A 144,179-nucleotide genomic window follows, 5' to 3' on the forward strand; every position below is an offset into this window, starting at 1 on the left:
TATGTGACTTAATAAATTAAATACATGAAAATTTTGTTGTTTTCATTTTTTTTACCTACGTGATTCAATAAATAAAATAAATGCAAATTTAGTTGTTTTCATTTATTTTATTTTTTACCTACGTGACTTTATAAATAAAATAAATGAATATTTAGTTATTTTCATTTATTTAATTTTTACCTACGTGACTTAATAAATAAAATAAATGAAAATTTTGTTGTTTTCATTTATTTTATTTTTTACCTACGTGATTTAATACATAAAATAAATGAAAATTTAGTTGTTTTCATTTATTTTATTTTTCACCTACGTGACTTTACCGAAAAGACCAAAGACTATGAATCCTTGCAGTCACGAAAGCTTCAAACACGAACGTGACTTTCTTAGCGGCAGCGCGGGTGGGGCAGGTACCGTGCGTGGATCACACGGCTGAGGGATCTCGAAGGTAGCTCTATGAAACCCGCTTCCACGGGGTTTAAAATCGGGCGAAATGATTTTTAATCTTCATAGATCCCCCCCCCCACCTCCTCACCCCCCCGGCTTCAAATGAGCAATAGCACAGCGCTCAACCCCATTGGCGAACCTGAACGAGCGCTGGAATTTCCACAGTACTATGTCGGGGCCCAGGATACACTAGATGATGATGACGGTGGTGGTGGTGGTGGTGGTGATATAAGAACGCAATATTGCCACGTCTTAGACAAGAGCCTCTCTGGTCGGGTCCCAGGCAGAGGTCGCAACCGGGTACCCGATACCCGTACCCTACCCAATACCCGTTTGCGACCCTGGTGCGGCCGGGTACGGGTAGGCCGTGAGTCACTGGTGAGTCACCGTTTGTCACTCATTTCGGGTAGGGTACGGGTAGGGAACGGGTACCCGTACCCGGCCGGGTACGGGTAGGGTTACCCATTTGCGACCCTGGTGCGGCCGGGTACGGGTACGGGTAAGGAATCAAAACCCGTTTGCGACCTCTAGTCCCAGGCTCCCCGCGCTGTTCAGGAGGGGGTCCTGCCAACGACCGAGTGATTCGGCTTCGTGCGGAAGGGGAACGCGCCTAGCGGGAAGCGATGCTGACCGCCGCGCCACCGATCCACCCAACCTCGCTCCCCCCCCCCTGGAGACCGCACGTCCTTCGTTCCGCGTGCGCACGCAACAAAGAGCGGGGTTTGTTTTGTGTGTGTGTGATTTTGTGTGTGTGTGTGATTTTTTGCGTGTGATTTGTGTTTAATTTTGTGTGTGTGTGTGTAATTGTGTGTGTGCGTAATTGTGTGTGTAATTGTGTGTGTAACTGTGTGTGTGTGTAATTGTGTGTGTGTAATTGTGTGTGTGTGTAAAATTGTGTGTGTGTGTGTAACTGTGTGTGTGTGTGTTATTGTGTGTGTGTGTGTAATTGTGTGTGTGTGTAAAATTGTGTGTGTGTGTGTAAAATTGTGTGTGTGTGTGTAACTGTGTGTGTGTGTTATTGTGTGTGTGTGTGTAATTGTGTGTGTGTGTAATTGTGTGTGTGTGTAAAATTGTGTGTGTGTGTGTAACTGTGCGTGTGTGTGTTATTGTGTGTGTGTGTAATTGTGTGTGTGTGTAAAATTGTGTGTGTGTGTGTAACTGTGTGTGTGTGTGTTATTGTGTGTGTGTGTAATTGTGTGTGTGTAATTGTGTGTGTAACTGTGTGTGTGTGTGTAACTGTGTGTGTAATTGTGTGTGTGTAATTGTGTGTGTGTGTAATTGCCCAGCCGCAGAGCTGCCCTGGCTTGCCGAGCGAACGCGGCGCGCCCGAGATGTAAAACAACCTCGCGTGACCCCCACACACACAAAAACACACACACAACAACAACCGCCACTAAGTAGCGGTGACGTCACTACGACGCTTGTGCCAGGCCATGTGCACCTTGAGGCCACGTGAAGTGTCGAATGCCCGCTGGCAGGAGGTCACGGGGCAGACCCAGCAGGTGCCACGGGTCGACTGAGATGACTGAGATGACACCACAAAGATAAAGCTCCCCCATATAGCCTTAACAGACTGTAGGGGCAAGTGCTGTTAGCAGCAGCTGTGGTGGGAACCTGCGCCTCTCCACCCTGCACACGGCACGTGTCCCACCCGTCACAACCCCGTCCATCTACCCGATCACGTCCACGACGCTGTCTGCGAGCCACGTTCTACCCCCTGACCTGGAAGTCGCGAACCCAACCCCCCACGTGAGCGTCTCCTTGCTGTGTGTGAACATGGCCCTGACTCCTCCGCACGCATCTGCCCTCAAAGGGTCTAGCAGCCTCCTTTCGGGTCGCTTTTAAATATAATCGGCACATTACACAAATGCCGCTCTCGCGTTGTTGACAAACGCCGTGGGCAAGAAGCACTCAGCGACAATTGTGGGGGTCCATCCCCCCCAGCGCCCACTTCAAGCAAAAGCAACGTCCGATTTTGCTCACCAAACGCCGGATTGTGGAGACACGTTCAGAGTTTCGCCCGCGTCGAACCAAACGGTGCTGACGACGATAACTAGAAAATACAAAATTTAAACTTCCAGAAAGCCCCGTGTGGCTCACGGGATATGTTGAAAGGAGAAATGCATCGATTGTATCACGTTTCTATTCGTAAAAAAACATGTTTAGAGACATTTGCGAAGGAAGCGCCTGGTTTCTGGTGGTGGCAAGGCGATAATTGAAATGTCTCCTGCACTGGGGGGGGTGGCACGTGCCCACCCCCCCCCCCCCAATGATCCGATCGAAATCCCCAATTTCGATCGGATCATTTGGGTTTATTAGGAATACATCGGCATTTTGCGACCCCCACTGCCGCTGTGTAGCATATTATTATGTGCCAGGGACTCTATGAGATGATAGGACAATATTCTGAGTCCATAATTGGCAATAAGTAACGGCAAAGCGGTTATAAGTGACTCACATAATTGTTTACAGGACACGACTTCCCTGAAGGCATCAAAACCTTCAGAGAGCGCGATGCCGATCACACGACGCGGTGCGAATTCGACCCTCGATCGATGGCTGAGCCATCGCCGCACACGCGTCGAATAAAAAGCAAGGGACAAGTCCTTACTTACTAACAACTCCTCTATCACCATTGGAACCTCATTTGCCAGTAAAAAATATGATAATTGTTTTTTTACCCTTCTATCTGGCAACAAAACTGACACCTTTTTTACAAGGAGTCATGTTTGCATAGACCACAATATCTGCAGTCATAATGCAAACAAAAAACATACCTCTGTATGCACTGTCCTTGAAGTTGATTGGTCCAGTGCGCCTTTTGGCGTCATCTGGTCCAACACCAAGTGAGACTAGGCTCTAAGGAAAGCTGTCTCGGGTGTGGACCAATCAACTTCAAGGACAGTGCATACATTATCAGAGTATGTTTTTTGTTTGCATTATGACTGCAGGTATTGTGGTCTATGCAAACATGACTCCTTGTAAAAAAAAGGTGTCAGTTTTGTTGCCAGATAGAAGGGTAGAAAAACAATTATCAACTCCTCTATCATTTTTAATTGCCAGAGGGGTTTGCCCCCCCCCCCCTTACCTGAAAATCCTGGCTCCGCCATTGCTTCTCCTGCACGGTAACCACGCCGCAGCCGTCTGTGTGCGCCCCCCGCCCCACCCCCCACAACACTGAACGTGGAGCCGCGTGCCAAGACGCATCACCACCCAATATTCCCCCGTGCTCTCGCATCCAGGACAACGCCATTTCAATTCGCACCAATTAATTAGAACAAGTACACCGATCCTCATTGCGACCTCCTGCAAATAGACTAATGAGACGAAGAAAAAAAGTGCGCAAAAAAACACGCTTTGTTGTAATGTTCATTAGCTCGTTGTGTTTTACTCGGATTTGAATCGGACATCATATTTGATGCACGTATGTATTTGCATGAATCGGGGCGGGGGGGGGGGCCACTTGAGCTACTTGGGGAGCGTGACCTTTGCTGTCGTCTCGGGAGTGCCGGAGCAGCAGCAGAGAGGGAGCGACCCCTCTCCACTGGGCGGAGATTGACCGCGGGCCTAGACAGCAAGACTCGGCTAGTGGAGCAGGGAGCACGCGGAGTGCAGGAGCCGCGTGGCGGGGAGGGGAGTGGGATGAGAGAGGAGAGGTAGGAGAGTGTGTGGAAGGGAATGGAGTGAAATGAGAGGGAGAGAGGTAGGAGAGTGCGTGGAGGGGAGTGAGATGAGAGGGGAGAGGTAGGAGAGTGTGTGGAAGGGAATGGAGTGAGATGAAAGGGGAGAGGTAGGAGAGTGCGTGGAGGAGAGTGGGATGAGAGGGGAGAGGTAGGAGAGTGCGTGGAGGGTAGTAGAGTGAGATGAGAGGGGAGAGGTAGGAGAGTGCGTGGAGGGGAGTAGAGTGAGATGAGAGGGGAGAGGTAGGAGAGTGCGTGGAGGGGAGTAGAGTGAGATGAGAGGGGAGAGGTAGGAGAGTGCGTGGCGGGGAGGGGAGTGGGATGAGAGGGGAGAGGTAGGAGAGTGCGTGGAGGGGAGTAGAGTGAGATGAGAGGGGAGAGGTAGGAGAGTGCGTGGAGGGGAGTAGAGTGAGATGAGAGGGGAGAGGTAGGAGAGTGCGTGGCGGGGAGGGGAGTGGGATGAGAGGGGAGAGGTAGGAGAGTGCGTGGAGGGGAGTAGAGTGAGATGAGAGGGGAGAGGTAGGAGAGTGCGTGGCGGGGAGGGGAGTGGGATGAGAGGGGAGAGGTAGGAGAGTGCGTGGAGGGGAGTAGAGTGAGATGAGAGGGGAGAGGTAGGAGAGTGCGTGGAGGGGAGTAGAGTGAGATGAGAGGGGAGAGGTAGGAGAGTGCGTGGAGGGGAGTAGAGTGAGATGAGAGGGGAGAGGTAGGAGAGTGCGTGGAGGGGAGTAGAGTGAGATGAGAGGGGAGAGGTAGGAGAGTGCGTGGAGGGGAGTAGAGTGAGATGAGAGGGGAGAGGTAGGAGAGTGCGTGGAGGGGAGTAGAGTGAGATGAGAGGGGAGAGGTAGGAGAGTGCGTGGAGGGGAGTAGAGTGAGATGAGAGGGGAGAGGTAGGAGAGTGCGTGGAGGGGAGTAGAGTGAGATGAGAGGGGAGAGGTAGGAGAGTGTGTAGAGGGGAGTAGAGTGGGATGAGAGGGGAGAGGTAGGAGAGTGCGTGGAGGGGAGTGAGATGAGAGGGGAGAGGTAGGAGAGTGCGTGGAGGGGAGTGAGATGAGAGGGGAGAGGTAGGAGAGTGCGTGGCGGGGAGGGGAGTGGGATGAGAGGGGAGAGGTAGGAGAGTGCGTGGAGGGGAGTAGAGTGAGATGAGAGGGGAGAGGTAGGAGAGTGCGTGGAGGGGAGTGGGGTGAGAGGGGAGAGGTAGGAGAGTGCGTGGAGGGGAGTGGGATGAGAGGGGAGAGGTAGGAGAGTGCGTGGAGGGGAGTAGAGTGAGATGAGAGGGGAGAGGCAGGAGAGTGCATGGAGGGGAGTAGAGTGAGATGAGAGGGGATAGGTAGGAGAGTGCGTGGAGGGGAGTAGAGTGAGATGAGAGGGGAAAGGTAGGAGAGTGCGTGGAGGGGAGTAGAGTGAGATGAGAGGGGAGAGGTAGGAGAGTGCGTGGAGGGGAGTAGAGTGAGATGAGAGGGGAGAGGTAGGAGAGTGCGTGGAGGGGAGTAGAGTGAGATGAGAGGGGAGAGGCAGGAGAGTGTATAGTGGGAAATAGAGTGAGATGAGAGGGGAGAGGCAGGAGAGTGCGTGGAGGGGAGTGGGATGAGAGGGGAGAGGCAGAAGAGTGCGTGGAGGGGAGTAGAGTTGAAAGGGGAGAGGTAGGAGAGTGCGTGGAGGGGAGTGAGATGAGAGGGGAGAGGTAGGAGAGTGTGTGGAAGGGAATGGAGTGAGATGAGAGGGAGAGAGGTAGGAGAGTGCGTGGAGGGGAGTGAGATGAGAGGGGAGAGGTAGGAGAGTGCGTGGAGGGGAGTAGATTGAGATGAGAGGGGAGAGGTAAGAGAGTGCGTGGAGGGGAGTAGAGTTGAAAGGGGAGAGGTAGGAGAGTGCGTGGAGGGGAGTAGAGTTGAAAGGGGAGAGGTAGGAGAGTGCGTGAAGGGGAGTGAGATGAGAGGGGAGAGGTAGGAGAGTGTGTGGAAGGGAATGGAGTGAGATGAGAGGGAGAGAGGTAGGAGAGTGCGTGGAGGGGAGTGAGATGAGAGGGGAGAGGTAGGAGAGTGCGTGGAGGAGAGTAGAGTGAGATGAGAGGGAGAGAGGTAGGAGAGTGCGTGGAGGGGAGTGGGATGAGAGGGGAGAGAGGTAGGAGAGTGCGTGGAGGGGAGTGGAGTGAGATGAGAGGGGAGAGGTAGGAGAGTGCGTGGAGGGGAGTAGAGTGAGATTAGAGGGGAGAGGTAGGAGAGTGCGTGGAGGGGAGTGGGATGAGAGGGGCGAGAGGTAGGAGAGTGCGTAGAGGGGAGTAGAGTGAGATGAGAGGGGAGAGGTAGGAGAGTGCGTGGAGGGGAGTGGATTGAGGATCTTGAAGACGGTGAGTGCAATCTGGCGATTGATCTGAGGTCTTGCGATTGTGATTCAATAACCAGCGAGGGTAGCGGAGTCTTGCGGTGATGTGGTCTCGAGTGTGACGTCATATAGGAGTGGGGCTCTGGGTGAGTGTGTGACGTCATATAGGAGTGGGGCTCTGGGTGAGTGTGTGACGTCATATAGGAGTGGGGCTCTGGGTGGGTGTGGCGTCATATAGAAGTCGGGCTCTGGGTGAGTGTGACGTCATATAGGAGTGGAGCGCTGGGTGAGTGTGTGACGTCATATAGAAGTGGGGCTCCGGTGAGTGTGACGTCATATAGGGGTGGGGCTCTGGGTGAGTGGGGGTGTGAAGTCCTATAGGAGTGGGGCTCTGGGTGAGTGTGACGTCATATAGGAGTGGAGCTCTGGGTGAGTGTGACGTCATATAGGGTGTGACCCAGCGTCTCAGCGAGTGTTGCCAAACATCGCGAGTCTCTACCGGACTTGGCATCGATCTCCGTGCGATTTTCATCATCGGACATTTAAGAAAATGTATTAAGAAATTAAACAAAAAATCTTCCACAAGAGCTTCAGTCAAAGTTGCCAACCCTGAAGGTGCAGCTCAACCGGCCAGGTGGGGCCCACAAGATTTGCTAAAACACACATCTCACGGTGCTTGTCAAGGGCGTTCCAACTCGTAGATGTGGCCACCAGGGTGTCTGGCTGGGAGTGGGGAGGAGGGCAAGACGACCCCCCTTGCCCTCACGCTCGTCACGCTACCGCTAAGGTGACAACCGGAGAAGGAGGAGGGGTGAGGAAGACGTTGAAAGGGTGGAGGCATGATGAGCTCATCGCCCCGCGCTCTTTCTCTGTTGGGCGGTGGCTTGAAGCGAGATCGGAGGCAGATGCGGCTGCTGTGAAGCGACGCTTCCTTGCCGCGTGGTTGTGTTCGTGTCGGCGAGTGCATTTTTGGCACGTGCGACTTCAATGATGCCCTAGCGGTGGCTTGGACAAGCCGATAATTGGTCTCTCCGCCTGCAGTCGGAGCTACTTGGGGACAAACACCGTCTTTGTTATCATTATTGATACACGCTTTTATTTAGCTCACTCTCTGTTGTTGTGTCCTCAAATCTTGTCACTAAATTTTTTACACACTTCCCAATGTGCTATCGACTGCAAACTTGGTATACTTGTCATACTGATAATACTATATTCTATCATAAAAAACACATATTTTAAAACATTACTTTATACACTTTTTATAAACTCACAGTCTGTTGTTGTCGTATCCTCAAATCTTGTAACTCAATTTTAACCCACTTCCCAATGTCGTATCGACAATCTTTTTCTATATCTTATGTTTCGGTTTGGGTCTAATTGTCCACGCTCAACTCACGGCCCCTTATGTTATGGCAAGCTTCGGGGCCACTTCCTGGAGTCGTGGAGTTCTGCCATTACTCGTACGGTACATTTCATTAAAGCTTTTTTTAAAAGTATTTTTAAATCTTACTTATTTGTCCCAAGTTTTACGCAATAAAAAAAATCAGATGACTGCATCACGCCGTTTTAAATGAAGACTCCCCAAAGAAGGTGTCCCGGTATTGTGTGCGGGTTTCTTTTCTTCTTCCCGAGAATCGAAAACAATTCTGAGCATGGCTGATGTTGACATAGGAGCGAGCACGTGTAATTATTCCACATCTCGAGGTGGTTGACGAGCCAGGAGATTGCGGCGTGAGTCGTGGGAGTGGTGAGTCATTGCCGCTGCTGCTGTTGTTGCCACGGCTTGTGCATTGGACGCGAAAGTGTTTGTGGTCCCAGATGCTTCCTATGACCACTGTTTCATTGCTTTTATGGCTTTATTTTGGTGATTTTGATTAAACGTTTTTTGGTTTGGCCATGTTTGTATTGTGGTTGTTGTTGTTTGACTTGCATCCCACTGGGATTTTTGCACACAGCGTTGGTGTACGGTGCTTTTTCTGCAATATTTTGCTGTCTTTTCTTGGATTTTCTATTTGCACATAGTCACTTTAAGATGTTTTCTTGTTCATGTTTTTGTTTTTTGTTTGTTGCGGTTGCACCCGATTCAAGAGCCGAATGGCTCACAGGGCTATACCTAATAAATGAACTTGAACTTCACGGGAGATGGGAGCCAAGGGGGGGGGGGAGGGGGGGTCTTCTGCGTTGTTCGGTCTCTCACGAGGAGGTGTTTGTTCGTGGCTTCTAATAACATCACATAAATTGCAATCTCTTTTGTTGGAATTCACAGATATTTTTAGCAAAGGTAAATTCGACTTAAATCGAACTACCCTTTTGAGCCACCATATTAACACAAGGGATGCGACTCCCATTCGCCAGAATCCGTACACGTTGAGTCCCACTGAGAAAGATCATGTTCGGCGGGCCGTTGATGACATGTTGGCAGCCGACATCATCTCACCATCCAACAGCCCCTGGGATGCGCCAATAGTCCTAGTTAAGAAGCACGATGGAAGCCATTGCTTCTGCTGCGTTGACTTTCGTAAGTTAAATCAAATAACGGTTGCAGATGCGTACCCGCTGCCAAGGATGGATGATTCTGTAGATGCCGTGGCCGGCGCTAAGTATTTTTCAACTTTGGATCTTTCTTCTTGGTTCTTTCGGTAAAGTCACGTAGAATGGAAATAATAAAATAATAAAACATAATAAAATAATTCTCACGACGTTTCGGCCACAACGCAAGCAGCCGTCCTCAGGTGGAGAACAGGTCTGTCGAGAAGACAGCGTCTGAATGACTCTGTCTACTCTCGACAGACCTGTTTCTCCAGGCTGCTTGCGTTGTGGCCGAAACGTCGTGAGAATTATTTTATGTTTTATTTTTATTATTTCCATTCTACGTGACTTTACCGAAAGAACCAAGAAGATGAATCCCTGCAGTCATGAAAGCTTTAAATAGAAATTTAACTTTGGATCTCATTTCTGGATTCTGGCAACTGCCACTCGATGAGACGTCCAGATCCAAAACCGCCTTTCGAACACCTCAAGGCCTATTCGAATGTAACCACCTCCCTATGGGTCTTCACTCCGCGCCAGCAACATTCCAGAGATTCATGGAACTGATTCTGGCCGGTCTTCAATGGGATTCCTGCTTGATCTATCTCGACGACGTCATCGTCTTCAGGTCTACGAAGTAGGAAGCCACGTGACAGTAAACCTCTCGTGTTATAATGACTTTTGCAGGAGGTCTTCAATCAGCAAGAAGCGCTGTCACGGGGAGAAGATTTTCGTCTGAAAATCTTCTCTCCGCCTCCCCTCCATCCTGCCCGACAATCTCACCCCCCACTATCACAGTAAGCCCCAATCCCCCCCCATCACTATCTGCCCTGCCACCCACCATCTCCATCATTTTGATGCTATCGGCATACCCCATTTTCATTGATTTTACCCGAAATTAACTCTGTCACTTATGATTGCAAGTTGTTGCGAGTCAGTGACTGCTGTAGTGTTAAAATATGGTGCTGTATTTTTAGGATAGTGTGTTTATAATATCATTTTATGTAGATATCCACATTTATTTAATATTTTTCTTCTGCAGTTTTTATTGAAAATGCAATATTTGATATCTCAAAAACCTGATGTGATAGACAAAAACTGATGCCAGATTTGGAATCAGCACCCCAAAATTACCTTACTACCGTTGGAATACCTTATGCCAGAAAAAGTGTGTTGACCAGTGTTATAAGAGCGAGAAAGTAAGCCATGGCTACGTACAAAACACGTGTATGATAAACGCTGGCCACGTTTCTAAGGGATTTATTGCAACGTGCTACAACGCAGCGGGAATTGCCGCTCTATGAAAATACAAGTCGCTACGAGTAGCGGTGGCGGTTGTTGGCTGCGGTGCGCGTCGGATCGTCAGTGCCCGCCCGCGTAAAAAGGTTCCGCTAACACATCGGTGCGTCCTGACGCGGCTCAAGACCGATTCGTGCCGCAGAGAAACGACAGCGCGTCTACTGCCCGTGGCAGCTGAAGGAGCAAGTCCCTGGCCACGAGTACATGTGTGTCCTAAGTGCCTGGCGCCAAGAGGGCTCCATGAAGACATCGCAGAGGTGTTGTTGTTAGTTCGTGGTCGTCAAACACTTTGAGCAAATTATCTAAAGGCAGGTATCCCTTTGACATAAACACCATTTGTGCCCCCAATTGACTCGATTCGCACAATCGTAATTGGGCAGTTTCCACAATTTTCGGACGCACATTTCAGGCACATTTTTTTTTTACGTGTGTGCAATCTCGATTTAAAGCTTTCGTGACTGCAGGGATTCATATTCTTGGTTCTTTCGGTAAAGTCACGTAGAAGGGAAATAAACATTCTACAATAAAATTATCACGACGTTTCGATTGCAACACAAGCAAATCTTTCTGTGGGTTTCACACCTGATAATTGCTTGTGTTGCAATCGAAACGTCGTGAGAATTTTACGTTTAACTTTTATTATTTCCCTTCCACGTGACTTTACCGTTTAGATTTTGGAGAAGCACGCCAAATGCAAGTGGCAAGAGGTCGTGGAGAGTGGGACACACTGGAGGGGGGGGGGGGGGGCGGTGGGCGACTTTGCTCGAATGTGAAGGCAGGCATTACATTTTTAATGACAGAATTAAGTATTTACTAGTCATGCTGCAAGCTCTTTTGACAAGAGTGATTAAACATTACGAATTTACTGTCATATGCATTTATATACTTGTGTGTGTGCTTACATATGCTGCACAGAGCAGCGGTGTAGTGGATTGTGCATTGCACCGCAATCCCAAGTTACACGTCTTGGGCCTTCGCTTAGGCCCACTCAGCCTTAAATGAGTACATGGTGTGGGGCTGATTTAAGTTATTATATATATAAACATGTCTCTCATTAAAATCTGGATAGCCAATAAGAGTTCCAGTTAAAGGGCAACAAAGTGAAACAGACGGATTTTATTAATTATCCCAGTTACCCAACCACTCCCCTTATCCGTGACACCACGAGTGTGCAAGGAATGGTAGAGCGGGTGAGGCTTGTTTCCATTGGATCTAGTAGTCCCCGCTGGCCCGTGCCACATAACGTATCTGTTGAAAATAATTAACAAGAGAGCGACCTTCAATTTAAAGCTTTCGTGACTGCAGGGATTCATCTTCTTGGTTCTTTCGGTAAAGTCACGTAGAAGGGAAATAATAAAATAATAAAACATAATAAAATACAATTCTCACGACGTTTCGGCCACAACGCAAGCAGCCGTCCTCAGGTGCTCATTCAGACGCTGTCTTTCCGACAGACCTGTTCTTCACCTGAGGACGGCTGCTTGCGTTGTGGCCGAAACGTCGTGAGAATTGTATTTTATTACGTTTTATTTGTATTCTTTCCCTTCTACGTGACTTTACTGAAAGAACCAAGAAGAAGAGAGCGACCTTTTCCTGAATTTAAGTCAAATCCATAAGAGGGTTTTTTGGGTTAGATCGCGTAAATATATGTGTCGTTAAACACGCCACCACCCGACACACGGATGAGAAGTGGTCGCGAAAGCCTACGTGTTCAACTTAAGCCAAATCGTTTTGACGAATAAGGGGATGGATCTTGTTTTCCTTTTCATTTCTGCTCACGGGGGGCAACAGCTTCATTCGCAAGTCCGGAGGAACCTCGCTACGCGGTCGGGCTAGCTGGCAGACATCCGCTCACAGTGGCCATTGCAGACATCGAGTCCAGGACCCCAACCAACTCCATCAGTGTGAATGTGGCCTTCCCCCCCCCCCGCCGAGCGACGGGGGTTTCTCAACTGTGGCGGCGTTCGTGGTCTTGGCACGCGTCCCCACAATGACCGCACAAAACAAAAGAGCCATCGCTTCATATACCTGACTTGTCACCAGAGGTCGCAACCGGGTACCCGATACCCGTACCCTACCCGATACCCGGCTACCCGTACCCGGCCAGGTACGGGTACCCGTTTGCGACCCTGGTGCGGCCGGGTACGGGTACGGGTAGGCCGTGAGTCACTGGTGAGTAACCGTTTGTCACTCATTTCGGGTAGGGTACGGGTAGGGAACGGGTACCCGTACCCGGCCGGGTACGGGTATGGGTACCCATTTGCGACCCTGGTGCGGCCGGGTACGGGTACGGGTAAGGAACCAAAACCCGTTTGCGACCTCTGCTTGTCACCTGTAATTCGGTGCACGCTGTAAGCCTCGGCAGGAATAGACCCGCCGGGGGTACGCAGCCCCAGGTGTGTGTCCGTCAGGGCTGCTTGTAGGCAGCGTGCAACTGCAAGCGAGCAGGTGGACCGGAAGAAGATGCGGTGACATTTCCCTCCATAAATGGAACATCAGTTGGCTCCACCAAATTGCGAAAAACGGCGAGGTGCAAACCATCGGGCGAGCGAGCGACGACCGCCCAACACAGCGCACGTATTCTGGTGGAACAATCTTCTTGGTTCTTTCGGTAAAGTCACGTAGAAGGGAAGTAATAAAATAATAAAACATAAAAAAATTATTCTCACGACGTTTCGGCCACAACGCAAGCAGCCGTCCTCAGGTGAAGACCAGGTCTGTCGGGGAGACAGCGTCTGACATCAGACGCTGTCTCCCCCACAGACCTGTTCTCACGACGTGAGAAATAATTATCACGTCGTGAGAATTATTTTATTATGTTTTATTTTTATTATTGTATTACTTCCCTTCTACGTGACTTTACCGAAAGAACCAAGAAGATGAATCCCTGCAGTCACGAAAGCTTTAAATCGAAATTCTGGTGGAACAAATCGGGCTCCACTCATCTACCCGTAGGACAGTCTGACAATATTAAAATAACAAGTGTAGCCTGTTGCTTTTTTCGAACGCCATATGAAATAAGAGGACCGCAGGGAATAACTGGAAATCGACGAGGCTTGCTGCCGGTTCGCCAACGCGACAAACAGTCACGACTCCATTCAAGAAGCTATTCTGTCTCGGTTCGTTTTCATCGCCTATCGTGTCGTTTCCCGTCGCCTCTGCTTCGTTTGTGTATATTGTTTCGTGCGCTCCATTAGTATAAAAGCAATATGAATGCACAATTGGGATAAATCGTACACAGTCTATTGTTACACGCACGGTCTATTCTTGCACGGTCTATTCTTACACGGAACAAAGCGATCGCTAGTCGACGACTCTGTGCGTCAATTGCCGTCTAATGGAAACTACCCGCACGCTCGGTGGGATTCAAGTACGCTACAATTCTACGCGTGCGGTCACGGCGCGCCTTTCAAAAGCTGCTGACCAAGCGAGGCTAGCGGGAGGGGGGGGGGAAGGGTGGCGGAGGATACTGCCCGTGCTGCCCACCTCTGATCCCCTCTGACAACCCGTTTATTCGCTGCCCAGGGTCAACTTGTCAAAGAGGAACTCTCCCATGCCCGACTGAGGCACGTCCATCTTCTTGAGGCTCGTGATGTGGTCGGCAATGTTCTTGATGGACTCCACCTGCTCCTCCAGGTAGTGGGAGTCCAGGAAGTCGCACAGCTGTGGGGTGTGGGGGAAAGCGGAGGACGCATCGATGAGGCGGTCAGCGCACGGCACGTACGGCACGGGCCGTGATCTCGGTCGCGGCTCGGATCCGGCCCGACCTCCGAGGCGGCTCAGCTCATGCGTGCTGCTTCCGAAGAACGCGCGGGCGGGCGGGCGAGCCGCTCGGCCGTGGCTCGGCTCGGGCTCGGCTCGTGGAAAATACCGAGCACGGCTGGAGCCATGCTCGAGTGCCCGGCGCGAGTTAAGCACGGCAGTGAGCCTCCTCACTTGAGCCGGAGCCCAAGCCTGAGGCGAGGCCGCGGCTAAGAATATGGGCATTACAGTGATTCACCCTTTCACGTTTCACGGTGTGTATGTGGCATACGACGATGATGCCCTCCTTCTGTGGTCCTCAGATTGTCAGGAGGGGCAATGCTGGTTTTGTTTAATCGGGCGACAAAGACTTTGGGCCACACAAAACCGAAGACAAAGATCCCCCCGTATAACCTTAACAGACTGTTGGGGCAAGTGCTGTTAGCGAGTAGCACCACCTATGAAGGCTGGCACGGCACACGAGGGGGTGGGTGGCCAGCACCATGCCCGACCGCCTTGTCTCCCTAGTAGCGATGTTTGCACACCGCATTAGGTACTCATTTGAGGCTGAGTCGACCTAGGGAGAGGCCCATGACCAGTTCAGATAATCGCCACTGATGTTGGCTGTGAGCAGAAATGGAACCCGGTTCTCTGGATTCGTAGTGCGGTGAGCTAACCGCTACCCTACCACTCGGTTCCAAACACACACACACGCGATGATGTATGTGCTGCTGCTGCCATCTAGTGGCAACTTCCAGAAGAGAAACATTTCACAATGCAAAATCAGGGTCTCGACTGTGCGAGACGGCGATGATTTGGCGAGGCCTTCATCATCATAACCGATGATTGGTGACAGTGAACTGTGTACTGCACAAGACCAGGGTCACTAGACAGTGTGTGAGTGAGGGGGGACCCATACATGAGTAGCCGTGCGGATCTCTGAAGGAGGGTGGAGGGGCTGGTGGGAGGCATCCAGAGAAACGGCGTGGCAGCCAATGGGTGTGCGAGTGGGCGAGCGAGGGGTGTATGGGTTTGAGTGAGTGAGCGAGCGAGAGAGGGGTGTATGGGTTTGAGTGAGTGAGTGAGCGAGAGAGGGGTGTATGGGTTTGAGTGAGTGAGTGAGCGAGAGAGGGGTGTATGGGTTTGAGTGAGTGAGCGAGCGAGAAAGGGGTGTATGGGTTTGAGTGAGTGAGCGAGCGAGCGAGGGGTGCATGGGTTTGAGTGAGTGAGTGAGCGAGCGAGAGAGGGGTGTATGGGTCTGAGTGAGTGAGTGAGCGAGGGGTGTATGGGTTTGAGTGAGTGAGTGAGCGAGTGAGGGGTGTATGGGTTTGAGTGAGTGAGCGAGCGAGAGAGGGGTGTATGGGTTTGAGTGAGTGAGTGAGTGAGCAAGAGAGGGGTGTATGGGTTTGAGTGAGTGAGTGAGCGAGAGAGGGGTGTATGGGTTTGAGTGAGTGAGTGAGCGAGCGAGGGGTGCATGGGTTTGAGTGAGTGAGCGAGCGAGCGAGGGGTGCATGGGTCTGAGTGAGTGAGTGAGCGAGCGAGGGGTGTATGGGTTTGAGTGAGTGAGTGAGCGAGAGAGGGGTGTATGGGTTTGAGTGAATGAGTGAGCGAGCGAGCGAGGGGTGTATGGGTTTGAGTGAATGAGCGAGCGAGCGAGAGAGGGGTGCATGGGTTTGAGTGAGTGAGTGAGCGAGCGAGGGGTGTAGTATGGGTTTGAGTGAGTGAGTGAGCGAGAGAGCGGTGTATGGGTTTGAGTGAGTGAGTGAGCGAGCGAGAGAGGGGTGTATGGGTCTGAGTGAGTGAGCGAGCGAGCGGTGCATGGGTTTGAGTGGGCGAGCGAGCGAGCGGTGCATGGGTTTGAGTGAGTGAGTGAGCGAGCGAGGGGTGTATGGGTCTGAGTGAGTGAGCGAGCGAGCGAGGGGTGTATGGGTCTGAGTGTGTGAGCGAGCGAGCGAGGGGTGCATGGGTCTGAGTGAGTGAGCGAGCGAGAGAGGGGTGTAGTATGGGTTTGAGTGAGTGAGTGAGCGAGCGAGAGAGGGGTGTAGTATGGGTTTGAGTGAGTGAGTGAGCGAGCGAGGGGTGCATGGGTCTGAGTGAGTGAGTGAGCGAGGGGTGTATGGGTTTGAGTGAGTGAGCGAGCGAGCGAGGGGTGTAGTATGGGTTTCAACGAGTACTTGAGGGTCGTTGTGCTCGGTGGCGAGGGCGTGCAGCTCCAGCAGGGCCTGGTTCACGTTCTTCTCCAGCTGCAGCGCCAGCGTCAACGCCTCCAGAGCGTTACCCCACTCGTCCCGCTCCGGTTTCTGCGAGCACACAGAGATAACACACGAGATGTACAGATACACACAGAGGTACGCGCAGATATGCAGGCAGTCTCCGGGTTAGGTTCCTGAGAAATATCCGTAACCCGAATTTTCCGTATGTCGGAAACTGAACAATTTTCCCCCAAAATCAAGATAACATCCCATATCCGGAAACAGTTCTACCTCCCCCTACCGTTTTCTATCGCTACCAGTATCGTATCGCTGTACATACGCTCTGCACTTTTTATGATACTTTCATTTGAACAAATATCTATCCTAACACTACCCATTAACACTATTAAATTAATGGAACATATACAGTATCCAATTGCTGATTTTAATATAAATTGTTAACAGAAAGCAGTCACTTCCAAATGTTTACCATGCATTTGGCTAAGCATAGACTTCACGTACATACATACATGTACACAAATACCAAGGTGGAGTTGGTTCGTCTACACACACACACGTGCACACACGCGCACACATACATACCAATACCCCGCCATTCGCCACTGAGTAACGGTGACATCAGCACGGCGCCTGTGCCAGGACAGATGCCCTTTGAGACCACGTGAAGTGTCGTAGGCTCACTGACAGGTCACGGGACAGACCCAGCTGCCATAGGTTGGCTGACTGAGATGGCCGGTAGATGCACCAGCTGTACCCCCAACTGTGACAACTTTCTGCATTTTAGCCGCCCGGTGCTCCGCTCATTGTTGTGAGCATCGCTCCACTGCCCTCCGTTGTTGCTGGAGGGCAGCTGCCTCCAACTGCCCAATAGCGTCCTTAACGAGCCTCCTCCATAGAGGCCAATCTTGACACCGCTGGTACCAGTCATAGGCAAGTCAACTCAACTCCACATCCTCCCGTACCGCATCAGTCCATCTCTTCTCTAGCTCATGTTGTGCCCATTTAGCCCCCTCTATGCGGCTAAACAGAAGCTGCTTGGGCATGCGGTGGTTAGGCATGCAGGCTACATGACCCAGCCAATGCAGCCTTGCCTGCCCGAGGAGCTCATTGATGGGAATGTGTCCAGATCTTTCAAGGATTTGTGAGCTCCTCACACAATCCATCCTGGTTAAACCCAGGATGGATCGTAGGCATGCCAGCCTGAATGTTTCAAACTGGCGCAGATGTGCCATTAGAGGGGTCCACGTTTCACAAACATAGAGAAGGGAGGGCATGACTATGGCCGAGAAGACCCGAAGCTTTGAGCGGAGCGACAGACTAGGTAGCTTCCACACAGCATTGCTCAGGCGATGAAAATAGAATACCGCCCGACTGAATCGGAGTGAGACCAGGTATGGAAAACTCTCCACCCTCTCCACAACTGCTCCATCACCTATGGGGAACTGAGGGGTGGAGTGTTTGGTGGCACAAAATACCCAGGCAGGTGCTTAGTTTTGGTGGGGTTGATGGTAAGACTCCACCTCTTAGTGGCACACTCCAGGTTCAGCAGGAACGCCTCCAACTCCTCCTCTGAGTGAGCAGCAATTACCATGTACATACACAGATCCCCCGTATAGCCTGAACAGACTGTTAGGGCAGGTGCTGTGAGCGAGCACCTATGAAGGTCGGCACAGCACACGGGGGGTGGGTGGCCAGCACCACGCCCAGCCGCCTTTGTCTCCCTAGTGGCGATGTTTACACATTGCACCAGGTACTCATTTGAGGCTGAGTCGACCTAGGAGAGGCCCGTGACCAGTTTAGACAATCGTCACTGGTATTGGCCATGAGCGGGAATCGAACTTTGGTCGCCGGGTTTGTAGCGCAGCGCGCTAACCACTACACTCCCACTCCCAACATGCATACAAAGACACACACCTATACAAAGATAAAGATCCCCCGTATAGCCTTAACAGACTGTAGGGGCAAGTGCTGTTAGCGAGCACCTATGAAGGCCGGAACGGTACACGAGGGAGTGGGTGGCCAGCACCACGCCCGACCGCCTTTGTCTCCCCAGTGGCGATGTTTACACACCGCACCAGGTACTCATTTGAGGCTGAGTCGATCTAGGGGAGGGCCCGTGACCGGTTCAGATAATCGTCACTGGTGTTTGCCGTGAGCGGGAATCGAACCCGGGTCGCCAGGTTCGTAGCGCAGCGCGCTGACCACTACACTACACACACGCGCGCACACACACACACACACAAACACACACAGTACATACTGTACAGAAAACAATTACGTAATGCTACAAAAAGAAAATAATTATGTAACGCTACAATTATATTTACCTTAACCCTAGCGAAGCTCGGCTCGGTGAAGGCGGCGTAAGGCTACGCCTTGCGTAAGGCGGCCCACCTCAGCGCTCACTCCGTGGTATTCATCCGCAACCTCACCGCGCTGCACTATTTGCACTTACGTAACTAACGCAAACATTTCCGCAAATAGATGTTTTTTTTGCATTATTTATGGGAGCGTTTCCGTAAAGTCGGATTTCCGCAAGACGGGTCTTCCGTAACTCGGGGACTGCCTATAGGTCCTGTTGAAATTCTCTACACCGATGCTGTAGCAGACACAGAGAATATGGCATTTGTGCTGTTCTGAAACCACATTGGCACTCCACAAGCCTCGTCATGCCTGGCAAGGCAGCAAGTAGTTGAATAATTCTCCTTATAATTATATAATTATCCTTGCTAGGCGATGTCCTAGACTCACACTGAGAAGGGAGATGTCCAATACTTGTTTCAATTAGTGTGGGGCATCCTTCCAATCTTGTGAAATCTGTCCTGTGGACTAGACGGTTGTGCAATCACCACCCTCCCTCAAGCGGTTCACTTGAGTGGTCGTCCCTGCCTGCCACTTTACCTGGTTGCAGGCTCCTGATCGCCCTTCACACCTCCTCAACAGGTGCAACATCAGGCAGCCACTCGCATAGAGTGGCTACTTCCTCCACAAATATGTTAGGCACGACAAGCCCCAGCAAAGTTTACCTCCCTCCTCAAGAACTCACAGAAATGCTCAGCAAGCCTGCAACCTGTCCCTGGGGGTCAAACAGAGGTCGCAAACGGGTTTTGATTCCTTACCTGTATCCGGCCGCACCAGGGTCGCAAACGGGTACCCATACCCGTACCCGACCGGGTACGGGTAGTTGGGTATCAGGTAGGGTACGGGTATCGGGTACCCGATTGCGACCTCTGGGGTCAAACGATCGGGTCACCATTCTTTCCCTCAAGGTTTGTAATTGATGTGGCGCTGAAAGTTACATTTTTGATAGAATTAAATAGTGATTTATGACCGTGCTACCGAGGCAGTTCCCATCTCTTACAGCATGACACCCAATCATCCTGATCAGGCTTATGTGACAACATAGAGACCCACACAAGAGATACACAGAGATGCATGCACAGCTACACACACAGATACAAAGATCCCCCATGTAGCCTTTAACAGACTGTTGGGGCAAGTGCTGTTAGCGAGCAACGATGAAGGCCGGCACAACACACGAGGTGTTGGGTGGCCAACATCACGCTCGACCGCCTTTGTCTCCCCAGTGGCGATGCTTGCACACCGCACCAGGTACTCATTTGAGGCTGAGTCGACCTGGGGGAGGCCCCCTGGACCAGCTTGGATAATCGTCACTGGTGTTGGCCGTGAGCGGGAATTGAACTCGGGCCGCCGGGTTCACAGCGTGCTACTCCGCTACCCTACCGCTCCCCGTGCCAGCTTACACACAGAGTTACACACATACCCACACAGCACAGATTTAGCTTTTAAATACAGGGGGGGGAAATGCGTGTGGGTTACAATCCACAGAATACGGTGGACGCGAAATCACGTAACCGCCACTTGCGCTATGCTCAACTCTCGTGCCTGCTTACTCAGCGTTCGGTACAATCTGGCCTCCTGGCAACATCAATCTAAAGACGCCACGCCTCCCCCAGTGTAAGGCCCACTGAGCTGTACGGCTCTTTTTCAGAAGCGACCTGGCCACAAATGATAGCCCAATGAGGTGGCTTATCATGTGGTAATTTATATCAGTAAAATACTCTAAATGTGGAGGGAAAGAACAGAGGACCCGGAGAAAAATCCACGCAACCAGGGGGAGAACATGCAAACGCCAAATATACAGGCGTCAGGGTCGGGATCGGACTTACGACCTCCTGTATACCAGGCGAGGTAGTTAACATCTCTTAGCCACCGTGGCAGTGATGGCGGGGGGGGGGGGGATTCCACCTGCACGTCCTGCAGGAAGATGCGTCCTCCGCGTCTGTTCTGGTAGCCCATGAGCTTCTCTGCGTGGCCACGCTCCTCCAGGGACTGCTCGCGGAAGAACTTGGACAGGTGCTTCAGCGCCACGTCATCACGGTCAAAGAAGAAGGCCTACGCACCCCACATAAGGGGGCAGGGTGACGACGATGATGAGGTGGGGGGCAGAGGAGAGGAGGGAGAGAAGCCACCCCACACATTCCATTCACAAAAATAATATTCAGGGCCTACCTTGGCTCCTCCCACCCTCAACCAGTAAATATACAAATACTGTTTCTTGGAATTTCTCTCACTTGATACAGCTATCGTGCTGTGACGGTTCCACCTGAAGACGGGAGCTTGTGTTGCCCCCGAAACGTCGTGATTTTTATTTTATTTTACTTTTATTACTTTTAATTTTTTACCTACGTGACTTTACCGAAAAAACCTAAGAATATGAATCCTTGCAGTCACGAAAGCTTCAAATCTAGAACATTCCATTACCCCAGGTAATCGAAAACTTCCTGCAGATCTTCGTGGGGCAAGCCACGATTCGCTGTCCCTGCCAGAGTGAGCTATCCGACGATGTGTCAAGGGGACGCGATATCGATTATATAATCGAGTCTTTTTCGTCTCATTTTTGCCGCCTCTTTTGTGCTGATTTTTCGTTTGTTCCGTCTGCAAACGGCTCGCAAATTTACTCAATTGGGCAATTGCACGAAAAATTTTTTGCAGGACACCCCCTCTTGAAAAAGTCTTGAGACTCAGCGAGGCTTTCCTGGGTAAAGGAGAAAAATTCAAACATCTAAATAAATAATATGTATCATCCGAGGAAACAGGTAACCCGAGTTTACTTCTAGAACTTGCCGATATCTGCAACAGTTCCAGCTTCTCCCCCTCCACCCCCACGTCCCTATCAATACATGAAGGTTAATACAAATCTCCAAGACCGACACAGGGTGGCAAGGCCTTCGTTACTAATACTTTTATTTGACCAGGTAAGGCCCACTAAGCTTCATAGCTCTTTTTTTCAGAAGCGACCTGGCCACAATTGATAGGTCAGCGAAGTGACTTGTGACGTGGACATTTATAGTAGCCAAACACTCGAAACGCGCGTTTCTAAATGAGACAAAAACCTGAGGACCCAGAGAAAAATCCACGTGACCATGGAGAGAGAAACGCAAACTCCAAATATATAGGTGTCAGGGTTGGGATCGAACCGACGACCTCCTGTATACCAGGCGAGGTATTTAACATTGCGCCAATATGTTGATGACCCAGGCAAGCCTTGCTGAGTCAAACGACTCTCTTTCAGTAGAGTCCTTTTGCAGTAGGGGACCGATGCTGTTGTTGTGTGTGTGATTCCAATTGCTTAATCTGCAGGTAATGTTTCAGCAATGAAATGTTTTGCCCAATACCAGTTACATTGTATGTCTGTTTTAGCATATGCGAGGAAACCAGAAAGCCCAGAGAAAATAATAATAAAATGTTTTTATATTTTTAATAAAACAATATATTTTTTAAATCTTTTTATTATTTCCCTTCTACGTGACTTTACCGAAAGAACCAAGAAGATGAACCCCTGCAGTCACGAAAGCTTTAAATCAAAATAGAAAGATATGTTAATACCTCAGTGGACTTTGTCTGGTAGGATGGGGGATGCTTTCGTGTTATTGGGATGTGTTTGTGTGATTTATTTACCTTTATTGTACTTTGCACTACGATAATGTTTTTGTACTATTTGTTGTTGTAACGTGCTTACCCGCCCCGAATAAACGTCTGCGAACAAAGACATCGCATTCCTCCGGTATAAATAAGTATGCCGATTGTGTAGGGAGCTTGTGTGAGCAAGCAGGGGCTCCCAGAAGGCAATTGCTTGGGCTGCGCCTTTAACCCCTTCGATGGCAACGTCTGGGCCACGTTGGTCTGGATTGACACCCAAAGAGTCTCTTGTCAATTCTAGATTATTATTATTTTTTATTTCTATTATTTCTTTTATTATTTGTATAATTTATTATTATTTATTTTTTACCTACGTGACTTTACCGAAAAAACCTAAGATTATTATTCTAGATTTTAAGCTTTCGTGACCGCAAGGATTAATACTCTTAGGTTGTTTCGGTAAAGTCACGTAGGTAAAAAATAAAATAAAAATTAATAAAAGTAATAATAGAAATAAAATAATAAAAAATCACGACGTTTCGGAGGCAACACAAGTCTCCGTATCAAGTGATACAGCAAATCTGGCTGTGACGGTCCCACCTGATGACGGAGACTTGTGTTGCCTCCGAAACGTCGTGATTTATTTTATTTCTATTATTACTTTTATTAATTTTATTTTTTACCTACCTGACTTTACCGAAAAAACCTAAGAGTATAGTCTCTTGCCAATCTAGATTTGAAGCTTCCCGTGACTTTTTTCTTGCTGTGGTTTTCCCACCTGGTCATGGTTGCCCCACCTGGTCATGGTTGCTTGTGTTGCAATTGAAACGTCGTGATTTGTTTTATTTTAAACCTACGTGACTTAACCAAAGAGTAAGTGTCTTGCCAGATCAGAGGTTTTTTTTTTACACCTCCACAACCGAATAATTTTTTAAAATGTATTTATTCCGGAGAAATTCAATGAGCCATTAAGTTATTTTTGTTGTTTTTTTACAGAAAATATATAAACAAAAATAAACCGGAGTGGAAAGTTATAGGAAAGGGTCATCTTGCGTAATTGCGGTATATGTAGTTAGTTTTACGAGGTTAAACGTGATCGTTTTACGTGTTGGTTGCATTATGTTCTATTAATTTAAACATATTTACAAATATCCCCGGGAAATATTTAAAAAGAGGTTTTGTTTACGTTACAATGTCTGGTTTCTCGCATAACAATGCTACAGAATATACAGTACACATTTTAAACATTTTCTAGCGGTGGAATTTTTGTCGTTTGCTTAACGCCAACATTTTAACACTTTCATCGTAACAACCCGTTACATTTTTGCAACAAATAAAATAAACACGTCCCGTAAAGTATTCCCGTAAAGATTTACCTCAGACAGCGGCAAATCACTGAAGCAACGGGCCCCACTACCCCCGTTAGCAAGTGCGACACGTCACGAAACAAAGTAACTAGAGCACACACACAAACACACACGCGTCTTCAGTGAAAAAGCACCATCGAGAAGCCATTGCGTTGTTAATACAAACGTAGATATTTAAACAAAATATCTTGAGTCTCACCATTGACAGATACACGTACGACGCGTAGAGCTCCTGGTTGATTTGTCGGTTGACGGCCGCCTCGCACTCCTCGCTGAAATTCTGACGAACGAGCGACATTGCAGAGCCACGAGTTCGTCTTCTTCTGCTCCTCGCGGGGGCTGACAATGAGGGGGGATGAGCGAACGAAAGGACGATACGAGGTGAGAAGGTAACAACAACGACCACAACGCGCCTCGTGGTGGTGATAATGCTGCTTCAGTGTGCAACGATGCCCGCTAGCATCTTCCGGAAGACGTCTTCCGTTTTCGGAAGATGCGTGGTTCTCTTCCGGAAGACGTCTTCCGCTTTGGGAAGAGACGCGTGGTCTCCTTCCGGAAGACGTTTCGTCTTCTTCTTCTGGAAGATAAATTCACTTTTATGGAAGACGTATGCCACTTTAATAATAGGGTTTTTTAATTTTGATTTAAAGCTTTCGTGACTGCAGGGATTCGTATTCTTGGTTTTTTCGGTAAAGTCAAGAATATAATAGGGGTTTCCCCCCCTTTTTTTCTGGCAAACAAAACTGAAACATTTTAAAAAGGAATCATTGTGTGCATTAACCACAATACTTGTGGTCAAAATGCAAACAACAAACACACACTCTGATAATATATGCGTGTAACATTGCCCCCGAAACGTCGTGATTTATTTTATACCTACGTGACTTTACCGAAAGAACCAAAGAGTAAGATATATTGAATTTTCTGGAAGATATATTTCGTTTCTTGAAGAAGTAACCATCCCCGCACCCCATTCCGGACGATATATTCATTTTCTGGAAGTTCATATTCTCCCCTTCCGCAAAATAAATTCCCTTTCTTTCTGGAACATCCCACACTTCTGGAATGTTTTATAATTTTCGGGAAGATATCTTCCTTTTATGGAAGATAAATTCCTCTTTTGGAAGCCGAAGATGAATTTTCCTTCTGGAAGAAATCTTCCCATTCTGGAATAGGTTTAGATATTTGGAAGAACATTCCTCTTCTGGAAGATGTCTTCTTGCTATCTTTCGTAATCTGGATGTCGGCGTTTTTTTTAACGTTCTGCCTCTTCTGGAAGAGAATTGCGCAATGCAGATCCACGTGCAGCAATGCAGATCCACGTGCAGCAATGCAGATCCACGCACGCACCCCCCACCCCCCAAGACTCGTGCCCAATGTCAATAAAGTTGTACAGATACGGCCACTCACACAGCCACCGCTGGTGGATTTATAAGACGCACCCCCAAGTCTCGCTTTAAAACACAGGGGTGGTAGTGGTGCATCTGAAAATCCGTGGGAGTAATCTTAAGCCACGTAGGTAAAAATTAGAATAAAAAATTTGTAAAATAATAGAAATAAAATAATAAATTTGATTTTTTCTAAAATAATACTAAAAGTAATAATAGAAATACAATAAAAATTTTATGTATTATTTATTTTATTTTAAATAATACATTTTATAATAATTTTCTTTCTATTATTACTTTTAGTAATTTTTTAATTAAATGTTTCACCTACGTGACTTTCCGAATCCTTGCAGTCACGAAAGCTTCAAATCTAGAAGGAATCTGAATCACCACAACGCCGTGTCCGAGGGGATGGAAACTCGAGCAGCTCAGCAGCACAGACGCGGTCACTCACGAACCTACTGCCAACACAACGCCGCAGACCGTGAGCGTCACAAATCTCCCCGTGGACCCACCAACCCCTGGCGGCCTCTTCTTAAGAATTTCGATTTAAAGCTTTCGTGACTGCAGGGATTATGTTTTATTTTTTATTATTTTCTTCCCTTCTACGTGACTTTACCGAAAGAACCAAGAAGATCTCCTTAACAAGTTTGCGTGCTGCGCTAGCGGTCCACTCTTCTCGTCGTCTTCTTGATCTCAAACTCGTCCACAACTGCAGCCCGTGGCAGCAATGCTTGCCGGGCTCAACGACTGCCCGGAGTGGCCTTGTGGTTGACACGGATGTGTAAAAGCGCTTGCGAGTTGACTCAAAGCTTTCGTGACTGCAGGAATTCGTTATTATTTGGGTCTTTCGGTAAAGTCACGTGGATAGGTTCAAAGAAAATAACACAAAATAACAAAGAAATACGACGTTTCGATCGTTTTTTGTTATTTTATTTGAACCTATATCTACGTAACTTTACCGAAAGACCCAAAGAATACTTGCAAGTGTTGATGCGGCGGAACAGATATGAAGATGATATTGTCCGCTTATTTTGTCTAATGTTTTAAGTCTCATGGTCTCTGCGTTCCCATTTTTTGTATCATTAAAATGTCGACGCATGCGCTCCGGTGTTAATGTCACTCCATCACAAATTACCATTCTGTCGTGAATTAACACACTGCGAATTCATAAACCACGAACCTAATTTGCTCACTGTACAAGAAAAGCCACACACAGCCCCAATACCTAACCAGGAGGGTCCTGTTACATCGGGATATTTGGTCATCACCAATGACATCTGTACCGTTCGTAGCGGCGAGAGGTAAGCGGAGATTCCAGAGGAACTCCATGCAGAACAGGAGGGGAGAGAATACAAACTCCACAGAGATAGGCGCCCGAGACAGGAATTGAACGCGCGTATATTCCTTGCTGTGCGTCATGAGCCATTCCATTGCCATCGTGCTACCAACACCGGCAACCCCAAGACGCTAACTGAAGCAGACGCAATCAAAGTGGTTCGAGCTGGGAAAGTTTTATTTCTATTTGGACAATTACTCACAGCTTAAACCGAGGGTGCACAAGCTTCATGCCACATTAAGACTTCAATCACAACTGTACTTCAATAAACAGAGCACTTTAAACATCCTGCAGGGAAGACAAGCCAATAAAACATGTTTCTCTTGTATCGTCCGTTCCTAGGTTGCGCATTACAATGCTGGCTGACGCGAGTTTCAAGCCGAGTTAATGATAAAACAAGATAATTTAAAGTTCAAGCGCAGGCTTTCCATTCCGGCAATTGTACTACGACTTGCATTTGTTATGCGTCTAGGGGGAGACCACTGATGGAAGCTGTCCCTGTGCAATATAAGGTGAACCACAGCACTGGCCAGTAGAGGGCGATGTTGCGATTAGTTTCTTTTTCTCTCCCAATTTAACAGTAATTTCAGATTTTGTTTCCTTCAAATTTGGTCAACGACGCTGGCAAGACATGGCCTACTCGTTTTGGAATAGCGTCACGGGGGATCTCTGGCGTCCGCTGCGATGCAGAGAAGTTGCGGAGTAGGATTCACACCGCAAGTATTAACCAGGGTGGCACCTGGGCTCCAGCCGCAAAGCCTCGGCAAAACAAGCGGTGAACGCGCCTCACTTCGTAAATTTGCCCAGAGGTGGAGTCCCCAGTGCCCTAGTTGCTACCCGACTGTTTTATAGAATACAACGCAAAAGCAAGCTGCGTTAGCGAGTGCTCCGATATAGATTCACTTAAGCTCACCCTCCCCCCGCGTTCATGTCGCTTCCTCGTAACCCTTTTACCGCTACGGTCACAGTAATTTTTAGCATGAGCTTCACGCCTTGATGACGACGACAATGACGACGATGACCAAGTGAATCTGCCGGAAGGGACCGTGTGAAAATGAGTGACAACATCTCCACCAGGCCACAGGACTTTCTCCCAATGGACGTCGGACGTACAGGAGGTTGGGCAACGCGTTTGCGCATGCGCTAAGCCGTGTGTCCCTGCGATGAAACTTGTGCACAGACAGTCGTGAAATGCGTGGGAGGCCTGGCGGTTCACACGAGACGCTCAGCAGGGCATGTTGTCCTGCTTGCGTTTCCTGCAAAACAAACACAAAATTAATGAGGCCTCAATCCCAAATTTGAAAAGCACATTTTTTATACAGCAGTCCCTCGGGTTAACGGTGACATCGGTTAATGGTTTTTTCGGTGAACGTTTCGCCTTCCATAGGACCCCGTGGTTTCGACTAACGTAGACAATTTTGGCCAATCCGAGCAATTGTAAGTGGGGCTAAGCCATGCCCCTCAGCCGTTTGTGAGCACATTCTTGGTTCTTTCGGTCAAGCCACGTAGAATGGAAATAATAAAATAATATAAAACAATAAAAATTCTCACGACGTTTCGACTGCAACACAAGCAATCATCATCAGGTGAGCATTTAGACCTCGAATGCCTTTGTTCACATTACGTTTTCTGTTTTGGCAGTGGAAAAGCAGCTCTCTTGCAGACACAGTGTTGATTACTTATTTCTCAACTTACAAGTGAATTCGATTAAAAGTTATTTCGGTTAACAGTAGTTTTCGTGCAACGGATTGAAATGGTTAACCCAGGGACTACTCTATGTATAGATAAACATTTGAATATCCCATCAGCCGCACGGCTTTCTGGGAGTGCATCTTATCAGCGGCATCTCAGTGGTGCTGCCTTGGGAGTCCAGCACGTTCAACGGTTGTTGCGGAGTTATTTTGCCGTGGTGGAAAAGGAGCCCAGCCAGCAGCCAGTAGTACGATTATGATTATCGCTACGATTGTTCATGATTGTTATTGCTCCGAGCCACCCACCTGGGCGCTGCCTTGAGGATGTTGTCGACACGCAGGATCATCTCGGCCGCCTCGGAGGCGCTCAGCAGAACCTGCCTCTTCACCAGGTACGACTCGGTGATGCCCAGCGCCACCATGTCCCCGACCGCTCCCTCCTGCATGTCTGCGCACGCGGTCGGATTCGTCAACAGCCGACGCACCTAGCCTGGCGCGAGCGGCGACGTCGCCTCCGCTCGCCGTTGAATTACGAGAGTGTGCTAATGCATCCAGGAAAGCCGCACAGCGAGGAGTCGTGGGCACCCTTTGTCAGGAGGGTCCTGCCGCCGCTTTGGGTTGTTATTTGGGAGACGCTTCCAGCCGATTAACGACAGGAAGAGAAGTTTCGTGACATCTGTGCGGCGATCCACCAACTCTCGGCCCCACCCCTCCTCTGCCCCGCCGGGTCACACGCGACCAGTCACGGCGTCCTCGCGACAGCGCGCCGCGCACCCGGGCCTGGCGCAAGCGCCGCGTGCGTTGCCGTCCGCGGCCGCTGGGTGGCGAAGGGCGTGTTTGGTTTGTGGGGCGTGCACTTACTCAGCCCGTACGTCTTCTTGCCCTCGCTGTGCGCCGCGCGCATCTGGGACACCAGCTCGGCGCTGTCGTAGCCAGCGTTGTCTGCGATGATCGTGGGCAGCTGCATACACACACGCACACAGACAAAGGTCCCCCCCGCACGGCTTTTAACGGAACGTTGGGGGGGGGGGGCAAGTGCGGTGAAGCACGCCGCTATGCTCGCGGTTTTTGCTTTTAAAATGTTACAAATCGCACGTGAAAAGGTTTATTTCGTAATGTGGCTTTTCGATACGAATTCATAAAATATGCCCCCCTGTTGTGGACCTTGTCAGCAAAAACGCTTTGTTATGGGAACAAAAAGACAACCAATACCGTGCCGGATGTTGAACCGAGGCACAGCTATTTCGGTGAATTTTCAAACGGTCAACCGTCTTTTCGATTTAATGGGAACGTCGTGAGAAATTTTATTCCAATCACTTATTTTATTATTTCCCTTCTACGTGACTTTACCGAAAGAACCAAGAAAACGGTCAACCGTCTGTTCTGCAGAGCTAAGAGACGTGGCTTTGACTTTTATAACCCAACGTGATTATTTAATTCCTTAAAACTCTGTAACACGCACGCACACACTCCGGCACACACAAGACGAGCATCCCCCCTTATATAAACACAAACACGCGCGCGCACACCAGCGATACAACCTCGTTATTTTAACATTGCGCCGTGCGCAAACGAACAACGCCGGAGCTTTCAACCCACGCGTGCCACTTCTGAGGCCGTCAGCTGCTCTGCCCGTCATCTCGACTGCGTCCAATCTAACGTGCGGTTGTGTTGGTGGGTCTTTGTATGCATTGGGGAGCCGTCGTGGAGCGGTTAGCGCGTCGCGCTACGAACCCGGCGACCCGAGTCCGATTCCCAGCTCACGGCCAACACCCAGTGACGAATATATGAACCGGTGCTGGTCCTCCCCTAGGTCGACTCGGCCTCAAATGAGTACCTGGTGCGGTGCGTGTAACATCGCCACTGGGGAGACAAAGGCGGCCGGGCGTGATGCTGGCCACGCACCCCCTCGTGTGCAGTGCCAGCCTTCATAGGTGCTCGTTAACAGCACTTGCCCTCTTAAGGCTATACGGGGGATCTTGGCCTTTGTATGGGTGTGTAGTGTTGGCCACCGACCCCATCACGTGCTGTGCCGGCCTTCAACGGTGCTGCTCGCAAACAGGAATTTTCCCAAACAGCCTGTTGTTTGGGGGCAATGTGGGGGATCTTTTGGCGATGGTGGTTGATGGCAGCGACCGTGATGACGACGACGATGTTGAAATCGGGGAAGCTCTCACCATGCGAAGAGCTTTGGCAAACGACTCCATCGCCACCGCCTCCTTGCCGGGAGTCTTGGCCGCCTCGATCGACACCACGTTGGCCATGAGCATCTCGGAGCAACCTGCGCCGCCGCACGCAACCACGCAGAGCGGGGGGGTGGGGGGGCGGGCACCCTCGTATTTAATAACGATATTTAATAACGACAACAACAACGATGTCACCTTGTAACGTGACACCGCTGCTGCTGCAGTGTTTGCTCATCGAGAGAGGAGCCACAGACGAGGAGCGGGATTGGTAGCAGCCACGCAGCGAGGAGCCGGTACTACCAGCAATTGCCCGAGCTCTGCGTTCCTCTATATATATTAACGTGTTATCGGCCAATTAAAACCCGTGCGTGCGACGGGGAAACACTCTATCCCACACAGACTGCAGAAGTGGGAGTCAACATTTTTGCTGACCCGCCAGGGAGAAGGCTCCTCCTTGCCACCCCACGGGAAGGGAATTTCGCGACATCTGTGCGGTAATCCACCAACCCTCGTGATCTACACATTTAAAAGCACTGCTTTGGCCAGTGGAAATAATCAACCAGGCAGGGTGTTGACTGTAATGTTAGCCGACTCTCTGTGTTGTATTTCATTATATTTCTAAGTTTACTACGTTTGTTTTCTCTTTCATTCATACCTGATGATGATTGCTCGTGTTGCAATCGAAACGTCGCGCGCAATTATTTAATTTATTATTTTCTCTTTATACGTGACTTTACCGAAAGAACCGAAGATAAATGAAAACCCCCAACGCTGTTCCGGATACTGCAGAGATGAACACACGGACAGATTGACACGACGCGGTGAGAAAGACACACAGACACACGGACAAACATAATTTTACCCGGGCAGAGCAATTACGTAGCCAGCCAGTCGGTTCTCCAATCATCGTTGGCACCCATCAGCCAGTGTACACTTTGCACGAACGCTTTCCCCAAAGCCGACACAAACCCGCAGCAGACAGCCGTGCACACATGCAGTGAACACGTTCTGCCACTGGATGGCGACAGACAAGCGAACGAGCGGTTTGAAAGGTCTACAATGCTCCTGCGTGTGCACATGTATGAGTGTCTGTATGCGTGTCTGTCTGCTTGGAGAGGTGGCAGCCTCGGTTAGCACGCAGCGCTACAGAAACCCGGCGCGACCCGAGTTCGACCACCGCTCACGGCCAATGCCGGCGGACGATTATCCGAACCGGTCCTGGTTCTCCCCCTAGATTGACTCGGCCTCAAATGAATACCTGGTGCGGTGTGTAAACATCGTCACTTGGGAGGCAAAGGTGGGCAGGCGTGGTGCTGGCCACCCACCCCCTTGTATGCCGTGCCGGCCTTCTTAGACGCTCGCTAATGGCACTTGCCCCAAGAGCCTGTTAAAGGCTATAGGGGGGATCTTTGTCTTGTGTATGTGTACAGAGGCCATTATTATCGCATGAATAACACATTCATAACCTGGTCGGCTATTTCGATTTAAAGCTTTCGTGACTGCAGGGATTCATCTTCTTGGTTCTTTCGGTAAAGTCACGTAGAAGGGAAATAATAAAATAATACAAATATAACATAATAAATTCAGACTGTCTTTCCGACAGACCTGTTCTTCACCTGAGGACGGCTGCTTGCGTTGTGGCCGAAACGTCGTGAGAATATTTTATTATGTTTTATTTTTATTATTTAATAATTTCCCTTCTACGTGACTTTACCGAAAGAACCAAGAAGATGGTCGGCTATTGTGCAGTGTGTATTGGCGGTGATAAAGGAACGTAAACATTTCTGATTTTGGATTTGCTCGATATTAATGGGCGATATCACTAGACTGTTATGTATGCCATGTGAAGAAGGGCCATTGCGCTAAACATCACCGACCATAAACTCTTTCACTTCAAGGCCAACGCGCTATTGACTAAAGCGTTAATGACTGTCGGATGTGAGGACAATGAACATTACACGTCACCCGGTGCCACGCGCGATGCCACTTACACCAGTGACGTCACTTCCTGTGGCACTACATCCACGACACACAAATGACCGTGACGGCACGCAAGCGACGTCACTTACGGCGAGCTCACTTATTGGGATGAATCCGAGACGAAACATTCTCAGATCAAATTTCGATTTAAAGCTTTCGTGACTGCAGGGATCCTCAGGTGAGGACGGCTGCTTGTGTTGTGGCCGAAACGTCGTGAGAATTGTATTTTATTTTTATTATTTTATTACTTCCCTTCTACGTGACTTTACCGAAAGAACCAAGAAGATTTTCAGATGACCCAACATTTCACATCGAGGCCCAATTTTCTGATTTTGCAGTCTAGTCCAAAAACGGGGAGCATATCCCTCTTTGTATATTCGTCGAATATACGTCTGCGTAACACCGTGCGCATTACAAACTGCATTGCCAGCATCATAAATTACATCTTTGATCCAGGAATGCGTCGCCGAGTCTCAAGACTCCCCGCTTTTTGAGGAGGGTGCTGCCACGTGCGGAGAGAACTCGGGACAAACGACCCAACACGAGCACGACGATCAAATCCTTGCAGCAACGCCTCCTTCGAGGGTAGCGCGCAACCAACGGACTTGACACCCCAATTTAAATGAACAGAACGTTTTGGATTTGCCACCTTCATGAAAGGTAATAAAAAAAAGTGGCACCAAGGCGTTTGAAACTAGGGCCCCGTGTTCTACATATAAAATAAATAGAGATGAAAAAACACGAAATGCGTGTATTCGTTAAAACGCGGCGCGTATACTCGGCCAGGTGATGAATTAACAAAAAAAACCGGTAAAAATTTAATTGGCATTGTGTGTGTGGGGAAACCAAAGTAGGGCACGCGAAAAAAAATAATCTTGCTGCTTTAATTACCGCCGCGTAACACATTCGTTTGAATAACGGGGCCATTTATTTCGGGATCTCATTTGGCACGATCTGTCGACACGTTCCCAAGGACGTCACGTGTCGTGCCATTAAAAAAATACTAAAATCCGTGACGGCTCCCGCAGCCAACCGGGGTTCGAATCCGGGTTTGGGCCACTGCCTGCAATCCAAGCCGCTGTTTCTCGAGGGTAAGCGAGTTGAAGTTGTCGGCCCGGTCAACGGTGACTGCACAGCTATTTAAGGCCAGAACAATGTAACGGGCTTTGGCCGAAACATCTCGAAGCTGAAGGATTACAACACAAATGTAACAACTGGGACCACACGCAGCAGCAGCAGCAGCAGCAGCGTCACCCCTCCGCTATCGCGAAGCACTCGGGCAGGACCCTCCTGAGGAGGAGCCATCAGCCTTCGCGAAGCCCTCCCCGGGTCGAGGCATGTCACGGGTTAGGGGTGCGTCACCTCCGCCGTAGACCGTCTTGGTGTCCTTCACCATCTGGTAGAGCACGCAGAGCGCGTCGTGCAGCGAGCGCTCCGCCTCGTCCAGGATCTGCTGGGTGGCACCACGCAGCACGACGGTGCACGCCTCCCCTACTCGCCAAGACACCGCACGCACGGGGGGGGGGGGGAGGGGCGGTGGTGGTGGTGGGTGAGCACTGCACTACTCGCACACACACGCACAGACCTAAGAAAGTGGTGCACGCCTCCCCTACTCGCCGAGACACCGCACGCACGGGGGGGGGGGGGGGGGGGGCGGTGGTGGTGGGTGAGCACTGCACTACTCGCACACACACGCACAGACCTAAGAAAGTGGTGCACGCCTCCCCTACTCGCCGAGACACCGCACGCACGCACGGGGGGGGGGGGGGGGGGCGGTGGTGGGTGAGCACTGCACTACTCGCACACACACGCACAGACCTAAGAAAGTGGTGCACGTGAGCATTGCCCGACTCTCCTACGTACACAAATGTACCACCGCCAAATCGCCACTGCCACCACCGGTGAACATACATCATCACCGCACCACCACCGCGACATCGCTACCACCTCAATATTATCATCGGCACCGTCGCATTTCTACCAACATCACCGCGGCCATATTGGTACCACACCCCCACCGCCACATTAGCACCACGCCCCCACCATTACCACCACATTAGCACCGCACCATCGCCATATTGGCACCACACCCACACATGCCTCACCCATCTGCACGCCGGAGAAGTGGAGCAGCTTGTCCTCTCCGATCATCACCTCCTCGATGAGTTTGCACTCGCCCAGCTTCACCAACTCGGGGTGGTCGAACGTGCTGCAGATCTCTCCTCCTGCGGACAGCGGACAGCACTCGCGATTAGAACTGGGCTTCCGGAGTAGTTGAGTCCTTGTGAGTGGAGCTGGGCTATCAGGCAAAGTCCCATCGGTGAGCTCCTCCGGCAGACAAGGCTGCGTTGGCTGGGTCATGTAGCCCGCATGCCCAGCCACCGCATGCCTAAACAGCTTTTGTTCGGGCGGATCGAGGGGGCTAAATGGGCGCGACACGGGCTAGAGAAGAGATGGAGTGACGTGGTACAGGAGAACGTGGAGCTGAGTAGACTTGCCGATCACTGGTACCAGCGGTGTCAAGATCGGCCTCTGTGGAGGAGGCTCGTGAAGGACGCTACTGCGCAGCTGGAGGCAGTCGCCCTCCAACAACAACGGAGGGCGGAGGAGCGACGCTCACAACAACGAGCGGAGCGCCGGGTGGTTGAGGCCTTGTGAGTGGAGCTGGGCTGGCGGAGTAGTTGAGTCCTTGTAAAGGTCAAACACTCTCGACGGCCAAACTGGATGGGACCGTCTTTTTAAGCCATCCTCGGTTAAATACGGCCAGGGTGGCTCACAATTGGAAGGTTGCGAGTTCAATTAATGGTTGGGGGAGTGTTAAGTGGTTCACTCGGCCCTTCAGCCCTCCGTTCTGAGGTCGACGAAAAGTGGAATTTCCACCGCTGGCTGCTCAGGGCTCGAAATAGGTGCCGAGTGGCGCCTTGAATGCCGATTCGCGGGCAAAGTCACCGTGACTCTTTGAAAGTAATTTGGCGAGCCGGTTAAACAACGGCAAACCTGGCGCGTGGCCGTTGGCGCTGGCGTCCGGCGCGTGGGCAAGGTGACCCGGCACGACGACGCGACACTCCGGACTCGGGCGAGCGCCAACAGCGACCGTGAGCTTTAGTGAAACGCGTCGCTCCGCGTGGCAGCCAGACGCTCGATCCCTCCCCCCCCCCTGCCCATCGCACTCCCCCCACCTCCCCACCACTGTCGACCCCCCACAACACCACCCCCCTAACACACCCCCCCCCCCCCCCCACCGCACAACCACCCCCCACAAGGGGAGAGGGTCAGACGCGCACCTTACGTAACGCCACAGCACGCACGGAAAAACACCGCCACTTATTTTGCGTTTGCCGTCCGGCTTTCAGAGTACAAGGCGCAGCCCTGCAATTGCCCGCGCAAAGCGCCACCGCTATGCGAATGATAAAAAAACGCTCTTTTTATCAGTCAAAATTAAGCTGCTGCTGCTGAAATGAGCATTGAGGCATCGTGCGCTTTTCCTGTCCACAGCCGTGAGCACAGCGGTGGAAATTCCACATTTGAGTCTCCCCATCGACCTAACCGCTGCTATTTTATCAACCCACAGACGGGCGACTGACCGAGTCAACCAGGACTCGGATCCTCAAACTTCCTATCACGAGCCGCTCTTCACTCGCTCGCTCGCTCATTTACCCGCGCACTCTCCCGCCGGGTCACGCTGGACCCGTGAACAACCGATCGGCTCTGTAGACAAAACAAAAAAAAAATACCCCCGACGCACACAAAACGCTTTCGCTCGGTTGCACGGCAACGCAAGCCACCGCCGCCCGCCCGCCCTATCCGCACCGCCGCCGACGACGAGCGTTTGAAACTTTTTATCGCGGGGACATCTCCGCCTGAAAAACCGTCCCTCGACGGGCCTGACATTTGGCTTCAAGGGCGCGTGACTCTCGCACGCCGTCGTATCCGCGCGGAATACAGAACGGCTCGCGCCCAGCGCCACAACAAAGACAAAGGTCCCCCGCGTAGCCTGCACACGCTGTGGAGGGAGGGGGGGGGGGTGGTTGCAAGCGCTGTTCGCGAGCAGGCAAGAGAGAGGGGGGAAATCTCGAGAGGATACTCTTCCACAGCTGGATGAAGGCCTTCCCGGCATCGCCAAGACGCCGTGTACAGGAGAGCAAACAACCGGCACCACCGTGGCAATGTGGAATTTCCACCACTGCCTTAAAGTCACGTACGGAGTTTGGGCACCTCCTCCTATCGGGGAGCCACCGTACCACCGATTGGCTCCTGCCCCACCACGACGGACGAGAGGAACGCTCCCCGCTTAGACGCAAAGGGGCTTTACCTGTGACGAGAGCCAGCCGTTCCACACCCTCGAAGTCTGCGTGCTCAATGGCCATGACCCCTGCGTCGGCGAACAGCTGCTCGGGGTAGTTGTAGATGAGTTGCCTGGAGGAAGGGAAACACAAGCCGCGGGGTGTAAATAAAGAAAAACAAATCGGACGATTAAAAATAATCTAACGCCTCGAGTTTCTAACAACATCTCCGTCACTATGTTAGCACCACAACCACCACATTAGCACCACATCTCCACCACCACCACCACATTAGCACCACACCCCCTTCACCACCACCACATTAGCACCGCACCCCCACCACCACCACATTAGCACCACACCCCCACCACCACCACATGAGCACCACACCCCCACCACCACCACATTAGCACCACACCCCCTTCACCACCACCACATTAGCACCACACCGCCACCATCACCACCACCACATTAGCACCACACCCCCTTCACCACCACCACCCCCATCACCACCACCACATTAGCACCACACCGCCACCATCACCACCACCACATTAGCACCACACCCCCTTCACCACCACCACATTAGTACCACACCCCCACCACCACCACCACCACATTAGCACCACACCCCCATCACCACCACCACCCCCATCACCACCACCACATTAGCACCACACCCCCTTCACCACCACCACATTAGTACCACACCCCCACCACCACCACCACCACATTAGCACCACACCCCCATCACCACCACCACCCCCATCACCACCACCACATTAGCACCACACCACCACCATCACCACCACATAAGCACCACACCGCCACCATCACCACATTAGCACCACACCCCCATCACCACCACCACATTAGCACCACACCGCCACCATCACCACCACCCCAACGCCGACTCTGTTGCGAGTGGCTGCTGCGGGCCGCTGCCAACGTAACTAGCTGGCTAACTGGGTAAAAGGGATTTTTGGTGTAAAAAACCAAAACCATTGCATTGAGACGGCGGAAGAAGAAGCTCGGGAGACGTTTGACGAGCGACGGTGACACTGCAAATACAGACGACTCGGCACTTTTAAGATCGCTCCAACTTCAGAGTTTGTGCTCCTGTAGAAGTAATTATTTCGCCAGAATATTTGTTGAATCCTAGAGAATATATAACAAACAAAAAAGCTCACAATACAATGCCTTGTCTGTACGTTCAACTTCTTTCGCACAGTACGAAAGACAACCGTGCTAACCGGAGGTGCGGTCTTGGCATTCTATGACGACATAAAAAAGCAAATTCCTCAGTCCTCCGAGTAGCGGAGGTCGGCGAGAGGACCGCGACCCTGACCAGCTGCCATCTCTCGCAGTCTCGTGACGACACAATCCGCCCGACACCGGCTCCATCTCTGCGGCGGACGCGCCCCTCTCCTTTGGCCGCGACTCCACGTAACAAAATCGACCGCCGGCCATCACCGCTAGCCCTTCTCCATGACGCACCTCGCCCTCGAACAAACTTGCGTTCCACCAGCAGCAGCGGTGTGAGCAAGCGATTGCAGGGCTGCGCCTTTACCGTTCGCGGCATTGGTTAAGGAGCACGCGATTAAAATAAAATAAATCCATGAAACGGAAAATATAAATATCTACGTAATAGGCGACATTGTGGACAACGGTCCTATTTTATATTCGCGTGCTATGGCGCAAGTGTGCTGTGAAGAAGGGACATTTCCCGAAACGTCACCGATTAGACATTCGTTCCGTTGACGGCAACAGTGTTCCTGAAGAAATGCGTCGAGTTTGAATTTTTGTGTCGAGCGCCGGCAACGTGCATCTATCCGCACTCGTCCGCACATTGACTACGCGCGCATCCGCTCTTGCACATCCACTGCGTCCCACCCCGCACCCGCCCCACACTAGTTTCCATATTTCCATCAGAACGCTCCCAACGGGATTTGCTGCGGAAGGAAGTGAGTGGATGGGCGGGCGGGCGGCAGGGAATCGTTTTTAAATAATCTACATCACGTCGCGGCTCCGTGCCTTAAGAGGCTCGCGCTCTGGACGCTGGGGTTGCTGGAGCGGAAAATGAAAGAGCCTCCCCCCAACCCCCCCCCTCCTCCTCGTCCCACTGGCACCGTGGGACACTGTACGCGAGCGCCGGCCTTGCAGACTCTGCACAAGGCCGGCTCGGCAAGCGCCCGGATTGCATTTGGGCGAGTTGCGATTTGTGAGATGTGAGATTTCTGAACTTGCAGCGACCGGGTTCTTTCGTTCTTCCGTTTTGTGGTTTTGGGTGTCCAGCACGCTCACGGGTGCAATCACGGGAGAGAGGTGGGGGGGGGACGCGTGGATTAGAGAACACGCGAAGGCTCGCGACACCATTCCTCTAACTGGTCATTGAGAACGGTAAAGGGGGCTTGGGATTAGGCGGGACGCGTCACGGCCACGAGGGACGATGGAGCGACGGCTGTCGAGACCGAGAACGGAGCGGCGGCCAAGGAACGGAACGCGTCCGAGGGGACGCCCACCGCGGAGGAGACGGAGAGGTTAAAATCACTATGAGACATCTCCTTTACCAGTGGCAAAATATAGTAATAGGTTTTTACCCTTTCAACTGGTACAAACTGCTTGTGTTGTGGTTATTGCAAACATGATGCCTTGTATAAAGGTGTCAGTTTTTGTACCAGTTGAAAGGGTAAAAACCTGCTACTATATTTTGCCACTGGTAAAGGAGGTCTCGTAGTGTAAATGCTTACCCCGAGCTCTCAATACTCTGATAGTGCATTGTCTTTGAGTTGTACGCCTTTTGGCGTCATCTGGTCCAACACCAATGGAGACTAGGCTCTAAGAAAAGCTGTCTCGGGTGTGGACCAATCAACTTCAAGGACAGTGCATATCATTATCATAATTGTTTCCTTTTGTTTGCATATTGACTGCTTGTGTTGTGGTTATTGCAAACATGATGCCTTGTATAAAGGTGTCAGTTTTTGTACCAGTTGAACGGGTGAAAATCAGTTTGTGTGCAGGCGCTGGGTGGACGCTTCGATCTCAGGATTGCGAGAGTTGGCGGCGGAATTGGGGAGAACTTCACATCAAACAGTGGACTGATCGTGGCCGACGATCTTCGGTGCGATGGGCACACACGGCGTCACCGCGGGACGTTGCTCTGGTATCACTCATTACCCATCGGCCGTGATATATCCACTGCTGGATGAAGGTCTCCCCCCCCCCCCCCGAGCCACGAGCTGGTGCCGTTATTGTTGTAAGAGCTTTGGGGGGGCAAGCGAGACGATGGGCGGGCAGTACAGAGTGGAGCCGTGCAAGGGAAGAAGCAGAAAGTGAAGTGAGGTGACCAGCATTGTGGTGAGTGATTGGGCGGATGAATGGGTGGGTGAGTGGGTGAATGAGTGGGTGGATGAGTGGGTGGATAGATGAATGGGTGAATGAGTGGGTGAATGAGTGGATGAATGAGTGGGTGGATGAGTGGGTGAATGAGTGGGTGAATGAGTGGATGAATGAGTGGGTGGATGAATGGGTGAAGAATGAGTGGGTGGATGGGTGGGTGGATGAGTGGGTGGATGAATGGGTGAAGAATGAGTGGGTGGATGGGTGGGTGGATGGATGAGTGGGTGAATGAGTGGGTGAATGAGTGGGTGGATGGATGAGTGGGTGAATGAGTGGGTGAATGAGTGGGTGGATGGAAGAGTGGATGGATGAGTGGGTGGTTGGATGAGTGGGTGAATGAGTGGGTGGGTGAATGAGTGGGTGGATGGATGAGTGGGTGAATGAGTGGGTGGATGGATGAATGAGTGAAGAATGAGTGGGTGGGTGGGTGAGTGAATGAGCAGGTGAATGGGTGGGCGAGTGGGAGAGTGTTGTTGCGAGCTGAAGTGTTGTGGTGGTGGTGGTTGAACAGAGGGTGGTGGCTGAGACAGAACTAAAGGTCTGCTGGAGGCCCTGGTTCTCAACGTGGTTGGAATAGTAGCCACGGCAGGAGGGAAGTGCAAGCGGACTGACTTGCACGTGTGGATTTAAAAAAAAAAATATATAAAAAATCACGGGATATGCAACCGGTCAATTAATTCTCCGCCGCACGATATTATATCCATTCGGGCTCCTTAATAATTTAACTGATTCATCGCCTTCACCGTCGGCTCCGAATATTCCCAACGTGAACCATTTATAGTGCGCGCAAAATATTCACGGCGGTGATTCAAAGGCATGAACCACAGAAAGAGCGAGAGAGAGAGCATGACGCAGAGAAACTCAAGCGTTCCAGTCTTCACGATGACGACCTACATTTAAGCCGCGCAGCGTATGTGATACAAGACGCACAATGCAACGGGCTCCGCTAATTTGGCAAACGCAGCGCAGTGTTCCCTGCACAGCACCGAGGAGAGACTTGTTAACTTTAAAGGCTCATTCCCCAATGGTTAGTTCCCTGCACAAACTCGGTCCCAATCCAGTCCCAGATCTATTTCAAGATCGCACTTCACCGTTGTGAAGATCCTCCGTGGACTTGCACGTGCCTCCCCCCCCCTCTCCATCTCACTCTAGCCCCCTCCTACATCTCCCTATTCATCTCAAACTCCCCTCCACGCACTCTCCTCCCTCTCATCTCACTCTCAGAGCGAGAGGGAGAAATCTATCCAGGGGTGCGGGAAACCAGACAAGCGCGAAGGGCAGCTAGAAATGGACACCAGCAATTGCCAAAGGTCTGTGGTCCTACATTGGGGATGTTTGGTCAACTCAACGAACGAATCAGTGATAATTGTTTTATTTTTACCCTTTTATCTGGCAACAAAACTGACACCTTTTTTTACGAGGAGTCATGTTTGCATAGACCACAATACCTGCAGTCATAATGCAAACAAAAAACACAACTCTGATAATGTATGTGCACTGTCCTTGAAGTTGATTGGTCCACACCCGAGACAGCTTTCCTTAGAGCCTAGTCTCACCCTGGTGTTGGACCAGATGACGCCAAAAGGGCATTACGACTGCAGGTATTGTGGTCTATGCAAACATGACTCCTTGTAAAAAAGGTCTCAGTTTTGTTGCCAGATAGAAGGGTAAAAAAAAAAACAATTATCATATTTTTTACTGGCAAATGAGGTTCCAATGGAACGAATCAATGTTTATACACCCGAGACGCAACCCCCCCCCCCCTTGTGAAACAGATCTCACACTCGTGATCCGCCAACCTGTCGCTGCCTCCACAGCGCTGGATTCCGGAACCGCGCTCATGGAATGCATCGACTGGCTCAGCGTTTCAACGCCTTATCTATGGGAGCTCTCCGTCTCTCTCTAGCACGCGCGTGTGTGCGTGCGCGCGTGCGCGTGCACACACGCGGAAACATTTGCACGTTTGAGTTTTCCCGTGAGCAGAGGGAACGGACGTGGAGTGCAGCGCGTGCGTTAGGTGTCGCGGGTGGCGGAGGAAGAGAGACGGCCCTGTAGCTTGCACGGCTAAGCAGCGACACTATGCTTATTTACCCAGGAAAGCCACACTTGAGTGGGAGATTCTTCTTTCATGTGTGCGCCCAGATGTAGAGTCGTTTAGAATCATTTAAACGTCGCATCAATTCACCCGGTGCTTGCATACTTCCGACACATCCAAGTGGATCCTTGACTCTATCTGTAAGGAGTGCGCTGGCTGTTGGAAGCCACTGCGCCACCGCTCTACCCAAATCCGAATTTCACTTAAATAAATCAATAACATGACACTCGCTGCTCGAGTGCTGGCTCCAGGCAGCCGGTCAGTGATAACACGAGAGAGAGAGAGCAACAGCCAAGAGTGCATTATATTAGCTGAAGGGCACGATCCATATTCCCACACGGGGGTTGTGCAAGGGGATTAATGAACGGGTGAGTGATACAGAAAGTAAGGCTAATAACAAGAATGCAGACGGAGGGACACGCAACAGACGGACAGACACTGACACAAGGACGGACAAGGTGGTTAACGGACAGTAAGATGGACAGACAGATCGAATGCATTATCACTTTCAACCTCCGTTGCAAAGCGAAAAAAATCAGATTAGTAATTTGTGGTGGGAGAGGGATGCAGATCCTCGGAATCGCATTGAGACGCACGGAAAGGAACACGCGGATTGCAGAAGGCACTCGGCTTGACGACATCGAACCCAACTGTTAAGCGAGAGCGGGGCTCGTGCGGGGCGCGTCGCTGCGGGAAGCGACGATGGACGAAGGGGCAAGCATTGCGACGGAATGGCAGCAAAGGAATGGAGCGCGTCAGGGAGGACGTCTCCCGGGAGATGGAGGGACGAGCATCAGCTCCTGCGCCTGCGCTTGGGGGATTGCTGCATCGTGGAAGGCGACTGTGGTTTGCGGGCAGCGGGAGGAGGGGGGGGGGGGGCTTAATCCAGCAGTTGATTTGATGACGGCCGACGGCGATGACACACGACGGCAATAAGCGGCCTTGCCTGTTGATGAAGCAGTTGATGCCGTGCTTGAGAATCCGCTCCACCTTGTCCTTCATCTTGTCCTTCTCCGCCAGCTCGATCTCCGCCACCTTGGCGTTGGAGTCCACCCGCACGCGCGAGCCGAAAATCTGCGGGGGCACAAACGCGAGACGGGGAGAGAGGGGGTGTGGGTGGGGGGCGGCAGGGGGGGGGGGGGTGCATGCGGCGCTCGCTTGGACCAAGTCCCGCGACGCAGGCCGGCAGCCTGGTCCCGGCAGTAGGACGGCTCCCACTCGCAATCCACGGGGAGGGATCGCAAAGTCTGTTCGTATGTCTATGTCCAGATGTGTCCATATCTGTCTATGTCCGTCTTGATAACTCATTTCTTTAGAAATGCTTTTTGCGTTCGGTTTGTTGTCCTTCCCCCGCCCGTACCTGCGATGAGCACGCTTGGCTATGTACGGTGCGAAATAAGTTCAATATACAGACGTACAGTTCATCGTACATCTGTCCATCTGTTTGTTTGTCCATCGGCATGCCCATGGTCTGGTCTGGCTGTCTGTCCATTTTCACTCTCTGGCCTACGTGCTGTGAAGAGGACTCATTGCCCACGTCACCTATTATAAACTTCTTTCTTCTCAAGGCCACAGCGTTATTGACGAACGTCTGTAAAACGCGCAGGCTTTCGCGACCAATTTTACCCACAATAAAGTTTTTTTTGGTTTTGTTGGGTTGGATCACGTGAATCTAAATGTGTCGGTTACCCGCCACAGCCAATCAATCGATAAGGTGCGTCACGTAAACAAAGCGTGCCAATTAGTTACTACCCCAGCGCACACGTGTGTGGCTGGAGAGTAAACCCACAACGTTTTACAACTCGAGTACCGTGACGTTTCGCCGGTAATTGCAACCAGCATCATCAGGCGACAGCCACAGTGGCCAGCATCATCAGGCGACAACCTGGCCGCCGATGATGCCGAGCGCTTAAATTTTCCGGCAGCTTTTGTTTTACGGTAGCCGTTTGCGATTGGAAGAAGTCTTGTCACGTGCGGCTTACTTGAACTTGAAACCTCACTCAGTGCTTCCTGAACAGCATTGAATTCGATGAAATACAGGGCGATCCATTTACAGACGCCCCACTACACTAACCGGGATGGAACATTTACAGTTTAAATTGTCGGATTTAAAAGCCTCGATACGACTCCCACCAATCTCAACGCACGCATTAAACCCTTCGGCGCTCTCTCCCCCGTAAAAAAAACGAGGCCACCGCTTGCGCAATATTCAACGGCTGTTCCTAAGGAATTGAAAGTGTGTCATCAGAATCAGTGAGGTATCTATAAATGAATCGTGCTTTTGTTTTTATCATGCCGAGATTAGTTCTCCCGCAAAGGACGCAAGACGCTTTTATAGCCAGCCTGGCAGTCCTACAGACCAATTCTTAACCGAGCGTACTGCCACTTATTTGAACAAAAATCTAATTAATTGGGAGACAAGTAATTACCAGATGAATAAGAAACAATCGTTTCTTTTTTTTTCATTTAATACAAAATATATTTGACCTAAAACTTGCATTCCACTAATTGCCAGTGCTCGCGACACGACTCTCTGCGAATAAGCGCCCGTTTAAGGCCTTTCATCCTATAATTACAAACAAAAGGCTCGTGGTCTCCGTACAATGCGGGCGCGACACACAGCCACCACTCCCAATGCGTCGCTAAGTATTAACCGCATTAACGATTAAACGAGGATTGAATGAATCGGTTGGACGGCTGGATTAGCTGTTTCCGTTCGATAGCGCCGCTGAATATAATAACGGCGCCCGTGCTGCAACAGCGGGGAGATGAACGTTCAACGTGCGAGTGGCTTGTCAACAGCTGGTGTGTTCAAACAAGCCGGCAAAGACGGGCCATTAAGAGGGCCAAAATTCTGGGGTTGGTTTCTGTGACTTACTCAACACAGTTGCTGAGCAAAAGCCCAAATCACGAAGGGTCCAGCAATAAACAGCGCCATGAACGTTGCAATAGCAGAGAGCGTAACGCGCTTCTTGATTTGTGTTGTTCTTATGGGTTTGGGAGGGGGGTGGGGAGACGATGATGGTGGTGGTGGTGGGAGGAGGGAATTCCACAGTGGAGCAGCATGAGAGAAGCAGAGCAGCGTTGCGGCGAGGGAGTCAGTGGGCGAGTGAGTGGATGGGTGATTTTATTTGTGTGTGATTGGTTGAGTGTGTTGTTGTGGCCTACAGTGTGGTGGTTGAACAGTGTGGTTGAGATGAAACAGTCTGGTTGACAGTTGAACACAAGATAAATGTGCAGGAAGCAACACATGCACGGACGGACTGACCGAGATCCCTAGGCTTACAGAGACCCAAAAACTCAAAACGCAATCTCCAATAAAAATTCTATAGGAGACCCAACAGACTTACACACAGACCCCCCCAAAGGCATCAACAGAATAAAATCCGGCTCATTTCCCGATGACGGTTGACGTAGTTTCATTGCTTCCATCATGGGACCTCCCTTTGCCAGTACAAAAATATGAGAATAGATTTTCCCCAGTTGGGCGTTTTAACATCTTAACACCTGTTTTGTTGCAAGAAAAAAATGGGGGAAAAACCTATTCTCACGCGCTGCTTCCAATTGCGGAATCAATTTTGAGAATCATTGTCGAGCCGAAACGGCAACGGCGGGTCGCGTCGCCGTTACAACGCCTGTACACCGCGTGACACTTTCGTTTGCACGGCCGCGTCGGGTGGCGGAGGTCTCTTTTCACGACGCGAGTTTGCCCGGATAATGAACTACGCGGCCGAACCCAATTGTCAATCACGAATCGTAACGTCCGCTGCGACAACCTCGGCGCTCAAGTCAACCGCGCGCGGTGGGGGGGAGGAGGGGGTTGGTACGCGGTGGGGGAACGCCAGAGGTCGCAAACGGGTTTTGATTCCTTACCCTTACCCGTACCCGGCCGCACCAGGGTCGCAAACGGGTACCCGTACCCGGCCGGGTCGGTTACTCACCAGTGACTCACGGCCTTCTCACTCATTGATTGGGGTGAGTCACGTGCGGCTACCCGTACCCGTACCCGGCCGGGTAGCGCGTAGGGTACGGGTATCGGGTACAAGATTGCGACCTCTGAGGAACGCCGCTGGCCTCGCGCACAGCCGTCAAACTTGACGGCTGCGCTATTCAAAATCTCCGGGCGGGAGTCGTCGGACGGCGGCGGGAGAGAGCGCTCACCTTGATTTTGTCGGCGTCCATGGACGTGTTGGCAATGAGGATCTTGGCGTTCTCAATCCTCTTCGGCTGGTTCACGCCGATTTTCTTGTCCAACAGGAAGCCTGAAAGTGCAGCGGGGCGGCGAGATCACAACGTGACGCTGGGCTACGCTACGGACCAGAGAGGAGGCCGCACGGCCCGGGGGTCAGAGATGCTGGGGTGTGAATATCGGGTTTAGAGCCGCCTGTGATGAAACAAAGTGATCCGGCGATGCTGCTGCTGCTGCTGCGTTGGCAGTGGTGCACAATTAACAACTCAACACGCCCGTAAAATAACACTTTGCGTGTGTCCTTGAAAATAATTAAGTATACAATAGGTCAGTGTTCTTCTTTGCAAAGCCCACGGGGCCACTGACGGCCGCAGATGGGGAAACGCCCCTTGAAGGCGGTGTGGCGGCCCTCACACCGGTGATGTCTTATCGGCGAAAGTGGGCCCCTCTCTCTCTGAAAATAAGTGACGAAAACCGTAGCGGGCAAATGGCCCTTGATCACGTCAAACAGAAAGGCCAAAGAGGCAGAGCGGATGCGACGACTGACGTACGTACGTAGAACCAACCGTGCTAACACTGGTCAACACACTTTTTCTGGCACAAGGTATTCCAACGGTTTTAAAACTGGCATCAGTTTTTATCAAATATTGCATGTTCAATCAAAACTGCAGAAGAAAAACATTAAATAAATGTGGATATCTACATAAAATGATATTATAAACACACTATCCTAAAAATACAGCACCATATTTTAACACTAAAGCAGTCACTGACTCGCAACAACTTGCAATCATAAGTGACAGAGTTAATTTCGGGTAAAATCAATGAAAATGGGGTATGCCGATAGCATAAAAATGACGTGATAGAGCAAATCTGAGATAACATTTGGAATCAGCACCCTGAAATTAGTCTAGAACAGCTGCAAAAGTCCAGGCCAGAAAAAAAAAGTTTTTTTTTTCTTGGTTCTTTCGGTAAAGTCACGTAGAATGGAAATAATAAAAATAAAACATAATAAAATAATTCTCACGACGTTTCGTCCACAACGCAAGCAGCCGTCCTCAGGTGAAGAACAGGTCTGTCGAGAAGACAGACAGACTCTGTCCTCTGTCTTCTCGACAGACCTGTCTTCTCGACAGACCTGTTCTTCACCTGAGGACGGCTGCTTGCGTTCCATTCTACGTGACTTTACCGAAACAACCAAGAAGATGTTTTTTTGTTGTTGACCAGTGTATATCGTCTTGGATCTTTCGGTAAATTCACGTAGAAGGGAAGTAATAAAATAATAAAAACATAATAAAATAATTCTCACGACGTTTCGGCCACAACGTCGTGAGAATTATTTTATTATGTTTTATTTTTATTATTTCATTACTTCCCTTCTACGTGACTTTACCGAAAGAACCAAGAAGATGAATCCCTGCAGTCACGTTAGACCAGTGTATAATCGGAGGCGCCGTGCGTAGCCGCCGTACCTTCGTCGAGGTACGAGTCGAGAAGGGTGCTGCCCAGCTTCTTGATGACGTGGATGGCCTCGAGCGAGCCCTTCCCGCGCAGGCGCAGAACGGCCTCCACGGCGAGCTTGGCGAAGTGGTCCTTGTGGTGCGTCAGCAGCTTGGAGGAGAGGGTGGTGCGCGAGATGTTCAGCAGGTCCACGTGGAACTTCTCCTTGTCGTGCCTGCCGGACGGGACGCCGAGGGCGGCCAGGGGTCAAGAGGTCGCCGTGGGCCAACGATCGACGGCTTCCTTCGTCGTGATTATTTGTTGGCGCGACCCTTCGCTGTGCCACCACTCCACCCGGACAGATGAACTGCTCACTCGTGGTCCATGTTACACACGCTCGCAACGATTATAACCCTCGTTTCACTTCAACGTTTCTCAAACTAAACTGTCCTACCAACGGGATTAAAAGCGACCTGTCCAAGTTGACGGTCGCATTATAAGCACTTCATTGAATATTGATGTGTGCTTATGCGGCCTTGTATTTCCCTCCTTAACGGCAAATTGCTTTTGGCCCGACTTCTATTTGCTTCCTTGCTGTACTTTGGCTTTTGTCATCGTCAGCCGAGCAGCAAATGGGGACCCCCCCCCACCCGCTCCTCGATCCTTCGCACACGTTTGAGCGCCAATTTTCAACGTCTCCCCCCCCCCGCCCCCCTCCCGTAACGCCGGTTTCCTTTTGAGGCGACCTCTATTCCGGTTGTTACTTTGCTCCGCTCTCTATCTCGCTGCACTGTCAACAACAGCAGCAGCAACAAGAAGCGTTTCTTGTATTCCGACTGCCTCTGTCATTTCGGCAGAGGTCACAAACGGGTTTTGATTCCTTACCCGTACCCGTACCCGGCCGCACCAGGGTCGCAAATGGGTACCCGTACCCGTACCCTACCCGAAATGAGTAACAAACGGTTACTCACCAGTGACTCACGGCCTACTCGTACCCGGCCGTGGCAGGGTCGCAAACAGCTACCCGTACCTGGCCGGGTACGGGTAGCCGGGTATCGGGTAGGGTACGGATATCGGGTACCCGGTTCCGACCTCTGCATTTCGGTGATCCAGGTCACCCGAGCAACGGACGTTCCATCCTGGCGTCGTCTTGGGAGTTCTCACCCCCCGCCCACGATAAAAAAAAACCAAGGAAGCACACACACAGAGAGAGAGAGATGGCCCCCGCGCGCCGACAGCTCACCCGTGGTCCACTGCCGCCAGCTCCAGGGCTTTCGCAGCCGCCGCGGTCGACTTCCTCCACCCGGTGATGATCGTCTGCGGGTGAATCTTCTTGGCGATGAGGATTTCCGCCTCCTGAGCAAGCAAAAGCAGAAAAAAGACAAAATGACGGTCGGGGGAATCGAGCGTCTCTCCACCCTCGGCACGTGCGGGTTTTTCTCCAGGCACTCCTCTGCCACGTGTACGGACACTCACTGACGTACCGATATAGGACCACAGAGCTTGGGCGATTGTTGGGGCACCGGCTCTGGCTGCCCCCCCCCCCCCACCACCTCCTCCCATGCAATGGCAGTACAGTTTGAGACGTCTAAAGTCAACTCCCCGCGGGTGGAGCGAAACGTCGGACATCGTGCCCAAGGGCGAGCGTACGGCACAACCGCGAAAGCACATCGGAGGGAAATACCACAGCAGCGGCGATCGTCCAGGCCGCTCAAATCATTCCAAGGTCCCCCCTCTCCGCCATTAAAAGCGTATCGCGACGTCCCGCACCTTACACACACGACCCGCAGCATCGCCACCCCCTCCCCCCACACCTTTCCTTATCGCCAATTATCCCAGCCCGCTCCAGAGACGAGAAAGCGCTCAAACTGGAGGCGCGACCGATCCCGGCGTGCGTGAAAAGTCCTCCACGAAGAAACATTTTAATTAATCCTTTCCCCCACCCCCCCCCCACACACCCCCGCTAGCCCCCAGAACAAAACAGAGCGTGCCCGGGTGCTCAGCGGTTACGCAACGGGCAACAAAACTCGTGATTAAAGCGCCACTGGCGAGCGGCCTTGGCAATTACGCCGTCAACCGTGGGCACAGAGGCGGTGAAGGCTTCCGTTGGTCTCCACCGTAGCAGAGCAACGCGGCGAGAACGCGAGATGTCGGGCACGCAGCATCTGTGATTTTGCGCGAGGGCGTGTCGCGGTCCGTCCGCGTGCGATCGTTTGTTTGTTTTGGGTCGCTGATTTGTTTGGCGAAGACCATTACCGGCTCACAAACGGGAATTAGCCTGTGACGATGTCTCATTTGGTCGCGAGAGGACAAGAGAGCTTTTGGCAGCTCCGTACGGATCAAATAACCGGCCCTACCCCATCCCACCCAGCGGCGCCACCGCTTCGTTTGCGCCTCACCTTATCTGGAACGCTCGAGGCCATGGATCCACTCGGGCAATTTTAGGGCAATCGTCACCAGCAACGCATTATATACCGTGCGAGACCACGGCACACTTGGCACAAAAACGGGGATGGAGTGAGGCAAGAGTTCTGCCTGGCCAATCAACGGCAGCGTCGAGAAAGCACCGCACCTCTCAAGACGCTGCGCATAGGTTGCTCTGCGAGTCTATGGGAGTCGGTGCGAGTCTATGGGTCTCTGTGCGAGTCTATGGATCTCTGTGCGAGTCTATGGATCTCCGTGATTAGTCTATGGGCGTCGGTGCGAGTCTATGGGTCTTCGTGATTAGTCTATGGGTCTCTGTGTGAGTCTATGGATCTCCGTGATTCGTCTATGGGTCTCTGTGCGAGTCTATGGGTCTCCGTGATTAGTCTATGGGTCTCTGTGCGAGTCTATGGGTCTCCGTGATTAGTCTATGGGTCTCTGTGCGAGTCTATGGGTCTCCGTGATTAGTCTATGGGTGGTCAGTGCGAGTCTATGGGTCTCTGTCATTAGTCTATGGGTGTCGGTGCGAGTCTATGGGTCTCTGTGATTAGTCTATGGGTCTCTGTGCGAGTCTATGGGTCTCTGTGATTAGTCTATAGGTCTCTGTGATTAGTCTATGGGTCTCTGTGATTAGTCTATGGGTCTCTGTGATTAGTCTATGGGTCTCTGTGCGAGTCTATGGGTCTCTGTGATTAGTCTATAGGTCTCTGTGATTAGTCTATGGGTCTCTGTGATTAGTCTATGGGTCTCTGTGATTAGTCTATGGGTCTCTGTGATTAGTCTATGGGTCTCTGTGATTAGTCTATGGGTCTCTGTGATTAGTCTATGGGTCTCTGTGCGAGTCTATGGGTCTCTGTGATTAGTCTATGGGTCTCTGTGCGAGTCTATGGGTCTCTGTGATTAGTCTATGGGTCTCTGTGATTAGTCTATGGGTCTCTGTGATTAGTCTATGGGTCTCTGTGATTAGTCTATGGGTCTCTGTGATTAGTCTATGGGTCTCTGTGATTAGTCTATGGGTCTCTGTGATTAGTCTATGGGTCTCTGTGATTAGTCTATGGGTCTCTGTGATTAGTCTATAGGTCTCTGTGATTAGTCTATGGGTCTCTGTGATTAGTCTATGGGTCTCTGTGATTAGTCTATGGGTCTCTGTGATTAGTCTATGGGTCTCTGTGATTAGTCTATGGGTCTCTGTGATTAGTCTATGGGTCTCTGTGATTAGTCTATGGGTCTCTGTGATTAGTCTATGGGTCTCTGTGATTAGTCTATGGGTCTCTGTGATTAGTCTATGGGTCTCTGTGATTAGTCTATGGGTCTCTGTGATTAGTCTATGGGTCTCTGTGATTAGTCTATAGGTCTCTGTGATTAGTCTATGGGTCTCTGTGATTAGTCTATGGGTCTCTGTGATGAGTCTATAGGTCTCTGTGATTAGTCTATGGGTCTCTGTGATTAGTCTATGGGTCTCTGTGATTAGTCTATGGGTCTCTGTGATTAGTCTATGGGTCTCTGTGATTAGTCTATGGGTCTCTGTGATTAGTCTATGGGTCTCTGTGATTAGTCTATGGGTCTCTGTGATTAGTCTATGGGTCTCTGTGATTAGTCTATGGGTCTCTGTGATTAGTCTATGGGTCTCTGTGATTAGTCTATGGGTCTCTGTGATTAGTCTATGGGTCTCTGTGATTAGTCTATGGGTCTCTGTGATGAGTCTATGGGTCTCTGTGATTAGTCTATAGGTCTCTGTGATTAGTCTATGGGTCTCTGTGATTAGTCTATGGGTCTCTGTGATTAGTCTATGGGTCTCTGTGATTAGTCTATAGGTCTCTGTGATTAGTCTATGGGTCTCTGTGATTAGTCTATGGGTCTCTGTGATTAGTCTATGGGTCTCTGTGATTAGTCTATGGGTCTCTGTGATTAGTCTATGGGTCTCTGTGCGAGTCTATGGGTCTCTGTGATTAGTCTATGGATCTCCGTGATTAGTCTATGGGTCTCTGTGCGAGTCTATGGGTCTCTGTGATTAGTCTATGGGTCTCTGTGATTAGTCTATGGGTGTCGGTGCGAGTCTATGGGTCTCTGTGATTAGTCTATGGGTCTCTGTGATTAGTCTATGGGTCTCTGTGCGAGTCTATGGGTCTCTGTGATTAGTATATGGGTCTCTGTGCGAGTCTATGGGTCTCTGTGATTAGTCTATGGGTGTCGGTACGAGTCCATGGGTTTTTCTGCGAGTCAATGGGTCTTAATGCCAGTCAATGGGTATCTATGTGACCTCATGGTTCTCTCTGCGAGTCGATGGGTCTCTCTGCGAGTGTATGGGTCTCTATGCAAGTCTATGTCCAAGCTTCCACGACACAACGTGTATTTAAATGCGGTTGCATGTCAAGACGCCGTAGACAAACGGTGGGCACGTCCATTCCTTAGCGACGGTTGAGCCAGAGATTTAGCAAATATCGCTCCGCAACATTTGCGCGGTGTTGGCAATTTCGCCGTCACCCGGCTACTTTTAAGAAGAAACGCGCAAACGAACCCGCACGCAAAGCACAGACCCACTTGTGCGTTGCACCACAAGTTATTACAATGAATAATAAAGGGTCACGAGACCTTGCACTTGAGTGTGCGAATTAGCATACAATTCCACTCAACGCAGATTCATTCCGTACACAAATGTCACCCGGTTATTGCAAGTGTTTGTGCGTACGCGCGCACGCTTATGTGTGTCTGTGGGTAGGTGGTAGCGGTTGTGTAGCGGTTAGCGCGCTGCGCTATGAACCCGGCGACCTGGGTTCGATTCCTGCTAACGGCCAACACCAGTGAAATGGTCCTGGGCCCTTCCCTAGGTCGACCCAGGCTTAAATGAGTACCTGGTGTGGTAAGTAAACATAAGCACTGGCAGGCCCCACCTGAAAGAGCCTTGAGACTCGGTATGGCTCTCCTGGTTAAACGAGTGAAAGAAAATGAATTATTATACTGGTAGGAACCACCTGGTTCCACCAGGTGGGGAGGATGGGGAGGGGCTGGGTGGGGAGGGGAGGGTGGGGAGGGGCTGGGTGGGGAGGGGCTGGTCATCCCATGGTGCCCTTATAAAACTCAACGTTTAACCTACTCACGCCGGCTTGTGCCCGCCCTCAGTCGGCCATATTTGCGGAATACACCACGCGCCGTTGACCCTGGCCATTGACCGAGCAACCCAACGTTCCTACCAGCTCCCTCCGCAGGACAATGTGTTTCATTTCATTCGAATCACTGGATCGACGTCACTGTGACATCGCCGGTGCTCTTACCCTCAGCAGCTCAGCGGCCAGCACAGTCACGGAGGTGGTTCCATCCCCAACCTCGTCGTCTTGCACCTTGGACATATCTAAACAAACACGCGCACACACACGCAGACACGTAGCACACACACGCAAACAGAGACAAGCACCGTAAATAGGTTTAGTATCTCGGGAGACACGCGTTTCTCTGGTCCATGCCGCCTTCCACTGGGCACTTGGTCAACCTGAGAAACCAGCGATTCCCGTTAGCGCCACGGAACGCGATGCTGAGAGTTCTTGGGTATCTATGCATTCCGTGCGCTCGTTGCGCCAACTCACTTCCCCCGCCCACTACCCATGAGCCTCCCCGTTTCTTCTGCGTCTCGAGACAGCTGCGCGCATGCAATGCTGTCCCCACGTCTGTCAGCGTAGCCACGTGCAGAGCGAATCCATACCGCAATAGCAGAGCGAATGCCGGGGAGTAACAGGATGGCCGCGTGCACGACTGCAAAATCTCACAAACGAAACCCGCATATAGAGCGAGGAAAACTCACATTGCCAGTCCCATGTGCATTGCCCGTGTCATCTGTACCGTGCGTCCCTCTCTCTTTCACACCCGCTCGAAGGCGCTCTCGGTCTCTTGCGTACCGCCTGCATTGTTTACCCCCTAAGCCTCATTCGCTCTGCTTCGTTCGTTACCAAACGCTCGCCGCGAGGTGTTCAAGCGCAAAAAACCCCTCCTCCCCTTCTCCCCCCCGCAACACAGTCCGGTTCAAATTCTCGACGAGCGATAACGTCGCCCCCTGCTGGCGCACGGCGTCGGGCACGCGCGTCGCCAGCGTAAAGAATCGATCGCAATCAATGAATCGTTAGCGCACTTGCACTGCATCAAAGAGTAAACCAGGGTCTCCCGCACGGCTAGAAAGGCAATGGGAACGAAGGCCTATTTGCCACTTAATGCCATTAATCCAACTCGCGGAGACAAAGCCTGCAGATAAAAAAAAAAAGCCGGAGTGATTTACACGCAAGGAGCAGCCAGACTATTAGCTCATGGACCAATTACTCCGACGTGGAGGGGCGATATTTACAGGGCAGTCCGCACGACAACGGGTAATGTCGGAGTCTTCCAAAAAATTGAGCTGGCAAGCGGCGGGGCAGCTCTCTTGCGCAAGAGACCGTGACTCGAGAGCCCGAGGATGAACGTCACGCGCGGCGGCGCCATCCGTCACGTCGACGGTTGGCACGCCACCCGCGCTGGGACCGGCTCGCTGGGCGCGCCCGCAGGCGACGTCGCCGACGCGCCCAATTTATTAGCGGCCCGACTTCAGCCAAAACGGTTACGAAACGCCGAGCGGGGCTCAGGCAGGGGACGAATCTCGGCCACGAGGGACGACTGACAAGAATTGGCAACGGAGCGGCGGACGGTCGGGGGAGGGGGTGGGGCGGCGGCAGATGGAACCGCGCTCCAGAGGGTTTCACGTCCGCCGAGGAGACGGAGCGATGGCGGGATCGGCTCGTCGTGCGAGCGGGTGCTGGGTGGCCTGCCGCCGCATCGCGGGATCGCTAGAGGTGGCGACGGCGGTGGGTTAGGGCAGGAGGCCTTCATGCGGCAGCGGCTCTCGATGTTGATGATAAAAAAACGTTGAACGCGCGGCCACGAATATAACAAAAAAATTGGGTTTTGTCGCCCAGGGGGCGAAATCCCGACAAAGCAAACAGCGGCCGCCGCGTATTAACCCTTTCACCATTCCGATGACGTACGTGTACGTCGGCGTGAGTCATCGCAACGGAATCTGAAAGAATATATATCGGTACCGAGGCTTCGACGAGGCCATGCTGGGAGGGCGTGGCACAGTTTGGCGCCAGCTGCTATGGTAGAGTGCGGCGGTCACGTCGCTGCGGTTGAGTACAACGTCCTTTAAAAACGACGACGCTACGCATCTCGATTAAAAAAATGTAAGCCGAAGCCCGCGTTCCGAGATTCAGCAGCGAACGGGACCACACTCTGCAAACTTGCAGACGGAACGGGAAAGGGTTAATGAGACCGCCAAGGGTGGGAGAGTGTTGAGTGTGTGCGCGTAGCCCAATAGGGGTTTTATTATTATACATCCAAGTCTTAATGGTATGCAATTGAGCTGTGCAGAATTGTGCTGGTAAGTCAGGATATGCGGCAAACTTAATCTCAGTGCAGAATAGACGCAATACACAGGCTGTGTACCCTCTTGCCAGTTTAATAGGAGCGCAGGCCAACTGGCTTACGGTTTGGCGTTCAGTGCGCAACCGAATGAATTTTGCTGCTCCGACGTTTCAAGTCTTGAGCGAGTTACTTCACAAAAATAAACACGAGCGACAGCGTGAACGAAAACACGACGACGATTTGTGGCGTCGTTAGCCACGCCTGGGGGTTGGGGCTCGGAGCTCGGAGTGCCGGGCCAGAACCGCAAACAGCCTCGGTCTCGAATCCGAGTTTCAGCCGCTGCCTGCGATTCCAAGAAAATATTTTGGCGATGCTGCGCTGGCACTCGACGGCAACACCGGCTTAAAAAAATTGGAAAATCTATAAACAAATGTAGAATAAATCGCGTGACATTCGATACGAGTGCTACGAAGAAGAGCCATTACATACACATTTGTCACCTATCATGTATTTTCTCTCTCTTCCAAGGCTGTTACTGATGAACGTCGTGGATTCTTTTGCCATTAAACAGGCCTCCTTCGAGTGCAACGAGTGAGTTGATGGTCGTCTCCGCCATTATCCACATCGTCACCTATCATGTATTTTCTCTCTCTTTAAAGGCCGCGTTATTGATGAGCGTGTTGTGTTTTTGTGCGATGAAACAGGCCTCCTTTGAGTGCAACGAGGGAGTGATTGTGGTCTCCCACCATCAAGATTGTAACGACCAATCACAGCTTGTTAATACGCCACTCGGCGATAAAATGCGCCGCTGCCGTAAAACACCACGAGGCAGATCGATGCTTTCAAGTCGAGTCTGCCTCTACCGCTTGCAACTGGCAGTGCGCGCAACTGCTCTCGACCGACAGCAGAGACATCCAAATAGAAGCAATTCGGTTGCATGCAAACCATGTCACGTGACCGATTGCTCAGGTGCGCACCCGGCTTTGGACGCGATGCAAACGTTGAAAGTGTCGTCATCGTCGTCGTCTTTCTGGGGCACACTCACCCACTAGGATCTTGGCGGCCGGGTTGTCCACCCCGATGGACTTGAGGATGGTGGCGCCGTCGTTGGTGACCGTCACTATTGCCTCCCCCGAGCTGGACGAGCCCAGGAGGATCTTGTCCTACGGGCAGCCAGAGGGAACGCGCGCGAGCGAGCGAGCACGCTCCGTTTAACAATCAACAATAAGCATTATTATTATGATGCGCATTTGGTATTCGTGCCGTCATGCCTACCGCACTAAGGGTTGGTTTCGCGGCGACATTACGCAGTGGTTTCACAGCAGGCGGGCGATGCTGCTGTGTGGACTCCAAATTGATTTTGAAAAAAATGGGCAAATTCGGAGCACGACGCCGGCACACAATGGCCCACTCTCTTTACGAACGACGTCGTAACAGGATCTGTAACTTTTGATTTAAAGCTTTCGTGACTGCAGGGATTCATATTCTTGGTTCTTTCGGTAAAGTCACGTAGAAGGGAAACAAAAAAGTAAAAAATATAAAACATTCTTTTATTATTTCCCTTCTACGTGACTTTACCGAAAGAACCAAGAATAGGATCTGTACCGTCCGCTCTGAAGCAGAGGGTGGGAGGTGGGTAGCGTTGTTGAGTTTAAAACGCCCGCAGCCATTTCTGCACCGCGTGGCCGGGCGGCACTTGACGACCAGCCCCGCGTCACCGCCACCGTTTAGTCACGAGCCGCGCGGCTCGGCGATCCCACAACGTGAGACGCACCGCTTTGTGACGACGCGTCGACGGGCGGGCTGGAGGAGCGGATATATGTGGCTGGGTAGCGGTGAGCGGTGTAGGTGTGAGGTGGGGGGGAGGAGGGTGGGGGCACAAGGCCCTAGTGGTCAAACCAAGCAGCAGCGTTAGCACCGATGTTTATCAGAATGACACGTCACCTCAAGGTAATGGTGTTGGGTTGGTTTTTTTTTTACCGCCTGCCACAAAAAAAAAAGAAACTCGCAAGGCGGGTGTCAAAATTTTGAGGGCCAATTACTCAGAGGAGACCCACGAAACCCTTCAAGTGACGCTGCTTGCACACATACAATTAGGGTGTCGCTATTATTTTGTTAAAACACTTTGTTCCCAAGACCTGTCTGGAGGGAAACCACTTAAACCGAGTCTTGAGACTCAGCGAGACCCGCCCCGCGTAAAACAAAGGATTTACAATCATTTAAAGTTTTTAAAAATTACACTTCGCAGGGATAGAGAGCGTCGGTTTCCCTGCTCAAATGAGCAATGCAGCGGCGCTCATCCCCACCGACGTTCACAAACTGGTGGTGGAAATTCCACGTTCCCATGGGCAGGGGACAGCTTCTCCCTAGAACAGCCACTGTCCGTCCATGTCCAACAAAGTGGCTCTCATTTTATTAAACCTTGAGAGGCACGATGATGATAATGTTGACGACAACTCCCCAACTGGGATTTGAACTTGCAACCCTCCGACTGAGTGTGGAGTGGTCGAATCTAAGTACTAACCGACTGAATAATCACACCACACATTAAGTCGTACTGTAGTATAACACACGCTTCAGAAACATTTAAACCACAAACTATGTTTTACTCTACCAGGTAAGGCCCACCGAGCTATATCGCGCTTTCTCAGAGGCGACCGGGCCACAAACGATAGCTCAGCAACGTGGCTTATCGCGTGGAAATTGATAGCAGCCAAATACTCCAAGCGCGTGTTGATTCTAAATGTTGAGGACCCGGAGAAAAATCCACGTGACCACAGGGAAAATAAAACATGCAAACTTATGCAGCAAATATACAGCAGGCTTCATCAGGGTCGGGTTCCAACCCACGACCTCCTGTATAACCGATACCTGAGACCAAATCGCCCCGAGTGCGTCGGACGCCATCGGATCTCAGAAGCTCAGCGGGTTTGAGCCTGCATCGAGCTTGGATTGGCACGAAAAAACAATAGCCGCTGTGGGCAGCGAAGCAAACGCATTGTTACGCCGCACAATGCTGCCGCAAAGGCTACGCTCGGCGCGCCTCCACCGACCCGCACTGCCCAGAGCGCGGAGTGAGGGAGGCCCCTCATCCAGCAGCGGAGCGGACCGAGAAGACGGCCCCGCACGCGCGCGCGAGCACGCCCCGCGGGAGTCTCTGGCACGGCAGAACGACGTGGGTGGGAAGGCGGGGGGGGGGGGCGTGTTCGTTTCTCAAGTGCCGAGTATCCCCGCGTAGCCTGTCACAAATAAATACACGGTGCATTCGCCCGTTCTGACGAAACGATCAACGCACGGGGAATTAATGCCGCGCGTTTTAATGCGGGGTTTATTTCTGATGAGCTAATTGCGCCCCGTAACGTGTTCGCGGCGAGCTCGTGATTAGCGGTGTCAAACGCCGAGTATCAACGGAGCAGGAAAAACCTAATCGTTTTCCTCCCACGTCCATCAACCGAGACGGGGACCTCCTACCCACCGCCTCCACCGCCGTCTCTCTCGCAACCGCCACTTCCACGTCTCCTCTGCCGCACGAGATCCTCGCCCACGGCTTCATCGCTTCGCATCTCCTCCTCCTGCAGCGCCCTCCTCACTCCTTCCCCAAATCCCTCACCGCCTTCAACGATAATTCTGAAAGGGTGCCCTTTACGCCGTCGCGTTTAGTGGCTTGCATCTCATCTGTAACGGGGTTTTCTTTTTACTTAGCGCGACGACGCATACTCGTTTTGAATTATGGCACAGGGGATCTTTAACGTCCGCAGACGGCACCACATGTACGGTATTATCCAAGGCAGCCTGCCGGATTCAAACCGCACCCCTCTACTCGGCTACATCACACACCCCCCCCCCCCAAACGATTGTCAAGGTGAGCCAGATTTCTGCCAAGGTTGCGAGACTCAGGAGGCCTTCATCCAGCATGATCAGTGGACTGATCATGGCTGTTGTTGATAATGATGATGATAATTGGTATTGCTCAACACTAGCAAGGTCAGATGAGTAACTTATCGATCGCTTAAAACGCGATGACAATGCTATGCCAATTTTGCTCCATCATCTGCAGTGATTGTTAATCAGCGAAGACTTTAAACGTTATCGATTAGCAAGTGGCCTAAACTGTGTTTAGAATCTGGTCCGGTGGCTCAGAGGTCAGGGGGGTCACACAGCACTGAACTGGCACCACCGAGATCATGGACTGACAATTCGTTTTTCACTCAACACGGCTAAGTTCCAGCTCCGACAATCAATGTACGCACGATTGACCGCCGTGTGCGAAGTACGCTACTCTCGGCAGCGCAAGTACGGTGGAGGAAGCGATGCCCTCGACTGTCGCGCGGACCAGAAGCAGAGGTCGCAACCGGGTACCCGATACCCGTACCCTACCCGATACCCGGCTACCCGTACCCGGCTGGGTACCCGGCTGGGTACCCGGCTGGGTACCCGGCTGGGTACGGGTAGCCGTTTGCGACCCTGGTGCGGTCGGGTACGGGTAGGCCGTGAGTCACTGTTGAGTAACCGTTTGTCACTCATTTCGGGTAGGGTACGGGTAGGAAACGGGTACCCGTACCCGGCTGGGTACGGGTACGAGTACCCATTTGCGACTCTGGTGCGGCCGGGTACGGGTAGGGAATCAAAACCCGTTTGCGACCTCTGACCAGAAGTCAATTTGACGGGATCTCCAGAGTAGCCCTGTGACGTCCGCCTCCGCGGGCCGTTCTCCAACGCGACGACGGATTGCACCGGCTCTCCCGAGAGATGCCGACGGAATTCCCCGCCGTCGTGACAACGTCGCGGCCGACAGCGCAAAATGGGATAATACCGATAACTGGGGGAAGGGACAGCAAAGTCTAGTTTGGGTGACTCACCATGCCCTTGGGGCCCAGGGTGCTTTTGACCAAGTCTCCAATGTAGATGGCGCCGATGAAGGAAGACTGGCAGAGGGAGGAGGGAAGTGGGAGAAACACACGAGAGTAAGCATCCATGGTATCAGTGAACACAACAACAATGCAGCCGAACAGACACAACAACAACCGCCATCCACTACTAAGTGACGTGAAAGGACCGTCTAACCACTCGGCTACCCTGGATGCCGTGGAAAGGCTTCCGTAATAAATAAAAACACACAAGACTAGCTTGTTGCCGCATTCAAACGCCTACGTTCAAGAGCCCTGTTGTAATGACATCTGGGGGGATTGCACCGAGAGCCAGACCCAAGCACCGGGCGAGTGTGCACAGGATGTGTGCGACCGTGGTCATTACTTCACGGGTGCTCCTGACAAATTGTGCATGCCAGGGACCGGGAACGCACACCCCCCGCCGTGCAAACAGGGCCACAAACCACTGGGGCATCAATTGAATTGCAGGTGGCTCACCACCGCACACGCACGACGAGCTGCGCATGTCCGAGATCTTGGAGGCGCTCCGTGCCTGTCGCTCGTTACGACGGGAGTTGACGTCAAAATCGGCGAGGCGATGTAGCGCACGCTGCGTACCGAGCCTCCGGCTGGAGGGACATTTTCAACTCGGTTGCGGCTCCAGCTCGTAATGCATCACACTCAAATGAGCATCGAAGCGGTTGCTCACTGCATGGTTACAGCCCTGAGCCACTGCTATAAATACCACATTCCTATGCCAGGGGCAAGTCGTGCCATCGGGCAACCACTGTTGGGATTCTCCACGAGGCGCTGCTCATTGGCACCCGTCACATTTTACCGACCACAGAGGGATCATGGGCTGAGGTAACCAGGAGTTGAACTCGCAACCATCGGCCTTGAGGCACGATGGGGCCGGTGGTCGAGACTAAAGCTGGAGTGGCGGCAGCCGGAAGGAGGGAACACGCCCCGAGATTACGTGCAGCGCGGAGATGGAGCAACGAAAGCAGCCGATGTGGAGGAGCTAGATGGATTGTTGCATCGTGCGACCATGAGTGATGGCAACAATTTCATTTTTTTATATTTTAAGTGTTTTTTTTATTATTTGACCAGTAAAGGCTCACTAAGCTAAAAAACAACTATTTTTTCAGAAGCGGCCTGGCCACCACAAACGATAGCCAAAAGAAGTCGCCGCTTATCATCACGTGCAAATGTATAGCAGCCAAGTATTCTAAACGCGCGACGTCGATTCTAAACGTGGAGGAGAAAAACCGGAGGAGCCAGAGAAAAATCCACACGACCACGGGGAGAACATGCAAACTCCCGATACACAGGGCGTCAGGGTCGGGATCGAACCCACCACCCCTCCTCCTGTGTACCAGGTGAGGGAGTTGCATCTCGTCACGGTGGCGAGATGATTTAATTCTAGATTTGAAGTTTTCGTGACTGCAAGGATCCATACTCTTTGGTTCTTTCGGTAAAGTCACGTAGGTGAAAAAATAAAAAAATTATAAATAATCAAATTAAATCACGACGTTTCGGAAGCAACACATGTTTCCGTCATCAGGTGGTACAACCACAGCAAAAAACAAGATGATTTTAGCCCGCGCTTGGCCAACACGCCAGTCAGTGCAACATCCTCTTGCGCGCACGACCATTTCATTGGGGCAGGGGTGACAAGAGGGCAGCCAGCCACAACAATCAGGCCGCCAATTTCCAAACACATTCCTGCGGAGGGAGCTGGTAGGAACGTTGGGTTGCTCGGTCAATGGCCAGGGTCAACGGCGGCGTGGTGTATTCCGCAAATATGCCCGACTGTGAGGGCGGGCACAAGCCGGCGTGAGTAAGTGAAACGTTGAGTTTTATAAGGGCACCACGGGGTGACCAGCCCCTCCCCACCCAGCCCCACCCCTCCCACCCACCACCCAGCTCCACCCTCCCCACCCAGCCCCTCCCCACCCAGCCCCTCCCCACCCCCCACCCAGCCCTTCCCACCCCCCACCCAGCCCCTCCCTCCCCACCCAGCCCCTCCCTCCCCACCCAGCCCCTCCCTCCTTACCCAGCCCCTCCCTCCCCACCCAGCCCCTCCCTCCCCACCCAGCCCCTCCCTGCACGACAGACACAATAATCCCCTGTGGGCTGGTGTAACCAGGAGGTTCCTACCAGTAACAATCTCCTCTCGGTCTACTTTGCAGCAGTAGGACCTGGCACAATCAAATGCGTACGCACAGACAAATTAAATCAACCAACTCACAGCCCTTGAGGACAACCCCAGGTTTCATCACAGGATCTCACTGGTGCCAGTTCGGTGCTCTCACTTCTAAGCCAGATGGCCACCTCCATCAGATCGTTTAAACATGTATCTCTATTGCCTAACGTGTTGGCACGACTGTGCTAACATCGCGAGATCAAGTGCCCACCCAAATCCCTTGGAGAGCGGTAGTAAGGGATTCCGAAAGGCCCGAGGAAGCGGATACCACAGGGCTACCGCTGATATTCCTATAGCAGCAGCAGCAGCAGCCGTAGCTGCACCAACCATATAACAACTCCTCTCCCGCGGCCCACCCTGGCTCCTCTACGCTTAACCAGTCTACGTAACAAAGGCTCAGTCCCAGCAGTAGCCACAGCCGCACCAACCTTAACATAAAAACTCCTCTCCAAGGGCCTACCTTGGCTCCTCCCCCCCTCAACCAGTACATATACAAGGTCGGGTCTCTTGGGATTTCTCTTTATTTGATACAGCAGTCGTGCTGTGACTGTTCCACCTGAAGACGGAAGCTTGTGTTGCCTCCGAAACGTCGTGATTTGTTATTTTATTTCTATTATTACTTTTATTAATTTTAATTTTATTTTTTACCTACGTGACTTTAACGAAAAAACCTAAGAGTATGATATTCCTATTTCAAGTGAGCTCTGGTCCACTCGAGCAGAAGGGCACCACGTTCCCACTCGCCCTGCCACAGGAGAGTAATGTTCGTCAAAAGACAATCAAAGCGGCATATTACTTTGCAGAGCTGCAATTCATCCGAGCGGAATGCAAAATCAACTTTAAAAACGCGACCGTTCTTTGTTTTTTTTGCACAGTAATCTGTGACCGGGCTGAAACCATCAACTCACCCCCACCTGAGAACCCGGTTCAATCGCAGGCAGTGACTGAAACCCGGGTTTTGAACCCAGGGTCTCAGCGGCGACGTCTCAGCGCCTCCGACCTCTTGGCAAACGTAACGAGAACCGATTCTCGCCGCACGCGACACTCGCCAAAAACCGCCAGCAGCAACGCACGCACGGACGGACGGACAATTCGCCACGCTTCAATCAGTGGCCGCAACAGGCAATTACCGTAATCGGCTTGCAATCTGTTACTCGGCGGAATAATGAGGCGCCTCGCGCAATCAGCCAACATCGAAGAAAAAAGCGCGGTGATTTACAGCCCTCGATAATTTCACGCGTTTTTAAATTCGACGGACTCGTCGTTGTTGGCGGCGGCTTATGTAAGCACTCCACGCTCGGGCAAGCGATTTTTTAACGTTTTTTTTTTATCGTTTTCAACAACGAAAAGCACCAAAGCCTTAATGCATTTGCTCCGTCTGTCTGTCACGGGGAGTTCGGGGAGGGGGGGATTAACGCTTGTAAAGAATTATTATTTCAACGTTTAACACGCAAGCCATTCGCTCGCTCTCGTCGCGAGACAACGACTCGGAAGGCAGCAGCAGTCACGTGATGAGTGGGAGTGCCAACAACTGGCCAAGCTCTGCAAGTCCTCTATATATGAAGGTGTTACAGGATAGGGAGGGAGAGGCTACACATTCGGGCCTCATCGCTGCTGCACGGAGCGACGTCCGTTTTCACAGGGGGCGGCGGCGAGAGGGGTTCAGAGTGGGAGTGGCCACACAGAGGTCACGTGATTTAGGGGAGGCTTCGGGTGATTTAGATCATGAAAGAACATACCGATGCGCTTCAAGAGGAGAGTGTTCAATTCAGGTAATGCTTTTAGATAATAATAAGAATTGTAAATTACATTTATAAAGCACCTCTATTCAAAGGACTCAAGGTGTTCAACATCACAAAACTAAATTTGGTCGGAAACATGACAATCAACAATGGGACGAACAATGGCACGAAATTTCGATTTAAAGCTTTCGTGACTGCAGGGATTCATATTCTTGGTTCTTTTGGTAAAGTCACGTAGAAGGGAAATAATAAAATAATAAAAATATTTTTAAAAATTCTCACGACGTTTCGACTGCAACACAAGCAATCATCATCAGGTGTGAAATCCACAGCAAGAAAATTTGAAAAAAAGTGGCGGTTTGTCCTGACGTCAGCACCACGGACAGCGATTTGGCAATTGGCCAGATGGACGAGTCCATCTATGTTCGGAAAAGAGGAGGGGGGAGCAGAAAAATGGAATGCGGTCTGCAAGTCACCGTAAGCGTGATCACAATCAATGGGACAGAATGTTAAGTGAAGATTGCACAGAGAGAGAGAGAAAAAAAGAAAATCACGGATCAAAAAACAATGCATTTGCTCCGTCTGTCTCAATTGATACAGCTATCGTGCTGTGACGGTTCCACCTGAAGACGGAAGCTTGTGTTGCCTCCGAAACGTCGTGATTTTTATTTTATTAATTTTAATTTTCTTACCTACGTGACTTTACCAAAAAAACCTAAGACTATGAATCCTTGCAGTCACGAAAGCTTCAAATCTAGAATCAAGAAACTTTGCAGTGAATTGAGTGAACACAAGCTGGCTTGGGCAGTACACGTCGCGTTGCTGGAGGGGTTTGAGGTCCAGTGGAGTAGAAGGGTGACTGGAGTGGCAGGCACAGGAAGAAAGGGCACAGAGGCCCGCGAGGGCAACCACAACCGTGCACGCTGGCGCAGCAAGACCAGTTCACGCGAGGGTCGCTCATCCCCTTCTGCTGCTGCCCAGAGGCATCAAAGTGCCGTTGACCTCCGAGTCCGGGCTCAAGGCTCAAGGCCACCTTTCCCCTTCCCCTCAGCCCTTCACGCGCGCCGACTGTTTATGCGGCAGGCGGCATTTGGTTCGGACGCTCGTGCACCAGAGGTGGCAACCGGGTACCCGATACCCGTACCCTACCCGATAGCCGGCTACCCGTACCCGGCCAGGTACGGGTACCCGTTTGTGACCCTGGTGCAGCCGGGTACGGGAAGGCCGTGAGTCACTGGTGAGTAACCGTTTGTCACTCATTTCGGGTAGGGTACGGGTACCCATTTGCGACCCTGGTGCGGCCGGGTACGGGCACGGGTAAAGAATCAAAACCCGTTTGCGACCTCTGTCGTGCACTAAGACGCAATGCGTCATGGAACAGAACCAAACCGAGGTTCGCGGTTCCAAATGGGTTCAATAACAAATAAATATTGAGCATCACAAGCTTGGATGGTAACAAATCTATTTTTAAAAAGGGCTGTGAAACCCGTAAACAAAAGCCGTCCACGGTCGCCAACACTTCTTCATTCAGCGGGAGGAGGTCGCTCCTTCTCAGCTTCTGCTCCCGCTGTCTGGAATTCCCTCCCGCTTCAACTCCTCCGGCGAGGTTCAGACTCCGCTGCCGCCATTGTTCAAGTTCAGCCTAAAGGCCCCATTTGTTTCCGCGGGCATAGCAGCAGCGCGCCGAACAACGATGTTTAACCCTGCGACGCGTCTGGACCACGCGCTTGCATTTAGACGTCCATATGAATATAAATTCGAATGCATTCGAAAGTATATGTCAGTAATGCTGGGCATTGTCTATTATTACACGTGCTTGTGCATGCATGAATACAAACACGATTTAAGCAATAGAACCTGGGAAATAAACATCGCCCACAGCATTCCTCCACCAACAATTTAACCACAGCTTTATTGATTCACACGGAGGAAGCGCCGAAGCTTCACCCCTTCAACAAAAGAGTTGAGTATTCCTGTTCAATGCGGAGAGAAAATGTGTTCTTTTTAGGTCAGTGAAATCGGCGGGGGGAAATATTATTAAATCAAGCCTTCCGTTAATCGCACTTTCTCGCCCGATGAGATATATATAACACGATTTCCCATCCATATTTAAAAGTCAATTTAAGGTGTGAACCGATGTGTTTCCTCCACGGTAATGGATAAAGTCGTCATTACAACAGTCGTTAAGTTATACTTGAAGTACAGTACAAAATGTATGTACTGTACTTTAGTGTTTAAAAGGTCTCTCTATAGGCGCCCACAAAGAGCAATCTTCCGACTTTTACTGCATCTCCCTTTGTGTGTTCATCTACCTGTGTGTGAGCATCTACCTCTGTGTGTTCATCTACCTCTGTGTGAGCATCTACCTCTGTCTGAGCATCTCCCTCTGTGTGAGCATCTCCCTTTGTGTGTTCATCTCCCTCTGTCTGAGCATCTCCCTCTGTCTGAGCATCTCCCTTTGTCTGAGCATCTCCCTTTGTCTGAGCATCTCCCTCTGTCTGAGCATCTCCCTTTGTCTGAGCATCTCCCTCTGTCTGAGCATCTCCCTTTGTCTGAGCATCTCCCTTTGTCTGAGCATCTCCCTTTGTTGGGGCATCTCTCTTTGTGTGAGCATCTCCCTTTGTCTTTCCGACTCCACCTCACACACAGAGAAAGACGTGTTTGATGTTGCGAATAAGCAATAAAAAACTGCTTATTTGCAATAAACATTGCTTATTTGCAAGTAAATGGGGGAGAAAACAGCAATACGAAGAGCTCCCCAGGTGTAGCCTCTACCGTACCCTGCAATCAAAGACACACACAGGAGGGCATTTAGCTCGCCAATTTGGAGCTAAGATGCAAATTTTACCCGGTTCAGAACGGTTCTCTCTCAAACGGCTGAACCAGAATCCAAACCTTCGAAACCTTCGAAACCCACTTTGAACCGACTGAACGGCGAGCGGGGTTCAGCTGGCTATCTTTGTACCCCCAACACCAATCGGCTCGGCTCCCTGCGTTGTGCTGCAAAGCGGGGAGTGGCAGGGGCACGAGATCGGATTGTGACATCGCGTGAACGAGGGACATGGCCGGTCAACGATGATGCCGATTATAAATTTGTTTTTTTTTTGCTGGAATAAGCGGTCCTCTTTGTTGACCCCTACAAGTGCGTGCGCACAGACGAGCAACGGCCAAGTAAAGTTTAAGGTAAAGGGGCAGCCCTGCAAGTGCTTACTCACATCACTGCTGGCAGAGAAAGGTCTCCCGCCCCCCCGCCTAAAGCCAACTCTTTGAGGGTATTGGAACTTTTTCACACTGACCAGGCGCGTCGAACGAAGTGTGCTGCCCACACTTTACCACCACCACCAGCACACGCGCCCTGCCGGCCACAGACGGTGCTGTAAACCGCGCACGCTGCTGTGGGCAGCGGAGGGAATTTGAGAAATTCACGGCGTCGTTTCGACTGCCCCGCCAGGAGATGGAATCGAACCAGCGGCCTCTGGGTTGCAAGCGCGGCGCGCTGCTTCTCACCGCCACAACCGCCGCCGTGGCCACCACGGCGCTCTATATGTCACAGAGCCCTAGAGGTGAGTCCGCCGGCTAACGCGTGCGCTGCACCGTTGCTCTGCTCAGCGATGCGCGACGCTCACATCATACCCCACTCACCACGCGCACGCTTCAGTGCCTGCCTGCCTGCCTCAGCCGCCTCCCCGCAGAAAGAGCTCCATGCGAAAAAAAATGCCGTGCACCCAGGCGCTGATGCTGTTTCGCTGCAACGGGAGGAAGAATTTGCTTCGCTGCTCTCAGTTAAAATTTAAAATCAATGTTTTTTTGATGCTGCATTTGGCCGCTGTGGTTGTAATGGTTGAGCCCTCTGGACTTGCAATCCGAGGGGCACCGGTTCGATTCCATGTCCCCCCCCCCCCCACCACCAACACCCCCAACCCCCTATCCCCGCCTCCTCTTTCCAAAGAGCAACACAGTCGGTCCACTCGGCACCACGTATACGGCTGCATCACGGTTAAGTCGATGTTGGTTGTTTGACTTGCATCCCACTGGGATTTTTGCACACAGCGTTGGTGTAAGGTGTTTTTTTCTGCAATATTTTGCTGTCTTTTCTTGGATTTTCTGTTTGCACTCAGTCACAAATTCACTTTAAGATGTTTATTTGTTCATGTTTTTGTTTTTTGTGTGTTGCGGTTGCACCCGATTCAAGAGCCGAATGGCTCACAGGGCTATACCTAATCAATGAACTTGAACTTGAGAGGGTCTTGTGTGGTGGGGTAAAGTGTGAGAACGGCCACTTCTTCCAAGACGACTGGCGAGCATGGAAGAGGAGGCCAAATACACTCTGGAGGATCTCTAGATCTCCCTCTCGTCGAGGGCCTTCCGACAGCAGTGTCATGAGCAGGAAATTGCAGGGCTGTACCTTTGCCTTTTAATGCATTGGCACATTTAGCTAAAACTCAACAATTTAATGAATAACACTGCCCTAAACATAAATATAAAACCAGTGACATTCCAGGAAACGGACTTTCTCCACAGCCAAGAAACAGGCCACAGAGAGTGAATAACAGTTTGGAGACTGCAAAATACACAATGGGGCTCAGACAGAATTTATATTTTAAGAATGTCTCCAACTTGTAGCCGGATCAAACCAGTGAGAAATGGTTATTCGTATGAGCGACGAATCTATATTCTTGTATGTATTTACATTATTTTTTGTTTGCATCTTTGTCTGGAAAGCTCCGAATATGGATGGACCTAACATCAGTCGCGAGTGATATTTGCACTGAGCTGATCAGCGTGAAGTAAGGTCAAACGACCCATTTTTTTAAAAATTATATATACGTTAAAGATCATTTGTGTTAATTGTTGTAACTGGATGATAATGTTTAGTTTTCTAATGTTATACTCTCACAAGTGTTTTAAATTTACTGGATTTTATTTTCCATAGTCTGGGTATGGCCTGTAGCCATGAGGCTTCAAAATGGCCCACACAATATTTAATCCATCGCCACAAAAAATCCTGAGCAGCACTAATCGGGTCCTAGAGGGAAATATGTCGTTGGCATGGCAACATTATTTTTTAATATTCGCACGCCTTAGTTACTTTGTCTCTAAAAGGGCCTCTTGCAGTGGCGAATATAAACCAGAACTGGACCTCCCCAAAGTCAACTCAGCCTTTCCGTTTGAGTACCTGATGCGGTGGGTAAAACATCAGCACTGGGGAGACAAATACAGCCAGGCGTGGTGCTGGTCACTCACCCCTTGTGTGCCGTGCCAACCTTTCATAGGCGCTTGCATACAACACTTGCCCTGACGATTTGTTAAAAAGCTATACAAGGCGGGATATGTCTTTGGTTGCCCGCAACAACACATTCCTGCGGAGGGAGCTGGTAGGAACGTTGGGTTGCTCGGTCAATGGCCAGGGTCAACCGCGGCGTGGTGTATTCCGCAAATATGGCCGACTGTGAGGGTGGGCACAAGCCGGCGTGAGTAGGTTAAACGTTGAGTTTTATAAGGGCACCACGGGGTGACCAGCCCCTTCCCACCCAGCCCCACCCCTCCCACCCTCCCCACCCAGCCCCTCCCCACCCAGCCCCACACTCTCCTCCCCACCCAGCCCCACACTCCTCGCCCCACCCAGCCCCTCCCTCCTCACCCAGCCCCTCCCTCCCCACCCAGGCCCTCCCCACCCTCCCCCCTCTCTCCACCCAGCCCCTCCCATTTTTGGATGCACGACGGACGGACACAATAATTCCCTGTGGGCTGGTGTAACCAGGAGGTTCCTACCAGTAAGATATGTTAAAGTCCTGATTGGCACCTTAGTAAGTCACATTTTACTTTTGACCAAAAAATACTGGAGACGAGTCTTACCAGCCGAGCCGTCTCCGCCTTTTCGTCATCGGCCCCCGACTTCAAGATGTTGATTGGAGCGAGAGACACCTGCAAACACAATGCACGGGGTTACAATCAGCGAGTAGACAGGCCAGTAACATCGATCGGTGAGTTAGATGGACTGACAGCGACCATCAGTGAGTAGAGAGAGGCACCCAGTACCAGAGACTGAACCCAGAAACTCTTGAGGAGAGGGGGGGGGGTTCACGTTTTGATTGAGCTGAGAACGCAAGAAACCAGGAAGTGTCTCATATAAACGGTGACCTGGGTCACCTAATGACAAAAGCACTAATGCAAAATACAGTAGATGAAAAGAGCAAATAAAAGTAAAAAAGAACCGAATTGAAATAAGAGCAAAAACAACATAAATAAATCGGAGAAAATAAATAAAGGCATCACAGAAGCAATCGGAACACTATGCACAAACATGAATCAATACTAAATAAGATAAATATCCTGTAACGAAAATTGGATCAGACAAATGACTTTTAAAAACAGAGGAAAATTAACTTACGAAAAAATTATGTTATTCTACGGGTGCTGTCTCTCTGACAGCCATTATGAACCACCTCTTTCGAATTGGGTTAACCATGCCTTGGGAGTGAAGCCTCGAACAGAGTCATGCCGATTCAGTCTCTGCACAACCATTATCAAACCCCTTGTCATACAAAATAGACACACACAGACACGAGGAATAATCCTAGAATAACAGTGATGTCAATTCAATGTCCCTGACATGACAATTACGAATGACATGGTCATTATGCATGTGAATTGGATACCCAGGTCCAGGGCTTGAACCCAACATCTCAGCGGTGCCGGCTCCGTTCCACTAACATGGCCACGATGACCTGGGACACACCCGTCATGCCCCAATATGGCTCAAGTTTCAATATAAATGACCAACATTATGAACCTCACTTGGCGATGGTGAACCTGGCCATTGTGAGCTTGACACGCCCCCATTAGGAGCTGTCACAACCATCATGAAATAAAATTGGCCACTGTGAACCTTACTTGGCCATTGTCAATACGTGACCTCCATCATAAACCTGACACACCCATTAGGAACCGGACATTGGCATCAATATGAATCTGACAACCATCAATATTAATCTGACATGTCTATCAAACCTGACAACGCCCATTACGATCCTGGCTATCGTGAACCGAACTCGGCCTATGTGAACCTGGCATGGCCATTGAGAACTTGACATGGCTATCATGAATCCAACTCGTCCATCGTGAATCTGGCATGGCAATTGTGAACTTAACTAGGGCACTGTAAACCTTGCATAGCCATTGTGAATCGGACACGGCCACTGTGAACCTGGCATGGCCATTGAGAACCTGACATGGCCATCATGAATCCAACTCGTCCACTGTGAACCTGGCATGGTTATTGTGAACCTGGCATGGTTATTGTGAATCTGGCATGGCTATTGTGAACCTGACATGGCCATCGTGAACCTGGCATGGCTATTGTGAACCTGGCATGGCTACTGTGAACCTGGCATGGCCACTGTGAACCTGGCATGGCCATTGATAATCTGACATGGCCATTATGAATCCAACTCGTCCACTGTGAATCTGGCATGGCTATTGCGAACTTAACTAGGGCACTGTAAACCTTGCATAGCCATTGTGAACCTGGCATGGCCATCGTGAACCCGACATGGCTATCATGAACCAAACTCGTCCATCGTGAACCTGGCATGGCCACTGTGAACCTGGCATGGCCATCGTGAACCTCAAACGTTGCAGAGCCGTCAGGCACCATCTATGGCCATGTGCAGAGAACCCTAAGAATCTCACCCACGCCATTTCACACGCCGTTACCGACAAAAGCGAAGCCCAAATTGAATTTCAACAGTTAGACGCAGTGCAAACAAATAAAACACCGCGCATACAATACGCGTGACAATTAAACGCGAGCCACAGTGCGTAAAGAAAAATCGTGGTATTGTTAAAAAAAATAAAGCAACGCCCATTCATTCAGCACGCAGGCCGCACGAAGCACACAAACCCCCCCCCCCCACCCCCTTACCGAGTCAATCTATCGCCGGCGAACACCAGAACGATAAAGTTTAAACGGCGACACTCACGAATCATTCGTGCGCGCGTTAAGGACGATAACAATTCTCTCCACCCCCACCACCACCACCCCTCTCACTCGAAACGACGGCGTCAGGCCTAGGCTAGGCCTTGACCGGCTTCGGGGCCGATCAAGTTGCGTTCCGCTAAAGCGACAGCCGCCGTGGCGATTGCCTCCGTTGTTGGCGAGCAGGGTGAGAGAGACGGTGAGCGAGAGAGAGTGAGATAGAGAGGGGAGGGGAGGTGAGAGAGAGAGAAACTCACCATGGTGAGGATTCTTGACGAGCAGCAGGGATAGCGTGTGGAATGAATTCGCGAACTTTCCACCACGTGGGGGAGGGCGGGAGGGTGCGTTTCTTAGGGTTCGAGGACACGGGCGGTGTCATAGCGGAGGATTTCCCTCTGGTTGTGGGTGGGGGGTGGTGGGGGGTGAGGAGCGGTGGTGGAGCGGTTAGCGCGCTGCGCTTCGAACCTGGCGACCCGAGTTCGATTCCCGCTCACGGCCAACACCCAGTGACGATTATCTGAACTGGTACTGGGCCTCCCCTAGGTCGACTCAGCCTCAAATGAGTACCCGGTGCGGTGTGTAAAACATCGCCACTGGGGAGACAAAGGCGGCCGGGCGTGGTGCTGGCCACCCACCCCCCCTCGTGTGCCGTGCCGGCCTTCATAGGTGCTCGCTAACAGCACTTGCCCCTACAGTCTGTTAAGGCTACACGGGGGATCTTTGTCTTGGGGGGTGGTGGTGGTGGTGGTTTGACAGCTCGCAACACGAGGTGTTTGACAGCTCGAATGGGGCACCACGGGGTGACCAGCCCCTCCCCACCCAGCCCCACCCCTCCCACCCTCCCCACCCAGCCCCACCCCTCCCACCCTCCCCACCCAGCCCCACCCCTCCCACCCTCCCCACCCAGCCCCTCCCTGCACGACGGACGGACACAATAATCCCCTGTGGGCTGGTGTAACCAGGAAGTTCCTACCAGTAATATATTATTATATTTGAAGCCCTCTCGTCGTGCCCAGCACAGACCTTGACACTGGCATCGAGTTCATGAGAATCTCGCTGCTGCCATCGTGCACAGGGGCAGAAGACAAACCTCTCGATCTCCTATTGTCGTGTTCTATGAGTGGATGTTAAACAATCGCACACATCTTCTTGGTTCTTTCGGTAAAGTCACGTAGAAGGGAAATAATAAAATAATAAAAATAAAACATAATAAAATATATTATACGAAAATATATTATTTTATTGTTTAATTTTTTTTTATAATAAAAGATATTATGTCATTATATTATTTAATTATGTTTTTTTATTATTACTTATTATTTCCCTTCTACGTGACTTTACCGAAAGAACCAAGAAGATGAATCCCTGCAGTCACGAGAGCTTTACATCGAAATTTAATCGCACACACACACACACAACACCCCACCACCAGTTCCTGAAGAACTGCATTAGTGAACGCCTTGTCTTCAGTGAGGTGCCAGTCTGGAGGGTTTACCTCTAGATGAATACGTTTCAGTGCTGGAGGATTTTACTAAATGTTTAGTGGGATGCTCTTCTTCATAGCACGTGAAATATCCAAGGTCCGGTGCTCGGAACGTCGCCTATTATATATATTTATTTATTTTAGAAGAAGCAACGTGGTTGTGAGTAGTTTTTTTTTAAACATTCGTTTAAGTTTGACCGCCAAACGCGAGACGGTTTGCCGCCAAATCTCCAGCGGTGTCAGGTCAGAGGGTTAAAACCTCAAGATTCGCAGCCGCTGATATCGATAAGACGGCTGTGAAGTCACCCCCACCAACCCCTCCCATCACCAAGGGGCCGTCCATAAATGACGTCACGCGATTTTGGACGAATTTGGACCCCCCCCCCCACTTCGTCACACGACGTCACAAAAAGTCAGACCCCCCCCCCCATCGAATATGACGTCACAAAGCTCTGCCCCCTCCCCCCCAAAAAATAAAACATACTTCAAATCGCTTTAAACTATTGTCATTGTAGTGCGTATTTAATGTGGCGCTGCACTCTGATTTTGTAGGAGAAAACATTAATTAAAAAGTCTATTTAATTAAGTAGAACGTGTTGTCTATGTTTATTTAAAGTTGTGTCTTTTTACGTGACGTCACATTTCTCACCCCCCCTTACAAATGTCTGACCCCCCCCCCCCGCCTAGGTGCGTGACGTCATTTATGGACGGCCCCCCAACAACCTCATTGACCAGTGTGGCGAGGGATGGTCTCACAACCAGGGCCGGATCAAGGCGTGGGGGGGCGGGGCTTTAGGGGCTGCTACCCAAGAGGTGCCTTCGTCAGCTGGAGCGGCCTACAGAGATGAAGTGAAACAAATAAAATAGAAATAATAATCGAAATAAAACATTTTAAATTTCGATTTAAAACTTTCGTGACTGCATGGATTCATCTTCTTGGTTCTTTCGGTAAAGCCACGTAGAATGGAAATAATAAAATAATAAAAATTAAACATAATAAAATAATTCTCACGACGTTTCGGCCACAACGCAAGTAGCCGTCCTCTATCCCAGCTTAAATAGTCGCTCCAAGCCTGGAGTGTGTCATTCAGACTCTGTCTTCTCGACAGACCTGTTCTCCACCTGAGGACGGCTGCTTGCGTTGTGGCCGAAACGTCGTGAGAATTATTTTATTGTTTTATTTTTATTATTTTATTATTTCCATTCTACGTGACTTTACCGAAAGAACCAAGAAGATAAAATATTTTATTTCTATAAATAGAAATAATAATAGAAATAAAATATTGTATTTCTATAAATAGAAATAATAATAGAAATAAAATATTGTATTTCTATAAATAGAAATAATAATAGAAATAACATATTTTATTTCTATTATTTTTATTTATTTTACCTACGTGACTTTACCGAAAAAACCTAAGAGTGTGAATCCTTGCAGTCACGAAAGCTTCAAATCTAGAATGAAGTGAAACGCTTTTTCATTCGTGAATGCCGAATAGTATTTGTTTGTTAGCCTTGTAAAAATACCAATTTTATTTTTCTTCAACTTTGTTTTCCATTTGAAAATATTACTGGCTCACAGTACATGTAGCCCAGGGGTTTACAGCATCTTAATCCGGCCCTGCTCACAACTCCCGCGACTGAAATGCGTTGCTGGGGAAGGCATTCATCCAGCAGTGGATTTGCCGGACGAAGGCCGACAGAGTAAACACATCAAGTGAAAGATTAAAAAAAAAAATTAATGAGCGGTGGCGCAGTGGTTAGCAACACTCCCCCTCTGGAGCAAAGCGAGCGAGACAGAATGTGCTTGCTGCCTTCACAGAATCCCCGCACTGACCAGCGTGGTGAAGTATGGTCAAACAACGAACTCCTTGGGGAGGGGGGGGGTTCATACATTGAATGTGAAAAGTTGCCTGCCTTGCGGTATCCACTAGGGGGCGACGCAGCGCACAAAGGACACTCCGCCCGCCGGTCGAAATTAAACACATTCCTGCGGAGGGAGCTGGTAGGAACGTTGGGTTGCTCGGTCAATGGCCAGGGTCAACGGCGCGTGGTGTATTCCGCAAATATGGCCGACTGTGAGGGCGGGCACAAGCCGGCGTGAGTAGGTTAAACGTTGAGATTTATAAGGGCACCACGGGGTGACCAGCCCCTCCCCACCCAGCCCCAACACTCCCACCCCCCACCCAGCCCCACCCTCCCCACCCAGCCCCTCCCCACCCAGCCCCACCACTCCCACCCCCCACCCAGCCCCACCCTCCCCACCCAGCCCCTCCCCACCCTCCCCACCCAGCCCCTCCTCACCCTCCCCTCCCCACCCAGCCCCTCCCCACCCTCCCCACCCAGCCCCTCCCCACCCTCCCCACCCAGCCCCTCCTCACCCTCCCCTCCCCACCCAGCCCCTCCCTACCCTCCCCACCCAGCCCCTCCCTACCCTCCCCACCCAGCTCCTCCCCACCCTCCCTTCCCCACCCAGCCCCTCCCCACCCTCCCCTCCCCACCCAGCCCCTCCCTGCACGACGGACGGACGGACACAACAATCCCCTGTGGGCTGGTGTAACCAGGAGGTTCCTACCAGTACCAATTTTGTGCCACCAATGCAGTCAGTCCACGAGGCCTAGACGAGATCTTTCACTCTGAAGGTGGCATCGACTTCCACCGGATCAAATTTGAGTACGGGGTCAATCGCGGTGAGCTACGCGATGCGCACTTGGAAACGAGTGGGGCTCTTCGAGTTATTCAGCCGTGCAAAGAGCAATATCGGTGCTGCTCAACCTTTGGCGGGGTTTTTTTCTTCTGTTTGCCAGTATCAAAGTATGAAAAAAAGAAAAAAATATTATTTTTCCTACTTTGATACTGACAAACGAAAGGTCCCATGTTGTAGCTGCTCATCCCTAGCTATAAATGCCCTGATAGTGAATTGCCTTTTGGCGTTCTCTGGCAATAGGGGCCGTCCATAAATGACGTCACGCACCTATGGGGGGGGGGGGGGTCAGACATTTGTGACGATGTGTGACGAGGGGGAGGGGGGGGGGTTGAGAAATGTGACGTCACATCAAAATGCGCAACTTTAAATAAATAGAGACAACACGTTCTACTTAATAAATAGACTTTTTAATAAATGTTTTCTCCTACAACATCAGAGTGCAGCGTCACATTAAATACGCACTACAATGACAATAGTTTAAAGCGATTTGAAGCATGTTTTATTTGGGGGGGGGGGTGGCAGAGCTTTGTGTCGTCATATTTGAGTGGGGTCTGACTTTTGTGACGCCGTGTGACGAAGGGGGGGGGGGGTTAAAATCGTCCAAAATGGTGTGACGTCATTTATGGGCAGCCCCATAAAGAAGGCTGCTGTCTCTCGTGCAGGCCAATCAGTTCCAAAGGCAATGCCATATATATAATTATCGCAGCATGTTGTGTTTGCATGTTCACCACAAGTACGTGCAGTTCTCGGATTCCTTGCAAAATATTTTCTATTTGATGTTTCAACATCTTAACACCTTCTGTTTCATTGCCAGAAAGGGTAAGATCTACTCTTATCCGTGTTCATATGTTCTGCTCTGGCTCATAGACTGCATCTAACAGAGGGGGTCCTCCTTGCCTTTGAACATATGGCAATTCTCCAGCATCGATTCGGGCAAGGCTGACTCTGCTGATGAGGCACTGTATGTCAAAACTGATGCAGGGTTCGACTGAAAGTATGCACCCCCATAGAGGCCGTGCGATGGCTGCTGAAATGTGTAGCAATAATACTTTAATATTTACTCGTCTACTCATTCTTTCGAGTGAGTGAGCGAATGAGTAAGCAGGCGTGTAGGTGAATGAGTGGATGATTGGATGAGTGAGTGAGCGATTGAGTAAGCAGGTGTGTATATGCATGAGTGGGTGATTGGATGAGTGAGTGAGCGAATGAGTAAGCAGGTGTGTAGGTGCATGAGTGGGTGATTGGATGAGTGAGTGAGCGAATGAGTAAGCAGGCGTGTAGGTGCATGAGTGGGTGATTGGATGAGTGAGTGAGCCAATGAGTAAGCAGGCGTGTAGGTGCATGAGTGGGTGATTTAATGAGTGAGTGAGCGAATGAGTAAGCAGGCGTGTAGGTGCATGAGTGGGTGATTGGATGAGTGAGTGAGCGAATGAGTAAGCAGGTGTGTATATGCATGAGTGGGTGATTGGATGAGTGAGTGAGCGAATGAGTAAGCAGGTGTGTAGGTGCATGAGTGGGTGATTGGATGAGTGAGTGAGCGAATGAGTAAGCAGGCGTGTAGGTGCATGAGTGGATGATTGGATGAGTGAGTGAGCGATTGAGTAAGCAGGTGTGTATATGCATGAGTGGGTGATTGGATGAGTGAGTGAGCGAATGAGTAAGCAGGCGTGTAGGTGCATGAGTGGGTGATTGGATGAGTGAGTGAGCCAATGAGTAAGCAGGCGTGTAGGTGAATGAGTGGATGATTGGATGAGTGAGTGAGCGATTGAGTAAGCAGGTGTGTATATGCATGAGTGGGTGATTTAATGAGTGAGTGAGCGAATGAGTAAGCAGGCGTGTAGGTGAATGAGTGGGTGATTGGATGAGTGAGTGAGCCAATGAGTAAGCAGGCGTGTAGGTGAATGAGTGGATTATTGGATGAGTGAGTGAGCGATTGAGTAAGCAGGTGTGTATATGCATGAGTGGGTGATTGGATGAGTGAGTGAGCGAATGAGTAAGCAGGCGTGTAGGTGCATGAGTGGATGATTGGATGAGTGAGTGAGCGAATGAGTAAGCAGGCGTGTATGTGCATGAGTGGGTGATTGGATGAGTGAGTGAGCGAATGAGTAAGCAGGCGTGTAGGTGAATGAGTGGGTGATTGGATGAGTGAGTGAGCGAATGAGTAAGCAGGCGTGTAGGTGAATGAGTGGATTATTGGATGAGTGAGTGAGCGATTGAGTAAGCAGGTGTGTATATGCATGAGTGGGTGATTGGATGAGTGAGTGAGCGAATGAGTAAGCAGGTGTGTATATGCATGAGTGGGTGATTTAATGAGTGAGTGAGCGAATGAGTAAGCAGGCGTGTAGGTGAATGAGTGGGTGATTGGATGAGTGAGTGAGCGAATGAGTAAGCAGGCGTGTAGGTGCATGAGTGGGTGATTGGATGAGTGAGTGAGCCAATGAGTAAGCAGGCGTGTAGGTGCATGAGTGGGTGATTGGATGAGTGAGTGAGCCAATGAGTAAGCAGGCGTGGAGGTGCATGAGTGGGTGATTGGATGAGTGAGTGAGCGAATGAGTAAGCAGGTGTGTAGGTGAATGAGTGGGTGATTGGATGAGTGAGTGAGCCAATGAGTAAGCAGGCGTGGAGGTGCATGAGTGGGTGATTGGATGAGTGAGTGAGCGAATGAGTAAGCAGGCGTGTAGGTGCATGAGTGGGTGATTGGATGAGTGAGTGAGCCAATGAGTAAGCAGGCGTGTAGGTGCATGAGTGGGTGATTGGATGAGTGAGTGAGCCAATGAGTAAGCAGGCGTGTAGGTGCATGAGTGGGTGATTGGATGAGTGAGTGAGCGAGTGAGTAAGCAGGTGTGTAGGTGCATGAGTGGGCGATTGGATGAGTGAGTGAGCGAGTGAGTAAGCAGGTGTGTAGGTGCATGAGTGGGTGATTGGATGAGTGAGTGAGCGAATGAGTAAGCAGGCGTGTATGTGCATGAGTGGGCGATTGGATGAGTGAGTGAGCGAGTGAGTAAGCAGGTGTGTAGGTGCATGAGTGGGTGATTGGATGAGTGAGTGAGCGAGTGAGTAAGCAGGTGTGTAGGTGCATGAGTGGGTGATTGGATGAGTGAGTGAGCGAATGAGTAAGCAGGCGTGTATGTGCATGAGTGGGTGATTTAATGAGTGAGTGAGCGAATGAGTAAGCAGGCGTGTAGGTGAATGAGTGGGTGATTGGATGAGTGAGTGAGCGAATGAGTAAGCAGGCGTGTAGGTGCATGAGTGGGTGATTGGATGAGTGAGTGAGCCAATGAGTAAGCAGGCGTGTAGGTAGATGAGTGGATGATTGGATGAGTGAGTGAGCCAATGAGTAAGCAGGCGTGTAGGTGGATGAGTGGATGATTGGATGAGTGAGTGAGCCAATGAGTAAGCAGGCGTGTAGGTGCATGAGTGGGTGATTGGATGAGTGAGTGAGCGAATGAGTAAGCAGGCGTGTATGTGCATGAGTGGGTGATTGGATGAGTGAGTGAGCGAATGAGTAAGCAGGCGTGTAGGTGCATGAGTGGGCGATTGGATGAGTGAGTGAGCGAGTGAGTAAGCAGGTGTGTAGGTGCATGAGTGGGTGATTGGATGAGTGAGTGAGCGAATGAGTAAGCAGGTGTGTAGGTGCATGAGTGGGTGATTGGATGAGTGAGTGAGCGAATGAGTAAGCAGGTGTGTAGGTGAATGAGTGGGTGATTGGATGAGTGAGTGAGCGATTGAGTAAGCAGGCGTGTATGTGCATGAGTGGGTGATTGAATGAGTGAGTGAGCGAATGAGTAAGCAGGCGTGTGAGTGGATGAGTGGGTGATTGGATGAGTGAGTGAGCGAATGAGTAAGCAGGCGTGTGAGTGGATGAGTGGGTGATTGGATGAGTGAGTGAGCGAATGAGTGAGCAGGCGTGTAGGTGGATGAGTGGGTGATTGGATGAGTGAGTGAGCGAATGAGTAAGCAGGCGTGTAGGTGAATGAGTGGGTGATTGGATGAGTGAGTGAGCGAATGGGTAAGCAGGTGTGTATGTGCATGAGTGGGTGATTGGATGAGTGAGTGAGCGAATGAGTAAGCAGGCGTGTATGTGCATGAGTGGGTGATTGGATGAGTGAGTGAGCGAATGAGTAAGCAGGCGTGTAGGTGGATGAGTGGGTGATTGGATGAGTGAGTGAGCGAATGAGTAAGCAGGCGTGTATGTGCATGAGTGGGTGATTGGATGAGTGAGTGAGCGAATGAGTAAGCAGGCGTGTAGGTGGATGAGTGGGTGATTGGATGAGTGAGTGAGCGAATGAGTAAGCAGGCGTGTATGTGCATGAGTGGGTGATTGGATGAGTGAGTGAGCGAATGAGTAAGCAGGCGTGTATGTGCATGAGTGGGTGATTGGATGAGTGAGTGAGCGAATGAGTAAGCAGGCGTGTAGGTGGATGAGTGGGTGATTGGATGAGTGAGTGAGCGAATGAGTAAGCAGGCGTGTAGGTGGATGAATGGGTGATTGGATGAGTGGGTGAGCGAATGAGTAAGCAGGCGTGTAGGTGGATGAGTGGATGATTGGATGAGTGAGTGCGCCAGTGGGGTGGTTGCGTGAGAGGATTTCAATGGTTGCTCCGTAAAGTCCACTTCCACGGACCGTATCATTCCCTAACGCGGTGGTGGGTGGGTGGGTGGGTGGTGGGGGGCGACGTAGTTTTCTGTGTGAGTTCCAAATGCAGTCTTCGCCTCACGACCATGGATGGATGGCATCGACAGCACATTCGTAATACAAATTTTACGAGGGGAGAAAAAAAATACCCTCCCCCAAAAATATATCATTATTATTATTATTACATCGCCAGGGTAAAGTAAATCATCGGAAGGCCGCCGCCACTACCACGCATGACAGAGCCGGGCCCGGGGGTGAGACAAGGCGATGGTGGGGGTCACCACGAGCCCAGCTGTCCGTCAAAACGGTAAATTACGTTTAATTAGATGCTTCACTGGCCACCGACAGGGAGAAGGGCTGACACGAAGCAGTGCCGGGAAGTCACACGACGATCGGGCGGAAATTGACAAATCGGGCTGGTTAATTTTGTTTTTTTGAACAAAATGTGGAAATCCGAGAGCTCGGAGAGTGGCGGATGGACAGCCCACGGCGGCAGCGGCAACAGCAGCAGCAGCCCGCGTGGAGGATGAAAGGTGATCTGAAGATGCCGACAGTGAGAGGGTGTCATCTTCTTGGTTCTTTCGGTAAAGTCACGTAGAAGGGAAATAATAAAATAATAAAAATTTAACATAATAACGCTGCCAAGCCTGGTGGTGTTTCATTCAGACGCTGTCTTTCCGACAGACCTGTTCTTCAACCTGAAGACGGCTGCTTGCGTTGTGGCCGAAACGTCGTGAGAATTATTTTATTATGTTTTATTTTTATTATTTTATTATTTTTATTATTTTATTATTTCCCTTCTACGTGACTTTACCGAAAGAACCAAGAAGATGAATCCCTGCAGTCACGAAAGCTTTAAATCGAAATTTACTCTTTGGTTCTTTCGGTAAAGTCACGTAGGTGAAAGTAATAATACAATAAAAAATAAAAAAGTGAAATTCAATCACGACGTTTCGGGCGCAACACAAGCGTCCTTCATCAGGTGGGGACCACCACAGCGAAAACAGTTGACATTCTTCTTCCAACTGCTTCCACGACATCACGAGAACTGACTTTGATGCACCACCACCACCGCCGCCGCAAGATGTTTTTTTTCTGACCGGGGATTGCGAATCCCGGGAAAGTAATTCATTCTTGCGAAAATCTTTTTTTTAATCCTTTATATTAAGTTCGCTTGCTTGCGTGCTTGCGTGCTTGCTTGCTTGCTTACGACCGTGCAAATCTTTCGGTCGTTTTTTAACCCACTTCCCGTGATCCAATCGAGCTGACATTTTCCACACAGACTCGTTGTGCGTGACAATTTATGTTCGTGAAAAAAATTCCCAAAATTTTACACTGTTTAGGGAAAACAAATTAAATATTTAATTACCAATTGCTTAATGCTGGCAGACAATCATCTGACCCATAGGTGGCAGCCATCTCAAGCCAGAGGACGAGAGGACTCTAGCCGCCACGCATATAAAGGATTTAGAGTAAAAAACTTTGTTTTTACGGGTTAAATTTTTTTAATATACCGCGCACCGCAGGTGTACCGCCAATACGATCAATTGCTCAATTGGGATCACACAGAGAAGCAGCAGCATCGCCACCTGCTGAGAGAATCGTGCACGCCCTGTCTGTGAAACAGCAGCAGCAGTAGCTTTCTGCTGATAGGCACGCACAGTGCGTTCGTACGCAAAAAATAATAATCTTGTATGGGCGCAATCGTTTGTGCCCATGTAAGATGTAAATTTTTTTGTTATCATTCATCCATATTAGAGTGCTTTTTTGGGGGAGTTAGATCGCGTAAATATATTAATGTGTTGTTAAACCCGCCACCAGCCGACACAGCCAACCGGTAAGGGTTGCCACGTGAACAAAACGTGCCAATTCGTCACGAGTACAGCACCACCGGTTGTGTGTTAGAGAGCCAAGCCACAACATTTGCAATGAGCCAAGCCACAACATTTACAACATCTTCAATGTTGTGGCTTGGATCTCCAACACACCGGCGTGCTTTACTAGTGACGAATTGGCCACGTTCTGTTTACGTGATCGCGAAAGCCCACGTGCTAAACTGATCATCATTCACGTTTACAACACTGCAGCTGTGCGAAGTCGTGGGGCTGCGTCGCGAGATATTCTATCGCAAGGGATTTGTCTGAGTGCGACATATATACGTTGACATTTAAACTATCTCACCTGGCAAACCTCCGGAGATGGAACGCCCCGTGCTTTAAGGATGTGGTTTAGTGACGGGTTTCCAAGCAAACACGAAGCATGCAGGTTGACCGTAATCTCCAGATTATAATCATCGTAAGGCACTGCGGTAAAGAAAAACGCAGCCCTAATTCACCTGTGCCCTTTGAGCGCGTAGACTTGCGCGACCAATACTATCCAACCAATGCCGGATGAAGCGAGTGCGGGACCTGTAGCATGATGTTATAAAGGGGCCCTAAAATTTAAAAATAACAAGTAAATATTACAACACGTAAATGTTTAACTTGCGTAGTAAAGTTCTCGTATTTTTTTCATATGCTATACAGCCGGATATTACGACAAATCGCTAACCTTAAACACCCAGTCGTTCATAAAAATTGAAGGCGGTATAGTACTATAGTAATAGAGCGAGTGCAGAATCACTCAACCGAAATTGATAGCTTGAAATCATTTAGCGCGGGGCCCTTGAAAGTACAGGACATGTGTAGATACTTTTCCTACTGGGATAATCCCGCACTGTCCGTCCGCCTGATGATGCTAGTTGCAATTGCTGGCGAAACGTCGTACTCGAATTGTAAACCAGCTGAGCTGGTAACGAATTGGCACGTTTTGTTTACGTGACAAACCTTACTAATTGGCTGTGTCGGGTGGTGGCGGGTTTAACGACACATTTATATTTACGCAATCTAACCCCCAAAAAAACCTCTATTATGCATCACTTGTGCCCGGCTGGCAATAAAGTTATTCAAATGTGGTCTCACACACAGACACAGTGTACGCACATAGACACAGCCTACACACCTACTGCAGTGGTACGCAAAATAATACTGTGTCACAAAAACAATATAGTTCCTGGGTAGTAAGTATTATTTCCTAATTGCGTATGCCTCACAAGTACAGAAAATGGCTTTTGTTGATCGTAAACTTTGCTTTTGTGACCAGAACATTGATATTTTGAAATGTACCTATTTTCAATGAGAAAACGTGGTGTGCATTTGTGTCATTCCTTCCTGTAAAGTCCTGGTCACAAAAGCAACGTTTGTTGGGGAATAATAGCCATTTTCTACACTTTTTAAGCATAAGCAAGTAAAACATAACACCTAGTACCCAGGAACAAAAATTGTGTTGCATAGTGTAATCATTGGCGTTGTTGTGAACAATATTCTTAGGTTTTTTCGGTAAAGTCACGTAGGTAAAACATTAAAATTAATGAAAGTAAAATAAAAAAATCACGACGTTTCGGAGGCAACACAAGTCTCCGTCATCATGTGGGACCGTCACAGCCAGATTTGCTGCATCAAGTGAGTTGTGAACAATGTTATAAACAACACGGACAAGCGGATAGCTGTTCATCTATTTGTTTCACCGTATGTGTCAAGGTGTTTTATTTCACGATCCAACTGCCCCACGGCCTCCCGTCATGCGCATATTTTTCAGACGCATTGTTTAAAGACAAGTAGCAACAACAACAACAACATCTTCTTGGTTCTTTCGGTAAAGTCACGTGGAAGGGAAGTAATAAAATAATTAAAATAAAACATAATAAAATAATTCTCACGACGTTTCGGTCACAACGCAAGCAGCCGTCCTCAGGTGAAGACCAGGTCTGTCGGGGAGACAGCGTCTGAATGAAACAGCACCATGCTTGGAGCGTATATTTAATCTGGGTTGGAAGGGGGGAAGGGCGCTTTGCCAAAATAATTTGCATATCAAGAGGAATTTAGCATATTTATGGGAAATGCAGGTATGTGATTAGTACTACTTGTGAAAAAACAACAACAACATCAACAACAACCAAACACACTGGGCCGGTACACCTGCTGATGAGACATTGAATGTCGAAACCTGTCCAGAGATTTTGCTGCTTCTGCTGCTGCGATGAATCAAACCCAGAAGGCCGCGCGACTGATGGAGGGACCGAGATGACGTCTCCGCTTTGTTTCGTGCTTCCGCCGCGTGCCACGCGGACGCCAGACGTTTTGTTTGGGGGGGTCAGTCGCAGGGATGCCTCGCTCGAGTCGCTTTTCAGGGGCTGAAGCAAATTTGCTTTAGAAGCGAACATCGCAGGGTTATAGGCCACGGTACATCGGACGAACACAATGTGCAAGTGTGCTCAGCGATTAAAGGCGATTGAGTTGAGGCCAACTGGTTATTCCGCTTTGGCGGAACTTAGTCAAGCGATGGCAGGTCTGCAGACTAATCCTTGCCTCCGCTGTCATGTATTTCATATATTTCGGTATATATAGAGATATACATATACGCAATAAAAGGACTTATACTGGTAACAACCTCCTGGTTACACCAGCCCACAGGGGATTATTGTGTCCGTCCGTCGTGCAGGGAGGGGTTGGGTGGGGAGGGTGGGGCTGGGTGGGGAGAGGAGGGTGGAGAGGGGCTGGGTGGGGAGGGAGGGTGGGGAAGAGTGGAGTGGAGTGTGTACGTTCAGCCCCTGTTCTACAGAGAGTGAGTGGAGTGGAGTTTGTATGTTCAGCTCCTGTTCTGCAGAGTGAGTGAGTGAGTGGAGTTTGCATGTTGAGCCCCTGTTCTACAGAGAGTGAGTGGAGTGGAGTTTGTATGTTGAGCCCCTGTTCTGCAGAGAGTGAGTGGAGTGGAGTTTGTATGTTCAGCTCCTGTTCTGCAGAGTGAGTGAGTGAGTGGAGTTTGCATGTTGAGCCCCTGTTCTACAGAGAGTGAGTGGAGTGGAGTTTGTATGTTGAGCCCCTGTTCTGCAGAGAGTGAGTGAGTGAAGTTTGTATGTTCAGCTCCGGTATCGGTCCGTGGCCTGTTAGGAACCGGGCCGCACAGCAGCAGGAGGTGATCGCGGTGAGTCCGTGTGTGTACACACTCTACACACCGCATAGTGGTGAGCGGTGAGTCCGTGTGTGTACACACTCTACACACCGCATAGTGGTGAGCGGTGAGTCCGTGTGTGTACACACTCTACACACCGCATAGTAGTGAGCGGTGAGTCCGTGTGTGTACACACTCTACACACCGCATAGTGGTGAGCGGTGAGTCCGTGTGTGTACACACTCTACACACCGCATAGTGGTGAGCGGTGAGTCCGTGTGTGTACACACTCTACACACCGCATAGTGGTGAGCGGTGAGTCCGTGTGTGTACACACTCTACACACCGCATAGTGGTGAGCGGTGAGTCCGTGTGTGTACACACTCTACACACCGCATAGTGGTGAGCGGTGAGTCCGTGTGTGTACACACTCTACACACCGCATAGTGGTGAGCGGTGAGTCCGTGTGTGTACACACTCTACACACCGCATAGTGGTGAGCGGTGAGTCCGTGTGTGTACACACTCTACACACCGCATAGTGGTGAGCGGTGAGTCCGTGTGTGTACACACTCTACACACCGCATAGTGGTGAGCGGTGAGTCCGTGTGTGTACACACTCTACACACCGCATCGTGGTGAGCGGTGAGTCCGTGTGTGTACACACTCTACACACCGCATAGTGGTGAGCGGTGAGTCCGTGTGTGTACACACTCTACACACCGCATAGTGGTGAGCGGTGAGTCCGTGTGTGTACACACTCTACACACCGCATAGTGGTGAGCGGTGAGTCAGCGCGTGGAACCCGCCCCCATTGTTTTATTATTGACCACTTCCATCCGCGCCTCTTCCCCGCACTGCGCACTCGTCTCGGTGTCACAGTGTTGCTGAGCCCACGAGCTGCTAGCCCCTAGTAGCCAACCTGAGTAAAACAAACAAACGTCGCCGGAGAGCTTCTTTGAAAAGGGGGAAAGACCCAATGATGACCCCCCTCCCCACCCCATCCCCGGTCCGTGAAAAAATTGTCTTCCACGAAACCGACTCCCTGGGTGCCAAACATGTTGGGGAGCGCCGCCTTAGAGCCTCGTCTCACTCCCGGCGTTGGACCAGAGGACGACGCCAAGAGGCGAATGTCCCACGCCTTTCGGCGTTGTCGGAGCTGTTCTGCCCCCGAGGGTTCCACACTGCCGGTGTCCCGACCTCCTTGCGTGAGACATCGGCTCGGCCCGTGTCGAGTGGCCGCCTAAAGCGGTTTCTCTGTCCGAGGTGGCAGGGACATTCGACAGCGGAGGCGCGAATCGACGCGTGGGGTGGAGGAGGAGGAGGCGTGCTGCGAGCAGAAGGCGTGCGAGCGCGTGCCGCGTGTGAGGGAGGGGTGGAGGAGGAGGGCAGTCGTCCTGCCTCTGCCGTGAGATAGCGGGACCAGAGGGGGCTGGGGCATGGTGGGGGTGAGGGTGGTGAGCGGGGGGAGTGGGGGAAGGGTGGGGGTAGCGGGGGGGGAGCGGTGGGGGTGAGGGTGGTGAGCGGGGGGGGGGAGCGGGGGGGGAGCGGTGGGGGAGCGGTGGGGGGTGAGTGGGCGAGTGGATGGGTGAGTGGGCGAGTGGGTGGGTCAGTGGGCGAGTAGGTGGGTGAGTGGGCGAGTGGATGAGTGAGCGAGTGGATGGGTGAGTCAGTGGGCGAGTGGGTGGGTGAGTAGGCGAGTGGATGAGTGAGCGAGTGGATGGGTGAGTGGGCGAGTGGATGGGTGAGTGGGCGAGTGGATGGGTGAGTGGGCGAGTGGATGGGTCAGTAGGTGAGTGGATGAGTAAATAGGCGAGTGGATGAGTGAGTAGGTGAGTGAGTGAGTGCACGGGTCAGTATTTGGCTAAACACACACAAACGCGTAAGTAGTTTACGCGAACAATACCGAGGCTCACTCGACGGACTGGTTTCCCCGGCTTGTAGTCCGCCGACAGCGCTGTTCTTGGGTGTCGGTCCTTTTGTTTATAAACAACGCGGAAGGTCGCCTGCACGATGGGGTGGGTGGGTGGGTGCCCCCCCCAGCCCCCTCCCCTCCAGCCCCCCAGCCACCAGCTCCCGCCCATCCAACCCCCCACCATCTCAGCCCCTCCTCCAGCCCCCCAGCCACCACTAGCCCCCCTCCCACCAGCTCAGCCCCCCCTCCAGCCCCCCAGCCCCCACCAGCTCAGCCCCCCCCTCCAGCCCCCCCTCCAGCCCCCCCCCCTCCCCTCCAGCCCCCCCCCCCCTTCCAGCTCCCCTCCGACTCGGCCTCTAAACGAGTACGCGGAGCGGTGCGTAGAACGAAACAAAAACAACGTCGCCACTCAGGAGACAAAGGCGGCCGGGCGTGGTGCTGGTCAGTGAGTGAGTGGGGAGTGGTTAGTGCACCGCTCCCCACAACACGCACGCACACAACAACAACAACAACAACCGCCATTCGCCACTAAGTGGCGGTGACGTCACCACGACGCTTGTGCCAGGCCATGTGCACCTTGAGGCTACCACGTGAAGTGTCGAACGCCCGCTAACAGGAGGTCACGGGGCAGACCCAGCAGGTGCCACGGGTCGACTGACCGAGATGACCGAGATGACTGGCTGATGCACCACCTGTGCCCCCTACTGTGCCAACTTGCTGCGCTTTAGCCACCCGGCGCTCCGCACACAAACACACACACAAACACACACACACGCACACACACACGCACACACGCAGGTCAGATGTGCTCGAGCCGGTACCGCTGAGAGTCCGGGTTCGACACCATCCTCAGGCGGCAGCCACGGGCGATGAAAATCGGCCTGCCGGACGCGGCGAGTCGATGGTTCTCGGCCCAGTGGCCACCGGCTGTGTAGGTGTGGGGTGGGCCAGCGCCACGCCACGTACGTTTCCGAGTTTGTCTCACCAGTGGCAATGTTTACACACCAGCCACTCATCCGAGGCCGAGTTTACCTAGGGGAGACCCAGGACCGGTTAAGAACCTCCTCACCGGTGGTGACCGTGAGCTGGGAATCGAACCCGGGTGGCCGACTCCGTAGCGCAAGCTCCTACCACCACCTAAACCATCATCAGCAGCAGCAGCCACTTCCATCCACCCATCCCGTCGCATCCCACCCACGCATTATCCATCTGCCCTATCACCTCTCCCCGCACTCTCTCCGCTCGCCTCTCCCATCACCACCCCTCCCTCCCTCCCCATCGCTGTTGACAAATGACATCCTCACCCTGAACGGACGGCAGCGCTCCGGTTCATATGTTTATGACGTTTGGTGAAGGGGCGATTTGGACGCTGCCAAATTTGTGTACTCGTCGGCGATGATGTGACGCGCGTGTAGGGTGGGGTGGGAGGGGGGAGCGGTGGCGCAGTGGTTAGCGCACCGCGCTACGAACCAGGTGACGCGTGTTTCTTTCCATCTCACGGCCACCAAGACGAGTGACAAATATCTGAGCCGGTCATGGGCCTCCCGCAGGTGGACTCGGCCTCAAATGAGTACTTGGTGCGGTGCGTAAACGTTGCCACTAGGGGAGACAAAGGTGGTCGGGCGTGGTGTCTCGTACGCACGTTTGTTGAACATATTTCACATCCTTTTTGATTCTTTCAGTAAAGTCACGAAGATAGAAAATTTAGAGATCACGACGTTTCGATCGCAACCGCAAGCGACCGTCTTCACGGTCACAAGCGACCTGAAGACGGCTGCTTGCGGTTGCGGTCGAAACGTCGTGATTGATACATTTTCTACCCACGTGGCTTTACCGAAAGAACCAAAGAGCATGGATTCCTGCAGTCACGAAAGCTTCAAATCAAGATAATTTCACATCGTTCGGAGGTGCGGGGTGAAAGGACAACAAACTAAACACTAAAAGCAGTTCTAAATAAATAAATTAAAACATTTCCCCAATCCAATTACTTGTGATACTAATAACAACAATAATAGTAGTAGTATATCTTCTTGGTTCTTTCGGTAAAGTCACGTAGAATGGAAATAATAAAATAATAAAAATAAAACATAATAAAATTATTCTCACAAGATAGATAATTATTTTATTATGTTTTATTTTTACTATTTTATTATTTCCATTCTACGTGACTTTACCGAAAGAACCAAGAAGATGAATCCCTGCAGTCACGAAAGCTTTAAATCGAAAAGTAGTAGTATAATTATCATCGTGGCCAGCTATCCCACAAGCAGCTCCCACGATCTCTCCCCCCGCTGCCACCCCCCGGTCACGGCGTGAAAACAAATCCCACAAGCAGCTCCTGCCGCGCGCGAGATGATTCGTGCCTCGCTCCCAACTCCGCGGTGTGAACGTCTTCGCGGGCTCCAGCCCCTCCTGATCCTCCCTCTCACCCCACCCCCCGATCTCTCTCTAGGATAGCGAGGAGAGAATACGGTGCTACGGTGCCGGCAGTCTTACAAGTTGTTGACGCTATCTTTTTAAAAATGTGTTTATTGTTCTTATTATTGTACACATGTCAGCCGGTCACGTTTGCTCTAGTTTAGTTTAAACGGCGACTGAGCGAAGACAGGAAGTGGTGATGATGATGATGGTGGTTGTGATGATGATGGTGGTTGTGATGATGATGGTGGTGATTGTGATGATGATGGTGGTGATGATGGTGGTGGTGATGATGATGGTGGTGGTGGTGATGATTAGGATGGTAGTGGTGATGATGATGGTGGTTGTGATGATGATGATGGTTGTGATGATGATGATGGTGGTGGTGATGATGGTGGTGATGATGATGATGGTTGTGATGATGATGGTGGTGATGATGATGGTTGTGATGATGATGATGGTGGTGATCATGATGATGATGGTGTTTGTGCATATTTTCCCAGCGTAACGAAGGGCGGACTGAGCACGTGATGTTTGCCACGTGATGTCAACACGCAAGTCAGCTGGCAAACTCGGGGCAATAACACTGTGTAACAAAAACATAATGTTTTTGTTCCTGGGTACTAAGTGTTGTGTTTTGATTGCTTATGCCTCAAAAGTACAGAAAATGGCTATTATTCCCCACAAACGTTGCTTTTGTGACCAGGACAGTGATATTTTGAAATTCACCTGTTTTCAATGAGAAAACGTGTGCATGTGTTTCTTTCCTTCACGTAAAGCCCTGGTCACAAAAGCAACGTTTTTTAGGAGAATAATACCCATTTCTATACTTTTTAACTATAAGCAATTAAAAAAACAACACTTAGTACCCAGGAACAAAAAAATGTTAATTACGCTGATAAATAGATACTTACCTATCTATTTATCAGCGTAATTAATTGTTTAATTTGCCTACACGTTGGCAGGCAGCTGCGTGCGGCTCTCTCTCTCTCGCTCTCTCGTGTCGCTGCTCGCAAGATGAACGACGTCGTGCCGGCGATAGGCTGAAGCAGACCCACGACCGTAGCCATCACGAAACAACGCCCGACGTCTTCGCCAAGTGACACCGTGGCTCTGAATCGTCGCTTGTATTGCTATACGCAGGTGGATTATAATAAGAACAAAGGCGACGTTTCGCGCAATGGGCCTTCCCTCGTAGCTGAGAAATGGCCGCAACGGAGACGGAGCGAGAGGTGGGGGTTTACATAAAGAAAAAAAAATACGAAATGACGAACGAAGCAAAGTGCCGACTACACCGAGCATCTTCTTGTTTCCACTGATCGTAAAAAAAAGAGATGGAGCGACTGAGATCAGCGCGGGCGTAAGGGGACATAAAGCCATCATTGCGAGACGGTTTAAGGGGAGGCACTCGCCCAGCAGTGGATAGATCATGGCTGACCACGGTGGCGAAGAGATGTTAACTACCTCGCCTGGTATGCAGGTGGTCGTGGGTTCCATCCCGACCCTGACGATGCCTGCTGCTGTATATTTGGAGTTTGCGTGTCTCTCTCATCATCATCATCATCACGGTGGCGAGGAGATGTTAACTACCTCGCCTGGTATACAGGTGGTCGTGGGTTCCATCCCGACCCTGACGATGCCTGCTGCTGTATATTTGGAGTTTGTGTGTGTCTCTCTCTCATCATCATCACGGTGGCTAGGAGATGTTAACTACCTCACCTGGTATACAGGTGGTCGTGGGTTTCATCCCGACCCTGACGATGCCTGCTGCTGTATATTTGGAGTTTGCGTGTCTCTCTCTCTCATCATCATCACGGTGGCTAGGAGATGTTAATTACATCGCCTGGTATGCACGAAGTCGTGGGTTCGATCCCAACCCTGACGATGCCTGCTGTATATTTGGAGTTTGCGTGTCTCACTCTCTCTCATCATCATCACGGTGACTAGGAGATGTTAACTACCTCGCCTGGTGTGCAGGTGGTTGTGGGTTCCATCACGACCCTGACGATGCCTGCTGTATATTTGGAGTTTGAATGTATCTCTCTTTCTCTCATCATGACGGTGGCTAGGAGATGTTAACTATCTCGCCTGGTATCCAGGAGGTCGTGGGTTCCATCCCAACCCTGACGACGCCTGCTGTATATTTGGAGTTTGCGTGTCTCTCTCTCTCATCATAATCACGGTGGCTAGGAGATGTTAACTTCCTCGCCTGTTATACAGGAGGTCGTGGGTTCCATCTCAACCCTGACGACGCCTGCTGTATATTTGGAGTTTGCGTGTCTCTATCTCTCATCATCATAATCACGGTGGCTAGGAGATGTTAACTATCTCGCCTGGTATGCACGAAGTCGTGGGTTCCATCTCAACCCTGACGACGCCTGCTGTATATTTGGAGTTTGCGTCATTCTCTCTCTGCCCGTGGTCGCGTCGATTTTTCTCCGGGTCCTCCGGTTTTCCCCTCCACATTTAGACTCAACGTCGCGCGTTTAGAGTCTTCGGTTATTGCTATAAATTGTCACGCGGTGATCATACGGGAAGCCACTTCGCCGAGCCATCATTTGTGATAGATCACTTCTGAAAAAGAGCTACTACATAGCTCAGCGGACCTTACCTGGTAAAATAAAAAATAAGTTTCTAGTTTAATCGTGTTCAGAGGCTATCGCTCTTGTTTTAGCAATAGGAGAGCTTTTCCGAGTCTCAAGACCCCCCTTTTCAGGAGGGTCCTGCCAATTTTTTTGCTGCAGTTGGCAGGGGGGGGGGGCTTGTAAACCAGAGGGGTGACAAAGGCGGCCGGGCGTGGTGCTGGCCACCCACCCACCTCTGCCGTGTTGCCGTGTCGGCCTTCACAGAGTGCTCGCGAACAGCACTTGCCCCAACAGTCTGTTGAGGCTATATATGTGTGGGGGGGGGTCTTTGCCTTTGCACTACGTACAATGCAACCGAGTCCTCTCGCTACACACAACGGGTGGTGTATTTGCAAGTGGTTGGCGTGTATATGGTCTCACAAAGTTAATTGTAATTGGAACGGATGAAGATTTGACATTGATGCGGGGTGGGGGGGGGGGCAATGATTCCTGCTGCCGTGTGTGCGATCCCGAGTTGAGCGACATGCATTGTGCTGTGCGATCGAACCCTCGTTGTTGACCGAAGTTTTAAAAAAGACGGTTACAAAATGGCCGGCTCTATGCGAGTGACGTCACAGGGTCTCGAACGTCCGCGGCGGAAGCAGACGGCGGAACGCGTTCGACGACATCCGGCGAACAGTTCACCCTGACCACGATCACTCCCTCCTCCTCCTCCTCCTCCTCATCCTCCTCCTCCTCGCAGACACAGCGGTGGGAACATCACCCGCATCATCGGAACATCGCCGCCGGGCCGATGCTGCACCACATCTCGCTCATGAATTTGTAAAGAGCACGCCCGGTAGTGCTGCGACGGGGGCAATGGCCTCCACCGCGCACACCGCGCGTCCCACCCATCCCACCACCACCACAACCTCCTCCTCATTCCCAACCTCCAAGTCGCTCGCCTCATCCTCCATCGCGCACACCACGCGTCCCACCCATCACAACCTCCTCCCATTCCAAACCTTGAAGTCGCTTTCCCCATCCTCCACCGCGCACACCACGCGTCCCACCCATCACCACCCATCACCCCCACAACCTCCTCCTTCTATTCCCAACCTCCAAGTCGCTCGCCCCATCCTCCACCCCGCACACCACGCGTCCCACCCATCACCACCACCACAACCTCATCCTCATTCCCAACCTCCAAGTCGCTCGCCCCATCCTCCACCCTGCACACCACGCGTCCCACCCATCACCACCCCCACAACCTCTTCCTCCCATTCCCAACCTCCAAGTCGCTTTCCCCATCCCCCACACTGCACTCCGCGCGTCCCGACCGCCAGAAACCTCCGCCTCCTATTCCCTATTCCCAACCTCCAAGTTGCTCACCCTGTGCTGTCCAGGAAACGCTCTCACATCGTTCGCCCACACGCCGCGACGCCTTCGCCATTTATATTCCGCGACGCCTTCACACTCGTCTCGTGTGTGCTCACTTTTATTTAGAAGAAGAACAACAACAACAACAACTCCATCCCATTCCGACTTTGGTGAACTTCCACGGTGCGCACGCATCGACAGAACCGCGTCTAATGAGGGGGGAGGTGGTCGGAGTGAGTTCAATTTGCCAGGTCAACGCATTAATTAGCCAACACATTTAAAGGACGTGTTTGGGTGAGGCGGATAAAAGTTGGGCCATGAAGCGTCTTGCTATCGAGGTGCGTGGGCCAGCCAGTACACGTCACAGACACGTCACAGATACGTCACAGGCACGGCACAGATACGTCACATGTACGTCACAGACGCGTCACAGACGCGTCACAGACGCGTCACAGACGCGTCACAGACGCGTCACAGACGCGTCACAGACGCGTCACAGACGCGTCACAGACGCGTCACAGACGCGTCACAGACATGTGACGTCAACGTACACAGTTCAGCTCCCCTCGTTTCTCAGTGCAACTCGCGTGTACAACAAACGAACAAAGACGCGAACTGCGATGTTTAATTGCTGGATATTTCTACACGTGACGCAAACCGGTTCTAACCGTCTATTCTCTTTAACACACGTACTCGGTAAAGCAACAACAACAAAAAAACCCACGCGATTGTGACGCCCCTCTAGGATCGAGAGTCTAGACCAGAGTGGTTCTTCTTCTTCTTAACTCGGGGGGCACGTACCCCCTGGGGATGCAAGATGACCTTTCTGGGGGGGGGGGGGGGCGAGACAAGGCAAGATTTTTTTTTTGAATGATCGAAAACACAAATCAAGCACTGGTACACGTGTAATCAACTTACTTTGTTTCATATTATTGATTCTTTCGGTAAAGTCACGTAAAAGGGAAATAATACAAATAAAACAATACAATTATCACGATGTTTCGATTGCAACACAAGCAATCATCATCAGCAAGACATTTTCTTGCTGTGGGTTTCACACCTGATGATGATTGCTTGTGTTGCAATCGAAACGTCGTGAGAATTTGATTGTTTTTTATTAATATTATTTTATTATTTCCCTTCTACGTGACTTTACGAAAAAAAAACAACAATATGAATCCCTGCAGTCGCGAAAGCTTTGAATCTAAATTTACTTTGTTTCATCAAACCCGACGTCTTTATTCACATTATAAAAAAGAACATATTTACGATCGCGAAACCAAAAGCGGCGCAAGTCTGCGGCAAAGGTTAAGAGCCACTTGCTCCAGCTCTGCGCTAACCACTGCGCCACCGCTCTCTCACCGCCGTACTTAACCCCCACCCCACACACCGCCCCACACACCCCCCCCCACACCGCCCCCACACCCCCCCCCCCACACACTCCCCCCCCACACACCCCCCCCCACACACCCCCCCCACACACCCCCCCACACACACCCCCACACACACCCCCCCCCACACACTCCCCCCCCACACACTCCCCCCCACACACACCCCCCCCCCCACACCGCCCCCACACCCCCCCCCACACACTCCCCCCCACACACCCCCCCACACACCCCCCCACACACCCCCCCCACACACTCCCCCCCACACACTCCCCCCCACACATACCCCCCCCCACACACTCCCCCCCCACACACACACCCCCCCACACACCACCCCACCCCCCGCTCAGAGAGAACCGTCGCCCAGCCGACCCAGAAACATCCCCAGAGGCAATGTGCACCCGGGACTCAGCGTGCCGCCAACCCCTACGTCCGCTCAGCCCTAAACTGTAACGGCTGCGCAGCCTCCAGCCCCGATCGATGTTTGGTGGTCGCGCGCGTGCACGCACGCACGCACGCGGTCACGCACGTGGTGTCACGCACGCGCGGTCACGCACGTGGTCACGCACGCGCACGCACGTGGGGTCACGCGCGTGGTCACGCGCGGTCACGCACGCGGTCATCAACGACGGTTGCAGGGGGGGGGAGACAAAGGCGGCCGGGCACGTGTGATAAATCGTGACGGCTGTTTCACCACTAGCACCACCACTACCACCACCTCCTCCTCCTCGTGGTTTGGTCAATAGGCGCTCGCAAACCACCGTCCTCGCTCGCTCGCTCGCTGCTCACCCACCGCAGGTGCGGGCGGTGCGCGTGAGTCGCCTGTGGATGAGACGCGGAGCCTCCGCACGCTGCTCATTGGTATGGCGCGTGCGTGTGTGCTGTGTGTGCGTGCTGTGTGTGTGTGCGTGTGCTGTGTGCGTGTGTGCTGTGTGTGCTGTGTGTGTGTGCTGTGTGTGTGTGTGCTGTGTAGTGTGTGTGCTATGTGTGTGTGCTGTGTGTGCGTGCGTGTACTGTGTGCGCGTGTACTGTGTGCATGCGCGTGTGTACTTTGTGTGTGTGTACTGTGTGTAGTGTGTACTGTGTGTAGTGTGTACTGTGTGTATTGTGTGTGTGTACTGTGTGTACTGTGTGTGTACTGTGCGTGTTTGCGTACTGTGCGTGTTTGTGGGTACCTGCGTATCACTGTGCGTGCAGTAAACATCGCCACTGGGGAGACAAAGGCGGCCGGGAGTGGTGCTGGCCACCCACCCCCTCGTGTGCCGTGCCGGCCTTAATAGGTGCTCGCAAACAGCACTTGCCCCAACAATCTGTATGGCTATACGGGGGAGCTTTGTCTTATATGTATGTATGTGCATGCATCAATGTGCACGTTTGGGTGTACACCCGGAGCGGTGGGGCAGTGGTTAACGTCATGAGCTCGGAACCCGGCGACTCGAGTTCGATTCCAGCTCACGGCCCAACATCGGTGGCGATTGTGTGATCCGGTCCTGGGCCTCCCCTAGGTCGACTCAGCCTCAAATCAGTACCTGGTGCGGTGTCTAAACGTCAGCACTGGGGGAGACAAAGGCGGCCGGGCGTAGTGTTGGCCACCCACCGCCTCGTGCGCCGTGGCCGGCTGGCATGGGTGCTCGCGAACAGCACTTGCCCCAATAGTCCGTGCAGGCTATGCGGGGTGGGGGATCTTTGTCTTTGTATCTATGTGCGCGTGTGATAGAGCGGGGGGGGGGGGGAGAAGTGGGGAGAGGTGAAGGGAGGAGAGAGAGGGGAGATATAGGGGGACACGGAGGAGCAAATGAGAGAGATTGGGGAGTGGAGAGAGAGAGAGGGAGGGAGGAGGGGGAGAGAGAGAGAGTGGTTGGTTGGGTAGCTTGGTGGGTTGATAGGTAGGTGGGTGTGTGCGTGTGGTGTGTGTGAGAGAGGGGGGGGGGGCGGTGGTGATGGGGAGGGAGGGCGCCTCCCCTAATACCGTACTCCTCACAGCAGCTCCCGTCCGCTCTCCTCACACTCGGCAGAGAGGAGGACGAGGAGAGACACACAGCGAGAGAGAGAGAGGCAGGGAGGAGGAGGAGTGCGTCGCGGAAGGAGAGAGCGAGAGAGAGAGCGAGAAACATTATGCCTTCCTCGGAGGAGCGAGCAATCCGTGAGTAGAAGGAGACGCACGACCCCGACACTCTCTCGCCTCGCCGTCCGCACACGGAAGAACTCGCACGATACGTACGCAGATACACGCACACACACACGCACACACACACACGCACACACACACACGCACACACACACACGCACACGTCGGCACGCATAGTGAACGTACGTGGATACGCGTGTGCGCTACGATCACCCCTCGTACAGCCTTGCGCAGACTCGGGGGCACCTATTAAGCAGAGGCACACGTGTAAACACATACACACGGATACACACACACACACAGATACACACACACACACACAGATACACAGTACAACTTGCACACAGCCACGCGCGCACATTCACACGCGCGCACACGTACGCACATCCATACAAACAATGCACGTTTGCACAGACACACACACACACAAAGGCAAAGGTGCCCCGTGTAGGCATACGTACAGACTGTCGTTGGGGCAAGTGCTATGAGCGAGCACTATGTTGCGTTCGGTACAATCATTGTGCACGCGCCCTCTCCCCTAGGTAGACTCGGCCCAAAATTGCATCGGATAATATACGCGCGTGCAATCGCACACTGTGAACAGTACATCAGCAGAAACAAGCAACGTATTGTAAATCAAATGTTTAATTTGTAAATGTTTTATATATGCATCGTGTATTGCGTTTAGTACCGTGTATGCACACACACACACCACACGTCATATACATCGGACAAAGATGTCCCGTATCGCCTTCGCAGACTGTTGGGGCAAGTGCGGTCAGCGAGCACCTATGACATGTGTTTGTGTGCGTGGTCCAGCAAACCACTCCCGGCCGCCTTTGTCTTCCCGGTGGTTGATGTTTATACCCCCCCCCCACTACTACTACTGAGGTTGTACTCGGGAGAAGCTCAAGAGCGGTGCGCTAACCACGCCACACACACCACACACACACCACACCACACACCCACACACACACCACACACACACACCACACACACACCACACACACACACCACACACACACACCACACACACACCACACACACACACCACACACACACCACACACACACACCACACACACACACCACACACACACCACACACACACCACACACACACACACACACCACACACACCACACACACACCACATACACACCACACACACCACACCACACACCACACACACACACCATACCCACACACACACCACACACACCACACACACACCACACACACACCACACACACACACACCACACACACCACACACACCACACACACCACACACCACACACCACACACCACACACACACCACACACACACCACACCCACCACACACACACACACCACACACACACCACACACCACACACACCAGACCACACACCACACCACACACACCACACACACCCCACACACACACCACACACACACCCCACACACCCCACACACACCACACAAACCACACACACACTCAAGCTCAGTAAATTGCAGGTCTATATATAGGCACTGACTGCTGTTTGCACGCATTATATATTTATACAGGATGTCTTGCACACACACACAGACTATATATAATCTGTACACACTTACACTATATCACAACTATTACTCTGTATAATTATTTAATAATAATGTCCATCGATACGTCCATCCACTGCTGGATGAACGCGTACCATCCCCGCCACACACCATTGGATCATGAGTGTTTGCGGGATGGGGTGTTTGACCATACTTCACCACGCTGGTCATTTGCTGCTAGCCAGCTGGCTAAACTACACATCACTGGCCGCTGATGTTTTCAGAACGCAGTACGCTGCTAACCACTGCGCCACCGCTCCACCCGATGCACGCAGGAGCATCACGCCGAACCAGAATATGCGTAGAATATCTAGCGTTGTGTGTACACACACACACGCACACGCACAAATCGTGCATACCACACGTGCATACGTACATTATGCTGCTATGTAGCATACACATGATGGAATACTAGGCATATCTACTCGCTGTATGCATCGCGTGTGCCGTACACACACACACTCATTTATAATCACAGTGGCAGCCCGTACAGATGAGCAGTTCGTGACTGCGCCGTTGTGGACGGACGTGTGTATGAATGGTGTGTGTGTGCGCACGTGTACTCGGCGGATGTGTGCGTGTGTGTGTAAACATTGGGGAGACAAAGGCGGCCGGGCGTGGTTCTGATCGTCACCCCCTCCCCTCCCCATCCATCCCTCGGCCGGTGTTCGTTTGCCGTGTCGGCCTTCGTCGACGATTGCTAACAGCACTTGCTCCAACGGTCTGGCAAAGGCTATCTGGGGAACCTTTGCCTTTGTGCGACTGTGTGTGTGCGCGCATATGCACAATGCACGCGCGTGTATCTGTATATCTGCATGTGCGCGTGGATGTGCATTAATTGTAATGTGTGTACTGTACCGGTAACCGCATTGGAGCAACAGCAACACAAAAAACCGGTTACGAACCGGGTTTATGCCGCACGCACGCGAATGCGAAGAACGATCGACATCTACCCGCGGATCAGCTCCGTAACTGCTGGGAAACGAAGGGAGCTGCTGCTGCTGCTGCAGCCGCTGCTGCCCCTGCTGCTGCTGCCCCTGCTGCTGCTGCTGCTGCCCCTGCTGCTGCTGCTGCCCCTGCTGCTGCTGCCGCTGCTGCTGCCACTGTTGCTCCCCCTGCTGCTGCTGCAGCCACTGCTGCTCCCCCTGCTGCTGCTGCCACTACTGCTGCCGCTGCTGCATCCACTGCTGCTGCTGCAGCCCCTGCTGCTACTGCTGCTGCTACTACTGCTGCTGCAGCCACTGCTGCTACTGCTGCAGTGTTATTGACGGCATCGCAGCGCAGCGCACTTGCAGCCTCGATGTTTGCCGGTTCGATTCCATCTCCCGGCGTGGTTCACAGCAGCGAATTAGACCGTCGGGTCGCGTGTGCTAGGGTGGTAACGTGTGGGGTACCCAGACCTCCTGCAAGACGTCCGCATGGTCGGCGTGGAAGAGTAGGCGGAGTCACCACATGACGACCCTCGAGGTGAGAGACGCCTCTAGCGGAGGGCCATCCGCCGGCAGTGGCGTGGAGCCGGGAATTGCGGGGGCTGCGCTTTAGCCTTTTAACTGAGAAACGGGGGTGCGATGAACCCGGCGACCCGAGTTCGGTCTCTTTGCTTGGCCACCAACATCGGCGACGATTATCTGAACCAGTCGCGGGCCTCCCCTATGGCGACTCGGCCTCAAATGATTACCGGGGATACAAAGGCGGTCGGGTGTGTTGCTGGCCACCCACCCCCTCGTGCGCCGTGACGGCCTTCGGAGGTGCTCGCTAACAGCAATTGCCCCAGCAGTCTGCTCGAGGCTACCCGGGGGATCTTTGTCTTTGGGCATGTAAGCAATTGAGCGTGATCGTGTGCACGTGTGCGCCGAATGAATTCAAATCGCATCAATGTCACACATTCATCCGTTCCAATTACAATTAACTTTGTGAGACCATATACACGCCAATCACTTGCAAACATAGCGAGAGTACTCTGTTGCATTGTACGTAGAGCAAAGGCAAAGGGCCCCCCCCCCCTCATATATAGCCTCAACAGACTGTTGGGGCAAGTGCTGTTCGCGAGCACTCTGTGAAGGCCGACACGGCAACACGACAGAGGTGGGTGGCCAGCACCACGCCCGGCCGCCTTTGTCACCCCACTGGTTTACAACCCCCCCCCCCACCCATTTTGTCAATCCACTGCTGGATGAAGGCCTCCCCCCCCCAACTGCGTCTTGCGGGTCGTGGGAGTTATTTGGAGCGTACTTGACCGCCGCTTTGTAGCTCATCGGATTCCTCCAGGATAAACAACAGATGTTCTCATTCTGGACAGTGGCGGCGGTGGTGGGCGTTGGAGGACAGCCCAATTAACGTCGTTATGTCGGCGCTGATCGCAGCATCTGTTTTATGCGCGACGGAGGGGTGGGTGTTTGTCGCTCGTGCAAGGCTAAGAGCCTTTTAGCTTCTGAGATGTCACGATATCGGGTTCGAGTCTGGGATGAGTTGTACGTATATTGAACTTCTTTCGCACCGTACGTAGCCAACCATGCTAATCGGCCGTGCGGGGGGCGGGGGGCGGGGGGGGGCAGCAAACTGAACACAAAAAGCGGCTCTACAGAAATGAGTTTTAAATTTAGATTCGAAAGCACATCATCGCTCCCGGTGGTATTGCTGATGTCGGAAGGACGAAGAACGTTCCAGACGGCCGCTGCGGTGACCGTCTTTGCCCGCTGGCTGCAATGATGCCCGGAGTTCGCGTGCACGGTTTATGCTCCTTGACGAGTTCAGCGAGATATTGCGGTTCATTTGTGGCGAGCACTTTGTGTGTGTGTAACGGGTGCGACCTCATAACGCGGATGGCGCTCGGCAAAATCGGAAGCCAATGCGGCTCCGGCGAGCACCGGACGGACATGGTCGGATATTTTGGCCACGGTGGATATTTGGCCACGGGGGATATTTGGCCACGGTGGATATTTGGCAACGGGGGATATTTGGCCACGGGGGATATTTGGCTATGGTGGATATTTGGCCACGGTGGATATTTGGCCACGGGGGATATTTGGCCACGGTGGATATTTGGCCACGGGGGATATTTGGCTATGGTGGATATTTGGCCACGGTGGATATTTGGCCACGGTGGATATTTGGCCACGGGGGATATTTGGCCACGGTGGATATTTGGCCACGGGGGATATTTGGCCACGGTGGATATTTGGCCACGGGGGATATTTGGCTATGGTGGATATTTGGCCACGGTGGATATTTGGCCACGGTGGATATTTGGCCACGGGGGATATTTGGCCACGGTGGATATTTGGCCACGGTGGATATTTGGCCACGGTGGATATTTGGCCACGGTGGATATTTGGCCACGGGGGATATTTGGCCACGGGGGATATTTGGCCACGGGGGATATTTGGCCACGGTGGATATTTGGCCACGGGGGATATTTGGCCACGGTGGATATTTGGCCACGGGGGATATTTGGCCACGGGGGATATTTGGCCACGGGGGATATTTGGCCACGGTGGATGCTTTGGCCACGGTGGATATTTGGCCACGGTGGATATTTGGCCACGGGGGATATTTGGCCACGGGGGATATTTGGCCACGGGGGATATTTGGCCACGGGGGATATTTGGCCACGGTGGATGCTTTGGCCACGGTGGATATTTGGCCACGGTGGATATTTGGCCACGGTGGATATTTGGCCACGGTGGATATTTGGCCACGGTGGATGCTTTGGCCACGGTGGATATTTGGCCACGGTGGATATTTGGCCCCGGTGGATATTTGGCCACGGTGGATATTTGGCCACGGTGGATGCTTTGGCCACGGTGGATATTTGGCCACGGTGGATATTTGGCCACGGTGGATATTTGGCCACGGGGGATATTTGGCCACGGTGGATATTTGGCCACGGTGGATATTTGGCCACGGGGGATATTTGGCCACGGGGGATATTTGGCCACGGTGGATATTTGGCCACGGGGGATATTTGGCCACGGGGGATATTTGGCCACGGGGGATATTTGGCCACGGTGGATGCTTTGGCCACGGTGGATATTTGGCCACGGTGGATATTTGGCCACGGGGGATATTTGGCCACGGGGGATATTTGGCCACGGGGGATATTTGGCCACGGGGGATATTTGGCCACGGGGGATATTTGGCCACGGTGGATGCTTTGGCCACGGTGGATATTTGGCCACGGTGGATATTTGGCCACGGTGGATATTTGGCCACGGTGGATGCTTTGGCCACGGTGGATATTTGGCCACGGTGGATATTTGGCCCCGGTGGATATTTGGCCACGGTGGATATTTGGCCACGGTGGATGCTTTGGCCACGGTGGATATTTGGCCACGGTGGATATTTGGCCACGGTGGATATTTGGCCACGGTGGATATTTGGCCACGGTGGATATTTGGCCACGGTGGATGCTTTGGCCACGGTGGATATTTGGCCACGGTGGATATTTGGCCCCGGTGGATATTTGGCCACGGTGGATATTTGGCCACGGTGGATGCTTTGGCCACGGTGGATGCTTTGGTCAAAGCAGAAACAAGAAGAACAACTCACCATATTGGGTTGTAAATCTTCCAGCATCTTCACACGACCGAGTGCCGGTGGTGCGTGCGTCGTTTTATTGGCACAACGCGAAGCGCGATTTTCATGATAAACTCTCCAATAGTCGATGCCACCACCGTCAAGTGCACCCAGTAGCCGTCATAAGGTGACGACATCGCGATTTCACAACGACGCGTCGGCTCGGTACAGGAGAACCCCTCTTAACGATCACAACACGTATGTCCTCCTGATGACGATCGCTTGTGTTGCGATCGAAACGTCATAGTTTTTATTGTTTATTTTATAAATATAAATTTTTATTAATTTGAACCTATCTACGTGACTTTACCGCAAGACCCAAAGCATATTAATTCCTGCAGTCACGAAAGCTTCAAGTCAAGATTCATTCCACACGTTTGCGTGGAATCGCCGAGGCTTGCTGGTGCGTTTCCAATCGCGAGCGACCGGCCGACTGCCAGCGCCGCTGAGTGAGCGATTGGAGGCACCTCTCGTGCGCCGACGATGGCACCACACCAGCGCCGTGGCGATCGCGTTCTGTTGGGGCTCATCGCGGAGACATAAAAAACAAAAAGGCAAATGGAGTCTTCAGGTCGCGATCCGAATGCGTCGCGGATTCAGCGCGGGTTAAAGTTTCGTGATGTCGGGTTTCGTCGGGGTCGGGCTGTCTGTGGGTTCGCCAGACGAGGCATATTGCGAGTGTCCGCGTGCAATCACATACCCCCTAAGTGCCTATAGAGTAGAACCCCTCTTAACGACCACCCCTCTTAGCGACTAATCACTTAACGACGGGCCTCCATTAAGCCCAACGTGTAGTGTGCAGTACAGTGTATAGTGTAGTGTATAGTAGTATAGTATAGTGTATAGTAGTGTGTAGTGTAGTACATAGTGTAGTGTATAGTAGTATAGTGTAGTGTATAGTAGTATAGTATAGTGTATAGTAGTGTGTAGTGTAGTACATAGTGTAGTGTATAGTATCGATTTAAAGCTTTCGTGACTGCAGGGATTCATCTTCTTGGTTCTTTCAGTAAAGTCACGTAGAAGGGAAGTAATAAAATAATAAAAATAAAACATAATAAAATAATTCTCACGACGTTTCGGCTACAACGCAAGCAGCCGTCTTCAGGTGAAGAATGAGACACTGCCAAGCTTGGAGCTTATATATAAGCTGGGTTGGAGGTGGAAGAAGAGCGCCTTAACAAAAGAATGTGCATATCAAGAGGAATTTAGCATATTCATGGGAAATGCGTAGGAGGTGGGCGGGGGGGGGGGTTCAAAGTCATATTATGCCCATGCATTATGCAGGATCAGCAGCATCAAAGAGGGGAAAAACCACCTCTGCAGTACTAAACGCTACTGACCTGGTATCGACAATCAAGGGGATTTCCCTGTCCCCAGACGACCTGCTTGTCAGTTTTGATGTGGTTTCCTTATTCACCAAAGTTCCTGTACCTGACACCATCGCAATCATTGAAGACTTGGTTCATCAAGGACTGAATACTGGGGTACCCCCCCTGGTGAGACACTGCTTAACCAATACATACTTCACCTGGAATGGAACTTTCTACAACCATTAAGAAGGATCCTGTTGAGGAGCCTTTCAAAACCATCACCTTACCCTACATTGCTGGGGTCACAAAAAAGATCTCCAAAATCCTGATTAAACACAAGATTCAGGTCCGATTCAACAAAGTACATAAAATCCGTGATCTGGTCCCGTCTGTAAAAGACGTGGTTCCAGACATACAGTACCCTGGCGTCTACAAACTAAGTTGCCTCTGTGGTAGCAGTTACATTGGAGAAACCAAACGATATGTCTCGGACCGCATCCGTGAACATAAATCTGACCTGAAACACGGTAGGACAAACACCTCAGCCGTGGCAGATCACTGTTACAATTCAGTGGGCTCACATGACATTGTCTTCTCCAAGACAGAGGTTCTCTGCAAGCCACCTGGCTACCATGAGAGATTCGTTCATGAGGCGATCCACATATACAAACACAGAGACAATTTCAACCGAGAAGATGGATTCTGGCTCAGCAATCATTGGAAGGACGTAATGAACCACTTCGGATCTTAACTGATTGTTGTTCACGTTTACGGTGACTTTCAGACCGCAGTCCACTCACTGGCATTGACTGTGTATCTTGTGTTCTCCACAGGGAATGCATTAGTTGCTCCGCTGCGGATCTCCTGCCACCGCTCTCCCATTCACATGTTTCATTGCTTCTACATACTATTGACATGCCCTCCCTTTGTTGGTGCTACCCCCTACCCCCTCCCTTTGATGCTGCTGATCCTGCATAATGCATGGGCATAATATGACTTTGAAACCCCCCCCGCCCACCTCCTACGCATTTCCCATGAATATGCTAAATTCCTCTTGATATGCACATTCTTTTGTTAAGGCGCTCTTCTTCCACCTCCAACCCAGCTTATATATAAGCTCCAAGCTTGGCAGTGTCTCATTCTTCACCTGAAGACGGCTGCTTGCGTTGTAGCCGAAACGTCGTGAGAATTATTTTATAATTTTTTATTATTTTATTACTTCCCTTCTACGTGACTTTACCGAAAGAACCAAGAAGATAGTGTATAGTAGTGTATAGTGTAGAGTAGAACCCCTGATAATGACTAATCACTTAACTACGGGCCTCCATAGAACCCAGTGTGTAGTGTATAGTAGTGTAGTGTATAGTGTAGTGTATAGTGTAGTGTATAGTAGTGTATAGTAGTGTAGTGTATAGTGTAGTGCCTCCATAGAGCCCAGTGTGTTCGCTGTTTAAAACGTGCTGTTATAAGTACAGTAAATACGAATTCATGCATTGATGAACCGCGCAAAATGCTTTCAGCTATCAATTACGGTTCAGTGATTCTGCACTTGCTCTATTACTATAGTACCATACCGCCTTCCAATTTTACGAACGACTGGGTGTTTAAGGTTATCGAATTGTCGTATTATCTGGCTGTGTAGCAAATGAAAAAATACAATTACGTGACTTTACCGAAAGAACCAAGAAGATGAATCCCTGCAGTCACGAAAGCTTTAAATCGAAATCAAACGAAAGTAGGCAATACTCTTGGGTACAAGACATGCCAAGTGCACGCGCACAAACTCAATATTCAAACTCGTATGGGGCTTTCCATAAATGACGTCACGCACCTGGGGGGGGGGGGGGTTTGAAATGTGACGTCACATCAACATGCGCAACTTTAAATAAATATAGACAACACGTTCTACTTAATTAAATAGACTTTTTGATAAATGTTTTCGCCTACAACATCAGAGTGCAGCGCCACATTAAATGCGCACTACAATGACAATAGTTTAAAGCGATTTGAAGCATGTTTTATTTTCAAAATGGAAATATGGTTTTGGGGGGGGGGGAGGGGGCAGAGCTTCGTGCCGTCATATTTGAGGGGGGGGGGGTCTGACTTTTTGTGACGCCGTGTGACGAAGGGGGGGGGGGGGGTCAAAAATCGTCCAAAATCGCGTGACGTCATTTATGGACGGCCCCTAACCAGGTATACGTTAGCGAGTGGCACCTGTGAAGGCCTGAACGGTGGCATTAGGGGGTGGGCGTGGTGCTGGCCACCCCCCACCCCCACTCGTCAGCCGTGCCGGCCTTCATAGGTGCTGCTCGCTAACAGCACTTGACTCAAAATTCTATTCAGGCTACACGGGGGATCTTTGTCTTTGCGTTGCGTGTGGTGCAACCCACGCGGATTTTTTCTTTAAACTTCATACCCCTTTTTTTAATTTTATAAGAAAAAAAAATCCTTCCTGAAACGATTTTTTTCCACACTGAGTTTACGACCTTCAATCTGGGGCTGAGGCTAAAAGGGATTTGAGTCCACACCAAGTCTAAGTCCGGCTAGCTCTGCCTGGAATTCCAGGGCAGGTTAAGTCGGGACACAAGAGGGGGGGGGATCTGGAGGTGAAAGTTCCATCGTAGTTCGAGAACTTGAGTGGCAGATGAAAAAAAATTATTCACGAACAAATTTATTTTTGTCGTTCTATTACCGGCGCGCGATGTCACTCGCCGCTTGGCGAGTCGTTGCTGCTGAGAGGGAACGGATTGAGGAAGTCTGTGTGATGATCACGATCACGATGATTTTGTTGAGAAGGGAGCTAGGTGGTAACCGTGGCACATCTCCGACGAAGCTCACGCTGGAGGAGATGTGATACGCAGATAGTCAGACGTGGGGGGGGAGGCATTGGGTGGGGAATAGGAGGAGGAGGATGAGTGAGAAAGAGCTTCATAGCTCATCGGATTTCTCCGGTCTAGATAAATATTCTGAATTTAAAAAAATGAAAATAAACATTCTGAAAGGTCGTTGAGTCGTTGGAAGGCGCCCGCCAAGGGCACCAACCAAAGCCCCCGGTCTGCGATGACGAAATCCGCGAGGATTGCCACCCGCCCGATAACAGCATCTGTGTGACGTGCCGCACATTTTCCGAGAAATGGCCTGAAAGCAACCGGTCTCGATCTGCCGGAAACTTACACGTAACTTTTTTTTTCTAAATCTCTTGGCCGAATAATAATCAAATAAATAAATAAATAAACGACCGAGCGAGCGAACGCAGCGAAACGCGAGACCCTCTCGACGCGCCGCCACTCTGACGAACTCCCCGTGCACCGGCGGCGTTGATTGCGAATCGCACCGAGGAACTGAGCACCCACCCCCCACCCACCACCAAACCCCCGTTGGTAGGTCACTGGGTTTGTAGCGCAGTCCTCTGTGAGAGTAGGAGACGCTCCTGTGCTATCTTGAAGAGGCAGCAGCGCAAATCTACCAAGGAAGGACGTGTGGCTGCACCTCAGAGCTCTACATCCTCCCTGACCTGCTGTCCAGTGTGCCGCAGAGAACTCCGGGCTCGGATTGGCCTGTTCAGCCATCTGCGCACTCATCAAAACCCAACAAAATGACAAACGTGCCATGGTCATCATCAACTTTGATGGACGAACAAAAAGAAGAAGTAGAAGCGCAGTCGTAGAACCCACGCTCGTAGCGGCCACCCCAAAAACTCCCCAACTTGAATTGCCCGGAAATATCTGCACACAAAGGTGATGTCCCTAACCCCCATAGCGGCGTTCGCGAGTTCGCGAGCGGCGCTTGGGGTGGCGGGCAGCACCACGTCCACCCGGCCACCTTTGTCTCCCTAGTGCTGATGTTTATACACACCACACCGAGTACTCACTTTACGGCTGAGTCGACCCAGGGGGAGGGGGGGCAGGCCAAGAACATGGTTCAGATCACTATCGTAACTGGTGTTGGCCGTGAGTGGGAATTGAACCCGGGTGACCGGCTTCGTGGCGTAGTGCGCTAACCATCGCGCCACCGCTCCCCATACGTGCACACACACCCGCAGTTCACATCCACACACCAACGCACACTCTCCTACACGCCTGTGGCCCTGTGACCCGTGGACCCCCGGTGCAGTCTAACCGCCTGCACACTCAATAGCGGCATCGCACCGGTTGAACCGACTCGCATCATCTCACTTACAAGTAAAAAAAAAGGGGAGCTAATTGAGATGGGTTATACGTTACATCATTCTCCAGAAACAGACAAATAATTCCCCACCGTTTTTTTTTGTTTGTTAACGTCGGCAGCTTAGTCACATCGATTGCACTAAACCGGTTTTAATATTCCTTTACACATTCAAGGGGCTGAGGACAGCAGCGTCAATAGCGGGCCACCCACATCCTGTTTGGGACCCAATGCCGTGGTGGGGCCTTTGGGGTCGAATCATCACCTCCTGGGTTGTGCCTCCTGCTTAGGGCATCGCTTCTCCGTGCGCGTTGTTTTTTTATTTACACGCTTTTATTGAACTCACTCTGTCTTTTTCGATTTAAAGCTTTCGTGGCTGCAGGGATTCATCTTCTTGGTTCTTTCGGTAAAAGTCACGTAGAAGGGAAATAATAAAATAATAAAAATAAAACATTATAAAATACAATTCTCACGACGTTTCGGCCACAACGCAAGCAGCCGTCCTCAGGTGAAGAACAGGTCTGTCGGTAAGACAGCGTCTGAACTCTGTTGTCGTATCCTCAAATCTTGCAACTCGATTTTAACCCACTTCCCAATGTGGTATCGACTGCAAACTTGGTATACGTTTGTCATACCGATGACAATACTATATTCCATCATTAAAATAAAAATAAAATGTTTAAGCAATATTTTTTCTATCTTATGTTTCGGCTTGGGACCAATTGTCCACGCTCAACTGACGTTGGCTGTAAATCACCACGGCTCCTTACGTTATGGCAAGCCTCGGGGCCACTTCCTGGAGTCGTGGAGTTCTGCCATTACTCGTACGGTACATTTCATTAAAGCGTGTTAAAATGTTTTTAAAAAATATTACTTATTTTGGAACTGGGTCGCGTTCCTGGCTAGGCCTGAAGCGTGCCTCTAGCACCGAGGTTGCCAACTCATAGAGACGATCAGCCCCAGGTGTGTGCGAGTCGCGCCAATAACAACCGTCAAGCAACAACGGAAGAAGCGAGACCCGCATCCAACATCTATCGTCTTGGGCGTTGCACTCACGGCTATAGTTCTCGCTCAATAGCTTCCGTCAAGGCTGGCTTGGAATAGAGATGTATTGGCGTAAGGCACTACCACTAGAGTACAAAGTATGCCTGTTGACAATACGTATGTATGCTGAACATCTTTGGTAAAGTACGTAGCCAACGGTGCTAATCGGAGGCACGGAGGGGGCGGGCGGGGGGTAAACTAAATACAAAGTTATTGGACCCGGATATATTCCTACAATGCTATGAACAGGTTTATAAATAGGGGCAAGATGTATGGGGTGTGGCTAAAATAAGTCCTGGAACAGTACTCTTAGGTTTTTTCCGGTAAAGTCACGTAGGTAAAAAAGAAAAGAAAAATTAATGAAAGTAAAATAAAAATCACGACGTTTTGGAGGCAACACAAGCAGATTGTGTTGCCTCCGAAACGTCGTGATTTATTTATTAATTATTTTACTTTTATTAATTTAAATTTTATTTTATACCTACGTGACTTCCCCGAAACAACCTAAGAATATGAATCCTTGCAGTCGCGAAAGCTTCAAATCCTGGAACAGTGTTCAGGGCTGCTCAACCTGAAATCAAGCGCCGTGGCGTAACCTCTTGAGATGCACGCTTCGCTACGTGGAGCTCCGACCGTGCGGCATTAAAGTTCATCGCAACTGGGTCAGCCGTAGCACCCTAACCCAGGGGCGATGAGAGTCCACGCGTTCAAAAAGAAAAATTAACCCGTTAAAACAAAGTTTTTCACTATAAATCCTTTATATGCGTGGCGGCTAGAGTCCTCTCGTCCTCTGGCTTGAGATGGCTGCCACCTATGGGTCAGATGATTGCCTGCCACCATTAAGCAATTGGTAATTAAATATAAAAAAAAAATCCTAAAAAGTGTAACATTTTGGAAAAAATTTGTTTCACGAAAATCAATTGTCACGCACAACGAGTCTGTGTGCAAAATGTCAGCTCGATTGGATCACGGGAAGTGGGTTAAAAAACGACCGAAAGATTTGCACGGTCGTAAGCGCGCAAGCAAGCAAGCAAGTGAACTTAATATAAAGGATTTAAAAAGAGAGAGCACGGGGCCCACGGTCCAAATGAAAATAATAACAATGCACGCTTGGATTCCTGTCTGCCTGGCTGGCGTGCGTGATGACGTCACCCGCACCCAACAGCATTGAGCCGGGTCCGTGCGTGATGACGTCATGCCTGCCCCCACCCCACCCGCCCAACCCTCTTGCAGCTTACTCCGATCGGGGCGTGGGGGGGGGTGGAACACAGCAACGTCACACCCCCTACTGCGAAACATTTCAGGGCAAAATTTTTTTTTTGCGAGCGGGGGGTGGGGGGTGGGTCTGCAACCTGCGACTCCGGGGTTGGGGGGCGCGAGCTCTTTAAGAGAACTGCTTCGTGGCCGTGTCCACGATCCATCGAGAAGGAACCGCCACCGTCTCGCGCGCGTGCACGATGCATTGCGGCTCTTGAAGTATTTTAGGGGTTTTTGTTGTTGTTGCCGAACAAGAAGGACAAGAATTTAAAAACGGCTCTTCCTCTTCGCTTTGGAGCGAGCGGATGTTTTAGACGGTACCGCTCGCAAGCGTCACCGTGCGTGCCCTCGCTCGCCCCGCAAGCCGGATGAAGCCCTTGCCGTCACCCCGTGTCGGTCACGGGGGTTGGGGTGCGTTTGACCATACTTCACCGCGATGGTCAATGCAGGGCCCGGCCAATGAGCGGCAGCCGCCTACGTACGCAGGGAGTGGAGAGGGGGCGGTTAACCAATATGCGTCCGCTTGCGTATGGGGTGTCTACTGACAATGTGTGGACGCATAGGAAACGGGGGGCGGGGGGGGTGAAGCCTCCGTAATAATGTGTCTACATTGGCCTTCAAATGAGCCACAGGTCAATTCAGCTGTGAGACAACAAGTACTAACGGGAGAAGTGGGACTGTGGGAGAGGTGTCACTCGTGTGCCACCGTACCCCTGACTGCAGCTGTCACGCAGCTCAGCAGTGATAGCTGCCGTTCTATAGGATTCGGGGTGGGGGGGGGGGTATGTCAAGCGTACGTACGCAGGTGGGCGGGGGAGGGGGGGGTGTAAAAAATACGCGTGCGTACAGAGAGGGGGACAGGGGTCAAGTTTTGACATATTTTTGCGTACCAACTAAATGGATGGCCCCCTAAGGGCGCGGCGTGAGATGTCGCTCTGAGCCACTGATGGCAACACAACGGTGGCCGGGAATTGAACTCGGCTTGCCAAATGCATAGCTCGGTGCTCTAACCGCACTGCGCCACCGCTCCCAACGGAACGGACAGTATTCAGGGATAAAAATACAGCCTCGTGTGGACTCCGCGTGCCACACGATCGCGGGGGCATTGAAAGCACACAGCCTCGTAATTCTACACGGCCGTCTTGAGATTATTGGAAATTGAAAGGTCACTGTGGCACCAGTGTTATTGGCGAATGAAGTTTCGTTGTAATATATTCTGTCGTGTAATGGGAAGAAATTTTTTTGTGTGCCGTTTACTAGAAGCGCACACGTCCTTTAGACGTGACACCGTTTGACACTATATCTTCTTGCTAGCTAGCAAGCAAGCCAGCCCAGCCAGTCAGCCAGCTAAGCCACCCAGCCAGCCAAACTTTAAAAAAAATATAAATATTATTTTGCAAGATGAAGGAACTCTCCGTTTGGAAATTCATCAGCGACCAGCGCGCCGCACCCCGTGCCCAAGACAGGCTGGCGAGATGATGCGTGCAGAATTTGCCGTGTGGACAAAAAAACTAAGAATAGGTTTTTACTCTCTTCTGGCAATCAAACGGGAGTTGTTAAGATGTTCGAACATCAAATAGGAAACCAAGTGACTGCGTTAACCACACACATGGTGCTTGTGGTGAACACGCAAACACAATATGCTCTGATAATTGTGTTTTACCCTTTTATCTGGCAACAAAACTGAAACCTTTTTTTTTTACAAGGAGTCATGTTTGCATTGACCACAATACTTGCGGTCGGAATGCATAAAAAACACAACTCTGATAATGTATGCACTGTCCTTGAAATTGATTGGTCCACACCCGAGACAGCTTTTCTTAGAGCCTAGTCTCACATGGTGTTGGACCAGATGACGCTAAAAGGCGCACAACTAAAAGACAATGCACCATCAGAGTATGAGAGCTTGGGGTAAGCATTTACACCATTGGAACCTCCTTTGCCAGTAGAAAAATAGGATAATTGGTTTTTTACCCTTTTATCTGGCAACAAAGCTAACATCTTTTTTGCAAGGAGTCATGTTTGCATTGACCACAATACCTGCAGTCGGAATGCAAACAGAAAAAACACAACTCTGATAATGTATGCACTGTCCTTTTAGTTGATTGGTCCATACCGCACGAACGTTCCGCCACGGTTAATAGGCGCTCGCAGACAGAGCCTGCGCAGACGTCAGCAGTGGTGGAGCTGGTCCATAGGGGTTTGGAGCAGAGGTCGCAACCGGGTACCCGATACCCGTACCCTACCCGATACCCGGCTACCCGTACCCGGCCAGGTACGGGTACGGGTACGGGTACCCGTTTGCGACCCTGGTGCGACCGGGTACGGGTACGGAATGAATACCCGTTTGCGACCTCTGGTTGAGAGTGCCCTAAGCAGAAATTTTAAAATGTTGGGGGAGGGGTGGGGGGGGCCTTTTAGATTATAAACTCACCCGTGAGGTGGCAGAAAAGTCGTGGACACGAGATGGGAGATGTTGCGAGATGACAGAAGAGATGCAGACAAGACGGGGGGGGGGGGGGTTACGACGAGACGAGAGAGAGGGAGAGAGACATGGGCGTAATGAGATGAGAGGAGAAAGATTCAGACAAGATAGCGACACGAGAGAGAGAGGGAGAGAGAGAGAGACGTTGGCTTGTTTATGTTTTTTATATCGCTCGTTGTGTTTAACGGGATCACGAATTGCAGCTGACATTTGGCTCACCCTCGTTTAGTTTTGTTTTCTGGCGTGAATCCCGGGAGCCCCACCCCCTTGAGCTACTTGGGGGGGGCCCTGAGCTTTTGCCTTGTTTTGCTCACTCCCAGCGCCGCCAGCTGACCCTCGTGACCGCGCTTGCGAACGTCGGCTGAACGTCGGCTCAACGTTGGCGCCGACGTTCCTTCTTTACCTTTCCAGGGGGGGGGGGGGGCGGGGCGGCAACGTGCACGGAGGATGGAGTTCTGCTTCTACTCTCTCTATATATGTCAAGACAAAGATCCCCCGTATAGCCTTAGCCGACTGTTGGGGCAAGTGCTGTTAGCGAGCACTTATGAAGGCCGGCACGGCACACGTGGGGTTGGGTTACCAGCACCATGCCCCGACCGCCTTTGTCTCCCTAGTGGCGATAATTTTACACACCGTACCAGGTACTCAATTGAGGCCGAGTCGACCTAGGGGAGGCCCAGGACCGGCTCAAATAATCGTCACTGGTGTTGGCCGTGAGAAGGGAATCGAACCAGGGTTTGCCGGGTTTCTAGCGCAGCGCGCTAACCGCTACGCCACCGCCTGTACAACCTGCGGTGTCTGTCGGTGTGTGTGTGTATATGAACCTGGCGACCCGGGTTCGATTCCCGCTCACGACTAACACCAGTGACGATTATCTGAACCGGTCCTGGACCTCCCCTAGGTCGACTCAGCCTTAAATGAGTACCTGGTGCGGTGTGTAAACAACGCCACTGGGGAAACAAAGGCGGTCGGGCGTGGTGCTGGCCACCCACCCCCTCGTTCGTGTACCGTTCCGGCCTTCATAGGTGCTCGCTAAAAGCACTTGCCCCTACAGTCTGTTAAGGCTATACGGGGGATCTTTGTGTGTGTGTGCACGTCACATTGCCTGCGAGAGCCGTGAACGCATTTCCAAGTTGGCTCGGCTGCAGAGATAGGAGAACGGGGGCACCGACGGGCGGGATTGGCAATCGGCTTGGATCTTCGCACGCGCCGTGCGCAAACCTGTTACGCGGATCTTACGTGGCCAACGCCGAGTCACAGTTTCCTTTCAGAGGCACGTTGCGAAAAACTAACAAAAAAACTCTCTTAAAGTCCTTAAATTTCGATTTAAAGCTTTCGTGACTGCAGGCATTCATCTTCTTGGTTCTTTCGGTAAAGTCACGTAGAAGGGAAATAATAAAATAATTAAAATAAAGCATAATAAAATAATTACAAAATAATTAATGTATTAATAAAAAATACAAAATACTAAAATAATTATGAAATATTTACTTTCTTATGTTGTATTTTAGTAATGTATTATTAAAACATAATTATAAAATACTTATTTTATTATGCTTAATTTTTATTATTTTATTATTTCCCTTCTACGTGACATTACCGAAAGAACCAAGAAGATGATCAACCACAACTCGCAAATGCTGCCACCCGGCGATGAAACAGGTCGCTGGTGGGCACAAGTAATGCGTAGAGACCCGCATACGCGGCCGATGCCACGTGCACCCCTGTGTGCGTGTGCGCATCACATCTGCCCATCGGTCCGTGACCGGGGGGGGGCAGGGAAATGATTCGAAATAAAATAGCAAATAGCGCGGCGGTGGAGATGGAATCGAAGGGGGCAACCTCTGGGATTTGCCGAGCCCGGTCAGCGCGCCGTCATCCCAATAACGTCAAAATGCCCCGCTGCAATATCGTTCTCTCTCTCTCGGCAAAGTAACCTGCTATTATTTACTTATCGCCGTGGCGCGAGGTTCAGCGAAGCGGCAACTGCACCAGTCGCTAGTATTGACACAGTGACAGTGGGGAGGGGGTGGACGAGGTGGGGGGGGTGATGCGGGTGGTGCCTGGCCAGGGCATGGTGGAAAACAATAAGTGGATTTTTTTTGTTATTTTTCTATGCTACTTTGTGTTATTATTTTGCCGCCAATGCGTTCGTGCGGCTCCATCAGTACGGCCGGGATAGAATCTGCAGTGGCGGTGTCGTATTGAATTATTGATACCCGCGGACGCTCACCGAGTATTTTTGCACTTCCGTAACGCTGCCCGGTGTGCGGGGCCCCCCTCCCTCCTCCTCCTCCTCCACCCCCACGCGCATTACGTCCGTACACTGTATCGCCGTCGTCGAACTCGACGACGGCTCAGAGGTGAACGTGGAACGTTGGGCGAACGTCGGGCCAACGTTGGACTAACAGTTCCGACCGCATGTCAACGTCAGGCCAACGTTGGTCGAACAGTTCCAACCGCATGTCAACGTCAGGCCAACGTTGGACTAACAGTTCTGACTGCATGCCAACAACGTGGCCAATGGAAGTCCGACAGTTCCAACCGCATGCCAACAACGTGGCCAATGGAAGTCCGACAGTTCCAACCACATGCCAACAACAGGCCAATGTCAGTCCGACAGTTCCAAGCGCATGCCACATCAGGCCAACGTGAGTCCGACTGCCGCGACCACGCGGCAAGGTTCTGCCCATTTTAGTCGAACAGTTTTGCCGTTTACTAGAAGCGCACACGTCCTTTAGACGTGACCGTCTGACACTATATCTCTTTGCTAGCTAGCCAGCCAGCCAGCCAGCCCAGCCAGCCAGCCAGCCTAGCTACCCAGCCAGGCAAACTTTGGCCCAACTTGGCATGTTTGTCGAGGTCGGCAACCTCGTTGGTTTTTTGTTGACGCCGACCACGGCGATGCTGAGAGCTATAAAGCATTCGCGTTATTAACGTCTGGCCCGTCTGACCGACCGGCCGTCTGAAACGTGGAGGGGGGTCACGACCCCTCCCAGTACAGGGAGATTGCTCAAGTGATTTGAATTGTATTTTTTATTACTATTCGCTACTTTAACGCTTTCCAAATAAGGCCGTTAAAACGTGAATCGATTAACTCTGTCTGCCCAGGTGTCTCCTGTCTCTCCGTAACGTGGAGGGGCTTGGGCGAGGGGTGGGTGGGTGGGGGGTCACGGCAAATGCTCGTGAAGATGACGCAACGTGGAACCGTACTCTTTCCCGTGTAGCGTAGCGGCTGCGTTGCTCTTAGCGACTCTCCCCCAGGATCGCCCGAGACGCGCCTTTTTGCTCCGTCGGCTCGCGCGCCAGTCGGGGTCACGGAGGTCACGGTGACGCTCGCGAGCGATGATCGCGATTCGAGCAACAGCAGCAGCAGCAAAAAAAAAACAACCTCCTGCATTTGAGCGACGGTTGTGCCCGCAGCAGCAACAACAACAACAACAACGACAACAACCACAGCAACAACGGCTGCGGGAAATTCCCACGTCCCTATGGCCCCGCGGCCTGCCTGAGACATCCGCAAGGATCTTGCCTCCGAAACGTCGTGATTTTTATTTTATTTTTTATTTAACTTTTTTTTTTTACCTACGTGACTTTACCGAAAAAACTAAGAACATGAATCCTTGCACTCACGAAAGCTTCAAATCTAGAAGGATCTTCTTCTCCTGCGTCCGGCGCGCCGCTCATCGCCCATCGTCATGGGCGATGAGCGGATGACGATGGGGCTGACGTTGAACGTTGTTGTGCTGTGCGCGCAACAACGTCAATTATTCATGCCCCCCCCCCCCGCCATTATGTGTGTGTGTTTGCATTATGCATCGCAAACCGTTCATAAACCGTATGCAGTTTGGGGCACAGCACGGAACGTGCAGTGTTTTTTTTGTCTTTAGGTCCACAAATATCGCGACGGATGTCCCGAAGGCCGGAGTGGCAGCCTGCCTCGCCTCGTGTGGGCAGCGGCCCGGTGCGTGGTTGACGGCAGCCCACACCCGGCCGCCTTTGTCTCCCCAGTGGCGATGTTTTACACATCCCACCGGTTACTCATTTGAGGCCGAGTCAGACTAGGGGGATGCCCAGGACCGGTTCAGATAATCGTCACTGGGTATTGGTGGCCGTGAGCGGGAATCGAACTTGGGAAGCTGGTTTCGTAGCATGGCGCTAACCGCTGCAATTTAAACCGATATCTAGGTTTGGACTATAGTGGAAAAGCTGGTAGCCGTACCAACTCGCTCACCCACTGACTCAACCATTCATTCATTGGTTTGCCAAAGGGCTCAGTGACTCACCTATTTGCCCACCCTCTCACTCACTCATGCACTCACCCATTCACTCACCCAATGAGCCATTCATTTCGTCATTGATTCGTAAAGTCACTCAGTAACACCACCTGCTCGCCCACTCGCTCACCCACCCATTCATTCAGTCATTGATTTGCAAAGTCACTCAGTAGCCAACCTACCCACCCTTTCTCTCGCACCAAGCTCTCATCCAGCCACTAGGGTTGCCACCTGTTCAGGTTTAAATCGGGCAGCCTCGGCAATTGGCGTCTGCGAAATCGGGTGGCAGCAGCAATTGATTTGTACCCAGATCGAGTCCCCAACGGCCTTGCGTGGAACTCCATCGCAGTGCAACTCCTGCGCGCGTTTCGACAACAGACCGCCTTCCGATCGAGATCGATAATTACCATCGGTGTTGGTCCACAGCAAGGGGTCGGCAAACCAAATTACTGTCACAAGAAGAGCCATTTTGTTGTTGTTGTTATTGTAATTCTGTTTAAAAAACAAAACAAACCCCCAACGTTTCACGAGCCCGCGCAGTTGCACCACGGTGAACAAGAGAGACGGTGGCGGCCCTCAATACGTGACGGTCACGAAGCACAGTCCTTAAAAGAGTCACCGCGTGCGGTTCCGGAGCTGAAGATTTGCCGACTCCCTCCCCCCCCCCCTCGTTCGACACCAATACCCACAGGTTGCCCCCCCCCCCCCGCTCTGGCCCTCCTCCTCCGTCCGGCACGCCGGGGCTCGCGAAGCCGGACAGAGCGCGGGCCAATATGGATTTGTTGTGCCCGTATCAATCGGAGCTTCCGTCATTCGAGGCGCTGTTAACCATTCGGATCGGTAGCCGCGGTGATTAATTGTCGAGCGATTTTTTTTTTTTGCCAAACGCACTCCGTTAGTGCTGCCCCCCCCCTTACCCTTCTCCTCTCCCCCACTCCCCCGTAAACCAGGGCCGGATTAAGGTTTTCGTAGGCTCTAGGCCATTTTGTTTCGTGAGCCTTCAGTGATGACTTTCTATAGTTGGTGCTGCTGATGTTGCTGCTGCCCCGTGGCACTACCGTCGCTGTCACTCTGCTTGCTTCACGCGGAGCGCAACAGCGCCTCGTCTTCCCTTAGCTCTGCTCCCTCTCGAGAATGAGATTGTGCGAAAAAGGCCATTTGAAGATGTTACGTGTTAATTTTGCAATGAAAAAAAAATCTCGAAATGTTCATCTCTGGTGTAAAATTTTCTCTCGCCGTATGGGGGAAAAAAAACCGATTGACATGACTCTGCCTCTTTGTATCTACACCGTGCCTATTCTTGCGATGTAAATATATTTATTTATTCAAGAAGATATGTTGGTTACATTTTTTATCATACAAACAAAACGAAAAACATGGTCACATTTTTTTCGTAAGCCCTTTTAATTTTCTTAGACCCCCTAATGCACCGTGCCTAAGAAATGCCGACAAGATCGACGCGCTATTCATGGGCTCACAATTGCATCTTTCTAAAATTAGTCCGCCTTGCTTGTTGATTGATGGTCAACGATGTCAGTCCCCCACGGGAGGTCAGAAACCTTGTGGTGTTCAGTTTGACCGGTCAAGACTCTTACTTAAGGAATCGTAGGTACTTCGTCAGGAGGGATGGCTTCAAGTCACCAATTAGACCGGTTCTCTGCGGTGTTCCGCAGGGATGTGTGCTTGGCCCGTCGCTTTTTAGCATTTACATGGCACCATTGGGTATTCTGCTCCAACATTTTGGCTTATACCTCTTTGGTTCTTTCGGTAAAGTCACGTAGGTCGAACAATAATAGATCACGACGTTTCGATCGCAACACAAGCAATCGTCATCAGGTGGGACACCAGCAAGAAAAAACTGCTGCTTCAGCAGTTTTTTTCATGCTGTGGTTGTCCCACCTGTGGTTGTCCCACCTGATTACGATTGCTTGTGTTGCGATCGAAACGTCGTGATCTATTATTTTTCTACCTACGTGACTTTACCGAACGAACCCAAAGAGTATGGATTCCTGCAGTCACGAAAGCTTCAAATCAATCTCGGCTTATCCTACACATTGCTATGAAGATGATACTCAAATGTATATCAGGTTAGGACCAGCCCTACCATAAACCCTAACCCTGTGTGTGTGCGCGCGTGCGCGTGGCACAAAGTCGGGCTGTGTGGCTCGGCTCGGCGACACAAAAGTGGGCAAAGAAGGATAAGTGGGGAGGAAGCGTGGAGAGAGGCACGCTGGGGGGCACGTGGAGAGAGAGACGGACGCAGAGAGAGAGACGGAGAGAGAGAGACGGAGAGAGAGAGACGGAGAGAGAGAGAGAGACGGAGAGAGAGAGATTGAGAAAAGAGCGCATGGTTTGGAAGACGCAACGCAGTCGGGTGACGGCTACATTTTTGCATTCTGCTTTGAGAGTGCTCGAGTGGGTCTTTTGAGCAGGATGCGTCACGGTGTCACGGCCTAGCAGGGACGAAAGGCGATGGTTGAGTCCTAGGGGGTCGACAGGCAACCATAATAACAAGAAGCGACGAATTTTTTGCATCGATTTTTTTTTCGAATTTGGTAAATACATTTTTTTTAAAAACTCAATATTTTAAAGAGCCGCAGTTGCAACGCGGTGAAAACGAGACGGCGGGTGATCATTCGTCAATAACGACACGGAGTCATTAAATAGCCGCCGATTGCAGACCCCTGCTTTAGAGGAGTGCAAAGAAGCGAATTGAGCGAATTCAGTCAAAAACAAGTAAACCCGTAAAAACAAAGTTTTTCACTATAAATCCTTTATATGCGTGGCATCGGGGCGGCTAGAGTCCTCTCGTCCTCTGGCTTGAGATGGCTGCCACCTATGGGTCAGATGATTGTCTGGCAGCATTAAACAATTGGTAATTAAATATTTAACAAAAATTTCCCTAAACAGTGTAAAATTTTGGAAATGTTTTTTTCACGAAAATGCATTGTCACGCACAACGAGTCTGTGTGCAAAATGTCAGCTCGATTGGATCACGGGAAGTGGGTTAAAAAACGACCGAAAGATTTGCACGTTCCTAAGCAAGCAAGCGAACTTAATATAAAGGATTAAAAAAAAAAACGGCTGCCCGAGAGAGGGGCAGCCAAAGAGCCGCAAGGGAGTGTCCAAAGAGCCTCCATACGGCTCCAGAGCCGGTGGGAGCCAACCCCTGGGCGAGACTGATAACGGAGTGGCGGCCAGGGGAGTGGAAACGCGTCCCAGAGGACCTCCCGCCACAGCGGAGATGGAGCGCTGGAAATCGTCTCTTGTGCCGGGCGCTGTGGGTGGTGGATGGTTGCATCACTGTGGCAGCGGCTACCACCTTGGATTTCGTCCCCCCCCCCAACAACAACAACAACATCACCCGGCAGACCACGTCTCTATCAATTCTTCCTCCCGCTCCTTCTCTCGTCAGGGCTGACGCTAATTAGTGACCACGTGCCACCGACGCGGGCCGACCGGCGATAGGGAGAATACGGCAGCGAGACATCATTGAGGCGTTTAGGAGGGCGACTTTCCCAGCTCGGTGGCTCGGGCACTGCTTGTGCGTGTTTCTAACGGACAATAAACAAAGCAAACACCTGCTGCTGCTACTGCTGCTTCTATAATTGTGTCATTTAAAGACCACGGCGATGGTGACAATGGTAACAACAACAATGACCCCGATTGAGTGGTCAAATCCACGCACGAAACTTCGCCCGTGACCCGAAAGTGAATTGTCGAGGCGCGGTCATAATCGCCGTCTCATCTCGGAGTGCGACGGGACGCTGGGGGGAAACTATCGCTGACCAACCGTGGATGAAAGGGGTTGCCTAGAAGGGGAGTTGAAATATTCTTAGGTTTTTTCGGTAAAGTCACGTAGGTAAAAATTAAAATTAATAAAAGTAAAAAAAATCACGACGTTTCGGAGGCAACACAAGCTTCCGTCTTCAGGTGGAACCATCACAGCACGCTTGCTGTATCAAGTAATGAGAAATTCCAAGAGATACTACCCCGTATATATACTGGTGGAGGGGGGGGATGACCCAGGCAGGACAGGCCCCCTTTTTATTATTATGGTAAGGTTGGTGCGGCTTGAGACTACGGCTAGTCTGCATAACAAAGGACTGAGCCTTTGTTATGTATCTCTATGGGTCTCTATGTATCTCTATGGAGTTGAAACGACGGCCACGCGTAACATTTCGCAAGCGAAGACTTCGGCACACCGAAGTTCTGGGCGATTTCTTCCTCGCGTACGATTGCAGCAGCCGCGGCCGGATTAAGGTTCTTGTAGGTGCCTAGGGACTTCTCTTTCGTAGGCCTTCAGTGATGACGTTCTACAGTTGGCACCGCTGTTGCCCAAAGTCACTACCTCGGCCGCTGTAATTCGCGTGATTGTGCGAAAAACACCGTTTGAAGATGTTGTTGCTCATTTTTGCAATGCAAAAAAAAAAATCTCGAAAAGTTCATCTCCGGAGTTCATTTCTCTTCTCGCCTTATGATAAGAAAAGGGGTCTCCATGGGTCTCTATGTATCTCCATGGCTCTCTATGTATCTCTATGGGTCTCTATGTGTCTCTATGTATCTCTATGCATCTGTATGGGTCTCTATGTATCTCGATGGGTCTCTATGTATCTCTCTGGGTCTCTATGCATCTCTCTGGGATTAGTATATGATCAGTAGTTGGGTTGCAGGGGCCACAGTAACATTCCTGCACTTTGTCTTTAATGTATCTCTGTGCATCCATATGGGTGTCTATGTATCTCTATGTCTCTCTATGTATCTCTATGGGTATCTATGTATATCTATGCATCTGTATGTATCTCTATGGGTCTCTATGTATCTCTATGGGTCTCTATGGATCTCTCTGTATCTCTATGGGTCTATGTTTCTCTATGTATCTCTATGGGTCTCTATGTATCTCTATGGGTCTCTATGTATCTCTATGCATCTGTATGGGTCTCTATGGGTCTCTATGTATCTCTATGGGTCTCTATGTATCTCTATGTATCTCCATGGGTCTCTATGTATCTCTGTGGATCTCTGAGTTCACTATATAACCAGCAGTTGGGTTGCAGGTGCCACAGTCGCACTCCTGAATCCTCGTCTTCAATGCATCGACGCTCCTCTCCGAAGCGCTCCGCGCGCCGCCGCTCCCAACCTCGCGACGCGACGGGACCCGCGGAGACCAGAAGCGCGGTCGGAGCACCAAAATAAATAAATAAACGGGCGGGCGGACACAATTTGAGAAAATGAAGCAAAACCAAAAAACTAAAATCGGACATTATTCTAAGAGCGACTAATGACACTCGCCTTTTGTGCGGTATCGTGGCGCCGTCGACCGCCAATCGGTTTTCCGCAGCGAAACAATAATCCGATTCCGCGTTCGCCTGTCAAGCCGCCGAGCGATGGGGCTGTGATGCGATAGAAAGGCATTACCCTAATGCTGTTGGCAGCAGCAGGAAGCGGGCCTGTACTCTTAAGCGCCAAACCACTGGCGAGGTATGAAGAAAAAACAAACAAAAAAGTTCTAGATTTGAAGCTTTCGTGACTGCAAGGATTCATATTGTTAGGTTTTTTCGGTAAAGTCACGTAGGTAAAAAAAACATAAAAAAGTAAAATAAAATAAAATAAAATAAATCACGACGTTTCGGAGACGGAAGCTTGTGTTGCCTCCGAAACGTCGTGATTTTTATTTTATTTGACTTTTTTATGTTTTTTTACCTACGTGACTTTACCGAAAAAACCTAAGAATATGAAACAAAAAAGTCTTAGAACGCACAGCTCGCGAGAGCGCGCGGTGAGTGGACCCCCCGAATTTGTGAACGTTGAAGTTGGCGTAGCGATGTGGCCCTGCGGAGGACATCGTGCCGGGCGTGGCGTGGCGATCAGAAACCACGGACGCTGAGAAATATCGAACGCGGAGCGCACGAGAGAGGAGCAGCACCTCCGCCGCGGAGATGGAGCGATGATTGATGATGGCGATGGAGCGATGACTTAGTTGTTTATGATGATGGAGCGATTATGTTGATGTCGATGGAGCTATAGTGATGTTGATGATGGAGCGATGGCGATGTTGTTTATGATGATAGGGCGATGATGATGTTGATGATGATGGAGGAATGGCGATGTTGATGATAGAGCAATATTGTTGATGATGCAGCCATGATGATGATGCTGATGATGTTGATGATGGAACGATGAGGATGTTGATGATGATGAAGCGATTATGATGATGGAGCGATGATGATGATGATATTGATTATGGAACGATGGTGATGATAATTGGTTTTTTACCCTTTTATCTGGCAACTATACTGACACCTTTTTTAGGAGTCATGTTTGGTCCAACAGCATGTGAGACTAGGCTCTAAGAAAAGCTGTCTCGGGTGTGGACCAATCAATTTCAAGGACAGTGCATACATTAGCAGAGTTGTGTTTTTTGTTTGCATTCCGACCGCAGGTATTGTGGTCAATGCAAACATGACTCCTTCTAAAAAAGGTGTCAGTTTTGTTGCCAGATAAAAGGGTAAAAAACCAATTATCATATACGTTTTTTCGGTAAAGTCACGTAGGTAAAAAATAAAATTAAAATTAATAAAAGTAAAATGAAAAAAGCATGGAATTTCTCTTTACTTGGAATTTCTCTTTACTTGATACATCTATCGTGCTGTGACGGTTCCACCTGAAGACGTAAGCTTGTGTTGCCTCCGAAACGTCGTGATTTTTATTTTACTTTTATTCATTTTAATTTAATTTTTTACCTACGTGACTTTACCGAAAAGAACCTAAGAGTATGAATCCTTGCAGTCACGAAAGCTTCAAATCTAGAATCAATTATCATATTTTGCTACTGACAAATGAGGTTCCAATGGTGATGGTGATGATGTTCATAATGATGGAACAACGATGATGATGGAGTGGTCATGATGATGTTGATGATGGAGTGATGAAGATGCTGATGAGCTCAAATGAATGCACAGGAGCGCGGCAGATTGTGGCATCGCAGGACCGTGAGGGATGGTGACGGCGTGTGTGAGAGGCCTTCATCCAGCAGTGGATCGACCACAGTGGATGACGAGTGCGATGACCGTGGTGACGACGACGATGATGATGATGACGATGATGATGAGGATGATGATGACGATCCAGGGAGTCTGGATTCAAAACCCAGGATCTCTTGCGGCGCTGGCTGTGACGCCTCTGACTTGTACACCCTCCATAGGCCTGGTCGGGCAATTCCACATTCCTGTGACGGGGACCAGTACGTCCGTAGTATAAAAACCCATGGAGGGGTAGGCATCTGTCTGGGGGGGGGGGGGTGGATGGAGGGAGCAGGTTTGGGGGGGGGAGGGATTTATCTCGTCCTTGAGCAAACGACGACCGCGAAAATCTGCACCCCGCACACGCACACGTTTAGCAAAAAAAAAACCCACCTCTCTCCTTCCCTTCCTCCTCCTCCTCGCCACATCCCCGAACCCCCTCACTCATCAGCACGCCAGGACCTCATCTCAAATCACATGACCCCGTTTGGCTCTTAATGAAAATCCTGATGTATGTGCTCTGTATTAACCAATGCCATATGCGGTGTGTGTGCGTGTGTGTGTGCGTGCGTCCGTCGCTGTGTGTGTGTGCGTGCGTGTGCGTGCGTGTGTGTGCGTGCGTGTGTGTGCGTGCGTGTGTGTGCGTGTGTGTGTGTGTGCGTGCGTGTGTGTACGTGTGTGTTTGTGTGTGTGCATCGCTGTGTGTGTGTGTGCGTGCGTCGCTGCGTGTGTGAATGTGCATGTACGCAACCGCCCGCTAATGTGCGATGCCGGCCTTCGTAGGTGCTACTCGCTAACGGCACTTGCCCCCCACAGCCTGTTAAGGCTGCGCGGGGCATCTTTGCCTTTGTGTTGTTTGTGCCCGTGGCGCCTTGTCTGCTGGACACAGTGCGCAGCTGATTTGCGTATTGGCGCTATTCAGGTGGCAGAGAGGGGAATGGGCGCCACGGAACGGTGCCAGGCAGCCGCTGCTTTGTTTGTCACTCGATTGTCGCGAGCTGCACTCAGGGCCCCGAACCACCCAGGGGGCCCCCATCCACCCGGAGCCCCAGGCCACCACTCCTGCCAAAGGTTGACGGCTCGACTCGTCAATATTAATAGGCCCCCCCCACCGCCAACAACCACCAATAACCGCCACCACTGCCACCCCCCCAACTGCCTCCTTCCCAACTACCCCCCCCCCAACTGCCCCCCCTTAACTGCCTCCCCCCCAACTGCCTCCCTCCCAATTGCCTCCCCTCAACTGCCTCCCCTCAACTACCCCCCTCAACTGCCTCCCCTTAACTGCCTCCCCCCCAACTGCCCCCCCTCAACTGCCTCCCTCCCAACTGCCTCCCCCCAACTGCCTCCCATCAACTGCCTCCCCCTCAACTGCCCCCCCTCAACTGCCCCCCCTCAACTGCCCCCCCTCAACTGCCTCCCCCTCAACTGCCTACCTCCCAACTGCCTCCCCCCAACTGCCTCCCATCAACTGCCTCCCCCTCAACTGCCCCCCCCCCTCAACTGCCTACCTCCCAACTGCCTTCCTCCCAACTACCCCCCCCAACTGCCTTCCCCCAACTGCCCCCCCTCCCACAAGTCTCGTGAAACCGTCAACGTCAAAGCGACGTCCATCTGCTCAAATGGGCACCGAGGTATCGGAGCTCGCCTCCAGATCACAGCCCTGCAGGGCCAGTGGTGGAAATTCCACATTCACACGGTGGGGGGCCGAGCCTATCCATAGGGCAACCAATCGCGATATCGACTTTATCGACCCCGGAGGGAAGGATGATGGGTTGAGTCAACTGCAACCAGGATTTGATCTCGCAATCTTCCAGCTGTGAAGCCACTCGCTCGGCCACCTGAAGCAGCTGGCCGCTATCGCCGCTCTCGCCGTCGCTGCTTTTTTTACTTTTTGATTTGAGGAATAATCTCGACTCGACGGGAGGAGCCACGCGGAGGGCTTCGGAGTCGACGGGGCCACGAAACGAATTAACTTCCCGCTGTTCGGATGCTGCCGCTGGTCGCGCGCGTGCGTGTGAGTGAGTGAGTGTTTGAGTGAGTGAGTGCGTGTGAGTGAGTGAGTGAGTGCGTGCGAGTGAGTGAGTGAGTGTTTGAGTGAGTGAGTGCGTGCGAGTGAGTGAGTGAGTGCGTGTGAGTGAGTGAGTGTTTGAGTGAGTGAGTGCGTGTGAGTGAGTGAGTGTTTGAGTGAGTGAGTGAGTGCGTGTGAGTGAGTGAGTGAGTGTGAGTGAGTGAGTGAGTGCGTGCGAGTGAGTGAGTGAGTGCGTGTGAGTGAGTGCGTGCGAGTGAGTGAGTGAGAGTGAGTGTGTGCGTGTGAGTGAGTGCGTGTGAGTGAGTTAGTGAGTGCGTGTAAGTGAGTGAGTGCATGCGAGTGAGTTAGTGAGTGCGTGTAAGTGCGTGCGTGTGTGTGAGTGAGTGCGAGTAAGTGTGTGAGTGCGTGCGTGCGTGTGAGTGAGTGAGTGCGTGTGAGTGCGTGCGAGTGCGTGCGTGTGAATGAGTGAGTGCGTCTGAGTGAGTGAGTGAGTGCGCGCGTGTGAGTGAGTGAGTGAGTGCGTGCGAGTGAGTGAGTGAGTGCGTGCGAGTGAGTGAGTGAGTGAGTGCGCGCGTGCGTGTGAGTGAGTGTGAGTGAGTGAGTGAGTGAGTGTGAGTGAGTGAGTGCGTGCGAGTGAGTGAGTGCGTGCGAGTGAGTGAGTGAGTGAGTGTGAGTGAGTGAGTGCGTGCGAGTGAGTGAGTGCGTGCGAGTGAGTGAGTGAGTGAGTGTGAGTGAGTGCGTGCGTGCGAGTGAGTGAGTGCGTGCGAGTGAGTGAGTGAGTGAGTGTGAGTGAGTGAGTGCGTGCGAGTGAGTGAGTGCGTGCGAGTGAGTGAGTGTGAGTGAGTGTGAGTGAGTGAGTGCGTGCGAGTGAGTGAGTGAGTGAGTGCGCGCGTGCGCGTGAGTGAGTGTGAGTGAGTGTGAGTGAGTGAGTGAGTGTGAGTGAGTGAGTGCGTGCGAGTGAGTGAGTGCGTGCGTGTGAGTGAGTGTGAGTGAGTGTGAGTGAGTGAGTGAGTGTGAGTGAGTGAGTGCGTGCGTGTGAGTGAGTGTGAGTGAGTGTGAGTGAGTGAGTGAGTGTGAGTGAGTGAGTGCGTGCGAGTGAGTGAGTGCGCGCGTGCGTGTGAGTGAGTGTGAGTGAGTGAGTGTGAGTGAGTGAGTGCGTGCGAGTGAGTGAGTGAGTGGTGACCACTCGGCCAGCGGAAGCAACAGATGACTCGGATTCATATTCTCGGTTCTTTCGGTAAAGTCACGTAGAAGGGAAATAATCAAAATAAAACAATAAAATTCTCACGACGTTTCGATTGCAACACAAGCAATCATCATCAGGTGATGATCATCATCAGGTGATGATTGCTTGTATTGCAATCGAAACGTCGTGAGAATTTTATTGTTTTATTTTTTATTATTTCCCTTCTACGTGCCTTTACCGAAAGAACCAAGAATATGAATCCCTGCAGTCGCGAAAGCTTTAAATCGAAAAATGACTCGTATTCTTTCGTTCCTTCGGTAAAGTAGGTAGAAGAAAAACAAAAAAACTAAAACCACGGCGTTTCGGGCGCAACACAAGCGTCCGTCATCAGGTGGGACAACCACAGCAAGAAACATGTGTTGTTGTTGTTGTTGCTGTGGTTGTCCCACGTGATGACGGACGCTTGGTGTTGCGCCCGAAACGTCGTGATTTGTTTAAATTTTATTTTATTTTTCTACCCACGTGACTTTACCGAAAGAACCAAAGAGTATGGATTGCCGCAGTCACGAAAGCTTCAAATCGAGATTAAAAACCACGGCGTTTCGATCGCACCGCAAGCGGTCGTCATCATGAGAAGGGGGGGGGGGGGGATGACGACCGCTGGTGTTGCGATCGAAACTTCGTGGTTTTTGTTTTATTTCATTTAATATTTTTCAATTCACTTTATTTTTATTATTAATTTTCTATCTACGTGACTTTACCGAAAGAACCAAGGAGGATGAATTCCTGCGGTCACGAAAATTTTAAGTCAAAACCGACGATCCGTTGACGCATCGCTTCCGAAGGGAGGCGCGCGTGGATTTGAAATTAATAAACCAACGAGTAGACACCCGATCTCCCTGAGTGGCAGCCTGGGAATTGTCGAGGACGCTTCTGCTCGGAGGATCAGGAGCGGGAGACTCGAGCGGAGGGCTTCGGCTTTGTGCTTCCCGCCTGATGATTGCGATTGTGACGACGCCGGGTTTGTGATCTCCCCGCGAATCCTGCTTGAGATCTCCAGGCACATTGCACGCTCTCAATAATCATCATCATCCTCCTCCTCCACGTCCTCCTCCTCCTTCTCTCTGTGGTGGTTTTGTTGTTGCGTGACGACTTGATTTGATTGGCTCTAGCCGTCGGGTGATGGAGGGTTATCGTAAAGAACTAACAAAAAGACACGTGTGTGTGTTTTTAAAAATACTTTATATTAAGTGCACTTGCTTGCTTGCTTGCGCGCTTACGACCGTGCAAATATTTCGGTCGTTTTTTAACCCACTTCCCGTGATCCAATCGAGCTGACATTTTGCACACAGACTCGTTGTGCGTGACAATTTATTTTCGCGAAAAATTTTTTCCAAAATTTTCCACTTTTTGGGAATTTTTTTTTTCATATTTAATGAAAAATACCAATGTGATAAAAATGAAACTCTTACTCAAGAAAAACAGAAACGAATAATAAAATAAAACCGATGCCACGCATATCAAGGATTTATAGTGAAAAACTTTGTTTTTACGGGTTAATTTTTACATGATACTCTACACAATGACGGAACGCCCCAACAGACACCCACGGCCCCTTTCTGCCTCCAGCAGCAAAGGGTGGTGGGCGGAGGGAGCGTGGCAGCACCTCGCTAACCACTAGCGCCACCACAAAGACAAAGATCCCCCGTGTAGCCTGTAGCAGACTGTTGGGGCAAGCGCTGTTCGCGAGCACCTATGAAGGCCGGCACGGCACACGAGGGTAACGTACAATGTGCCACCCCCCCTATCGAACAACATTCGCCATCAAGCCGCACCGCGGCGGCGGTGGCGTCACCTGCAGTGCGCGGCTGTGCCAGGCTAGGTGCACCGCGAGAGGCCACGTGGAAGGGGCAGGTCGCGCGGTGCTGGTGGTGGTGGCTGGGGAGGGGGGGAGACGGCTGCCAGATGCCCCCCCCACACACACACACGCCGTGCTTTCGACGTCGCGGGCGCCTGGCGAAGTCTATGATGATGATGTTGTTGTTGTTTGGGTGGGTGGGTGGGGGCCGGGCGGCTGCCAGATGCCCATTAGCGTCATCGTCTACGGGAGCCTCCGTCACCCCGCACGCGAAGCCGCCACACGCAAAGGCAAAGATGTCCCGTGTAGCCTCAACAGGCTGTTGGGGGGGGGGGGGTGAAAGTATTCGTACGAATAGTCGTGACAGGTACTATTGAAGGCCGGCACGGCACACGATGGGGTGGGTGGCCAGCACCACGCCCGGCCGCCTTTGTCTCCCCCAGTGGCGATGTTTACACACCGCGCCAGGTAATCGTTTGAGGCTGAGTCGACCTAGGCGAGCCCCAGGACCGGTTCAGATAATCGTCACCGGTGTTGGTCGTGAGCGTGAATCGAACTCGTGTCGCCGGGTTCGAAGCGCAGCGTGCTAACCGCTGCGCCACCGCTCCCCACATGTGCACACTGATCACAGCCACATTCATCACTGCCACCGCCACTATCATCACCAGCACCAGCAACACCGCTACCACCATCACCACCACCACTACCACGACGCTTGTGCCAGGCTATGTGCACGTTGAGGCCACGTGAAGTGTCAAACGCCCGCTGGCAGGAGGTCACGGGGCAGACCCAGGTGCCACGGGTCGACTGACTGAGTTGACTGGCTAATGTACCATCTCTGCCCCCTACTGTGCCAACTTGCTGTGCTTTAGCCACCCGGCGCTCTGCTCGTTGTGGTGAGCGTCGCTCCTCCCCCCTCCGTTGTCGTTGGAGGGCGACTGCCTCCAACTGCCCAACAGCGTCCTTCACGAGCCTCCTCCACAGAGGCCGATCTTGACACCACTGGTACCAGTCATCGGCAAGTCCACTCAGCTCCACATCCTCCTGTACCACATCACTCCATCTCTTCTCTAGCTCGTGCCACGCCCGTTTAGCCCCCTCGATCCGGCCGAACAAAAGCTGTTTAGGCATGCGGTGGCTGGGCATGCGGGCTACATGACCCAGCCAACGCAGCCTTGCCTGCCGGAGGAGCTCACCGATGGGACTTTGTCCAGATATTTCAAGGATATGTGAGCTCCTCACACAATCTAGCCTGGTTAAACCCAGGATAGATCGTAGGCAGGCCAGCTTAAATGTTTCTAACCGGCGAAGATGTTCCATTAGGAGTGTCCACGTTTCGCAAGCTTAGAGAAGGGAGGGAATGACTGTAGCCGAGAAGACCCGAAGCTTCGTGCGGAGCGACAGACCAGGTAGCTTCCAGACAGCGTTACGCAACCGATGTAAAGATAATGCTACTCGACTGATTCGGAGTATGACCTCTGCTGTCAAACCAATGCCGGTCATGAGCACACTACCCAGGTAAGGGAAACTCTCCACTCTCTCCACAACTGCCCTTTCACCAATTGGGAGTTGTGGGGGTGGAGTGTCCGATGGTACAAAATACCCAGGCAGGTGCTTAGCTTTTGGGGGGCTGATGGTAAGGCCCCACCTCTGAGTGGCAAGCTCCAGGTTCAGCAGCAGCGCCTACAACTCCTCCTCTGTGTGAGCAGCGATTACCAGATCATCGGCATACATAACGTGGTTGAGCAATAGGGAGCCATCCCTTGACCGTACCCGGGCATCGATCAGCCTCCCATTGTATCTGTATCAGATGGAAATTCCTCCGGTACAAGGCTTCACGAACTACGTGGTCGAAATATATGTTAAATAATGTGGGAGCCAGAGGACATCCCTGTCACACCCCCAAAGTGAACAGGGAATGACTCCGACTCCCGGCTACGTAGTTTTACCCGGGCCCACGCACCATCATGAAGGTCCTTAATGATCATGAGCAGAGGGTCAGGGACTCCGAAAGCACGAAAAACAACCCAGAGCCCAGGCCTACTGATGATATCATAGGCCCTTGACCAGGTCAATAAAGCAGAGATGTAGGTCTTGTTGGAATTCCCTACGCCTCTGCTGTAGCAGACGGACAGCAAATATGGCATCTGTGCAGGACCGCCCTTTCCTGAAACCACATTGGGGCTCTGCAAGCCTCTCCTCAGCGTGCCTACCATAACCCCGCTACCATTCCACCACCACCATCACCACCACCATCAACACCACCACCACCATCATCACCACCATCACCACCATCACCACCATCACCACCACATCACCACCACCATCATCACCACCATCACCACCACCCACCACCATCATCACCACCTCACCATCACCACCACCACCACCGCCATCACCACCGCCATCACCACCACCATCACCACCACCATCACCACCATCAACACCACCACCACCATCATCACCATCATCACCACCATCACCACCATCACCACCACCATCACCACCATCACCACCACCACCACCGCTACCACTACCATAACCACCGCTACCATTACCACCACCACCTGCATCCACCATCACCACCATCACCACCACCATCAACACCACCATCCACCACCATCATCACCATCACACCACCATCACCACCATCACCACCACCATCACCACCACCACCATCATCACCATCCACCACCACCAACATACCACCACCATCATCACCACCACCACCATCACCACCACCACCACCGCCATCACCACCGCCAATCACCACCACCATCATTACCACCACCATCACTACCCACCACCATCACCACCACCATTATCACCACCACCATCACTCACCACCACCATCACCACCACCACCACCCATTATCACCATCACCACCATCACCCACCACCATCAGCAGCAGCGCTCGCTGTGCGCTCCCCGAACTCGGAGCGAGCTGACAAATCGCTCCCCCCCACCAGCCCCCCCCCCCCCCCCCCCCACTATTGAGCAGTAACTCCCCCCCCCACAGCACCCATCCCCCCCCAACCCCCCTCCCCCACCCCTCACCCCACCCCCCTCCCCCCGCCCCCCATACCCACCCCCCCCTCCCCCCCCCCCCACCCCCCTCCCACCACCCCACCCCCCCTACCCCCCCCTACCCCACCCCACCCCCCTACCCCCCCCTACCCCACCCCCTACCCCCAATCTCCTCCCACTACCCCCTCCCCCCACCCCCCTCCCCCCCCACCCCTCCCCCCCCACCTCCTCCCCCCCCCCCGCCTGCACCTGACACCCACGTCCTGGAGTCACGTGGCGGGCGCGCGCATTTCAAGAGAGGGGAGGGGAGGGGGGGGGGGTCCACCGCTAATCAATTAGCGATTTAAAATCAATTACCACCGCGCCGCCTGCATTCAAGACGCGTCGCGCCACAGTGCCACGTTTTTTAATTAAGGCGTGACCACACCGAAGCCCCCCCCCCCACCCCACCCGCCTCCCCCAACGTTGAGATCAATTGCATCGAGGAGCTGAATTAGCAACACAAAGAACGGACCCAGTCGATGAACCCCCCCAACCCCCCCCCCACCCAACCAACTTGCAGAGGTTTGTGGTTCGGTCACCCGGCGGCCGCGATGGTAAATGCTATTTTAACTTATGAGCATTCGACTTGGCGAACTTTCAGAGATGCGAACAAAACCTGTCCAACTGCCTGTTCGGACCGAGAGTCCGTAAGTTCAAACCGCCGCGCAATAGATGGCGGTGGTGGTGGCGGCATCTACATCTTTATAAAACGAGGAACCGGTGGCATCTACATCTACAGGAGATTGTACAACTTTTGAAGCCATTCCCCGTGTTTAGTGTGCACACGCCGCACAACGCGTTTGGAATCGACAGGAGTCAAGTTGGACTTACGAACAAATCGACTTTTGAACAAATCGACTTACGAATAAGGACCTCTGGAACCGAACTCGGTGGCGAGTATCGGAGTCCCTTTGTTTGGCGAATGCTTTTTACACGCGACTGTCGTAAGGCTATAAAGCGCCAGATATGCCACGCAAAACCAATACATACTCCCTGGGTGCATTGACCACAAATGCAATTTTCAAAGAGAGCGTGTGCCATTGTGTGGCAACATTGGCATGTTTTGAATCGCGAATTAAGCCACGTTGCGAGGTCGCCCCCCCCCCCCCCCCCCCCGGACTACGATAGGACCCCGTCTGTGAACCCGTCCCCGCCTTGGCGTTAGCCGGGCGCTGTGATAATGTCGTGCGTGTCACATGGACTCGTGATCCACGGAGTTGCAACATAGCCCTTTGTTGAGCCCAGTAAAGGGGGAGGGTGTTAGTCTCCTGAGTGGCGTGGAAGGAGGGCACGCAGAGGGGGAGTGGAGTCAGGGGAGAGGGGAGAGGTAGGAGAGTGCGTGGAGGGGGAAGTGGAGTCAGATGAGATGAGAGAGGTAGGAGAGTGCGTGGAGGGGAGTAGAGTGAGGTGAGAGAGTGGAGGGGTAGAGAGCTTCGTGGAGGGGAGTAGAGTGAGATGAGAGGTAGGACGAGTGCGTGGAGGGGAGTAGAGTGAGGTGAGAGTGGAGGGGGTAGGAGAGAGTGCGTGGAGGGGAGTAGAGTGAGATGAGATGAGAGAGGTAGGAGAAAGCGTGGAGGGGAGTGGAGCCGAGATGAGATGGGAGAGGTAGGAGAGTGCGTGGACGGGAGTGGAACGAGATGAGAGGGGAGAGGCAGGAGAGTGCGTTGGGGGAGGGTGATGTTCGCTAGCGACGAGTGTTACAGTGGAGCGCGTGACGAGTTGACGCCACTGTCAGCTGTGCCAGCGCACACACGCGTGGGGGTGTGTTGGGGGGCGGTGTGGGGGGTGGGGGTAGTGCCCCCTACACCCCCCACACCCCCACCGCCCCCCCTCTAACTCCACTATGGATCGCGTCGTCTTTTCACGACAGCGGGACGCGCGCGCGCGCCTCGCATCGCATCGCCAGTCGCCGCGTTTCCCAACGTTTGGGCAGTGACCCTCGAAGCCGGTGCAACTCGCAGAGTCTCCCGACACCTGCAGCACGACGGGGCTGGGGACGCGGGGGGGGGGCACGTGGCGGCTCCCCGGCCTCGTGGCAGGCGGAGCGAGGCACGTACGCGCCCTGCGATGGCTTGGGGAGTTGAGGGGGAGTTGAGGGGGGGGGGTTCATCCAGCGGTGGATCGATGAAGGCTGACGATGATGATGGTGATGCTGCTGTTGGTACTGCCGCTGCTGATGCTGCTGATGATGGGATCACTGACGCTGATGCTGCTGCTGCTGATGGTGCCAATGATGCTGCTGCAGATGATGCTGCTGCTGCAGATGATGATGATGCGGCAGCCCCGTTTCTCTCTGCACTCGATAAGCCGGTTCAAATCACTGCAGTTTTGGCTCGGCTTGAAACCGGCCACTCGAAACCCTTCGCTTCGCCTTCCGTGACCCCTGTGCGAAGTCGCCTGGCCACCTCGCACGCCCGCGTTGTGCGAGGCGATTGTGAGCGAGAATGAACGGCTCGCGGCTTGAGCCACGGCAGGTTGCCGCTACCGGGCGGCGGGAGAGGTTTATGGACGGCCGCTGATGGATTGGATCGTAAACGTTAATTTGCTTGAGTTTGCACCGCGTGTCAAATGGAAGCCCCACCCCTCCCCCCACCCCCTCGGGGTCCCCGTCGATTCCCCGGCTGCACCCGGCCGCCGTTGATTCGCCCGCGGCGAGATCGGCGCGCTCGGCTGACGCGGTTCGAACTCGGCAGGCCGCGCCCGGTTAATAACCGCGGCGATTGTTTGTATTTTTTTTGCTCAGTCGGCGGTGGGTGGATGCTGCAACGCGTGTGTGTCTGCTGTGCTCGCGCAACGGACGTTGGAAGATCACCGTCGGCGTGAGCTCGAAGAGAGTTGAGCTGCCACGTTGTCGTGTGCCCACCGCCGCTGCGGGATCTGGCAGAAGGAAGGAAGCGACGGCGACGATGCCGTGGAATCTGTGGCGCTGGCCGTGATGACCTATTGACCTTTGTGTTCGGTCACACGGATGTCGCGATCGCTCACAGGAAATGGGGGGGGGAGGGGGGCATTATTGGTCTCTGACGGTGGTCGCCCACCCGAGCCGGTGGTGGGAATTCCACGTTCCCATGGCAGGGGCCAGTCTACTCCACAGAGCACCGTGGACTTCCCACAAAGTGGTTCTAATGCGTCTGATCGAAGTGGAAATGCTGCCGCTGAAGGGACGATTGTCGATGGAGATTATTAATGATGATGTGAACTGATCGTATTATAATTACGCACGATGATTATAATTGTGACCGATGCACGCTGATAGTAACGATGATTAACGCTTGCGTATGACGTGCATTAACGATGAACGCTAATTGTCATTAATGATGATGCCGCGATGGTTAATGGGCATTTTGACGCGCGATAATTATCACGGAAAAATATGAATAATTATTTCGCGCTCGATTATGGATCGCGAGGTCGATGATGAATGGTGGCGGCGCGGCGGGCGGCGCTCGTGGGCCTCCCTGGGTCGATTCCCGACTCGGGTGTGCCCGCCGTTCTCTGTTGGGTGTTGTCGTGTCGTCGTGGTGTCTCTGCCCCTGTTCTGCGTGTAGCGAGCGCTGTGTCGCCGTCGTGATACGGCCGCTGCGCCCACCGCCCCTCGCTGCGTGCACGTACTGATGTGGCCGTGGGGAGCGGTGGTGTAGCGGTTTAGCGCGCTGCGCTATGAACCTGGCGACCCGGGTTCGATTCCCGCTCACGGCCAACACCAGTGACGATTATCTGAACCGGTCCTGGGCTTCCCCTAGGTCGACTCAGCCTCAAATGAGTACCTGGTGCGGTGTTGTAAACATCGCCACTGGGGAGACAAAGGCGGTAGGGTGTGGTGCTGGCCACCCACCCCCTCGTGTACCGTTCCGGCCTTCATAGGTGCTCGCTAACAGCACTTGCCCCTACAGTCTGTTAAGGCTATACGGGGGATCTTTGTCTTTGTGGCGCCGATGCACCACGAACCGGACCCCCACGCGAGTTCGATTCCCGCCTCACGGCCCAAACGCCAGTGACGAATCTCTGAACCGTTCTTGGGCCGACTCAAGGTCGGCTCGGTCTCAAATGAGTACCTATGGGAGGGAGGGGGGGGGCTTGGTGCTGGCCACCCACTCACCCATACAGCTCGTGTACCTTCAGAGGTGGTGCTCGCTAAACAGCACTTGCCCTGACAGTCTGTGTTTGTGTTTTGTGTATCCGTGTTTGTGGCTGTGTGTATCCGTGTGTGTCTGTGTTGTGTCCGTGTGTGTCTGCGGGTGTCTGTGTGTGTCTGTGTGTATCCGTGTGTGTATGTCTGTCCTCAAGGTGCACATGGCCTGGCACAAGCGTCGTGGTGACGTCACCGCCACTTAATGGCAAATGGCGGTTGTTGTTGTTGTTGTGTGTGTGTGTACCCCGTGTGTGTCTGTGTGTGTCGTGCATGAAGGGAGTCTCCCTGGGTTCGATTCCCGTCTGTGTGCGTCTGTGTGTGTCTCTGTGTGCGTTAACACGTGCCGTGCTTTCCTCCTGGCAAGAAACCCCCCCCCCCCCCCCACATTTAAATGAAATATATTTCGACGGCATCCTGTCGCACCGCGGCGACAACTCCGGGGGTAAACGAGACGCTTTTGCTGCACCCTCGAGACGAGCGCGACTGCGTTTTGCGGCAGCGGCGCGCGCGCGGGCCGAGATGATTATTTATCCGCGAGCCACTTCGCCTGCATTCGTTAGTCGCCTCCACCCCCACCCCACTCCACCTCTCCCCGCGCTCCGATTTAGTTTTTTTGTCGACCAAAAAAAAATCCACTCGAAGCTTGAGACGGAAGGACCCCCCCACCCCCCCTCCACGTCTCCCCCACGCCCCCCACAACTGCCGCCACCGCAAGGGCTTGAACCCCCTGGCGCTCACTGCGACTCAGCGGTTTGGGGGGTGGGGGGCAGGTGGGGGGAGGGGGCTCTCGCTTGGGCGGGGGTCGCTGAGATTTCGCCGGCGGTCACCGCTCGCGGGCAGAGGTCGCAAACGGGTTTTGATTCCTTACCCGTACCCGTACCCGGCCGCACAAGGGTCGCAAATGGGTACCCGTACCCGTACCCTACCCGAAATGAGTGACAAACGGTTACTCACCAGTGACTCACGGCCTACCCGTACCCGGCCGCACCAGGGTCGCAAACGGCTACCCGTACACGTACCCGGCCGGGTACGGGTAGCCGGGTATCGGGTAGGGTACGGGTATCGGGTACCCGGTTGCGACCTCTGCTCGCTGGGGAGGCTTGGGGGCACAGCGGGAGGGGACCCTGGCCGCGAACGGAAGGTTTTCTTGACTTGAAGCTTTCGTGACTGCAGGGATTCATATTCTTTGGGTGGCTTGTGTTGCGATGGAAACGTCGTAGTTTTTTTTGGGGCGTTATTTTCTTTGAACCCATCTACGTGACTTTACCGAAAGACCCAAAGAATACGGAAGGTTTTCGTTACGCCAGTTCGCATCCTGGATCGGGCTGGTCGGGGTGGGGCAGGCTGACATTCTCGGCTCATCATCCCCCTCCGTCCGGGGTCGATAAAATCGGAACTAAACAGCTTTTTTTTCTATTTACCCGGTAAGGCCCACTGAGCTATGCCGCTCTTTTTCAGACGCGACCTGACGCTCACAGATGATAGCGCAACGACAGTGGCTCATCACGTGGGCATTTCTAGCACGTCCGACGTGGCTGACCCTGCCTATAAACTCGTCAACCCGCCATAGGAACGAGGAATTGCCATCACTTTCCGTCGGCTGTAAGCTCGAGCTGAGCCATCGGTCCAATGCTCACTTGAACCGAAACTCACTCGTGATTTTCGCGTGACCTCATTATTCGGTCGAACTGCTGCTCGCTGAAGTTGCGTTCGTTTATTTCGTTTGCTCGACGTGGAAGCTGCGAGAGGTGATGATGAAGGCAGACGTTCGGCAACTTCGGCGCACCGCGCAGGGCCGCAGCTCTGTACGAAGTGCGCCGGTTCGGATCCGGAAGGACTCCCCGGTCAATGCTTGCGTTGCGTCGTTGGTACATCGTGTGTCGGTCGGAGTCGCCGTTTCACATTTGCCCGGGTGAATGAAATGACAGCGTGGCGGGATACTGTTGGCATGGTTGACGCAATATAAAACGAAATTATATTTATTATGATTATTCATAATAATGTATTATTACTGCTCAATTGGGATCACGCACCCCCCCCCCCCCAGCAATCATCGCCCCCTGCTGGCAGTTGACCCTGTGGTGAGAGGGGGGGTGGATGGTGGGGGGGTGGATGGTGGGGGGGGTGATGAGGGGGGGGGTGGGGGGAGCGTGCCCTTAGAGTGCTCGAGATGAGACGTGACGAAGTTAGACGATATTTAATATTACCCCCCCCCCCCCGCACAAGTGACGTCATCACACCTATCGCTTTATTTAGGGAACGAAACAGGATGATTTCTCCACAAATCTGGCCGTCGCCTGATGATGCCGGTTGTAACTATTGACGAAACGTCGTTCTCAAGATTGTAAGTGTTGTGTATGTGCTCTGCAACGCACCGGTGCAGTGCTGTGCTAGTAACGAAATGGCACGTTCTGTTTACGTGAAGAACCTTACTCCATAGCCTCTTGCCCGTTCAAAGACGGATGTGTTTCACTAAATCTGAAAATTGCAAGCGAAAAGCAGATCGCGACGTGCTATGTTCATTGCATCCATTCGCGTGCAATTTGTAAGGGCACGGTGACACAGACCGATTTCATTTAAGGTTATAATCCCTTAAATTTCGATTTAAAGCTTTCGTGACTGCAGGGATTCATCTTCTTGGTTCTTTCGGTAAAGTCACGTAGAATGGAAATAATAAAATAATAGAAAATAATAAAAATAACACATAATAAAATAATTCTCACGACGTTTCGGCCACAACGCAAGCAGCCGTCCTCAGGTGAAGAACAGGTCTGTCAGAAAGACAGCGTCTGAATGAAAGTTATAACCTGAATGGGGTTATAATCCCTTGTTCATCACGATGTCCTTTTACTTTAATGTCTCAACAGCGTGACGGAGATCACGTGACGTGAGGGTTCTGCCTTGTGAGTGAGGGTTGTGAGTTGACGCTGAGGAGAGGGGAGGAGGCGCTTCGCCCCCCCCCCCCCATGTGGAGTGACGTCACCCGCTAATTATTATTAATGAAGGGGGGGGGGTGTCCGTTTGTAAGACGTCACCTCTTCATGAATATTAATGAGGGGGCTGTTCGATGTGGAGTGACGTAACCTGCTCATAATTATTCATGAGGGGGGGGGTGCTACATGTGGAGTGACGTCACCCGCACATGAATATTAATGATGGGTGCGGCATGTGGAGTGACGTCACGCGCGTTACACACAAACAGACTTTCTTGGGCCATTATAGTAGTAATTTGCTGTGTCGGGTGGTGGCGGGATTAACGACACACATTTCTATTTACGCGATCTAACCCCACAAACACAACCTGTTTTATGGATACAATTATTCGCGAAAAGCCTGCTACGTGTTAAACTGAATCCAAGAGTAATTTATATTTTATAACACTCAATCTGAGGTCACTGCAGGCGATTTCTTTCTTGGCTGTGATCTTTGAAACGATGTCATCAGTTTTTTTTTTGTTACCCGGGGCGCGATTCGGTGGTTGAATGTTTATTTAATACATTTTATTTGTTTCCACGTCGCGCCATCTTTAAAGGTCAGCGAGTGGCCTTATGGTGTCAACAATGTTTGTTTTGTGTCCCGCTCGGTATGAGAACAATAACTAGACAATGGGAGCGGGGGACAAAGAAAAGTAAATCAATGTCCCGTTTTCTTGGTAATTTTGGTAGTCAAGTGGATAGAAAATGAAAATAAAATAAAAAATAAATTAAATAGTTTGGAATTTTTTATTTTAAATATTAAAAATTAATTAAAATGTATTTTATTTATATTGAAAATAAATTTACTAAATGTAAAAATCTTTATTAAAAAGAAAAAAGAAAAAAAAAAGTGAATTATTTTTTGTATATTTTTAATTAAAATTTTTTTTTCTATCTACGTGACTTTACCGAAAGAACCAAGCATATGGATTCCTGCAGTCACGGAAGTTTCAAGTCAAAATTCAGTGTCCCATTGTCATTAAATAACGCCGCCCCCAGTGGTGCAGGGGCAATACTGGCACCGAGGTTGTCAATCTTCTCGCAAGAGGCGAGTGAAGTTGCATGCGCGTTCTCTACGAGCGCGGTTGGCAATGTACGGTGCGAAAGAAGTTCAACATACGTAGGCCCAACGGCGACGCCTCGGTCTATCGCAGCAACAACAACAGCAGCAGCAGTTAGACGCTAAGTGGTGGTGACGTCACCACGGCGCTTGTGCCAGGCTAGGTGTACCTTGAAGTTCGAAAGCTCTCGCTGCCCGGCAGAAGGAGGTCACGGGACAGACCCAGGTGCCACGGGTTGACTGCTGTGCCAGGCTAGGTGCAGAAGGAGGTCACGGGACAGACCCAGGTGCCACGGGTTGACTGCTGTGCCAGGCTAGGTGCAGGTGTAGGTCACGGGACAGACCCAGGTGTCACGGGTTGACTGCTTTGCCAGGCTAGGTGCAGGAGTAGGTCACGGGACATACCCAGGTGCCCAATTTGCCCCATGTGCTTCCCACTGCACCACCTCGCTGTCTTTTATCCGCCCGGCGCTGCACTCGTTGTTGTGAGCGCCGCTCCTCCGTCCTTCGCTGTTGTTGGAGGGCGACTGCCTCCAACTGCCCTGTAGCCTCAAGGTGCACCTAGCATGGCACTGCCCAGTAGCGTCCTTCACGAGCCTCCTCCTCCTCCACACTGTGGCGTCCTCCGATCCACACCAGAGCCCCGCGCGCCATCACCCCACCATCACCACCATCATCACCACTACCATCACCACCATCATCACTACCACCACCATCACCACCATCATCACCACCATCATCACCACCATCATCATCACCATCATCACCACCATCATCATCACCATCATCACCACCACCATCATCATCACCACCATCACACCACCATCACCACTACCATCACCACCATCACCATCACCACCATCATCACCACCATCATCACCATCACCACCATCACCACCATCATCATCACCATCATCATCATCATCACCACCATCATCATCACCATCATCACCACTACCATCACCACCATCATCATCATCACCATAAATACCATCACCACCACCATCACCACCACCATCGCCATCACCATCATCACCATCACCATCATCATCACCACCATCACCATAAATACCATCACCACCACCATCATCATCACCACCATCACCATGTCCACCATCATCACCATGACCACCACCATCACCACCACCACCATCACCACCACAATCACGATCACCACCACCACCATCACCACCATCATCACCACCATCACCACCACCATCACCACCACCATCCGACCTGGGTGCAGGCCACGTGTCCTCGTGGACGCGTGGCCACTGTTGAGGCTGAGGTCAAATGTCACGACATGGGTGGGGGCGGCAGGGGGTAGGCGGGGGATAGGCGGTGGGTGGGGGGTAATCCTGCGTCACCGAGCGTAACAGTGACGATGCTAATACATCTACTCGCGTGACACGGTGCGTCTTACTTCCCGAGACAAGCGTCTGCTCATCTCGAGACGACGGCACGCGGCTCGGGATGGGATGTCGACCGAATCATCTTGCAGTGAGAAGGCGGCGTCCTCGTCCCTAAAGTTGGATGCACGAACCGATGAACAACATTTATAGCTGCTGACTTCTCCTCCTTCTTCTCCTCCTTCTCCTCCTTCCTCCTCCTCCTCCTCCTCCATCATCTCCCAGTCGGGGTTTTTTTTCGTCTGTCTCCCTCTGCAAATCTTCCCGTCTGGTAAATGAACAAGTTTAGGGACGTGACCCCAATTTCAGGGGTCACGCGGGAGCCCTCTCAGACGTCTCCCAGCGTGTCAGCCACGCGCCTCTTGCTGGCTCGGGCCAACAGCGACCCCTCGGCCGCTTAGAGCGCTGCAGTTTGAATTGTAAAGAGATAACAAATAGGAAGATGTTCTAGGCATATTTACAACAACAGAAATGACTTTGTTTGGTTTTTTTTCCTCGGAAGACGATGACGCGAGTGTTGTTGTCGTTGTTGTCGTTGTTGTCGTTGTTGTCGTTGTTGTAAAAGGGATCGGTGGCGCAGCGGTTAGCGGCGAGGTGAAGGCGTGGACTCTTAGGGGTCAACTCGGGTCACCGTCACCACCGTCATTGACGCGATATCCATTGATCGATTCGTCGTCATAATCATCATCATCATCATCCATTCATCATGACAATCATCATCCATCGTTCGCCATCCATAAGTATCGACTAATATCAACATCATCAGCTGTCATCAGCTATTTATCCTCATCATCCTTCGTTCATCATCATCACGCCCATCATCATCATCGTCACGTGGGTGGTAACCCTGCAGTGCTCATCCTATGGATGGACTGGCCCCTGTCATAGTAATGTGGATTTGTTTTTAAATCGCTGACCAGTCCAAGTGTTCCGTCAAGCACTGAGGCCCTTGGCCGTGGCTCTTAGTGTGTGATGATGTTTACGTGTGGGCGTGCGTGTGTATGTGTGTG

General features: G+C 51.5%; 2 protein-coding genes across 3 annotated transcripts; both read right to left on the minus strand.

The window, feature by feature from the left end:
- Nucleotides 1–13,113: 13,113 nt before the first annotated feature.
- On the minus strand, nt 13,114–23,996 carry LOC144728019 (ferritin heavy chain, oocyte isoform-like). The gene is made up of 4 exons (XM_078607224.1): nt 23,735–23,996; nt 20,495–20,641; nt 16,187–16,312; nt 13,114–13,934 (listed from the first exon to the last, which is right to left on the minus strand). The coding sequence occupies exons 1-4, from the start codon at nt 23,831–23,833 to the stop codon at nt 13,782–13,784; spliced, it is 525 nt and encodes a 174-aa protein (XP_078463350.1). The 5' UTR covers nt 23,834–23,996; the 3' UTR covers nt 13,114–13,781.
- Nucleotides 23,997–26,421: 2,425 nt separating this feature from the next.
- Nucleotides 26,422–72,480, minus strand: CCT2 (chaperonin containing TCP1 subunit 2). 2 transcript variants are annotated; one of them, XM_078607226.1, is made up of 16 exons: nt 72,380–72,480; nt 70,001–70,069; nt 60,188–60,253; nt 56,374–56,491; nt 53,222–53,298; nt 48,769–48,881; nt 47,558–47,760; nt 46,058–46,158; nt 42,843–42,970; nt 36,432–36,535; nt 34,225–34,344; nt 33,482–33,610; nt 30,131–30,234; nt 28,815–28,914; nt 28,260–28,401; nt 26,422–27,518 (listed from the first exon to the last, which is right to left on the minus strand). In XM_078607226.1, exons 1-16 carry the CDS (start codon nt 72,380–72,382, stop codon nt 27,488–27,490), a joined length of 1,608 nt encoding a protein of 535 aa, XP_078463352.1. In that variant the 5' UTR covers nt 72,383–72,480; the 3' UTR covers nt 26,422–27,487. The 2 variants fall into 2 exon arrangements, with proteins under 2 accessions (XP_078463352.1, XP_078463353.1); XM_078607227.1 differs by lacking the exon at nt 72,380–72,480 and adding an exon at nt 72,069–72,192.
- Between the last annotated feature and the right edge of the window lie 71,699 nt (nt 72,481–144,179).

Source organism: Lampetra planeri, chromosome 27 (genome assembly GCF_965212315.1).
Source record: "Lampetra planeri chromosome 27, kcLamPlan1.2.h2, whole genome shotgun sequence".
NCBI lineage: Eukaryota > Metazoa > Chordata > Hyperoartia > Petromyzontiformes > Petromyzontidae > Lampetra > Lampetra planeri.

What these genes read in the sequence shown, in the direction of transcription:
- CCT2 (XM_078607226.1), bottom strand. An exon ending in CCCTGGGCCCCAAGGGCATG is followed by an intron (nt 56,492 to 60,187) that starts GTGAGTCACCCA and finishes GGCTGCCCGTAG; the next exon opens with GACAAGATCCTCCTGGGCTC. An exon ending in TGGACGCCGACAAAATCAAG is followed by an intron (nt 42,971 to 46,057) that starts GTGAGCGCTCTC and finishes GTGCCCCCGCAG; the next exon opens with ATTTTCGGCTCGCGCGTGCG.
- LOC144728019 (XM_078607224.1), bottom strand. Translation starts at nt 23,833, where the DNA reads ATGTCGCTCGTTCGTCAGAATTTCAGCGAGGAGTGCGAGGCGGCCGTC. An exon ending in CGTACGTGTATCTGTCAATG is followed by an intron (nt 20,642 to 23,734) that starts GTGAGACTCAAG and finishes TGGGGTGCGTAG; the next exon opens with GCCTTCTTCTTTGACCGTGA. An exon ending in CCGAGCACAACGACCCTCAA is followed by an intron (nt 13,935 to 16,186) that starts GTACTCGTTGAA and finishes CACACCCCACAG; the next exon opens with CTGTGCGACTTCCTGGACTC.